Consider the following 137,713-nt stretch of genomic DNA (forward strand, 5'->3'; position numbering starts at 1 on the left):
CGAGAGGGCAGAGCAGATGGGTTTGTGGGGATGAGGAAAACGGTTTTAATGTTATTTTTAGCTTGGATTAGAGCTGTTGTGCGGCCATGTGTTCTCGTGAATGATTGTGAAATGGAAAGGAGATGTCTGGTTGGGCAGCGGCAGTTTGCAGTCTGACATTCGGGTTCCTGTTTTGATATAAGCAATGGCATTATATTTGGCTGCTGGGCGTTGGAAGCAGTACCTGCTTCTGGGTCTGGGCTGGCACATTCCAGGCACCCGGCATGTTGCACATTCAGTCAACAACAGCTTGGGAAGTGGCGTCTGGTACAGCTGAGAAGCATCTGTGCATCTTAAACCTAGGCCAACAATTCCCAGGACTCTGTGGGAAGTGAAAACACTCCATTAAACTGGATCACATGTTCATCAGTACCTAACTCAGAGACTTGGAGTAGTATGCTTGGAGTCTTGGGAGTGTGTGCCTCTTTAAAAAAATAATAGCAACATTCTAGCCCCTTTGGAGGTGGAGATATGCATGACTGCTTGTAGTTTGTGCCTGCAGAATGTGGGTGTGCTAAATTTTGTTAATAGAAGGGTAGGTCTCAGTTTCTTGTCGTCTCCTTGTTCTGGGCTTGCCAGACAGATGGTGCAGCTTTCGAAATTCATTGCAGACCCAAGCTCTTGGATGCGGCATAAATTATGCAGAGCGAGTAAATAGATCTGGATTGTTTAAATAATGCCTCCAGCCGGGGAACATGGAAGCTGTTTCGCCCCAGGCCTGGTGGTGGTCAGTCCTTTTAGCTCAGGAATGGGCAGCTTTGGTCTCGCCTAACCAAACCTTGTTGGTTTTAAGGAACTTGTGACATTTCTTACCAAGTTTGAAATGGCAAAATCTTGCACACAGCGCCTCAGTGCAATCGTATAAAATGACTGACACTTGGAATCCCTTTCCGGAGAGGAAAGCATTCTAGGCATTTGCATAAACTGTGGGGGGCAGCCCTCAGCTCACAGGCCCATATGCTCGCCGGGGCTGCTGCAGCCCCCTCCTCCTCCAGCTGCGGCTTTTGCCATAAACACGCAAACAAGCGCCGGGGCAGGCCTGCCCCGCACCCAGGACGAGCGGCCCGTCATTGGAGCCGTTTGGCCAGGCCTGGCTCGGAACGGCTCACTGGGCCTGGTGGGAGTTCTTTCACGTGCCATGTGGAAGGCGTCTCCTGCCGCCAGCCAGCAGTCCCATTTGCCAGCGCTCCCCCCGCTCCACACACTGGGGGACGGAGCTGAGGACCATTGGCACCAGGATCACGGGGAGCGTGTTTTCCTTGGCTCCCGCTGTCCCTAGCACCGTCTCCCATCCGTTGCCCAGGCTGGCTGGGGATGATAGAGCTCTGTTCTGAGATGCTTGAGGGCTGTGTGTGTGGGGGGGGGAGGACCCATGTGTCTGGGACTTTGGGGCCCTGTTCCTGGAAATGGTGGGGTAACGGCACGGGCACGTCGGAACAAAGGGAAGAAAAACTTAATGTGTTGGCATGAAAAAAGCACAGATGGAAATCTGGGTTGTCTGGCATGCTCGGAATCATATGAGGCATGTTCAGACAGAGAAGGGCCTGCCAGCCTGGCCACTGTGGGCCGTTTGGCTATCAGGAAGGGCATACGGTGGCACCCCTAATTTGTGGAAGAGCAGGTAGCATGGAGGACGTGAGGCGAGAACCTCACCTCCCCTCGCTACTCACAGCCTGCCAAAAAGGGGAGCCCGATGCACAGGAAGGGTTGTTTCCATGCGGTTCTTCCCTGCGCAATTGCTGCACATGGTGGGCATGTCACGAGCGGAGCCGGCTGGAGCCGGGGGTCAGACTAGATGGCCCAAGAGGTCCCTTCTGACTCGCTCCAGCCAACCTGCTCCAAGCCTGCTTTGAATTCATTTGGAAAGCACTACCGGGAAGTGCATGTCCCAAAGCTGCAAGGCCTGCACGTCAGGGCTGATTTTATTTATTTATTTAATCATTTATTTAAAGCGTTTTTGTTCCGTCCCATCACGGAGTCTGCCCCCCCCCCCGGCGCCCTGCAGCGGTGTCAGGTGGCCACCTCCAGCCAGGAGGGCATCCTTGGACTGCCTCCAGCGCACCGGGCCTGTGCATCTCTGATGCTCCTGCGCCAGGTGGACCTGCGCTTGCTCCTGCAATGGAGCCTGCTCCCTCAGGGCGACAGGTGGCGCTCCGTCTGGGTAAGCGGGGGAGCGAAGGCAAAGGGCTTCGGCGAGGCGAGTGAGGAGCGTCGCCCTCGGAAAGGAGGAGCCCAGGCAGCCGGGAGAAGGACGGGGCGGCGCACAAGGACGAGCACGTGGCGATCCCGCCGCAGGGCAGGCGGGTGGCGGGTTGGCCGCCTGCCACCACGGACTCTTAAAACCCTTTGCGGCCGCACTGGTGTTGCTGCCACCTGCAGACACCCTTGGGCTCCGCAGGAATCTTCTTTTCGAGCTCGCGCCTGTATCCCTTTCTCCCTCCAGGGAGCCGCAGGGCAACACAAAGCACAGGTGGCTTCCTGCTCAGCTTTATAGCAGCCCTGTGAGGTAGGCCGTGCGGGGTGTGGAAGGCTCTGGCCCGAGAGCAGCCAGCCAGTTTCGTGACTGAGTCATTTAAAACCAGGCAGCCTTGTGCACCGTGGAGGAGAAATCTCTTGCAGGTGCTATAGATGTTTTTATTGTTCATTGTTACTATTGATTTCATTTTGGCACTGCCCTGTAGCCAAAACTCTCTGGGCAGTTTACAAAACATAAGCAAGTATTCAAACACATGCTCAGCTGCTTTTGCTATATTAAGGAAGGGCAAAACATCTCACTTCTGCAGCAGTGTTTATCGTAACGTTGCAAATATATCAAAGGGAGCAATAAAACAAGAACGAAAATGACGAAAAATTCACACGAGGACCCTGGCACTGAAAAATTGACTTCCCTCTCCCAGCAGTCACAAAATACTGTTTGTCTTGTAGCTGCACCCTTCGGACTTCAATCGCCCTTCCCTTTTTTGGCTATGCAAACACTTAATGGAGTTGCGAAGTTCTTTGAGTGCGGCTTCCACCCGTGCACATGCCTGTCCTCAAATAAGGACCGGGATTTTGGACGGAGCTCCCCTCACGCTTCCATCCAGGCAGCCCCTCTTTGCTTGGCTACCATGTGTGTGAGCCTGTGGCTTCTGAGCACAGTCATAGGGTAGTTTCCTCTGCTCCTTCTTTGAAAAAGTTCTGGCAAGGAACAGAGAAAGACAGACATACGATGTGGCCACCCTGATTGGAGCATAGATTGAAATGTAGCAACAAATTGATTGAGAACACTCTGTGTATCCCAGCCCTGAGCTGGCATCCATTCTGCCCCCCTTTCTTTTCACAACGGTCCTGTGAGGTAGGCAAGGGAGCGGGAACAGGCTCCTTCTGCAGTCAGCTGAACTAGAAGCAAAACATGGATGTGGACATACCGAAGACTCATTTAGGCCACACCTGAAAGTAAGCCGCACCGAATCGGGGTTGTGCTCGTTCATTTGATATGTTTCAATCCTTCCTTTTCCTTCATGGAGTCTATGCAGCCCCACAACCACCCTGCAAGGTAGGCTAGGCTGAGTGGCTGTGACCAGCCCCAGGGCACGCAATGGGCTGGGGTCCCCAGGGCTGCCAGCCGCAGACCCTGTGAGGGCGCTGGGTCCCGCTGCTCCCTCCCAGCTGTGGATGCAACGGCTCAAGGCGCTCATTGCTCATCGCAAGCTGAGCTCCTGCAGGTGGGCTGGAACATCTGGAAGGGGGAAGGCACACAGCTGCTCTTGCTGGGAATGTGTCCCAGAGCAGCAGAGGAGGCACTGGCGAGTCCTGCTGTCGGCTGGCTCAGCTTGTCTCCGTGTGTGCGCGCGCGCGGTCTGGGAAGGGTGAGAGGTGGCAATGGGGGATTCTGTCCAACGATCTCTGGCTGCTTTTGCAGGCTCCGGGCGGCGGCACGCCCACGGGGGGCGGCAAGGCAGAATGCCTGGATTGTTCAGCGATGTGCTGCAGCTCGAGAAGGCCCTGCCTACGTGCAGAAGCGCAATGAGTTCTGCGAACACTGTCTGTCTCCTGCAGCTGATGCGCAGCTTCGATTCCGGAAGATCAAAGCTGTGGCCCTTGGTTGGCCCAGTCCCCCTGCGAGCCCCCAAGCGAAGCACTGCAGGTGCCGTGGAGCTGTGGGGTGCGGATTCTGCTCTGCTCGTCCCTCCCCCTTCTTCCCATGGGGCGAAGAGCAGCCTTGCAGCATGGCGGAAAGGGTCAGACACCCTCTTCTCAGGGCCCCCCCCCTTGATCCACTTAGCAAAACCAGAGGTGTCGCATCCAGCTTGGCACACAGTCGGAGATGGAGCTTAGTGGCTTCACTTTGCTGCCCCCCTGAACCAGTGGCTGCTCCGCTCATCCTCATTCCTGGGGATTCCCCGCTCCTTGAGCCAGTCTGTCCTTCCATTTCCCCCACGGGAGTCAAACCAATCTGCAGCTTTCTGTGTCTGCTCAGGAAGCCCAGCCATGTGTGTGAACAGAACATTGGAAGAGGCCCGGCTGCTCTGAAGTCTCGACAGAGACCGTGGGGTGTGCGTTCACAGCTTGGCCTTTGGACGGCATGCCTTGTCATCTTTTTAATTTGCTCCTTTAGATCTCCTGATAGCCAAGACTCTCTGGGCGGTGCATGGCGCTTTTGGCACCTGTGGAAATATCGCCAGCCACACGCCATAGCCGCTCCGACTGCTTGTGCGGAGAGGCTGGCCCTGGGAGGAGGAAACCACCTTGGCTTTGCCCAGGGACGCCCCCTGTGGCTGGCTCCCTGGCCAGCCCTAGTGCAGCCACACTGGTCTGCCCCGCTGCCCTGGGGGCTGTGGAAGGCCGGGCAGCCTCTTGTCCCAGCTCCTCCACCGCCTGAGCTGCGGGGCCGGCTTGTCCGGCTGCCCGTCCACTGCTTCTGCAGGGCAGCATCCCAACCATGGCCTCCTGCAGCCAAGACGCTCGCTCGGTGAGCCTCCATGTTCCAAAACTGAGTGACTTCAACCTTCCAAACAAAGCAGAAGGAAATGCCCAATCAAGCAGCCATGACCTGCGGGGGGGGGGGGGGGGGGGGGGGGGAGGGGGGTTACGAAACCAAGCAGAAAGAGGCAGGAAATTGCAGAGTTTAGACAGCCGTTCTGCAGGGAGGCTGCGATATTCTTAGTTCTTCTGTTCCGCGCCCCTGTCTTCTGGAGAACAATGTCTTGCGGATGCCATGGTGGTGCTCAGCACCGGCGCTTCCTGCTTCGAGCCTTCAAAAATATCGGGCTTCTGTTCAAGGACCCAAGCCAGAGCATTTGTCCGAGGGTTTATGTCCTGAGCAGCATGTAAACTGCAGTCCCCTGGGAGCAGGAGAGGCGTGTTAAAAGGTAGCCTCACTTGCAGAAAACTAATTAGCGCTTAAGAGGTTGCTGGGTTGCAAAGGAAGAGCTCACTTTACTAGTCCTCATGGCTACAAAAATATGCTTGAAAATTCCTGGGCAATGGGAGCTGGTGCTTTGGAAGCCAGAGCTGCAGCACCCTCCACGGCCCTTCTCCCCGCGCAGAAATGTGCAAAAGCAGAACAAAGTCTTGCAGCATCGCTTGGACAGGTGGAAGACGTGCAAAATGGGAGCCGTTGCAAAATGGGGATTGTTTGGACAGTGCATACAAGTTGCAGCTTTTCTTGGCACGGTATCTTTGTTCTTTGAAGTCAACGTCCAGGCCATCTGAATTTTGCACCAAGGAAAGCAAATTCTACCACCAATTGAAAATAGCAAAGTGAGCTTATTTGGACGAATGTATTGGCATAATTCTTGTTCTGTCCCTTATGAAAGAGCGGGATGCCAGTCCCCAGTGAGTTGAATTCAGAGACAGCTGTAGGTATTTTCATGCGATCTTTGCCGTCCCAGTCGCCGTCATCATCCGTTCCTTTTCAAAATAGAAGCTGCAGTTCTCCGAAAAATGAACTCTGCTCGGTGCTCCCTTCTGCAGCTTCCCTTTTCCTCTCTGGATTGCTGGAAACCTTTTAGTTACTGCATTTGTATCCCACCGTTTTTCTGTGACCAGCCCAAAGTCGCCCAGCTGGGTGCCGGGCTGAGCAGGGACGAGAGCCCGGCTCTCTGGAGTCCCAGGCCTGTGCTCTTGGCCACCACACGTCACTGGCCGTGGGCCGCCTTTCCATCAGGACGCTCTTTTCCTTCTCTGATGAAGGAAGGCAAAACGCATGCCCTGGTAACCTTTCCTCCCTTTCCACACAGGCCTCTGTTCCTAACGGCCGATCCGTCCCAAGGATGGCCTACATCAGTGACGACTCCCTGGTCCCTTGTGGGCAAGACAGATACATCTCAAGGTAAGTGAGAGACTTCTTCCGGCACAAGCGCGTGTGCGGGAAGCGAAGGGACCGTGCAGGCGGCGAGGCGAGGAGGTGCTTCCCCCGCCTGACTGCAGCCCTCCCCAGCCTGGTGCCCTCTGAGCGTGTGGGACTCTCACTCCCATCATCCCCAGCCAGCACCCAGCTGCCCAGCTAGGAGGGCACCGGGCTGGAGATGCTCGCTGGGGGACGGCAGCCAGGTTGCACGTGCACGTTTCGTGCAGGAGTGTGAAGTGCAGAGCGGCCTCTGCCCGGTGCTCGGAAGGAGGCGTGCAGGGGCTTCTGCCGGTCCCTGTGCAGGGCTGGATTCGGGGCCCACCCACGGCCTGCTCCCCATGCTCGGGCTGCGTGGGCTGGCCTGAGCACAGCTGGCACATGTGAACGCAGAGAAACGGCTGACCCCAGAATATGGCCCCACTGTTTTTAAACCCGCTCTGGAAAATGGGGATCCTGCTTCTGGGTGTGGGGGTCCCCCTTCTAACTCCTCTTCCATTTCAAATCTTCCAGAAATGAGCTGTTGCTACACCTGAAGACGTACAACCTGTACTACGAAGGTCAGAACTTGCAGCTGCGGCACAGGGAGGTAAGACGGGGGCGCTTCGGCCAGGGTGCTTTGAAAAGCAAGTTTCGAAGGAGAGAGTGGTGCCTGGGCAAACATCGTTCTGCACACCCCAAAAGCAGGCTCCTCCGACTCCTGCAAATTAGGGCGGAACTGGATGTGCACAGATTTCCTCTTTCTTCACATTTCAGCGAAGAACTGAACACTTGGTAACAGGGCCAGGCGCAAGGGGGCCTACCGAAAGAATGTGCAGCCTCGGCCGCTTCCTTCCGGTTCCCCAGTCCCCAGAAGATCCCGGGACCAAGGGCGGCACGTCCTTTCGGGCCCCTCCCTGTAGGGGCCCAGTGCCAGAACCAGCCCCAGAGATTTCTCTTCCCGCCCCCTTCTGTGCCCGTAGGAAGACGGAGAATTCATCGTGGAGGGGCTGCTCAACATCTCCTGGGGGCTGCGCAGGCCCATCCGCCTCCAGATGCAGGACGACCACCAGCGCATCCGCCCCCCGCCCTCCTCCTCCTCCTGGCACTCCGGCTGCAACCTGGGGGCACACGGGTCAGTGTGGGATCCAGTGCCGCTCATCCGTGCTGCAGCTGCATCGCCTCTGGGATACGGGCCGGGCTCGCCTTCAGCCCAGGAGCCGGGCTGTGTGTAGAAAGCCTGGCAGGGTGGGGGTGCCCCCCGGGGTGGGCCAGGCCCATGTGGCAGATGGGTGTGCGTGCGCGGCGCACCTAGCACGGCGCCTGCAGCATGTAATTCTTTTCATCTGAGCGGAGGCCCTGTTTGCGCCTGCCGTCTCTGGAGGGACAGGATGTTGCACTGTGAATTCTCCCCATCTGCAGCTGTGCCATCGTGCATCATTTTTCTTCATGCGTTTCAGCTGCTTGCGCTGGTTTGCTTTTAAGGTCACACAACCCTGTCGTGACTGCCCTGAAGGCATTTAGGGGCTTGTGTGATGCTGGCAGGAATGGTGAAAGGCACGTGTGGAAGCAAAGTGGGGAGGGATGAGGACTAAATCGGGCTGCGAGGAGAAACAGAACCACCGAGCTTAAGTAAGATAAAATAGACTTGCTTCTGGGAGCTGCATGTCGTGCCTCTGGATCCACCTGGCCTAATCCAGTGATGATTTTGAACAAGAGCGGAGCGAGCCAGAGCGTCAGCCTCCTCTCATTCCCTGCTCTGCCCCTTGTTCTCCTTGGACAGAAAACACAGCCAGGTACAAGAGCAGAGCTGTCTGTAGCCACGGGCTCCAAGATCACACCTGCAAACCTAGAATACCCAGCCTCGAGTGCCTGTTCTTTCTGCTTATGGAACATTATAATCTTGGTGATCACAGGTTGCAGGATAAATAGGAGTTTGGTCAGGAAAAATTGCAGCAAGGGTGGCGTCAGAGCTTCTGCCGGAGGAGGAAGGATGTTTTGGGAATGGCTCAGTAAACTCCTGCTTGCTGGAATCTGTTGCCGGCTGCTCCAAACGTGGCACGCATTGTGCAAAACCCCGTGGCAGAGTCCTGGACAGGGCCATGCCAGATTGCAGGCACATGGGTTGTGTGGCTGAACTCCCTGCATGTCAGGAGAGCCCATGTAGAAAACCAGCCCGTGTTTGAGAGCGGTTTGTGGGCGAGCAGTGTGTGGCTGCGGATCTCAGCCACCTCAACCCACAGAACCAGCGGGAGTGGGGGGGTTGTGGGCCAAGACACCCGAAGGGCTCCTAGATGCCAAGCCCGCTTGCTTGCTAGTGACGCCCTGTGTGCACGTACCTCCCTTGATAAATCCGCAGCTCCGACAAAGTCCACGCTGATAAGGAGGTGTTGGGGGTGGGGGGGGGGAGAAGATTGCCGAGGTGGCTTCCATAAGCACAGGGAACATACTTTGGCGCCTCCTTTTCCTACTCACAGCAGTAGCTGCAGCGTGTCCCTGTTTCGGACACTGGGCGTGAGCAGACCGCCTGTGCTGGCCTTGACCCAGTCAAGTCAGAGCTTTCTCTAGTAGCAAAACTGACAAAACGGGCCGCCCGACTTGCGACGCGTCAAGGCTTCCTGGAGAAGGCCGTGTGCTGACATGCTAAACGAGCAGTCGAGTCCACATTTAAAAGCCTCTTTGCGTCAAGTGATGGCCTGAAGCTTTTGACGCATGCAAAAGGGAGAGAAGGGAAAGGGCAGAGGGCTTCCTCTGCTGGTGGAAACGAGGGTCTTTCCTCCAATCTTTTGCAAGATCTCCCACTCCCATAGCTTGGTAATTTGCAGACGTATTCAACCTCAAGGCATCACTTGAAAGGTAAGTGACTAATCTTTAGTCGGTTGGGAAGCAGCCCTGATGAAGCTCTTCTCCACTTTTAGAAGACTTGGAACAATCCCTGGAAGTTTCTAACCCCAAGTTCTGCTTCTTTCCCTCTTAGGTCTGTCATAAAACCCACGAACTTACCAGACATTCAGGTCTCGGACGCATCATCCGGCGCTGATGGTGGTAAGTCGAAGAGGCGGGAGGCGGTGCGTGCTGGGCTTCAGAGGCTGGGAATCTGCAGTGGAGGTCTTTTCTTTCATTATATCTGGGGTAATTGAGGAAGATGATAATTACAACAGCAATAATTATGATAATTAAAATATTACTATCACAGTAAAAAAGGTAGAGCTTCAGCTATTGGGAAATACAGCCATTTTCAGGGTGATAAATGATAATGAGAATTCAGTATCTGAATGGCCACCTGAGTCTCTGGGAGTGAAACCTTATCCCAAATCTCTCATTAATCTATAGCAAAAACATTGCACCAAGAAACAGGACTAAGGGGTGGGGCATTAGGGGGTAATCCTGGTGCCCCCCCATGGGGTTCTGTCCAACGTAGTTCATGATTTGCTGCCACCAGACAGCTGGATGACCTGGACTGCGCAGTGGTATCCCATAGAAGTGAATGGTTCCCCAGGAACCCTGCACCAGGAGGTGCCTCGGTTCTGTTTCTTTGGGTTTAAAATACCCTGTAACTTTTGCACCACACGGCGGTCCCCACTGGGGTGGGCAGGACAATGCTGCTGCTCTCTCGCTCTGAGCACCAGTGCTGTGTACCGGCACCGAAGCTGGGGGCCCTTCTGCAGAGCGTGACGTCATGCCGGAGCCTCTTCCGGCCGGGCCCGGCAAAGGGGCGGTTTTCGCACGGCTTGAGGACTGCCGGGAGGCCCGTGGCTGGCAGCTGTGGGAAGCAAATGCCGAACCCCGACTTCAGTCTGAGCTAAAAGTGGAGCAGTGCGGAGACCTACACGGCGTGCCAGACCGTGCGAGGGTGCACGGAGGATTTGCTCCACTTTGTCGTGCCAGTGGAGCTCCCCCCCGCCCCCCCGCAGCTTGAAAAGTGCACAACAGAAACCATTGTGAAGCTGGATTGCCGCAGATAAACGCCACCTTCCACAGGGAGCTCTTCCCCCGTAAGCCGGGATCGGCCTTCCCCTTGAGCGGGCGGGCCGCGGCCCCTAATCCACCTCTTGGCCCCTTTGTGGCGCTCGAGGGCTTGCGGTGTGTCTGGAAGCGCAGAGCGGCACCCTTTAGGCTTCTAAAGACGCGGCCTGAAGCACGTGGAGACGGGACGAGCACCACCCGCATCCCAGCCTCGCCACTGGCGGCTTCCCCCGTGGGCTGCGATGCTGAGGGGGGTCCCCGCTCCCCGCTTCCCCAGCTGGGGCCCCGCATGGCTGCCATCGCCTGAGCTCCCTGCAGGGAACGCGCCTGGCCCTTCGGTTTCCCGCTTTGGTCTTGAAATGCTTCGCTCTGCGAGGCGCCGGCTGCCGGAAACGAGGGTGTGGGGTGTGCGTGTGATGGGAGCGTAGCCCGGTGACATGGGTTGGCCGGGACGCGCTGAGATGAGGGAGGGAGGTACTTCTCCTCCTCCCCACCAGGGCACTGAGACCCGAGTCCACATCTCTGCTTGGCTGGGAAGCTGTTTGGCTGGGTGGCTGCCATGGCATCCTTCACGGGGCTGCTGCGCACATGAATTCGGGCAGCTCCCTTCCCTGCCTCCCCGGCGTTGTCCTGAGTCCCAGAGGCCTGGCCCCGAATGCAAGCGGCCAGTCGTCTGGCGATGTCTTCGCTTGTTCTGCTGCATCCCATCCTTTTTCCCCTCAGGAGGCTCAGCTCGGCTCACAGGCCTGCCTCAAAGCGACCTCCCAAGCCTGAAGGACTCTGCCTTGCCCGAATGTGGGTGTTGCGGGGCCATTTATTTATTTATTTATTTATTTATTTATTTATTTATTTATTTATTTATTTAAACATTTTTATGCCACCCCATTCGCCGAAGCCTCGGGGCGGCTTACAACATAGATCCCGCCGAAGTGTGTGTAGCGTTGTTCCCAGAGTGGTCGACTATAGCGGTCGGTGGCAGGCGGGTGAGACTTGCTGGTGCGGACGCCGAAGGGGGCTGTGTCCACGCAGCGCCTCTGGGGCTTTGCTCTCAGCAGGATTGTCCCCGCACAGTAGTGGGGGCAGCCGAGGCTGTGGCGGGAGCCCCCGGCGGGGAGCAGGGCCGTGTGTGGCTTAGCTGCCCCTTGGCACCCTGGCGGATGCATGCCCGGCCTTCTCCCACTCTGGCTGGGGGGCCCTGGCCCCGAGGGTGGCCCCCAAGACAGTCCTTGCCGCAGGGATGGAAAGCGCAGCGTTGCTTTTCTGATGGAATCCTGCTGGAGCTCTTTGGGGTTTGAAGTGGGAGCGAGAAGCTCAACCCACACGGCGAGCCAGAGGCGGGGCGTGTCTTGAAGGAGCTCATTAGAAGCAGATCGCGAGGCCGTGCTTTCCGCCAGGGCCCTGTGGGAGCAGCTCCCGCCCCCGCCCGGCTTTTATGTAAAGGACTGTGGCGCTGGGGAGAGCCCGCAGCCGCCCTCCATGGGCGGCTCGCGGTCGGGTGGGACACCGCCATCCCTGCTTCATCCGCTCGCTGGTCCTCTCTGCTGTGTCCCAGCGCTGCAGTTGCTGGTGCAGGTGCAGCAAAACGGCCACCACGATGGAGTGGCCCAACTAGTCCTTTCCTCACAATTCCAGGGTCTGTTTGAAGAGACGAAGCGGCGCATTCTGCTTTCCATCGCCAGCATCGTCTTCTCTCTTCCATGCCAGCCCATAGCTGAAGCTCCCTGGGCAGTTTCCCGCAAGGGTTGGGTTCCATCCCAAGCATGATTCTGTGGTCTAGATAGATATATCAGGTACATTCTAGCTGAATTCCTGGCAATAAAGCCAGGTCCACCTGGAAAGCGCTCAGGCTCTGGCTCGGGTGAATGTCCGTGGGAAGAGAGCTCTGTATTCTGTGGCAAAGCGAGCAGGCGTCTTCGTGGGGCAGGCTTGCAAGCCCCTCGCAGGCAGGGTCCTTTCCGTGCCCTACTTTAGCTCCACTCCTGAGGACACACCTCTCCAGCGGAGCTCTGCCGTCTTCCATCACGGGCTTGGGGTATCTTCGGGGACTTTCAGATGACCTAGAAATGTGGGCCGTGTGGTGATCCATGCAAGGCAACCTGGTTGCCGGAAAAATCTGGAAATTGGCATCATTCGAATGACATGGGGGCTCGGGTGCCGGACTGGGGGTCTGGAAGATCTGTGGGTTTGTCCCCACACAGCTCTGAAACTCACTGGGCAACTGGTCACTCCTCAGCCTTGCCTGACTCACAGGCTGGTTGTTGTGAGGGTAAAATGCAGCAGGGGGGGCTCCTGGGCTTTCTCCCAAGAGGAAACGAGTGGGATATGAATGCAGTGGAATAATCATGGTGGCATAATAATCATTCCCTGCAGCCCAACACCACAAGCAAAGGAATGCTGCTTGCCGGCTTGGCTCAGGACTTGGCAGCACTGGGAGCTGTAGTGCAACAGACTTGCGGGCACCGTGCTGGGCCAGGTGCTGGGCTTTTTCCCAGTGGCCTCGGGGAGCCGTCTAGCGGCAACTTGGAATATTGCCCTTGTGCAGCGTGCCCAAAACATCCAGCAGTGTTTCCACCAAGGACCTTGATCTCCCCATTCCTCGTTTCTTTTTCCTTTTTGCAACCTGTGTGTAAATAGCAGCGTTTGGGGTGTGCAGACATGCATAGCTGTCCTCACGGAAAACAGACCTGGGACACACGCCTCGGGAAAGCATCCATGCAGAGTACTAGGTGGTGCACCTCTTTCCATGGGGAGACTTGCACACTGGTTCTGGCAGTGCTTCACTTCCTAAAGAAAAGAGGTCATTTGTCCTCCGTGTCTGGGTTTCCCAAAGCCATCTGGCTATCCATCCCTGGAAACAAGGCACTGGGTCCATAAACCAGCAGTACAATCCAGTGCAGCTTTGATTCTGTCCAAGGAAGGGACTTGGGAGCAGTGCAGGAGCAGGTTTGCGCCGCTGACCCTGTGAACTTCCTGTTCCTATGAGGACGGGATATGGCATCCCTCCAGAAAACTTTTGCCCACCAGAACCTGGAATGTTTTACAAATTTTGGTCCATTTCACGATCTCCATTTCAGATGACAGAGATCTCAAACCCCAGCAGGAAGATGTCCCTCAGCTGATGCGCACACGGAGTGATGTCGGCGTGCGCCGGAGAGGAAATCTCCGCACCCCGAGCGAGCAGCGGCGGATCAGACGCCACCGGTTCTCCATCAACGGGCATTTCTACAATCACAAGGTGAGCCTCGCAGCCTCCGAGATCTCTGCTCGCATCTTCGCATAACATTTCAGAATGCTGGAGTTAAGAACAGCGCTTCGGCTATTGACAGACTCGGGAGCAGCTGTGCCCGGAAACGGGGTTTTTAGGCCTACAGATCTGTTGCTAGTTCCTCTGATGATTGTCAATTTTAACCTCCCCCCACGTTCAGGTTTACAGAATTTCACAGAACCCCCTCTCTGGTCAGGCACTGGCCTGCTTTGCACGACCGGACAACCCACGACATGCTGCGGGCATCCGGTGTAATTTCCCACAAGCTGCCCTGTTTGCCCATGGCTAGTTGCCGGGTAGCTCAGAGCAATTCATTCGCAGAGCTGCCGGTTACGATGCGCGGTCCTTGTGCCGTTTCCCAGAGCTATTGAATCTCACGCGTTCACTGGCTCCCAGTCGCTGGGCCATTCTGCAACCCACTGCATTCCTGTGCCTTCCGCAGACCTCCGTGTTCACTCCGGCGTATGGCTCCATCACAAATGTCCGGATAAACAGCACCATGACGACGCCACAGGTCCTGAAGCTGCTGCTCAACAAGTTTAAGGCAGGTTTTGCGCCCCCATGGCGTGTTTCTGCTCTCTCTCTGCTGCCTGCCGTGGCAAACCCAGTGGAACCCCATCCATCACGCAGCTCCGGCAGGGGGCTTGAGCTGGCGCACCTGCCTCGGGGTCGCATCCCACGGCCGTATTTCTCCATCTGCGGCCTGGCACGCCTGCCACCCCGGGACTCGGGCCAGTGCCCTTTGCAGGAAACTAGAATGGAACAGAAAGGTTGTAGTCTTTGCCAGTTCAGCCTGACTGCAGAGCAAGGAACCCTTTCTCCAGCATGCGTCAGGCAAGAAGCTCTTTGTGAGATCGTAGAATCAATGGCAGAGCTGGAAGGGGCCATGAAGGTCCTTGGGTCCACCCCCTGCTGCTGCAGGACACCACGTCATACCGTCCCACTCAGGTGGCTGCCCAGTTTCCCCTTGAATGTCCCCAGTGTGGGGGAGCCCCCACCTCTCCAGGCAGCCGGTCCCACTGTCCTATTGCTCTGGCAGTGAGGAAGCTTTTCCTGATGTCCAGCCTGAATCGGGGTTGTTGCAGCTTGAATTGATTCTTCCATGTCCTGCACTTGGGCATCAGCGAGAAAAGGTCTTGACCCTCCTCTTTGTGGCGGCCTTTGAGCTACTTATAGAGGGTCGCATGCCCCCTCCCCCCGGTCTTCTCAAGGCTGCACGTGCCCAGTTCTCTCTCTCAGTCCTCTGGGTGACCTAGACAAATTCGTATTTGCCTGGATGTCACCTTTGCAATGCTCTTTTGCAGATCGAGAACTCAGCTGAGGAATTTGCCCTGTACATTGTTCACACCAGCGGAGGTGAGCGGTCCGTTCAGAGGGTTGGCGAAGGCTGTCCCGGCGTGGACGGGGGGCTGCCTGATCGCCTGCTTTCCGCAGCCAGTAATGCCTCCTCTTTGCTGTGCTTCCATTCCATTCAGAAAAGCAGAAGCTAAAGGCCACGGATTACCCGCTGGTTGCCCGGATCCTGCAGGGGCCGTGTGAACAGGTCTGCAAGGTTTTTCTGATGGAGAAGGACCAGGTGGAAGAGGTCACCTATGACGTGAGTCCTTCACTTACTTCCTGTGACAGTTGCGGGCCAGTCCCACTTGAACGGGTGCTTGTCAAGCCCTTGGAGGGGAAGAATGGGATCCGGCCAGGCCTGGGCTGTGCCAGGCTTTTAGCGACTGTGTATTTATCCACTTCCTGCTCCATTTTTCTCTCCATGCAGGTTGCTCAATACATTAAATTTGAAATGCCTGTCCTGAAAAGCTTCATCCAGAAACTGAAAGAGGAAGAAGACCGTGAAGTGAAAAAACTGAAGCGCAAGTAAGTTTTGCCTCTTCTGGCCAGTAGCAAGTGCTTCTAGTCCTCAAGGCCAAGCATTTCCAGTAGCATGCTGGCTCAGAATTCAGTGGGCCTTTTTCCCAAGTAAATGCACATAAGAGTTCAGCAGTGCCCTTCTTCTCTCCTCGGTTCCATTCACACGACATGTTCAGCCACCCCACGAATTAACTTTGCGTTGTGGGTCGCACTCCCCTCCCCCCTCGGTCTTTGAGTCAGTGCCCCCACATCCTATTTTGCCTGGTTACTGCTCCCTTTTTAGTGCTGCTTTTGGTTTGTTTGATTTGCCCAGTTTGGGGTTGTATTTGTAACTTGTCACCCCCAGACATTTGCACAGCTGTATTACATAGGCCCAGAGCGAGGCAGAAGGGGTCTCCCGGGCCATCTAGTCTGACCCCCAGCTCCAGCCGGCTCCGCTCACGACATGCCCACCATGTGCACGTCCAGCCCCTCTTTGAGCACCCTCTCCGATGGGGCCTCAGCCACCTCTCGTGGAAGCCCGTTCCACACCCTCAGGGTCCCAACTGTCAGGAAGTGCTTCCTGGCGTCCAAATGGAGCCTGGGTTCCCTGAGCTGTGCTCCGTCGGAGCGCGTCCCGCCTTCCTCCGCAGGGGAGAACAGGCCTCTGCCGCCCTCCGTGTTCATGATGAGTTGGTTGGCGGTCCTTTGCAGATGCCCTGTGTCCGCTGCCTGGTGGGGCAGCCTTGCCCAGTCAATTTCTGTGTTTGTTTTGGGCGTCAGTGGGAGCCCCGGGGTTGGTAACATCCACGGAAATGACGTGAGCAAGGCTTTGCGTAGGCTGGGTTGTGTAGACAAGAGCAGCTGGAAAGCATGCGGGGAGGGAGCAGAAACAGGTGCACCGAAAGGAGAGGGGGCACCCCCTTCCGCTTGGCCACGCCGTCCTATTGATTCAAGCATTGATGGGTGAGGGAGATTGCCGCTCTTACCAAGTGACTCGCCAGCTCACCCCACAGTTACTGGTTGTGAGTTGAGCTTGCCCTGGCACAAGCCCCGGTTGCCAAAGTGGCTTGCTGCCGGAAAACGACCTGCTCTGCCCCGGCAACATGGCAGCACCCTGCCAGTGACGCGTCTGGGGGACTGTTTTCCAGGTACTCGGTTCTGCGCCTGATGATCGAGCAGCGCTTGGGCGAAATTGCGGAAGGCCGAGTCACAATGTAGGCAGACGATTCTTTGAGGGCTCGGCCACCGCCGGCATCCGAAGCAGAAGCTGCCCGGAGGATTCTGGCTTACGTGGCGGATGTCCTTCCATGAGCACCGAGCGCTCTTTGCTGGGACGGGGCTTGGAGAGCGAGCCGGCTTTGCCCAAAGGCTTTCCTTTTTCCCGGGGACTGAGGGGAAACTCAGCCGGGGGCCAGTCAAATACCTCAGCGAGCAGAGCTGCCGTCGTGTTCTCAGCCTGCGCAGAAGCTGCTGGAGGCTCCCGGTTCGCAGCTGCCCCCGGAGACCGGAATCCCAGGCTAGCGGGAACCCCAGCCTGCTTCCAGCAGCCCGGTCCTTTGATTTGTTTAGCAGGGTTAACTTGTTGGCCAGAGCTTGTTCCTGTTTTTCCAGCCCGTCATCTTTGCCTGCAAGGAAGTGGCCTAGTTCTCCCACAAAGGGAGACCATGGTTTATTTCACTCGTGATCAATCCATGGTTTGTTGCTTTACCAGGGTCTGTCTGGCAGATGATCAGACAAATGGTGCTGAGCTTCCCCCACATTCCTGACACTGTTGTGACACTGGCAGCTGCTGTGGGGCACGGATCCTGCCCTCGCCCTGCTCAGCCTGTGGAAACAACTCTCAGCAATCTGCAGTTTTAACCTGTGCTTTAAACTATGCAGCATTCACAACCCGACAGCAAAGCATGGATTCTCTTTCTGGGTTGTTTGTGGCTAATGCACCATGGCTTGCTAATGTGCATTCAAGACCCCAAACTGTAGGCTATGGTCACTTGCAAAGCAGGCCACTGGGGCAGCTTGTCCATGGGGCATCCTGCCCTCTTGGCATTTGGGTGTTGGGGCGCAATAGTAAAGGCCTCGCTGCAGTTCCGAGCCCTGGTTGACTGGCCCCTCCTGCCCCCTGGCCTGGCCTGGCCTGGCCGCTCTTGTGCCCTGCTTCTGTGGGAGCCTTGGACCGACTGACCTCCCTCCCTCCCACCCACCCATCCCTGCATGCATGCTTCCTTCTGTCCTCCCGTCCTTGCCTGCTTGTTTCCATCCCTCCCTCCCTCCCTCCCTCCCTCCCTCCGCTCTGCTGTGCTCTGCTGTGCTCTGCTCTGCTCTTTGACCCACAGGACTTTTGAATTATGCCCCAGATGGGGCCTGGCTGGGCCTGGGGCAGGGGCAGGTGCAGGGCAGCCCTAGGGAAGGCAGGAGACCCCTCCCGCCACGCTCCCCCCCTGCGCAGTTTGTTAGCCCAGCTTTTTGCCCTGTTTTGTGGGGTGTCCCAGAGGGTGAGGGGCAGAGGGGGCTTGTGGAAGTCTCAGGATAGCTCATGTCCCCCTGGCCGCTCCTGCCCCTCTCCAGCCTCCCTTCTGCCCCCGCTTGCCCCACTCCCTGGAGGGCATGGGCCTTGGAGAGCAGCCGATGCAATGCGGTTCTTCCCCTGCTGGTTGCGAGGGGGTGAGGCCTGTGTCCCAGCTGCAGGGCCCCAGCGTGCCTCTGACTTCAGAACCTGAAATCTGGAGTTTCCTGTGATGCCTCCAGAGCCGTCCAAGGACCAAGGGGTCTCTCCCAACACCTGCAGCAGGCTGAATGTTTTTTTGTCTTTCAGCCACTTTGGCCTTTGTCTGTCCACCACTGGGACACCAACGGTGGCAGGCCCTTTGCTTGTTAAAAAAGGCACCCATACGAAAAGGTGGTCTGGCCCCTCACTGCTGGGACTGGGCCCCGGAATTGCATCTCTTCCCCCACCCTAGTGCCAAAATCTGAAATGCACCCACTTCCCTCTACCCAGAATGTTTCCTGGGAGCGCATTTGGGCACCATTCCCACCTGAGAGAGCTGGAGGCGAGACTCTGGGCTCTGGCCCCCACAGCAGGGGTCTCTCCTCCTCCCCCTGACGCTGCATGGCATTGAGAGCTGGGAAAGCACCCCACCCCCGATTCATGTACCAAAGCAGCAGCTGCTGCGTGCTGTGAACCACTCTGCAGGCAGAGGAGCCGTGGGCTCTTGGCCCGTCTAGTGCTTCCACTCTGGGGCTCTTCTTCTTCCTGGGGAGAGGGGTCCTGGAACGCTGACCCTGGCCCTTTTGAGAGGCAGGGGCACAGGATCTGCAGGGCAGAGAGAGGACTGGGTAGGGGTCCTGCATCCTGCCTCCCAGGCTTGTTCATCTCAACGGCCTCCCAACACCCCGAGGAACCAGCCAAGTCAGCCGTCCGGGTTTCGTTGAGGGTGTATTTGTCACATGCCGCTCTACCCCCAGCCGGGGGTCTCTTGCGACCTTTTGGGAGGAAAACATACAAGTGTGGCCCACTTTCTGTTTGAACTTCCTCCTGGGGAAATGCCCCCCATCCGGCCATCCGAAGCACATTCCAGTTCCCAGGAAAAGCTTGCAAGATTTTGATTCTGCGTGAACTCAGTGAGGATTGTGCCATAGCTTCGCATTTCTCTCTCTGTTCTTTTTAACCCCCTAACATATCCTCCCTTAGATATTGCACTAGATCGATATTTTTTTAAATCCCCACCGTTTTCTATTCTTTTTAATATTATCTATATGCCAAATATATGCACAGGAAAATGACAGCAATAATTTATGTGAATACTGTTGTTATTTTGAAAGATTTGCACCTGAACCAGTGCAAGAGCAGCCCCAGGTCTTTCAAGGGAATGTCTGGCCCTTGTTTGGGGGCAGACAGAACAAACCCGCCTTTTGGTCCCTGTTATGTGCGTTGGGTTCTGTCCTGGGCGTGGCTCCAGGCTTGGCCCCTCAGGACGTTTCCTGGTAGATGAAGAACTCGCGGGCTCCAAGCAAGCTTCGCATTCTCCGTGTCGGGTCGCATCTGCAGTGGCCCAGTCTTTCCTGATTTTGCAGTCGCCAAGATGTGGGCCGCTGGGCTTGGGGTCGAATTTCCCCACCAGCTGTCCCACGGTTTCGCACGTGGCATCGGTCCCTGGAACGTGACGAGCAGGAACGTGTGAACCGGGCCGAAGCACGAGACTGGCTCAGGGTGCCGCCCTGGGGAGAATTTCCTGCCGTGAGGCGCTTTGTAGAACAGACGGGTGCCGCTCGGCCAAGAGTCCTCGTGTGGGCTGGCCATGCGCACTTTGCGCCGCACACTGCCACGCTCACCTGAACGGGGGTTAGCAATAATGTGGAAAGGCACCTTGAAGGGAAAAGGGAACGAAGCACAAGCTTCCAGAGAGTGTGCCGTGGATCGAGAGGAACCCGAGCTCATGTGGTACCCCGCTGTGAATGTTTCGGTGGTCTGTGGCGCCACTCGTGGCCTCGGCCACTTCTGCACTATGGGGGTAATGACATTTGCATACCTTGTAGGGTTGCCAATTTATGTGGCATTGTTTGAGTGTCTTAGGATCCCTGTATAAATGCGACATGTTTTTACCTGTCGATGCTCCTTTATTCTGATTTGGCCTCTGAGGTAAGTTCTGAGCGCCGTGCAAATGCATTGGTCGCTTTTGGGGCAGGTTTCCTGCTGAGTCCAGCCCTGTCCAGACGCATCCAGCCACCGGAGGAACCCTGGGGCAGAGTGGCACTAAGGGGAACCCCTCCTGGCTCCCCAGATTTTGCAGGTGGGCTTCGGAGCCTTGCCTTGCCTTTCAATTGGCTGGACTGGCTGGCTGCCGACGCCCTGCCGATGGCAACATCCATTGTACAGCAGGGGGCGCTGTTTCCAGACATCTTCCCTAGCTTTTTGCAAGGGTACAAGTGATGGCAAAGAACATTTGCGCACATGAATCCACACGCGCGCGCACAGATGGCTGTGCCAAGCATTGCCCTGTGGAGCAGCTTGCCATAAAAGCCAAACCCAGGGGTAAAGCCTTTTCGGGAACGCACCCTTTCGCGCTGCTTGTGGAAGTTTGAGTCAAAAGCACCCCGTGTGTAAAAAAAACTCGGCAACTGGTTTCTGTTGGGAGATTCCATTGGGCAAAAAGGCAGGCAGCCTCGAGAGACAAAGCGGTATTGCTAGCCCTAAGCCTAATAAAAGCACCTGTGTTTGGAGGAGTTAAATTGGCAATATTTTGATTTCTCATTTCCATGAAATTAAGCAAGGACCACCGATCCCTCTTCAGTTTGCAGCTCAGTCGATTTCTTTCACTTTTCTTATCTGTGCATCTTTTGAAGGTTTGTATTGTGGGAGAGGGGGGAAACCTGGTAAGTGTTTTGATCTGGTAACACCTCTCTGTTGAAAGTTTTCTGTAACAGTTCGAAATAGTATGAAGCACAATACTAGATTATTTTGTTTTAATTAAAAGCACTTTGCTAGTAGAAATGCAACAGTGGCACTTGGGTTTCATTGCTTGCTGTGGGAGGGAATCGAAACTAGGACCTGATTCTGGGTGCAGTTCGGATCTGGACTGGGTCCCGTGGGGGAGTGACCTCATACACCAGAGGCTGATTTCATCTGCATTGCTGGATTATCTGTGCTAGTGTATTCTGTGCCTGCTCAGGATGGGTGTGAAAGCTGGCAGGGATTCTTTGAAACATGGTGCAGGAGGGGAGAGCTTTGCAGATCCCCTGGATGGACGGACAGACGAGCAAGGGGGTCCTGGGTCCAGTCGGGCCAGAACATTCCCTGGAAGCAAAAATGGTGACACTGCAGCTGTTGTGCTTCGGCAAACCATGGGGGGGGGGAAGGGGGGCTCCCGGGGAAGACCACCATGGTAGGGAAAGTCAAAGGCAGAAGAGGAGGAGGAAGGCCAGCGAGGAGATGGGTCATTCCATGCAGGGAGTCCCAGCCTTGAGCTTAGTCGGATTGTGGAGCAGAGACGACAAGGCAGTGCGTTCTTGAGGGGGCTCCTCCTCAGGGCTGCCATGCCTTGGAAACCGCTTGGTGGCAAGTAACAACTGGCTGTGCATGGAGGTGGCCTGGGTCGGATTTCCCTTGCTAAGAATGTGCTTGGCCCCCGAGGCTTTTTCTCGTGTGCTGCTGCCGACCAGACACCTAGACGCCTGGTAGGTGGTGGCAGTCAAGCTGAGGCGTGACTGTCTGGCTAAGAGACCGTGTGGTGCCGTGGTTGAGAGCGTGGGGCTGGGATTCAGTCCCCGCTCAGCCATGGGGCTGACTTTGGGCCAGTCCTAGACTCTCAGCCCAACCTAACTTGCGGGGTTGTTGTGGGAATAGGACTGAGAGCAGCAGGAGGAGAATGATGGAAGCCACTTGGAATTCTTTTTTAAAAAGTGGAATATAAATCTAATAATAAATAGCTGGCATTAAGCTCTGATACCAGATTGTCCTGAGGAGCGTCTTCCGCTGGGCGAGTTCTGGATGTAAACCTTGCCTGTAAACCTGGAAAACCAGTTGCACCTGCCACCCCATGTGGCAGCCCCCCCCCCCCCGCGCCTGGCTCGCCCCCCAGTATGCGTCGCTTGCTCCAGGAGGCAACACGGGGCCACAGCCATGCAGGTCCGGGAGCTCCCAAGAGGCCACTGTGCGAGGGGGGGGCTCCACTTTGGCCTGGAGGGTCAAGAGTGGTGCTGACCGGCTGCAAAAAGTGCACCGTCCGCCCAGAGAGCAGTCAGGTGATGCTGAGGCGCCAGGCTTTTGTTCCCGGCTGGCAGCCCTCGCTGCGGCCACAGCAGGTCGCAGAGGATCCAGCCTTCCCAGAGCCGTCCGTGGGCGAACTTGCCTTCCCCGCCTGAAGGTCCCACCCAGTGGCAACCAAGTAAGTGGAAACTGAGACCCCCAGCTTTCTTGCTGCCTCCTTTTGGGCTTCTAGTGCTTCTGCCACCATCTCAACGAACGATTTTTAGGGGGTTATGCTCTTCTCTGGAGACCAGGGCAGTCACAGCAGCCCCTATTCTCTCAGGAGCTGCCGAGTTTGTCTTTCTAACTGCTTCTGGTTGACACTAAAAATGCGCTGCCAAAAGCCTCACTGCCTCACGCACCTAAATATTGCTTCATATTTCCAGAGCTGAGTCTCTAGTAAGTCCGAAACTTCAATCCTCGGTAGGCCTCCTTCTCCATAACATAGAAACATAGAAACAGAGCGAGTCAGAAGGGGACTCCCGGGCAATCTAGTCTGACCCCCAGCTCCAGCCGGCTCCGCTCACAACAAGCCCACCATGTGCATGTCCAACATCCTTTGACCGTTTCCACCAGAAAATCCCTGGGGACAATAAGAGCACGGGGCACCCATGCCAGGAAATGGGCTGTGCGTCCTGTCAGTCGTGTCCATCGCGTTACTGGCTGAACTGAATATTCCCTCCATCGATCCAGGGCAACTGGCTGAGGCCCCTTGGCTTCCTCGGTGAGGTAACTTCCCGTGGTGCAGGGGAGCTCGTGGGATATGGGGGCAAGCGGAGAACTTTCTGGGGGAAATCCCACTTTCCAGGGAGGTTCTAGCCTGCCTTTTCCAGGAGCTCTGGGGAAGGGCACTGCGGGGAAACCAAGTCATGAATCGGGGAGATCGGGGTTCAAATAGCCCGCACAACCCAGTTGTGCGAAGTCTGCAGTCTCATCATTTTCAGATCATGACTAAAGGCTTTGCTGCTTCAACCCAAGCCAAGGTCTCTTCTTCCCGAACTCCCCTTTCCCCCATTCAAGTCCAGCCCGATCAAGAGTTCTGCAGAACTTAAAATTCTACTCCATATTTTGTGTTGTTTTGGTCAGGCTAGAAATTAGGCCCAACGGTGGATTTGTTTGTTTGCTTGCTTGCTTAAAATCCAGCTGTGCTTTTGTATGTGTGTGTTTGTTGTGGCTCAGAGCAGGGATTGCCATCAGTACCAGAACCTGCCCCACAGGCCTGCCCACACAAAAACCGACTCCTGGTCTTCAGCAGCCCAGTTTAGGCAGAAGGTTGGAATCAGTGCAGCGATGGGCTACTAGGAGGGTGGCCTGTTTGCAGGGAAGCCATAGGAGCAGAGATGGAGGGAGCTGGGTCTTCTCAGCCTGGAGAGGAGGAGACTCAGAGGGGATCTGTTGGCGACAGACAGGTATGTGAGGGGGTGTCACACGGAGGGGGGCAGAGACCTGTTCTCCCCTGCAGAGGAAGGCAGGACGCGCTCCAACGGAGCAAAGCTCAGGGAACCCAGGCTCCATTTGGATGCCAGGAAGCACTTCCTGACAGTCGGGACCCTGAGGGTGTGGAATGGGCCTCCATGGGAGGTGGCTGAGGCTCCATCGGTGCGGGTGTTCAAGGGTAGGCTGGACGTGCACATGGTAGGCATGTCGTGAGTGGGGCCGGCTGGAGCCGGGGGTCAGACTAGATGGCCCAGGAGACCCCTCCTGACTTGCTCTGCTTCTGTGTTTCCAAATTGTTGTGATGTGTAAGATCCGGCCAGTTCCATTCTCAGGCAATTTGGGGGCGGGCATGGGGCAAGGGGGAACTGAGGTTTTATCTTGTTGGACAAGGGCGATTCCAGACCTCGGCACTTCTCGGACCCCCTCCCCCCCGCCTGGGTCGCTCCTCCCTTCCACCTAGCAGGAGGCTGCTGGCCCCGGGCACACGTGGCCTCGTGCTGCGGAGTTGCTGAGCTGGACACCCTGCGCTGCTTTTGGCTGCAGCAGAACAAGGGGCTGTTTTCTCTGCTGGGGCTCCGGCTTTTGTGCAAACCGCTCGCATGAGCAGCGTGGGGTGTGTGTGGGACGCCGGCCGGCCGGCCGATTGCTCAGCAGTTCCACCCGCTTTGTTCTGCAGCCCTTCCCAGAACGTTCTGCCATCTCATCACGAAAGTGGCCTGGGTCCAGCAGGGCCTTCCTGACCGGGAGGGCAGGCTGGAGAGCTGCCAGCCAGAGATCCGCACCCTGTGGGAAGCCACTTGCCGAGTCCCCCTGGAGAGCCAAGTCTGTCCGGGTTTCTGTGGGGCCTTTCCGAGAGGCTGAGGGTCCAGGCTGGCTGCAACCCCGAGCGGCCTGGACTGGGAGCCTGGTCTCCCACCCACGAGCAACCTGCCCGCCTGGGTTCACACAGCGCTTCTGGCCGTGGCACCGCCAGGTGGAGCTCGCAAGTGCAAAGTGCAGCCGGCTAGCACCGGCCCCCCCAGCAGCCCAGTCACCCCCGTGACCCCTTGCAAGGGGCTTGGGCCCAGGAACAAGCGCCCTGCCGCCCTTTCACCATGCCCAGAAGCTGCTGCCCGAGGCGCCCCTCGCGAGGCGGGGGCTCTGGCCCTCAAACCAGGCGTGACTGGATTTCCAATGCTGCTTTCTTGCTGGCCAGCAGCCCTTCCCATGCGGGCTGGGGATGATGGGAGCTGCGATTTGGCACAAGCCGAGGGCTGCCAGCTGGGAAAGGCTTGGTTCAAATGCAGACATCTAGTGCGAATGGGGGTGGGCACACCGTTAGGATCGGGTGTGACGTGGGGCAGATGGGCTGGACCTTGGCCTCCAGGTGGGGGTCCCACACCCAGGGAGGGGCACAGGGTGGGGGCGGTGTGATGGCATGATCAGGAAGCCCCCTGTGACGATGCTGGTCACGACCGCATTTTCCTGTTTTTCCACGCACAATGCCAGGCCTGAACAGCCCGTGCATCCCCTGCTTTGTCTCTTCCAGGCTCGGCGCCATGAGGACGGCCCGGGCCGCCTGGTGCTGGACGGCGCTGCTCCTGCTCGCCCTTCTCAGCGAGGCCACCCTCGGCCGCCGGGGCGGAGGAGGACGCGGCGGCGGCAAAGGCCGAGGGTCCTCCCGCGGGAGCTTCCACTCCCTGCCCAGAGGCAGCGGCGGGCAGAGTTCGCCAGGCAGCGGCAGCCGGGGGGCCAAGCTGGCGGGGGCGGCTGCGGCGGGGGCGGCGGTGGGGTATGGCCTGAGCTCGCTGGGGAGGTCCCGCTACTCGCGGGGCGGGCAGGGCTCGGCCGGAAAGCCGGCGGCACTGCCCGGCTTCCAGAACCCCAACTGGTCGGACCCGGCGCCGGGAGGCGAGCTGTACAGCCACGCGGCCGCGGGCCCCCGCCCGGCAGCCCTCTGCGCCCTCTCCTTGCTGGCCGCCGGTGTCCCCATGCGGGGCTGAGGAGGGGCTGGCCAGGAAGGCGCCTGGCAGAGTGCCCCGGCCCCGGACTTGCGGTGTGGCTGATGCTCCGCGGGTGCAGCCGGCCTGTGAGCCCCCCTCCCAGCCTCCCCCCACCAGACCAGCTGGACCACACGCCCCCTGCAAGGAGGAAGGCTGCTTCTCAGTGCAGACTGCTTGCAGGAGCTGTGGCAGGAGGAGAGGCATTCTGCACATGCTCAGAGGCACGCCATCCATTTCCCATTCTGGGCATGGGTTTGGGCTGAAGGGCCAGATTCGGCTAGAAAGCACAAGGGCCTGGCTGCGGGACATGGGACGTTGTAGCCCCCTGCATCTCAAGGGCATCAGGTGGGGAAAGACTGCCCGACGGAGTCTGGTGTTTGCGTAGAGTAGGCTCAATGGCGCATTGATGCAGGCTTTTTGCTGTGCAGCTAGAAACCGGGGTTGCTGCCACGGGGCCATGAGGAGCGGGGCTGGCCAGTTCCATTTTCCATTTGGGGGTCTGATAGCTGGCAGGCGGTGGGCTGTGACCCACTGATCTCTACATCTTTGAAGAGGGGCTGAGAGATGCATTTTTGCTGTGATCGTCTGTTGCAGCCACAGCCTTTTCTTTCCAAAAGAATTTCAACTGCCACACTTCAGCACAGTGAGAAATTAAATGTCCAAACCAAACATCTGGAACATGTTAGCATTATCCTTATTTAATGCATTTTAAAACCACCTTTTGGATTGATTCACTCACTTCTTCAGCCCTGGGCATTCTTCTTGGGTGGGACTTGGAATGCTTGGCAATGTATTTTTAAAATTGCTTCCTGCAGTTGGATAATCTATTTGTTTTGCTGTTTTAAAGGCAGTATTTGGTTAAGTTATGAAAATAAATAATGAAAAACTTCCTCTATTCTGGCATCTGCAATAAATATGTCAAAATGCAGCTGTTCTTAATGCCACTTCATGTTCTCTTCCCTTGCTGGATCTAAAGAGGGCAAGCAGTAATCAAAGTTTAATTTTTATTTACAGCACTGTAATCCTGTGCCAGTCTCTGCAGTCTTTGCAATGTAATAAAGCGACTTTGCTTGGCACATTTAATTTAAATGCTTTTATTTAAAAGGACTTTACAATTTGAACAATGCGGCAAACTCGTCAGCTCCTGCAAGCAGCTAGGCGATTAAGGTGATGCAGCTTCTGGCTGAGCACTTAGTTTTCCAAGCAAATTGCAGGCGCAAGGGTGCCCCCTGCAGGCAACACCAGAGGACTCCCAGAAAGTCGCACCAAGACAAGGCGGTTCTCGCCTTCTCATGGCCAATGCCCATGCTCCCCAGTCGGAAAGACAAGCAAAGGTCAAGAACATCCTGAGGATCAAAATGCTTCCTTAGCAAGAAGATTGCTAGTTAGCAAGCAGCTCCCGTTCAGTACAGGCCGCCTGGCTGCTTCTGCGTTACCTGGGAACATTATCCCAGTGCAGGTATGTGTCTGTTTAAGAAGGTCAACACATTGCTAGAATTACAGCAGGGAAGCTCCTCCCCTCACCCATGAATGGGTTGGAATGGCTGGGAGTCTGGGGTGAAACTGGTGGGTTTTGATAAGCCCCCTTCCCCTTTCCTGCTGTAATTTATGCATCAGCCAGTGCAGAGGTCGAGGCCATTTTCTCTGGGAAAGCCTCTGGCACTTGCATTGTGGGTGAGTTTATGTGGACACGTGAAGATCTGCGAAAAACTACCTTGGAGAATTGGCACCCAACTTGTCTCCCCCCCCCCCCCCCCGTGCGCATTCCACTGTGATCTTTAAGGTCAGCTGTCCTGAAACCAGCTGCCACAGGCCACGGCTAAAGCGGGCCGGCTGCTTACACACATGGCTCTCTTCTTCCAGAAAACTGCCACACTGGGAGCCTGGGATCATGCTCATGCCAGCTCGTTCTAATAGCTGGAGTGAAGTGTTACTGGGTAATTCCAACCCATTTTCTGTGTAGACAGTCTTTTATGCTTTCCATATTATTGGAAGGTGTTGATTTCCTGCATTGATTTTTTATCAGAGGGGCACGTTAGAGATTGCAATAAGATCCAGAGATGCTACTGGGCTGCCGTATGATCAGGTGAATCGTATGCAACTTGGTGAGGACCGCCAGCCCCCCGAGCCCAGCCCAGCCTGGCCGTCTGCGTTCCTTGGGCTGCGCTGGCATCGGAGTATTGGCCTAGCGCCAGACTGTACCACCTCAGACCCCAGAGTGGATCTCACATTCCTCTGTACGAAAACTGCCCATTACATAAACACCAACATGCCAGGCCTGGAATCCTTTAAAAAATATGGAAGGCGTTCTGAAGAGGAGTGAGTATGGAAGAAATGTTTCTCAGGAAAGCTACTGCATGGCCAAAGTGGGGCAACCAAGACCGGCTTTGGTCACCTCAGGGATGTCTCCCAGCCTACCAGCTCATCTCTTCCTGCAGAAAACTAGCTGCATCACGAGAAGGAGCAGTTCCCCTCTACCCCTCGCTAGTCAGACCTCACCTGGAATACCGTGTCCAGTTCTGGGCACCAAGATTTAAGAACGATGCAGGTAAATGAGAAAGGGTCCAGCAGAGGGAAACAAAAATGATCCGGGGTTTGGAAACACTGTCCTGTGAGGAGGGACTGAGAGAAGTGGGCATGTTCAGCCTTGAGACGAGAAGACGGAGGGGGGACATGGTGTCCCTCTAGAAGGACCTCAAAAGCTGTCACAAAGAGGAAGGTCAAGGTCTCTTATTGCTGATGCCAGAGTGCAGGACACGGAATAATCAGTTCAAGTTGCAACAACCCAGATTCAGGCTGGACATCAGGAAAAGCTTCCTCACTGTTGGAGGGATACGACAGTGGGACCAGCTGCCCAGAGAATGTCCCACACTGGGGACATTCAAGGAGAAACTGGGCAGCCACTTGAGCGGGACAGTGTAATGTGGTGTCCTGCAAGAGCAGGGGGTGGACTGGATGGCCTTCATGGCCCCTTCCAACTCTGCTATTCTATGATTCTATTATCTCTTGGCTTTTCTCAAATTTGCTGCTTGCCAGCAGGTGGGAACCCCTTGGAAAGAAAGACGCCATCTTCCCATCTGTTTTTTACCATCCTCTGGGATTGCCCTGCTGCCTCTTTCCGTTTGTGTAAGTGGGCTTCCATCATTTATTTAAGCGCTTTCACATCTCACTGCAGTGCAACCTGGCATGATAATGACCTGGGAAATGAGGAAGAGCACTCTCCCTGCCTCCTCCTCCTCCTCCTCCTCCTCCTCCTCCCTCTCCCCCTTCTGAGCGAAACATCGCGGGATTTTTAGCAAGCAAAGGCACCCTTCACCAGGGGCATGGGGCAAGGGGCCTTTGGGGTACTGTTATGTGTGCCGGTGTGGGAAAGGGCAACTCTTGTCCCCAGGGTGTCCTTCTGCCAGGGTGCATCCACCCTAGAGCAGAGTGGGGACAGAGAAGGGGAGCTGCACTGGCCTGTAGCAGAGCCAGACATGCAGGCAGGCAGCTTTCCATCTGGGCTCGGAGCAGGAATGCTCGCCAAGCCAAGGGGCCTCTTCTGCCCCTTCCTGCCCAAGCTGCCCAGGATTAGCCGCCAGAGGCTGTGGGGAGATTCGTGTCCCCCAGCCAATGTGAGGCTCAGCGGGAACAGGGAACGCTGGCTGCTGGCATCAGGGATCCCTTTCGTTGGCACCGTGTCCCTGCGAGCCTGGCCCCATCTCCCCAGTCCAGGGAGAGCCCCCGAGCCTTCCAGGGCCCTTCCGCAAATGCATCGCCCACCAGCAAACCGCTGCTGCCTTCGAGCCGGGCCTTCGTGGGCCCAGCTCGCGGGGAAAATTATACCCTGAACAGAAGGAGCGTGCTTCGTGAGCTTCCTGCCTCGGAGCCCACCTCTGACATCCGAAGCTGCGCTTGGCCAAGCCTCTATTTGCATTAGCTGGGTGATCCGCCTGGAAACAAGCCCCACCGAAGCCCCACCCCACCGAGGACTGCACAGAAGCGCCCCGGAGAAGCAGCATTCCTGGTGCACTTGGGAGCGGTCCAGGGGCGCGGAACTCATTCTTCTGTCGTGATCCTGCAAGGCAGCAACAGGCAGGCACGTTAGGCGAGACATTCACAGGACGGGCTTCACGGGACCAAGCGCTGGCAGCCCACAGAGGGGCCGCAGGGAGGGAGGGGCCGCTGCAGGCAGTTGGGGTCTTCCTGTGGTGTGTGGGAAGGGGCCCGGTCGCCCAAGGCTCAGACTCGGGAGGGAACAAGGGGAGCTGCCTGGCACTTCGGGCGGAGCAGCTGGGAGGCGGTGGATGGGGCCCCGTGGTGCCACCCGGGGGGGGGGGGGGCCTCCCTGTGACGGGCAGGGCCGCGGGGTGGAGCTATGGCAGGAGGTCCAGCCCTGCCAAGCATCTCCAACGATCGTTCTGACCCCTCCCCTGAGATGTTCCCCCTTCCCCCGGAGACCTTGGGAAGGAGGCTGAGCCCGTGAATTCAGACCCGAGCAAACGCGATGGCAGGGGCGCTTCGGGGCGGGCCAGGAGAGAGGCCGTTGGCCTGCAAGCAAGGCAGCGATCGCTCTTGTTTGCTCTTTAGCCTGAGACTGCTTTCCCCGCAAGCCATCCCTTCTGCGGTGCCCAAGCCAATCACAGTTGCCACTGGTGTTATTCACATGCAGCTTTTCCAGCTCTCAACGTAATAATTAAGGAAAGTGCAGTGGAGGAAGCATCCCGCACAACAGGAAAACGGTAGGTGTCTGCAGGCTCCCCACCCAGCAGGGCCTCCCTCCCAGGGCAAAGTGCCGCACTGGAGCGCCCTCCCTGCCAGTCACCTGCCCCTCCTCCTTGGTTTGCATCCAGAGGCTGGATGATGACAGAGTGTCCACTCTTTCCATGGGACTCTGTGGTAGCTGCATGACGGGATGATGGAAACCACGATTCTGGGCTCAGACCACAGAGCGAGCCAAGGGCGCATGGAGCAAACCATGGTTTCTCACTGTGGTTTCTTAAGATCAAACTTACTATGCTGAAATGCTGCAGCCGAGTTCAGACGACGTGGCAGACCAACAATAGTAACAAACCACCATGGCTTGTCAGTGACGGAGACAAGACAATCAGCTGCTCGGGGACTTTGGGCAAGTCTTGACCAACCTTCTATGCACGGAGTGGCACACACGTATGTGCCTGAGGGTGTTTGCACGCCCAGTGTGGAAGATGCTCTGGCGTGAAGTGATACTTGCTCAGCGCCTAGATGAGCCGGGTCCACGGCACCACACTCACCTTCCTAAGCCCACAGGATGGGGACACGACGGCAGAGGATGTTAAGCGTGGCACCCAAGGTGGCGCGATCCACCAGGGAGGAGGGCAGAGCCTCCTGCTGCCCCCGCCTCTTCTCCCGCCTCTGCGTGGGGGACGGGACGGGTGGCTGGGTCTGCAGCGGAAGACAACCAAGGCGGGACCATGTTGCCATTCTGCCTAGGAAGGTCCGCACCTGTACACGACCCCGCGGCTCCCCACACGTGAGCCAGCTGCAGCGCTGGCCAGCCACCGCGGTTCCCCCACCGACACCGTGTCTCCCAGGACCACTCCACAGCTGCCTCTGAGTCCTGCAAGACTCCTGACCTGGAATTCCTTCACAGCAGCATCCAGGCCTTGGATGTTCTCCTTGTCCATCCTGGTGATGTAGCAGGTATCGCCTTGTGAAGGTTTGTAGCCGATCAGCAGCTAGGAGCACACAGAACACAGCTCTTCATTTCTGTCCTTTCCAGCATGTTTGATATCCCACAGGACCTCCCTTGCCTTCATGTTAAAAGGAACATGGTTCTTTCATTCTTTTTAAAAAATTGCGTTTTGCCTGTGTCTTGGAATGTGCGACCCGTTCTCCATTATGTAAGTGTTAGCATGGCTCTCAATAAAGCCCGATGGGAAGGGTGATCCAGCGCACCTTGAAGGCCCTGGGCTATCGAGGGCGCGTTCCCAGGGAGCTTGGAAAAGTGGGAAAGACCTCCTGGAGAGAATCTGCCCCCGGAAGTAGTCACGACTGGGCTAGCTGGACCAGGGGTCCAACTCCTGGAATGAAAGATGTTCCTCCAGCTCATCCCCATGCACACAGCAGCCGGCCAGGAATTTGGCAGGATGGACCCAACCTTTGAGGGTTGAATTTGGACCCGGACCTTCTCCGCCTTCGGCTGCTGAGCACCAGTGGCAGGATGCCGCATCCCCGAGCGAAAGAAACCTGCCTGGCCGCCCGGACGCTGCGCCTCACCTTGTTGAGATCATAAACGACCGTGGCTGGGCCACGGGCTCCCTCCTCCACGTAGAAAGTGATCGCTTCTTCCATCTCCAGGGGGAAGCTCAGCTGAGCCCAGCCCCCTTCTGGGCCATCAAATGCCATCTGCAGAAGCTGCAGGGGGAGCGAGAAGGCGCACGGTCAGGCGTGGGCCTCGAATGGGCTTGCAGCAACGATCGATCGCGGCATCTTGCACAGGCAGGCCGGGGGGGGGGGGCGCTGAGGGGCCCAGCTGGAACCTTTGTGTGTGTGTGTTGCGGGGGCAACTTTCAAGGGGAAGGCCAGCCAGGGCGGAACGGCTGAGCCTGCATAATCCACCCCCTCCCAAAAAAAGGTCATCTACTTGATGGTAATGAAGCTAAGAGAAAACTTTCTCCATTGGTTTGATATGGGCCAGGGGACTAATTACTGGATTTGAGAGTAATTTGATGAATTTGCTGAAGCGTGAGAATCTCACTGAGAAACCTTGCCTCATAGCCCAGCCTGCGCTCTGCTACATACGTAGCAGAGGGGAGGCAATCTGTCCATGCTCAGAGGCGCATAGTCCATCTGCAAACTACTTGCAAATTCATTCTCCAACTATGGATCAGAGGACTGACTATCCCAAAGGTCACCACCCTGTCCAAAGGGAGGAGACTCCACAGGCTGGGTGGGGAGGAGGCAACAGTTCAAAAAAGCCCAAGGGGTTGGGGGAAAGAGCCCCACAGAGCCCAGAGAGTGCAGAGCCAGCTCAGTGCCCACGAAATCCAGCATGTCATTTCGGGTGCCAAAGATGAAAAGAGAGCATGGAATGGAGTCTGTGAGAAAAGGGCATCTCTGGCTGGCTGCAGGGTATCACCTTTTTAGAAAGGACAGGAAGGGAAAGAGAGGTGGGGGCGTGGCTTTATACGTCAGGGAAGGGATAGGATGCAGTGAGACAGGATGCAGCACAGATGGGGATTCGGTAGAGGCAGTCTGGGTGAAACTTAGGGGTCTTGACAGGGAAAGGGACCTGACAGTGGGGGTATGTTATAGCCCTCCAGGTCAGCTTGAGACCCTGGATGATGTCCTGACAGGCCAGATTCTAAGGATATCTCGGGGGAGAGACACAGTAATTATGGGAGATTTCAATATCCCGGATATTACTCGGGAGACTCACTCGGCGGTGACGGCCAGGTCACGTCGCTTCCTAGAAGCTATAGAGGGAGGGTTTTCACACAGAGGGTCCGAGAGGCAATGAGGGGGGGAAACTTTCTTGACTTGGTCTTGACCTATAGGGAGGAGCTGGTAGATGACGTACAGATTAGGGGAGCCCTGGATGCGAGTGATCCCTCCATCCTTTGCTTTGAGATCAGGGGACTGCGGACGGGCAGCAGGTCGAGCATAGAAGCTGGGACTTCAAGAGGGCCAACTTTGGCCAACTGAAGGCCAGACTGGAGAAAGTCTCCTGGGATAGGTTTCGGGAAGGCAAGCGAGTTCAGGAGGGGTGGATGGCACTCAAAAGGGAGGTTTTGGAGGCACAAGCCTTGATGGTACCTCTAGTCAGTAAGGTGGGGAGGCGGAGGAGAGTGCCGTCATGGATGTGAAAGGAGGTGGTTAGAGGGATTAGACGCAAGAGGAACCTCCGTAGGAAATGGATACTGGGGGAAATAGACAAAAGGATATACCGGGAGGAGGAGGCCCATTGCAGAGGGATTCTTCGCAAGGCTAAGGCTGATTACGAGCTGAGACTTGCCAAGAATATCAAGAGCAGCAAAAAGGGCTTCTTTCAGCATGTAAATAGGAAGAGGAAGGGGAGAGAAGTGGTGGGACCACTAAATAAGGAGGAAGGAGATCCAGTGACTGATATGAGGGAACAGGCACAGATGCTAAATGACTATTTTGCCTCTGTGTTCTCCCCAAAGCATGACGGGGGAGATCTTTATGGGAGATTAGATGAGGCCGGGGACTTAGGGGCACAGATTAGAGTCACCCCCCTTGAAGTCGAGCGGCTCCTCAGGGCATTGGACATTACAAAGGCGCCAGGCCCTGATGGGTTACACCCGAGAGTACTTAGAGAGTTGGCAGGGGTCCTCTCACGCCCGCCTGCCTCCATTTTTGAGACCTCGTGGAGAACGGGTGAAGTCCCAGAGGACTGGAGGGTGGCGTCAGTGGTCCCAGTCTTCAAAAAGGGTAGTAGAAGCGACATGGGGAATTACAGACCGGTTAGCCTTACGTCTATTGTAGGAAAAACAATGGAAAGGCTCATAATAGAGAGAGATCTAGTGATGCTAGACAGGGAAGGGGAGCTGGCGGCCACACAACATGGCTTCCACAAAAACAGGTCCTGTCAGACAAACCTTGTGGAATTCTATGACAAGGTTTCGAGGTGGCTAGATGGAGGGGATGCAGTGGATGTGGTTTACCTGGATTGCAGCAAGGCTTTTGACAAAGTGCCCCATGATATCCTGGTGGAGAAACCGAGGAGTTTTGGGATAAACCAAAGCACTGTCCGGTGGATTAAGGCATGGTTGACTGACCGAAAGCACAGGGTAACCCTCAGTGGGAAATCATCAGGATGGCGGCCAGTGACAAGCGGGGTCCCCCAGGGCTCTGTCCTGGGGCCGATCCTGTTTCATCTTTTCATCAATGACATGGAAGAAGGGGTGAACAGTCTGCTGATCAAATTTGCACATGATACTAAAACCGGGGCAGTGGCCACAACTGAGGAGCAGGTACTCCAGATCCAAAAGGTTCTGGACATGCTATGGAAGTGGGCAGGAGACAACAGGGTGGCGTTCAGTGTGGATAAGTGCAAAGTCTTGCACTTGGGGCATAGGAATGGGTGTCACAAGTACAGGTTAGGGGACAGGTGGCTGGAGAGCAGCACTTGTGAAAGGGACCTTGGGGTGCTGGTTGACTGCAGGCTAAACATGAGCCAGCAGTGTGATGCGGTGGTCAAGAGGGCGAACGCCACCCTTGGCTGCATAGCCAGAAGTGTGGCTTCTAGATGGAGAGAGGTGTTACTACCACTGTATATGACTCTAGTGCGCCCACAACTGGAGTATTGTGCTCAGTTTTGGGCCCCTCATTACAGGAAGGATATAGCCAGGTTGGAGTCAGTGCAGCGTAGGGCCACAAGGTTGGTGGCCGGATTGCAGGGGATGCCGTATGAGGCGAGACTGAGGGAACTGGGTCTCTTCAGCCTGGAGAAGAGGAGACTCAGAGGGGATCTGTTGGCGACATACAGGGATGTGAGGGGGTGTCACACGGAGGGGGGCAGAGACCTGTTCTCCCCTGCGGAGGAAGGCAGGATGCGCTCCCACGGAGCAAAGCTCAGGGAACCCAGGTTCCGTTTGGATGCCAGGAAGCACTTCCTGACGGTTAGGACCCTGAGGGTGTGGAATGGGCCTCCAAGGGAGGTCATTGAGGCCCCATCGGTGCGGGTGTTCAAGGACAGGCTGGATGTGCACATGGTGGGCATGTCGTGAGTGGAGCCGGCTGGTGCCGGGGGTTAGACTAGATGGCCCGGGAGATCCCCTTCTGACTCTCTCTGTTTTATGCTTCTATGAGCAGGAGCCCTCCATGCCACCACATGCTTTGGCAGCTCTCGCGGCTCCACGCCTTCCCCCTGCCGCCCGCGCACAGCGGGGGGCCCTTCCTGCTCCCGCCCCCACCACACTCACGGCCTCTGTGCGCGCCTGGACGATGAATATCCCCATCAGGAGGGCCCCCACAATCACCACCACCACGAGGACAATGACCAGCACCACCATCAGCAGCCTCCGCAGGTGCACGGGGCAGCAGGCCAGCTTGGGCAGCCGGCAGAGGAGCCTTGGCACCGAGCAGCACATCCGGCAGCAGCAGCCGCAGCTGGGCGGGCAGCAGCCGGGGCAGCCGGGGCAGCCGGGGCAGGAGCCGCAGCCGGGGCAGCCGGGGCAGCCGGGGCAGGAGCCGCAGCCGGGGCAGCCGGGGCAGCCGGGGCAGCAGCCGCAGCAGCCGGGGCAGCAGGGGCAGCAGCCGGGGCAGCAGGGGCAGCAGCCGCAGCAGCCGGGGAGGCAGGGGAGGCAGGGGCAGCAGCCGATCAGCTCCGGCTCCAGTGCCTGGTAGTCCTGTGGAGGGAGAGGAAGGGGTGGGGGGGAGAGAAGGCCCTTTGTGACACACGGAAGAAACCCGCCGGCCCCGTGAAGTCAGCCCTGAGAGCGGCAGGGGTGGCGTCTCCTAGCAGGCTGCCCTCATCATCTGTTGCAGCCAAAGCGACGGAGGATTTCGTGGCACCGTAAGGCCCAGGCGCCTCTTTTGGCTCACGCCCCTGGGGTCCCCGCTGTCCCCTTCCGCAGAGGCGCAAAGTGGCAAGCTCAGGTCGGCGGGCTGGCACACAGCTGCCTGGCTGGGGAAAAGCAGCACACTGGGGCTGCCAGGGGAAACAAAGGTGCGATCAGGACAGACAGGCACAATGGCCTAGTGGGCAACTGTAGTGGTAGCCACCCTAGCCACGAGGAGGAAGGGAAAGGAGGTAGCAGTCAGAACATCTGGAAGGCCACATCTCTGCCTTCGTGGTTACCCCCAACGTGGCTGCCACCATCTGTAGTTGCTGCATCTCAGTTTCCCCAAGTGTTTATCCTCCTTGCTCCTGGCAGAAGCACCTGCGGGGTCGTGTGGTTGACTGTCGGTTGAGCACCGGTGGCTTGCTCAGCCCAACACAAAGGCACGCAGGACGGGCGGTGGGGGCCCCTGCCTGGGGAGCAAAGCTGGCAAAGGACATCAGCAAGCGTCTTTTCCAAGCGCAGCTGTTGGCATGACGCTCATTTTGGGCTTTGCAGCTTGCCCAGACCCAGTGAAAGGGCTCGGCCTTATTTCTAACACGCACACGCCAGAATTTACACACTTTGCTGCCCAGCTTCATGGAAAGGGTTTTAGTTCAGGGATTCAGGACGTGGCCATCCATCCACAAATGCATGCGGAGGCCACGAAAGAGGCAAGGAGAATTGTGCCTTCCGTCCAAAAAGCCCAAAGAGCGTGGCCCCGCTTTTCTGCACCCTGCTCAGATTCCCCTGCCGCTGATCAAAAATGGCACCCCAACATCTAAGGTCAGAAAGCGACGCTGTCCCAGCACAGGGAGACTCACCGCCTGCGGTGCCGGGAGCCGGGCTTGCTTTGCCACGAGTTCCATCTTCTTGTTGAGCTCCATGGCCTGCCTGTCTGAATAACCTCCTTCCGCCCACCAGTTTATATTTATAATGTATATGGAGTGGAACGGAACGGGCGGGGGCTGCACTGGCGAAGAGGAGGCTGGCACGTCGCCGGGCCGTCCCCTTGCTCCTCACGCTTGAGAACCTGCCTCTCCACTCCACCTGCGCCCTCCGGGCCGAGTTCCAAGGACTGGGAGGCCCTTCGGCACCGTAAGGGCACTTGCTTGCTGCCCCTCGGGACCCTTGTCCCCCTCACCTGGGAGAACGGCAAACACTGCTCTCCGCTCTCCAGAGAGCCAAAGTAAACAGGCAACGAGCGCGTCCCCTCCTGCCGCAAAGCGGCCTTTTCCCACTTCCTCAAAGGGATCAAAATGTTCCGAATAAAAGGAGCGCCTCCTCCAGTGGACCTTCAAGGGGGGGACTTGAGCTTGAGAGAGGGAAGGGGCTCCCATCGCAACCCTCCTTTATTTTCCACTCCCAGATACGCGATTCCCAATGTTGTGAAGTGGGCCAGAACAAACGCACTCGTCTCTCAAGTGTCACGAGGCTCTGCTTTCATCGATTCGGTTTGCTGCCGGTCTTACGTGGCCACAGCCTCTCCGCTTCATTTGATCATTGGCGACATACAAGCCCTGCTCGAATTTTTGACACTGTAATTACGTACCGCTCCGCCATGGTTTATTCTTCAAGCACGAAACGGTGGTGTTGGGTCAAGCTTATAGGAACATGCATTGAATTAGAAGGCCTTTTCTGAGGTGCTGACTGAATTGCTAAAGGGCAGGGCTGGGGTTTCCCTCCTGGTCCAGGTTTTTTGTGCTACAATCTATTATATGATTCACTGCAATTTTGGATGGGGGGGGGGTCCTCCTGACAGAGAGGAAAGAAGAAAAGAAAGCAAATGTTATATGTAGATATAATAAATAATGACCATGTAACTGAAGTTCCCAGTGTGGGGGTATATAAGCTAATCAGTATTATATATTCTAACTATTAATTGCCCTGATCAATTTATTTAATTCATTTGTACTGTAAATCTTTTCTTTCTCCCTCTCCCTCCCCTCCTCTCTTTCTCTGCTTTGCTGTTGTTGTTATGTTATTGTACTGTATTTTAAGTAGTCATTGTTTTTAAAAAGAACAATGTTTATTGTCTGTTGCGTGTTGTTCTGCCCTTGTCCGTTCAGCCCATCTTGGGCAGTGCCTGACAAGAGAGCACAGGACTTGGTGCTTCCCGCAGGCCAAGTTCTGCCGGATCGCCAGACGAAAAGGCTGCAAACCCTCCTTTGGGAAGGGTGGGCAGAGAACCGGCACCTCTCCTCTGGCCTAGGCTGCACCAGACGGCTGGGAACGGGGGGAGGTTCTGCGGCCGACCCAGGAAGCTCCTGAGCACCGTCGGCTGTCCACGCACCCCACGGAGGTGGCAGCTCCCACTTTCCTGCGCTTGCCCTTGTGGACAGGTGCTGAATTCCCCCCGTCACTGCACCCGCCTAGCCGTGCAGTGCGCTCGGGTACCTAGGGCCAGCCAAGACATTCTCCTGCCTCAGGACCTCATGAAGCATCCCTTCCCCATTCCCTTGCAGCCAACTGGGATCGCGCCGGGCAGGAAGGTGTCCCAGGAGTCTCCTTTCTCTTAAGCTGCTTCCCCCGTGCATTCTGGTAGCTTTTCTTCTTCCAACCACCATCACTCAGCTCCAGGGACGTCTCCTGGGCCTGGACTGCCCAGTTGCTTCTCTTCTCTAGGGATGGGTGAGGAACTTACTTTGGGGATGGGATCTGTCGGATTCCCCCAGACTGCAGTCGGCTTTCTTGCAGCCGTGGGTGCAAGTGTGCCGAGCGTTTGCACAGGTGTGCATTGCACAGGTGGTCCTCCTCTCCCGTGAGCAGGACCTGAGGCCTTTGGTTGCACTGCTCCAGCTGCAGAAGGAGGCTGCTGGAAGCGTGGCCCCATTCCCACAAGCACCCACAGACACCCCCCCCCGGCTCACTTGTGTGGCCAGCACCAAAGGCAGGTGTGGGGAGCACCTGGAAGAGTCCACACCCCTGACAGAAGGCCCTGGGAATTGCTCCCCTGCTTCCCACTGCAGATGCACCTGGCCGACGGGTTACTAGCTCTCTGTCCATTGAGCAAACAGGTGGTGCCCAGGGGGAGGAGCAGCAGCAGCGGCTGGGATGATGATGGTGAGAAGAGGGACCCACGGGCAGAGGGGCTTGGGGAGGGTGCTTTGCTCGAAGGCTCTCAAAAACCTGGCACCTGGTTCCAGGTGCTCGAAGGGCCATTTTCTCTCCAAGTTTCCGCCTCAAGGGCTCTCAGGAAGGTGCAGGGTTTGCGCTCTGGAGCCTGCCAACTTACCTGGCAGCATTGCCTGGGGCACTGAGGCACACGCCCTTTGGAGAAGAGGCCAGGCCTCGATGGCCCAACTTGTTGGCCCGGGTTTGCTCTTGCTTTTAAGGCTTCGTGGGAACAGCCCCAAGGAGGTCCCTTGCGGAAGGTGCGGCGCTCTTGCAGAGCCACATCCGTGGGCAAAGTGCGTCATTGCTCCCTCTTCTTGGCTGGGAACGGGGCGAGCGGGGAGCTGGCCACTCTGCCAAGCGGGGATACAAGCACCTCCTAAGCTGCCCTCCCAGAACAGGCGCCTCGCAGGGCTTCCCACTGCACCGTGGCCGAGGGCCGTGCTCCCTGCGGCCTTGTGTTGCTCACCCAGCCCAAGCACCTCTGAACCGCTCTGAAAGCCCTGCCTTGCCAGCTGTGTGTCCTTGATGGGAAGGCTGGGAAATGCCACACCGACTCACTGGATTCCGATCCACATCCCCTGGAATGCAACGCCCGCATTTGCGGATCAGAACCAGCGCTGCCAGCCCTAGATCCACAGGCAGGTTTTCCTTTTGGGCAGGAGGGCCAGATGTTTCGGGGTTCACTCCCGGCAGCCCTGTCCAGTGTGGCTAACAGCAGGAATGCTGGGGGTTTAGTCCCAAACATCTGGAATTGGTGAAAGCAGGGACAAGATCTGGGCCGAAGAGTCCTGAGTTCAGATTATTTATATAGTTATTAGATTTATATCCACCTTTTCCTTTTTTTAAGAACTCAAAAGCAGTTTATATCCTTCTTCTCCCACTGCTCTCAGTCTGAACCCCGCAACAACAACCCTGTGAGGTAGGCTGAGCTGAGTTTGTGACTGGCGCAAAGCCACCAGTTGGCTCCGTGGCTGAGTGGGTACTCGAACCCAGATCGCCTGAGTCCCAGCCCTGCGCCCTTAACCCTGACCCCACACTGGCTCCCTCACTGGGTGAATTTGGCCCGGTCAATCTCTCTCAGCATAACCTACCTCACAGGGTTGTTGCGCAAGGATAAAATGGAGTGGAGAAGGACTGTGAGCCACCTTGGCTTCTTTGCAGAAGAGGAAGGGAAGTGTATGATTGCAGTGTCAGAGTACTGGCTAGAGACCAGCTGTCTGCACTTCATCCCAAGCTCCCGACATTCGGGACTCTCTGCGTACTGGATTCAAGCAAAGATCCCCGTTCCGCACCATCCATTATGCATTTTCCCTTCGTCAGCAACGCAACCTGAGCATCTCCTGTGCCCGGACATGGCTCCGTCGTTCTGCAGCAGCAGCAGGAAGCTGACAAAGCTCCGCATGGGGTGTTCTGTGCTGCGGCTGCCCCAGGCTCCAGCTCGTCCCCGGAGCTGCCCCTCTGACCCCTCGCAGGGGTAAAAACAGTGGTGGCGGATCATTCCTGCTGGCCCCAGTTCCGATCTGTGGGAGGCAGCAGAGAAACGAGGGCACGGTTTGGCTGCAGCTTCCCCCCAAGGACGCCTTTCTTCTCGTCTGCTGAGAAGCCCTTGCGTGGGAAGGGCTCCATGCTTGAGCCACCGCGTGTCTTTTGCCGTGGTGCGCAGTCCAGTCACCTAAGACTGCTGGCCCCCTCCAAAGCGACCCCTCCGGCAGCCTGGCTCTGCCCTCCCAAGTTCGAGGCTGTGGCTTCCTTGGTGGAGATCCATCCACCTCAGTCTGGTCTTCCTTTGCTTCTCCCGCCCTCAACTTTTCCTGGCCTGATGGTCTTCTCCAGCCAGCTCGTGTGTCTGCCTCTCCGTCATCTGTACTGACTTTCCAGGCAGAGAAGCGGCTTCGCCTCTGAGCCGGGGGACACCCCACCTTTCTTCCATTTTGGAATTCAGCATGGCTACATGCAGGTGATCTCCCCTGAGCTTCATGCACCGCCAGGCCCTGCCCTGGGGTCCTGCCCAGAGCATCCCTGGGCACCCGTCTGCCCTCTTTCGCCCGGCAGCCACCCTCCGAGATCTCCCTTCATCCAAACACGTCCAGAGGAACGGAACTTGCAGCCTTCTGCCATCTGTGCATTTGTTGGGCCACTGAGCTACGGCCTGTCCCAGGACCGAGGGGCAATGAACCTGGGAAATGGCTGGACTCCACTTCCCAAGCTCCCCGGCCAGCCTGGGCAGTGGGGAGGCTGGTGCAAGCAGTCCTAGCTCCCCTGGCTGGACCTGGTACGGAGCTCTGGTGTGTTGCTGAGGGCACCGGGGCGTGTGCTCTGAAGCCCATGCTCCACACGAGGTCCCCATGTGGCCTCAGCCAGCCAGGGCATCACACTTGCACCTGAGGAATTCAAGCACATGCATGGTATTTTTCCATAGCTGTGCACGGCAGGAGAGGGCCACGAGCCATAGGTGGGCCTGTTCCAGGAATACTTCTCTGCAGTTCCGGGATGCCTCATTATCTGGGAAGCTGCCCAGGTGCTTCCCAGCTTTTAAATACATACGCACTCAGCATAAGCCAAGCGCCTGGTACCGTGGACCCAGGCAGAAGATTCCCCAGCCTGGCACTCCCACATGTGGGGCTTGCGCTGGTCACAGAGGGGCCAGGAGGGGCCAGGACCCAGGAGCACCAGCTGGATGCATCCACAGAACTCTGCACGTGTAAGAGGGAGACCAGGCCCTGCACTGCTGGCCCTGGCCCAGCGTTGTGCTGCAGCAGGTCTTTCGTGGCATGACAGAGATGTGTCTTCCCTGCTAACTCGTGTTTTGCTTTCCACACATTATTTATTGGAGATAAGCACACACATCAGCAGCATGGGAGAGCAGGTGAGGGCAAAGTACATGATTGAAAGGTACGGCTGCTAGATAGCATCTGCTAATGGATTTAAAGGGGAACCCATTAAGAAATTGATTCAGTAGAATTGGTGGATCCAGAGTGTCTCCTGGGACTGCCACGCAGAGCCCTCATCAAATGTTGCTTCTGTCCACGCACAGAGAGCAGTCAAGAATCAGCTCCCCACTTGCGGGCCGAACATCCAAAGTTGCCTCACACCAGATTGGATCATGACACTTTCGTTTCATTCATTACATTACATTACATTTCATTTCGTTCATTACATTTTACAAAGATTAAAACCTCAAAAATACAGTATAAAATCCCAATACATGCAAACATATAAAGCTACAGCACACAAAGATGCAGATATATTGAAAAACAATTTTAAACAATCAACAAAAGAATCCCCAAGACTGATTAAATCCTCATCATTGACTGCCAGATGCCCAAGAGAAGTCGGTTTTAACCTGGTACTGAAAATTTGGCCATGTGGGTACGAGGCCATTCCACACTTGGCGGGGGCTGCCACCTTCCAAGTCTTCCTTGGTGCAGGCGCCCGGGGCGGAGCGGGGCCCTAGATAAGGGGCAGCTTCTGAGGAGGCTCGTTTGAGACCTTTGGAGGCAAAGCAGGGCTCTGTGCCCAGGCGAGAGCACCGTGCAGCCAGGGACACACTGCACAGCTCGCCCACCATGCGAGGGGGCACACTTACGGCCATGAGCCGGGGCACTGACAAAGGACAGCGTGGTGCTTTCAGAACTCTGTGCGTGCGTGCGTGCATGCGTGCGTGCGCGTGCGTGCGTGCAAAGGGCTAGGCTGCCCTGGGGCCCTCCGGAGGCTCTCCCCGGCTGGGTCAACGTTGTAGGACGGCCTGTTCTCGCCCAGCTGCATGTGGGGCTCGGGCCTGAGCCCGCCTTCTCTCCTCTATGCCCAGAAGACGGGGAGGCTGCTGCACAAGATGCCTGTCGCGGTGCCCAGGAGGGACCGGTCCGCCAGCGGCGCAGGGAGCCCGTCCGCTTCCTCCTTGCTCCACTTGCGGGGTGGCGGGAGAGCCTGCGCGGGGAGAGCAAGAGGCTTGTTGGCAGCCGCTGAGGCCCCGGGCCCTGCCAGCCGGCCCAGGGGCACCTCCTTCCTCCTGAGCTTGTTCTGGGGGAGGGGGCTGACCCTCTCTCAGGCCGCTTTCCTGTGGGCCGGCATGGAGCGCCCACACCTGCCCTGGAATCTACCCTTGCACAAGGCGGCCTTTTCCATCCCAGCAAGGCAATTACTTGCTGAGTTGCTCTCGCTCCAGCCCCAATCAGACATGTGTTTACTGCTGTATTTTCTTAGCTCTGGCTGCTTTCGCTCTTCTGCAGCATTGCATTATTGTTTATTATCATGTTGGTTTCTTCTGGTAAACTAAGTGAGCCAAACATTTCTCCAAAAAAAGAAAAAAGAAAAAAAGAGTGGCTTGTCCCAGGCCATTGTCAGGATCCGAGGCGGCTTCAGGGCTCCATCTCTGCCCAAAGGCCAAAGAAACAGCCTTGCTAGTTGCAGGATTGGACCCACAGCCTCCTGCAGCCAGCAGGGCCCTTATGAGCACTGCCTGGGAGCCCCCAGTGGAAGCTATAGAAGAACCAGGCCTTGCCCGCAGAAGCTCTTTCAGCGGCGAAGGTATCCTGACTGGTCCTGGTGATCCGTATCACTACTTGGCTGTGAGCCTGCGCTCGGGACCTATTCTTACTCCCGGGCCCGGCTGCAAATCCGCGGCTGCTGCCCCAGCCTCCGGCCCTTGCGTCCACTCCTGCTTTGCTCCAAAGGCACCTTCTCCGTGCATGGTCTTTCTGGCTCTTGACTCCTGGTTCATGCTTACCTGTTCTTGGCTTGGAATTCAGATGGGACATCGGGTAATACTTCGGCTTAAGGTGTCTGCCACACCTTGGACTCTGGAAACGGAGTCCCTCTTCCCAGTCCTAGACTAAGCTCAGCGCAGGCAAGCTGGTCTCCCTGGGATGTTTTCCGCTTCAGCTGCCAGCCCCAGCCAGCACTGCTGCTGAACTGGAGTGACGGGGGTCACACATTCTCACGTCCTGAGGGCCCCCAGGCCTGCCTCATGTAGTGCAGACCCACTGAAGCTAAAGGGACTTTAACTGAAAATGCACATGAGCTAGAAGGTCCATTTACTCACCGTGCAGATTCTCTGTGCACAGGCCAAGCTAGAGCTCCATTAAAGCACCTGGCTGCCATTCTCCTGCTGTGTGTGGGGCTTCAGGTCCCCGCCACCTGTTTTCACTATGGTTTTATTTTATTTTAATTGCATCCCTCAAACCCTTGGATTTCTTTTTGCAGAAAAGTAAGGCGCTAGGGTTGGTTGAAATGGGGGAAAAGCCTCTCCTTTGGAATCAATGCAGGCCCTTTCTGTCTTTTTAATCTGGGCTGGAATTTGGCGAGAGAAAAGAACAGGTGGGGGAAAATTTTTATCTTTCTCTCCCTGACTGCCGCGGTCCCCATCCAGCTTGCTTTCATGAATGTTTCATTTGCCCCAACTTGCTCATTCCCTGCAGAGAGGACTTTTTGTTGGGGGGGGGGGGGTTTCTCTTGGGATTCCCCACCCACCCACCTTGTAATGAGGTACATTCCAGAAATGGCTCTACCATGTGCCCTGTGGCCTGGCTCCAGACGTGGAGAGAGGTGGCTCGCCCCGTCACCCAGTCCCCTGCCCAGGGCCTCTCCTGGCTCACCAGAGTGCGCTGGAATAGTGCCGCCACCTGGTCCAGGCTCGGGATGCTCTCCTGGTCCATCCTGGCGATGTAGCAGGACCGCCCTGGCCAAGGTCTGTAGCCAAGCAGGAGCTGTGCGGAGAGGAAGCGCCCAGTCTCGGTGCGAGGGCGATGGCGCCACGTCCTCACAAACACCCACCTGCCCGCAATCAGCCACACCTCTCCCTCCACCTCCTTCCAGTTGCACCCGAGCAGGGAAAGCAGGAGCACTTTCCCCCTTAACCCACAGGAAGGGGAAAAGTTGGGTGTCATTTGACGGGAGCTTCTATCTGGGAACACCCCAGGTGAGCAAAGACGACTGGGGTGGGGGAGATTTTGACGGGGTTTTCTGCTGGGTTTTTCCTCATGCCCATTTCTTGTTGCTCTCCAGACAAATAAGCCGCAAAGGTCTGGAGTCAACCTGGCTCTGCAGAAAGCTTTCCCCCAGAGCTGCGGCCATCTTTTGGGGTTGCCTCGGCAAGCGGTCAGTCCCTCGTTCTTAAGCAAAGTAGGCCTAGCATAAGCGAAGAACCCGTTCCAGGGGTCCCCGCTCCGTGCAGTGGGCGGGCTGCCTCTCCGCCCCCTGGCCGCAGGGCTGGCCCAGCGGATTCCCCTGCCTGCGGCCCCCGCACTGCCCACAGGCGGCCGACTTACTTTACGTGACACATAAGGGGGACGATCCACCAAGCGCCCCTGGCCGCATGCGCCCCTGGCCGCAGGGTCTGCTGCCTGGCTCAGCTGAAGAGGCAAGCCGGGCGTACTCCAGCCGTGGGAGGGGTGCACCATGCGGGGCAGCCCGGGTTCCGTTTTGCGTGCACCCGCGCACTCAGCTTGCCGTGTTGTGAAAGGACTTGCGCGTGTCATGTCATTCTGAAGTGGGTCACCCCACAGCAGCCTGTTGTGATGCGCAAACTGGACAGTTACGAGCCATTTGCTGCCCTCCCTTTGGCTTATGGTGAGGCCGGTCCTGCGTGGCTCATTTAGTCTGAATCCTTAAAAAAAAGGGCTTCTCTGTTTTTATGCCTGCACATTAAGGTTGGCCTCCCCCAGCTGGGTACCCTCCTGATGTGGTGGACTGTAGTTCCCACAGGCCCAGCCAACTGAGGTTGAGGATGATGGGCTCTGTGAGGGCACTGGGTTGGTGCTGGCTGCTCTCGACTTTGCAAAGCCTGGCACTGAAGTGGCATTAACATTGGTCCAAGGAGAGACGGGACCGCCTGATGCTGCAAAGGCAGCTCCTCCTTGTTCCTGGGCTTGATTCCCTGGAGAAATGTGTGCCCCTGCAGACCTGGAAGTTCCGTGTAAACCAATGAGGAACCATTCAGTATTTCTGCAGTAATGAGGACTAGAAACTTAATCTAGAAGAGAGCTGAGAATGCTACGGGGGCTCAGCAAGAGGAGAAGGCTTTGTTTCCAAGCGTCTCTTACGTGACTGTAGTCATACACCACCGTGGCAGAAGAATTGGCCTCCGTGCTTATGTGGAACACCACCTGGATCTCCTTCCGGCTCATGGAAAGGTGCTGGGGGGAGCCTTCCCCCGCCAGACCTTGAATGCTCATGTGCAGGACCTGGACACAGAAGAGAGCTTGGCTGCAGCTCTGGGAGCACCGTCACGCTGCGCCAGTGCGAAAAGGAGCGCCTTTCGTTTAGTGGATCGCTCAGAATGTTCCCTGGGAGCACCGAGGGCTGAAGGTGCTTTGCTTCGGATCACAGTTCCCAGTTATGCTGGTGGGGGGTCCTGGGGGGTGTAGCTCGGCACCTAGGGAGGGTGCAGGTTGGGGGATGCTGGCGCAGGAATCTGCTGTCCTTACCGCCTCCTTGTGTATGATCCGCTGCCCTATCAGCCCGTAGACCAGCGCAATCACGACGACAACGACCACCACCACCACCACCACCAAGAGGTTCTTGCAAGGGAGGCCAGGCAGCTGGGGAGATGCTGTGTAATCCTGTGGAACCAGAAGATGCAGATCGGGAAGGGGGGCATTGCAGTCCAGGGACAATGGATGGGAAGAAGCCTGAAGAGGCAAGTCCAGACTGCAGGAACTTGTAGTCCAGACTCTACATGTAGGAAAGCTGGCATGTCAGGGAGAGGTCCTCTCCCTGACAGGCTAGTTTTCCATGTGCGGGGCTTTGTTTGTGGCAATGGAGTCCAGTGACTGCAATGTCAGAGGGGCAGCACCCACTCTGGTCTTTAAGGAGCTCTCCATGCAGAGAAACTCTGCCCCCAGCTCTGCACATGAATGGCTCCTGTACAGCTCAGACTGACACCCAGATTGACTACACAGCCCCACTGACATTGGAGTGGTTCTGAGACGCCCTGCCTGCAGCCTGAAACCCCCCGAGAAGCAGGGCACGGAGGAGAGCTGCACTGCCTCTCTCTCCTTCAGAGGGTTCCCCAGTGCCCCCCTCCCGCCCTGCCCAGGTTCCCCCCACACCTCGTCCCAGAAGGTGTGAGACGCACCAGTTGTGCTTCGAGCATCGGGCCGTCCTTGCTGCTCCTCTTCTCCATCCTTGCCAGCTCCTCCCCTCCTCCTGGGCTGCCTCCTGGCAGGAGGGCGCCTGTACTTATAGCGACGGCTCGTGACGTGTGCTCCACTCTCCGGCCTCTTGCAGGCACCTGCCAGCTGCCTGCCAAGCCTTTACTTGGGAACCTTTCAGAGCAGACCCTTCCAGATAAGGGTCCCTTGGGCTCAGGTCCATCAAACACCTCTGAGGAACCTTGTCCAGAAGCAGAAGGGCCTCTTTGACGCAAGCAGTCCTTCCTGCTTCTGGAAGTCACCTGGCAACTTTTGGAGCAGGTACCTCAGGACCTTCTTGAGATGTTGAAAGCAGGAGGATGGAATGAGAAACCTGCAGAGGGCAGCCAATGCACTGAGTCAGGGCCACTTTGTCGGGGGGGGGGGGGGTCTCAGGCGGCCTGAGGTGGCCTGGTGGCCCCTTTCCTCAACAGTTGTACATGTAAGAAATTTAAGTGCCCTGGGAAGATCATCCAAATGGTGGCACACCATTTCCCAAGGATGGGAGCTCTGGACGAACCCCTGCTTGCAGCTCCAGAGCCCCAAGTGGGGCTGAATTGGTGCCCCGTCTTTGCAGTGTGAGCACACCCATGCTGGCGAGCTTGGGCAAAAGGCCGCGCCCCAGAGTTAGGGCACCACACCAGGAGAGCACGTGGCTCATGTGAGAAGCTGGGGGAAAGGGCTGCAGGCCGTGGAGATGGATGATGGTGGGGCCTCCTCTGTGGATGATGGGCTGTCTCCAGGCAGGCCCGCCGGGGGGCTAGTGAGCCCTGAGACTCCCTGCTGAGGAGGAGGCCCCGGGAGTTTCCCCAGCATGGATCGATCTTGTGCGTGTCGCGGCCCAGCTCTGTGCTCCTATGCACCGCTCGGCTCTGCTCTGCTCAGCTCGCAAGCATCAGGCCATCTCCTCGCGCGCTTTGTCCTTTGTTGTCTGGGATGCAGCTGTGCCAGGAACGGGGATGTTTGTATCCTCGCCACTCGCGTGCCACGAATTGTTGGGTGGCAGCTGGAGGCCACCAGGGCCATGGGGTGTGGGGAGGGGGAGAAATGAGGCAATGCGGGGGGGGGCGGGCTGTGCAGGTGGCGGTGGGGGGCCCCTCTCCCCATGGATTTCTGCCTTTGGGGTGCATAGCAACGGGGGTGCGATGCTTGGACTATGGCATATGGGCCCCCGCCGGCGCCTTCAGCCTCGCCCCTCTTTGTGCTGTTGCGTAGCATCCCGCGGCGCGCATTCCCGCGGCCGGCAAAGTGCGGGGGTTCCCAAGTCCCGGCCTCGGGTGACTCGCCACCTGCCCCTTGGTAGGTCCCCCGGGAGGAAGAAGCGGAGGGTCGCGCCGGCCGGCAGCTGCTCCGCGCTCCATGCGCCGCCGGCCCCTCGCTTCCCCTCTCCCAGGGCAAAGCTGCGCTCCCGGCGGGGCTCTCGCCCGCCGCGCATCGGGCGCGCGCCCGGCCGCCCGCCCGGGGCGCGCGTGCTTGCTTGCTCGCCTGCGCGCGCGGTTGCTCGCCCCTCGCGCCGGGCGGAGGCGGCAGCTTCTGCAGGAGGGCTCTCCGCCGGCGCGCAGCCCGGCGAGGCGAGGCGAGGCGAGGCGAGGCGGCGCCCCTGGGCAACAGCTGCCTGGGCTGGGAGGGCCGACTCTTCTCCCCAGACGCGCCAGGCCGGGAAAGGGCCATGCCTGAGCCGCCGCGGCCGGGCAGAGCCCTCCGAGCGGGCCCGCTCCCGCTGCTGCTGCTGCTGTTGCTGCTGGGCCTGGCCGCCCCGCGGAGGGCGCCCCGACCCCCGCCGTGCCCCCCCAGCTGCTCCTGCACCAGGGACACGGCCTTCTGCGTGGACTCCAAGGCCATCCCCCGGAACCTGCCCCGCGATGTCATCTCGCTGTAAGTGCCAGACTTGGGGTCCCCCGGAGGTTTGGGGGCGTGCTCAGGAAGCATGTGGCTATTGCCAGGGGGCAGCCGGCGGGCCGGGAGGGGCCTGGGCCAGGGGCTGGGAAGGGGCCAGATCGCGGCGGGGGGGGGGGGGGGCGCCAGCAACAGCGCTCTGCAGAACGCATGGAGCCCTTAGTTGGAGGATCGGAGACCGAGTGTGGGGTCCCCATTTCTGGTGGCTCCATCCTGACTGTGCCAGGGCGAGGCTGGGGCCAGGGGGCATCCCAAGCAAAAGGGGCCACGGTGCAGGACTGGCTCCACCGAGCAGCTGGATTCCACCCCGGGGGGATGCTTCCCTTTGGGCCAGGAAGGGTGGCGGAAGCTCATTGCCCAGCGGGACAGGTCCTTCTGCGAGTGTGTGAGCCAGCTTGCCTTGTTAATGGACAGGGCATGTAAAGGGATGGGGGTCACCCCGTTATCTCCTGATGGTGCAGTTGGGGTCGTGGGACACTCCTTTGATGAAGGCATGTCAGGTGGTAAGCCAGGGCCCCCCAAAATGCACCCCCATCCCCCACCGTTCCCTCTCTTGTGGCTGATTCGGCAGCTCCGGGCAGGGCGAGCAAATGTCCCGGAAAGCGCAGCCTTGGCCCAGAAGCCTCCGTCAAGGGATTCCCCGTGCCAGCGTTTACACCACATGGCTGGGTTCGCACGATCGCTTGGCACTTACAGTGCAAACGACCTGCAAAACCAGGTTGACCAGCGGGGCAGAAAAAGGACCGGGTGCACCTGAGGTGGCTTTGGCTCCCCCATCCCAGGGTGAGCCCGTTTAAGGTGGTTTCTCTCTCCAGCCTCCAGGTGTGAGTCCTGCGTTCAAGACTCACACCACAACCAAGTCGCAACCCTCCTGAGGTCCCCAGTTCCCAGGCTCAGTTCTCTCCCCACAGAGAGGGAAGACGGGGGAAAAGAACACCTGCCCGGGCTGTTGTAAGGAATACTGAGCGCAAGCATTCGGAGGAGATGCACTGAGCACAGAAACCCCTCGGCCGGCTGCATCCTGGCGTGGCTTCTAGGTGCCTGGTGATTGCTTGACGTGTACGCGGCCCGCCTCGGGTGCGCAGAGGGTTGCCACATGCCGATCCGCTGGAAATGGCAGGGAAGTGGATTTCAGCGGGGCTGTACGAGGAACTTTGTAACGATGCGAGTGACGCAGCAGAGGACCATCACTTTGGAGAAGCTGGCTTCTCGTTGCCGGGGCGGGGAGGCCGGCCATCTCTCTAGGTGCTGGGGCGGGATCGTGTGCTCCCAATCCTGCACGGAGGTGGGTGTTGTTGTTGTTATTGTTTCATTTCTGTTCCACCCATAGCCAAAGCTCCCTGGGCAGTTTACAGCAAAGTATAAATACAATAAATATAATAAAGGCATTAACAGGAATTAGAATTAATTTGACACAGCATAAAAACATTAAACAATAAAAAGACCTGGCCAAGAATAAAAGGAAGGCATTTGGCTAATTGTGTCAGGCTGCTGAGTGGCTGGGGAGGTCTTCAGAGGCCTCTGCAAAGAGAGCTGTCTTATCCTGGCGCTGAAAAGATGCCAGATCTGGCTCCAGACAGGCTGCAGCAGGGAGGTTGTTCCAAAGATGGGGGCCACCCCCAAAAGGGCTTCCCCCTAATTGCCACCCTCTAAGCCCCCCGAGGAGTTGGCACCTGGAGGAAGGCCCCAGAGGATAAGTGTGGTATCTGGACAGATTGGGGTTGGAAAAGGCACTGCAACAGGTATTGTGGTTCCAAGCCATGTGGGGTTGGACTAGATGACCTCCAAAGTCCCTTGGAGCTTTAAGATCCTGTGAAAGTATCACCACAGTGAGAGTTTGCATTCTGCTGAGGTGTCATCAAAAGTGAAGACATTTCTATTCAAGCAAGTCTTTGGCATGTAAGTGGGGCTGCCAGTTTGGATGCTTTTTATTCTGTTATCATTGTGTTTTACTCATGTTTTGATGCCTTTCTTTTACTTTTGTTTCAATCAAGCTTTACTTATGACTGGAGTCAGTTCAAAGTGCCCTTTTCTTGGTAGAAAGGCGAGGTATAAATCAAATCTGTTCCTACAGCAAAAATGGGCTCGAAACCTCCTTGAGTCAAGAAGAATACAGTGTCTGGGGTTTTGCACAACGGAAGTGGGCTGTTTTTGCACAGAACATACAAGTTGTGTGCTGTCCGAGCCATGCAGGTGACGGGTTGCGCTGAAGGCCATCCTGCCGGGGTTCAGGAAGCTCCAGCAGTGCCGCCTCCTTGGAACTGGAAAGCCAGGGCCCCTGGCAGTGGCGGCGTGCTGGACAAGCAGCAATACAAACCAAGGTGCTTTGTTGTGCAAAGCAGTTTTTGCCAGCAAAGCACATCTTGGCTGCATACTGTGAGGAAGAACCATGTGGGGAGATGGTTTTCCTGGAGGCCACAAGGGCATGGGCCCCGCTCAGCCCTCCAAACACTCTGAGCTGCCGCCTTCAGCAAGGCTGTTCGGGGGTTTGCACCTCACTCTAAGCTGGGGCGTGCAGTAGTCCCCTGACCTCTCCCCACTCTGGCGTCATTCCTCTGGGGCTCTCCAGGACACACGCTGGCCTTCCTCAGTGCTTTATCCCTGACTGCTCTGGCTGCATCTGTGTGCGGCTGGCGCTGATGCGCGCATTGATTTGTGTAAGTGGCTTTTGAGCCTGGTTCCAGCTCACCTTCATTAATCACAGCCAATGGAAAGATCTTTAAATACATCCTCTCTGCAGAGAGACATCCCAGGGTGGCTGAGACAGGATGTGGGGAGAGCAGTGAATCAATGTCTTTTCTTAGTATTCTGTGTGGTTAATAGCTTGGGATACTTCTTGAATGTCCACGGATGGACAAAAGATAGTTGTTCTGCAAGCAGCCTTGGCTTTGGATGGCTGGGAACTATTAGCTAGTGAAATGCAGCTTGGAATGCTGCCAGTGGAGGATGTCGGACTCTGACCCTCTCCAAGCATGGCCGGGCCTGCCAGTTCCCTCGAGCTTTTATAGGCACAGCTTCTGTCCCCCAAAGAACACGGCTTGGGAAAGTACCGACGCAGCTCGGGAGTAACCCTGCCGCCTCCCCCATCCCTGAACTGCAATTAATTCCCAGGATTCCCTGGAGCGAGAGAACGGCAGTTAAAAGCCCTTCTGCACCAGACGGATAATCACCGTATCTACTTCTGCTTTCAGCACAGAATTGAGATTTGCACGGAAAGCTCTTCTCTTCCACTCCGTAAAGTCCACTGCTGTGACACTGTAGTGCAAGACACCAGTAGCAGCAGCCACTTTCAGGGAAAAAACCCTGCCATTTTCTGTCCTAAAAATACCAGGGAAAGTGCCCCGGAAAAGCAGGAGCAAAGCTGTTGCATCATGAGGGTGCCTAGAGAGCCCATAAATAACCATGTGGAAGGAATAATGAATGCACAATTAATGCTGTGTATAGAAAACAACCTGATGTATGTGTAGGCAGAAGAAAGTCCTACAACTCCCAGCATTCCCAAGCAGACATGTTGGCTAGGGAATGCTGGGAACTGTAGGATCCCCCCACCCCTCCATCTACTGGCGTAGGGTTGTAGCCTCCTCTTCTCCGTAAAGGTATCCTCCAGATTGGGGAAGATCACGCATTGCATGTGGATAGACGACCCAGGCCCTTAACAACGGCTTGTGTGTCAACTGGGGCCTGTTCCCCTCTCCATTGAGCCATGCTGCCTGGATTCAGATGGCACAGCAAACTGTGCCTGGGTATGTGATGGACAAACCACGATGGCTTGCTTAACCCTCAGTGGTTCTTTAAACTAGGTCAGTGTGCAGGAAGGAGGTAAAAGACCGAGCCTGCGAGTTTCGGAGTAAGGCGCTAGCGGAGCTCAGGTGCGCCTTGAGAGACCTTGGGGTGCTGTTGCTTCCTTTAGAAGGCTGGTGAGGAGCGCCATCCAAGTGGGTTGACTCTGCAGGCCGCCCTTTCTGCTCAGCCTGCATATTTGTAAACAAGCACAAATATTGCAAACTGCTGGACCCGCTGGGGAGCTGGTGCAGCTCTCAACCCTCCGAGCAATGGGGTGCTAATCTGTAACAATATTTTCTAATGCCACTGCACCCTGGCCTGAAAGGAGATCTCCAGGTGTGTTGGGCTTCAACTCCCAGCATTCCTGACCTTTGGCCATGCTGGCAGGGACTTCTGGGAGCTGATGTCCAAAAGAGCCAGAGGTCTCCTTTCTGCCCGCCCCACCTCCACGCAACACCCGCAAGCCGTGCTGCCCTACACTACCTCTTGAGGTGCTGGTATCCCCAGATGGAGCCCCAGACTTCCTGTAGGCTTCGGGGCATTTCTGAATCACGTGGACTCTTCTGAGAGCTTCAGATGCCCCTCCTGCCAGGATATCTCTCACCTTCTGTCTTGTCTTCTGTCTTCTCCTGCAGGACCCTGATAAACGCAGCCTTCAGTGAAATCAAAGAAGCTGCCTTCGCTCACCTCCCATTCCTGCAGTTCCTGTACGTCTGTCTGCCTCGCTGCGCTATCGTCCTGAAAAGCCGCTCACGCCCCCAAGTTGCCAGCCCCTTGTCCCAGATAGTTATCAACAAGGTGCCCACCCAGGGCAGAATCTTTACTGCAGAAGTGGCACGAAAGGAGGCGCCCTTTCTCCGACTGCCTGGGCATCTTCAGCTTCCAGCTCCAAAGGAGCAGGGCTTGGAGGGGAGGTGGAGTGTCTGTGCCGTGTGGCGAGCTCCAGTGCAAGATGAAGAAAGCGGACGGAGGGGGTGGCGGCCATGAAATGAGGCGCACAGAGGTGGAGGAGGGCTCATGGGTCATCTGACTTGGGCAGGGAAGGTGACGCGGGAGGGGAGGGTTTGTCACCATCAGGACATCCGGAGTCATCAACGGAGTTATTCCAAGTAGTTGGAAAGGAGGGTCCTTTGGTAGTCCTCTGTGACCAGTTTTCAGATAAAAGGTGCAATCCTGAAAGCATTCTGGGACAAGGGTTCCCCAGGCTTCAACTTAGATGCTGCCATTAGAGGAAACCCACTAGATCCGCCTTTGGTGTCTGTCTGTCTGTCTCCTTAAATTGGGCGGGGTTTAATTTGAGCAGTTTGAGGATGTGGAGAAGGTTCTTGTGGGGGGGGGGGTGGAATCCGCCTATGTTGGAGGTTTGTGACTGAAGACCTCCCCCTTTGTCTACCATATTGGAGAGTTCTTGCCCTCAGAAGAGGCGTGTGATAGCCTTGTAGCTTTGGGGTTTCCTGGGTGAAACTTATTATATTCCCGATGTGTCATGAGGCAGCCTCTGCCATTTCCGCATCCAAAGGCCCAGCCCACTGGAAGAGAAAGGAGCTGCTGGCCAACTGGAAAGGCATCAGCTGGAAACGGACGGTCTGGAATCGTCGTCGCCCTGGCCTGGGGGACCCGCGTGGCCTTGGGCGTGTGGCCTAATGTGGAAGCTGGAGCGGGTGGGCATGTGCTGCTCAGTATCCAAAGCCTTAGAGGCCCAGCAGAGCCATTGGCAGGTTGCCCCCTTGGGCCAGCTCACTCAGGGTGGGACTGGAGTCCCACGTGGCTCCCCGGTGGCGCCTGGAAGCCACTTTCAGAGAACGCTTTTTTGGCACTCTGGCCACCGGCTGTGGTGAGCCTGGGGGCTTCCTCTCATACCCTGTCTCGTTCCCCATGAAACCCCTGGGGGAGGCATTCGGGGTTCAGCATCAGCAATGTGCTGGCGATGCTGGCTCTCCCATTGCTTGAGGAAGCTCTGGACTGATTTCCAGAGGTAACGGAGGCCAACCGATGGACGCTGAATCCGTGGAAGGCAAGATGGAGAAGTGCCCAGGGGTGCCAGGTGGGGTGAGGCTCCCCATGAAAATTCTGCCTCGTTATCCAGGCCTTCGTCTAGGCTGGACCTTGACGTTGGGCGCCCAAGCCTCTGTGCCCGGGGTGCCTTTGCCCAGCTGGCACGGAGGTGCCACCGAGGTTCGTACCTGGGGAATGCAAATGGAACCGTGCCCTGGAGACACAGGGCTTGGCTGCGTCCAGATCCGTGCGACGCGTTCGTTCTGCACAGGGCTTCCTTTGAAGGATGCTTCTGTTTTGACCCTTAGGGTTTTGGTGTTCGATCATAAATAATGCTTTAAATTCTTACCCGGAAGTACGTATTTTAAATGTGGCTTTAATTGTGATTTTAATATTTATATAGAAACCACTTAGGGCTTTTAAAACTATTTGACAGTGAAGTAGTATAAATTAATATGTCCAAATGGCTGGAGCAAAAGCGATCTCTTGTCGCTGCTCAGGAAATAGGGAACACCTTACTCCTGGAGTGCACCGTGCCTCATAGGAACTTGTCTGTCTAGTTTAACAGCTTGTCTTTTTCCTTTCAGCTTGTTGAACTCCAACAAATTCTCCTTGATCGGGGACAATGCCTTCGTGGGTCTCTCACACCTGCAGTACCTGTACGTTCAGTTCCTGGTCAAAGGCATACCTATCATGGGAGCAGAGCCCGTAGAAAGAGGCAACGGTGGAGTCCAGACGACACGCTAAGCCTCACTCAAGGCTTGTGTGTGGGTGGTCATTGCACTGTGGCTTGCTGGTGAAACCTGGGTTCCCATGTGGTCTGAACCTTGCTGTGCCTGCAAGCCACGGTGTGCCAGTCATGGCTTGATAACTTGTTAAGGCCGATAGATGGTAAGGGCAAGGACAGAGCCCAGCAGAGAGAGCGGGGTGAGCCAGGGATGGAGAGCAGACAGGGATGGGCCAGGTTTGCTGGGAATGATGTAGAGAAATGCCGAGAAGCACAACAGGTCTTAGAGAGAAGTGGCCGGTGGAGAGGGGGGTTCATGGCCTCTTCTGGAAGTGCTGGAATATGGGCAAAGCATGTGCTTCCGTGGGGCGGGGGGGTGGCCCAGGGGCTTCTTGATTTACCTCCGGCTGCAAAGACTCCTCTAGCAACACCGGATGCTGTGAGAGCCGTGAAGAGCATGTCTCCTTCTGTGCCCTCAGGTTCATCGAGAACAATGACATCCAGTCTCTGTCAAAGAACGCCTTCCGTGGGCTCAAGTCTCTGACGCACCTGTGAGTTTTTTCTGGCACCTGTGTTGTCTTGTGAACCGCTTAGATGGCCGTGTCCCTTTGGGGCATGTGACGCGCCTGCAAGGGGAGGAAGAACAGAGCCCAAAGCTTGCGGTCGCGATGGCGGGTGGCTTGTACCCCCCAAAGAGCTCTGGGGAGAGGTCTGGGGGCGCCTTGCCTGCCGCACCATGCAGCCACTCCCAACTTTCGGGGAGCTCTCCGTGGTGCTGCATCCAGCTTGACAACGGTTTGGCAGCAAGGAGAGCTGTCTTGGGCTAAAATCTGCAGTGGATACGCAGTGTGATGCCCCAGCTCAGTGGCGCGGGGGGGGGGGGGGCAGACCATTCGCTTAGCGAAAGCTGCCCCCCCCGGGCTCCTCACCCTAGCTGTGCATCAGAGTTACGCAGGCAGCGGGGCAGATGTGCCGTGCCCCCTAGACACCCCTGCTGGCGAGCCATGCTGTGTCCATGCTCTTGAAGCCACAACTTGGAGGCCTGGACTGGGGGCCCTGCCCGGGTGCCCTGAGCGGAATTCCCACCGGCAGGACAAAGGCTGCCAGCGATTGGGCCTGCTTGCGTTTGTGTGCAGAACTTGCCTGCGTTTATTACGCTGAGCTCATGTGGTCACGTCGCCCACCGTCACCCGTCACCCGAGGCCCTCCGCAGGGAAGGGGAGTCCACGAGGGATATTTGGGGTAGGGCTGGGGTGGCAGAAGCCCTTGGTCTGCAACGGACATGCTTCCTTGGGGTTCCCTGTCAGACAGTGGGTGGGCCTGCAGCCAAAGGCGGGCAGGACACCCCCTCCCTCCCCCTCCGCCCTCCCCATGCCGCTTGCACAAGAGCAGGGTGGGGGCCCCAGGCTGCCTGCTCCCTTGTAGAGGAAAGGGGGGTGCTCGCCCTGCCCGTCCAGGGCTGCCCCATGACCTGCAGCGGTGCCCTCCGTGCAGGCACTCCTTCCAGCCCCGCCATCGAAATGGGGCCATTGGCTGCCACTGATCGCACTCTTCTTCCTCTGCTTCAGCTCCTTGGCCAACAACAACCTGCAGACCCTGCCCAGAGACCTCTTGAAGCCCTTGGACATCCTGAGCGACCTGTGAGGTTTTTCCCTACTTGAATGCCAGTTACCCTTCTCTGCTTGTTGTGTTGAACTTTGCTTGAGCTCCATGCAGCCCTGGCATTCCACAGGCGTGTTTCTGAGCAGCCTGGGAAAAAACCCATGCGGGGAGACGGAAGGAAATGGGCACGTTTAGGCTGAGGGGAGACAGGAGAGCACTTGCCAGAGTCTTGAAAGGCTGTCACACAAAGGCAGGCTGGGTTTTCAGTCATCTGAGAGGGAAGAACAGGGGATAATGGGATCAAGTTGCAGGAAGCTGGGTTCCGGCTGGACATTTTATTATTTATTTATTTATTAAAACATTTTTATGCCGCCCCATTCGCCGAAGCCTCAGGGCGGCTTACAACAAAAAATTAAAATAACATTTTAAAATATATACAATAAAATACAAATATATTATTATTATTATTATTATTATTATTATTATTATTATAGCATTTCTATGCCGCCCCTTGCCGAAACCTCGGGGCAGCTTACAACATGATAAAATACATTGAAATACAATAGTACATAATAAATTACCATTAAATATAAAAATACAAAAAATACATTGATTTACAAAAATAAAATTAAAATTATCAGTATAAAATAAAAATATAGGAGGAGAAAGAGAAGGAAGAAGAAATTGCCCTGGCCAGATCATATGTTTTAACAATTGAAATGATGTTTAAATAAAAAGGTCTTTACCTGGCGCCGAAAAACCAGTAACGACGGTGCCAGGCGGACCTCTTTGGGGAGTGAATTCCATAGGTTGGGCGCCACCGCAGAGAAAGCCCTCCTCCGGGTACTTACTCTCCTAATTTCTTTCATGGAGGGTTCCCGGAGAAGGGACTCTCCCGCAGATCTCAAAGGGCGGTCGGGCATATACGGACGTAAGTGCTCGTTCAGGTAGCCAGGACCCAAGCCGTTTAGGGCTTTGTAGGTCATAATCAACACCTTGAATTGGGCCCGGGCTTCAATGGGAAGCCAATGAAGCTGACGGAGGACTGGAGTCATGTGAGCATAACGCCCCATCCCCGTCAGCAACCTGGCAGCTCTATTTTGCACCAATTGAAGTGTTCAGACTGTCTTCAGGGGAAGCCCCACGTAAAGCGCGTTACAGAAGTCTAGGCGGGAAGTCACCAGCGCTTGTGTCACCGTCGCCAGGCAGTCGAACTCCAGGTAGGGGCGCAGCTGATTAATCAGCCGAAGCTGAAGGAAGGCGCTCCTCGCTACCGCTGTCACCTGCGCTTCCAAAGAAAGCTCCGGATCGAGGAGTACTCCTAAGCTGCGGACCTTATCCCTAAGAGGGAGTGTTGCACCATTCAGGACCAGGTCAAATCCACCCTCTCCGAAACCCGATCTGCCAACCAAAAGGACCTCCGTCTTGTCTGGGTTGAGTTTCAGTTTATTGGCCCTCATCCATTCCCTTACCTCGGCCAAGCACCGGTTCAGCACAGCCACTGCCTCACCTGGAGTAGTGGAAAACGAGAGGTAAAGCTGGGTATCATCAGCGTATTGAAGATTCCGCAGCCCACACCTCCTGATGACCTCTCCCAGCGGTTTCATATAGATGTTAAATAGCAGAGGGGATAGAATGGAGCCCTGTGGTACTCCATGGCATAGCTGCCATGACGTAGAGATATGGTCCCCCAGCACTACCTTCTGGAATCGACCGTTGAGATAGGAGCGGAACCACTGCAAAGCAGTGCCTCCAACCCCCAATCCCGCAAGTCTATCCAGAAGGATACCATGGTCGATGGTATCGAAAGCCGCCGAGAGGTCCAGAAGAACCAACAGGGATGTACTCCCCCTGTCCTTCTCCCTGCACAGGTCGTCGTACAGGGCAACCAAGGCAGATTCAGTACTGTACCCGGGTCTGAAGCCGGACTGAAAAGGATCCAGATAATCAGTTTCATCCAAGAGTGCTTGGAGTTGTCCCGCCACCACTCGCTCCAACACCTTGCCCAGAAACGGGATGTTGGCCACAGGTCTATAGTTAGTGGCCATCTCTGGATCCAGTGACGCTTTCTTCAGGACCGGTCGTATTACCGCCTCCTTTAAAGGGGCAGGCACTCGACCCTCCCTCAGAGAAGCGTTAACCACTTCCAAGATCCAGGTCCCAATCCCGTGCTTGGAGTTATTTATTAGCCAAGACGGGCAAGGATCCAATAGGCAAGTGGTGGGACGTACTCTTCCAAGCACCTTGTCCACATCATTGGGCCGCAATAATTGAAATTCCTCCAATAATTTTGGACCAGACGGTGGCATTGGCGACTCCTCAGAGACCTCTGATTCATTAGTGGAGTCCAGCTCGTGACGAATCTGAGCGATTTTCTCCCTGAAATGCCTGGCAAAGTCGTCACAGCAGGCCTTCGAGGGTGGCATCAGATCTTCCTTAGGACCCAGGCGAACCAGGCCTTGCACCACTCGAAAAAGCTCCGCTGGACGGCATTGTGAAGAGGCAATGGAAGCGGAAAAAAACTTCTTTTTCGCCGCCTTCACCGCTACAGCATAGGCCCGATAGTGGGCTCTCAAGTGTGTTCGGTCAGATTCATCCTGTGATTTCCTCCACCTACGCTCTAGCCGTCTCCCAACTCGCTTCATCGCCCGTAATTCAGGTGTATACCAAGGGGAAGAGCGGACTCTGCCTGGTGGGAGAGGACGCTTAGGAGCGATTGTGTCCACAGCCTTGGTCATCTCTCCGTTCCACAGTTCGACCAGAGCCTCGACAGGAGCACCAGTCTTGTCAGCCGGAAACTCCCCCAGGGCCTTCAGGAATCCATCCGGATCCATCCGGCTCCGGGGGCGGGCCCATACAATCGGGTCTGCACTCTTATAGAGGGAGAGGCCGCTCTCGAGCACAAACCTCACCAGGAGGTGATCTGACCATGACAGGGGAGTCAAACATAAGTTCTTCACCCTCAGGTCATCCTCTACCTGCCCCGTCGTGAATACCAGGTCCAGAGTGTGTCCACGTTCATGGGTCGGGCCAATGACATGTTGAGACAGGCCCATGGCCGTCATAGAGGCCATGAAGTCCTGAGCCGCCCCGGTCAGTCCAGACTCGGCATGGAGATTGAAGTCCCCCAGGACCAACATCCTGGGGGTCCTCAACACCAGGTCCGAGACGGTCTCTGTCAGCTCAGATAGGGAGACTGCTGGGCAGAAAGGTGCACGGTACACCAATAGAATCCCCAATCTGTCTCGTTCGCCCAACACCAAGTAGAGGCACTCCAGCCCTGGTCTCAAAGCCAACAATGCGATGCAGCCGCCAGAAGGGCAAAGGCTATTCTGGGATGCATTAACAGAAGTATCACTTCCAAATCACGAGAAGTAGTAGTTCCCCTCTACTCCTCACTAGTCAGACCTCACCTGGAATCCTGTGTCCAGTTCTGGGCACCAAGATTTAAGAACGACACAGGTAAAGTAGGAAGGCTCCAGCGGAGGGCGTCAAAAGTGACCCGGGGTGTGGAAATGCTCCCCAAGAGGAGAGGCTGAGAGAACTGGGCACGTGCAGCCCAGCAGGGGGACATATGCAGAGGGGGCTGGTGGCCCAGCAGGCACCCGGGGAGCTGTCCAGGGTGCTGACACTGGGGCCAAGAGAAGAGCGGCACGGGCCGCCTGCCAGCTGCTCAGACTGCAGCCGGAGTGCACCTGTGATCCCACTGACGCTGGCCCCACCAGCCTCCCCGGCCCCATGGACTGGCCCCTCCCAGGTGCACAGGCTCCGCCCCTCATTGGTGGGCCACCCTGTGCTGAGGGCAGGGGCTGCTCTCATGTTTGCCTGGGTGCAGGGAGCCCCACCCGCACAATGCCAGCTGTTCGCCGATTTGTTTATATATTTATTTATTAAAAGCTTTTCTGTCCTGTCCCCTGCAGAACATCTCAGGAAGGCTTACAATGAAAAGTAGAATAAAACAAGCGCCACACCATCAGACAGTTAATATACTAAAACCACAGTTAACATCAATTAAACATTAAAAGGACGGGAAAATAAAAAGGGTTTCGCCTGGCGCTGAAAGGAATATAATTTCGGCACCAGGCGAACCCCTCTGGGGAGCGTGTCCCACAGTCGGGGCGCCACCGCAGAGCAGGCCCTCCTCCGAGCAGCCACCCTCCCGATCTCCGTCAGGGAGGGCTCCCGAAGAGGGACCTGCGCCTCAGAGCTCAAGGGGCAGAAGGGCACCTAGGGGAGGAGGCGCTCCTTCGGGTGTCCCGGACCCAAGCCGTTGAGGGCTTCATGGGTCACCACCAGCACCGTAAATTGGGCCCGACTCCAAGTGGCGGCCAGTGCAAACGGTAGAGGGCCGGCGCTACATGTGCACACCTGCGGGTCCCCATTAGTATCCTGGCAGCGCTGTTCTGAACCAGCTGCAGTATCTGGACCGCCCTCAAGGGCAGCCCCACGTAGAGCGCATCACGGTGATCCAGCTGGGAAGCTGCAGGTTGCACCATCCAGAGCCCCGATAGAGCCCTGCTCCCAGTGTGAGCAGAAGTCCCTGCAGTTGGAAGTGGGGATGGGGGCCAGGTGGGTGAGGGCGGTGTTCCCCCGCCACACCTGGGCAGGGCCCTATGGCTTTCAGGCCAGCCACGCACCGCACAGTTTAGCGGTTCGCCTCTTCGTCTCCATATCAGCTGCACAGGATCACATTGCGGCTCACTGACTGATTGCAGTTAAAGAGGCCTTAACCTGCTGGAGCAATCCAAGCCCAGTCCAGGCAGAGCTTGGAGAAAAATTCCCAGGGTCAGCGGGCGCCGGTTCTCCTGGCCTGCAGAGACCAGCAAGGCCTGGTCCAGGCATCCGCCGAGTTGCTTTGTGGCTCACAGGAGATCCGCCGGGCCACATCGGCGCACGGGCGCTCTGGATTGCCATGTCCTCAGGGCGCTAAGCGAAGGCCTTTGGCTCCCGAGGGGGCTCCCATGTTCCAGCCCTGCCCCATGGACGCCGGAGCCTCTGCACCCACGCTTGGTGCAAGCCTGCCATGCGGGGGCTCAGGACCTCTCTCTCCACTCAGCTTCGAGGGGAAGGCTCCCCTTGCTTGGACATGGCTGCTGACTTGGCTCTCCCAAACAGGGACCTTCGGGGCAATTCCTTGGCCTGCGACTGCAACAGCAAGTGGCTGGTCGAGTGGATGGCAAGCACCAACACCAGCGTGCCGGCCATTTTCTGCGCGGGGCCCCCCCAGCACCAAGGCCAAAGGATCAGCCAACTGCCGCTCAAGGACTTCGACTGTGTTACCACCGGTAATGGCAGGGTTTTTTAAAGAATGTCCAAATGGTTATTATGGACTTATTCTAAATAATTCAAAGTTTTACAGCCTTGTGAAATCTCAGCAGGGTTAGCAATGGATGAATGCTAAATCAGTTATTTTAGGAATGTGAAGGGGTTTTGATGTCTATCCTGTTAAAAGCACTGGAAAAGTTAATTGTATCTGGAGTTTAAAGGAGTTAACCACATTCAGTTTTGAAATGGCTTTGCACTGAGAAGAATTCCAGGCCTCAACTTCAGAATGAAGGTGAAATTCTGACTTCAAAAATCTTTTGGAGAGGTAACTCTGTGTGTGTGAGTATGGGGGGATTAAATTGGAAAGGGGGCTCTCCTGGCCACAGCTGTGTCCTGCATTAGCTAGATCTAGGGGTACCCCCAGAATATCAGCAGATCTTCCAAAGAGCCTGTCTGGAACCCCACCCAGAGCAGGCAGTGGGCCCATCCTCTCGACTCGGGGGCCACCTCGCCCCAGGGCTCCCAGCGTGCCAGGACCCAGTCTGTGGCCCGGGAGGCCCCGCTGAGCAGCGTGTCTGCGGCTGCTGGCTCGGTCCCCCAGTGGCCTCTCTCAGCAGCCACCGCTCAACGCTAAATTGCACGAGGGCTAAGAGGGTCCCCTAAGGAAACCCCGTCAACCTGCCCAGTGCTTGATTAACACCTCCTGTCCACCTATCAGACTTGGACCGCGAAGGGACGTTTTCACGGAAGCCCATTCTTCCGAGTTGATGCAACTCCCAGGGTCAGACAGACTCCGGAAACCAGACAGAAAGGGAGAAAGCAAGTTCCTGTTTCTCCTTGGAGAGCCCAAGCGAGAGAATCTCGCACCAGATCGTTGCGACAAGCCCACCAGCTGCGCCCAGGCGGGCCTACGCACGAGGCAGTGTTTTTATTTATTTGTTTATTTATTATATTGCAATTTCTATCCTGCCTTTTTCCTGCAAAGGGCTCAAGGCAGCTTACATCATTCTCCTCCTCCATCTTCTCCCCACAACAACCACCCTGTGAGGCAGGTTGGGCTGAGAGTCTGTGACTGGCCCAGAGTCACCCAGTGGGCTCCATGGCTGAGCAGGGACTCGAACCCAGATTGAGTCCCAGTCCCGTGCTCTTCACCACTACACCACACTGGCTCTCCTTCAGTGTTCCTTCAGGGTTGCAGCTGCCAAACCTTTTAGGGTGCTGTGGGTGATCAGGGGACACACAAGTATCTGTGCTTCGCCCTTGCATCAGATTTCGTGGTGCACCAGGTCCTGCCTTTCCAGTCGGTGTCTGCAGAGCCCTTCCTGCACTCCAGTGACCTCTACGTGGCTCTGGCCCAGCCCAGCTCCAGCAGCTGCACCATCCTCAAGTGGGACTACGTGGAGCGCAAGCTGCGCGACTTTGACCGCATCCCCGGTAAGGAGCAGCCATGGGGAAGGAGCGGCCGGGCGGCGTGTTCGCTCCACGAAGGGAGAAGAATTAGAAATGCAGCGCAGACCATGCCCAAGTCTCCCAGCTTGTCCTAAGAAGAGCCGCATTTGCCCCTGGGGAGACGTGGTCTGGCCTGTTCCCCATGTGTTTCCATGCACGATAAACACCGCGTGCACGCAGAGGCCACAGGCAAAAAGCAAGCATCTGTGGGGGGGGTGGTCTGCCTCCCTTCTGGGAAAGAGAGTCCTCACTTTCTGACCTGGGAAGCCCAAGGATGAGAACAGCAGTGGCTATTCTGTTGCAAGGAGGAAGCACTCTGCGCCCACTCAGACGACCTCAGGGCTGGGGCCACACAAGTGTCTGGTTGTTTCGTGGCTTGTGAGCTCTCCCTCCCCAAAAGTAAAGCTTTCACCCTGTTTAGCACCTATAAAGAGACCTGAGGGAGTGCTTCCACTTACAACAACCTTGTAAGGTCGTCCATTCTTGTTTTCCCACCTGGTAGATGCGAGGGCTGAGGCTGAGGTGTGTGTGCCAAAGGCTACACGGCAGAGCCCATGGCAGAGCTGGGCAACGGGCAGGGCCTGCCTGATTCACGGCCGAGCTTCTTAGTCGCTCTGCCCGGCAGCCCTTCAGCCCTCACAGGGCAGCAGAACTGTGCTGGCATTGCTCGGTCGCCCGAGAAGGGAGCTGCCCTGGGGCATTCGGACCAGTGCGCGCAAAACCAATGGAACGAGTCATGCGCACAAAGACAGGCGCAGGGTTGTATGACCCACGCTGGCCTTTTTCGTGTATTAAGACCACTCAAGCCGGTGAGGCTTTGGCTGTTCTGCACTGGCTTGTGGTGGCTTCCGCGTGGGCCCCGAGGCTCCCTCCCACTGGGATCGGCACAGTGGCTCTGTCCTAGGTTCAGGGTTTGCATGGAAGAGCAGCCAAGGTTGCCAGTGTGCCTTAGAGCCCATAGGATGCCCCCATGGGATGCTTCCCAGTGCTCACCCACCTGCCGTTCCTTCCCAGCTCACTCTGCCATCTACTGCAAGCCGATTGTCGCCGAGTCGCAGCTGTACGTCGTGGTGGCCCAGCTGTTTGGAGGCTCTTACATCTACCGCTGGGACACCAACATCGACAAGTTCGTCAAGATCCAAGACATCGACAGCCAGAAGATCCGCAAGCCCAACGACATCGAGGCCTTCCAGATCGAGGGCGACTGGTTCTTCGTCATCGCGGACAGCTCCAAGGCGGGCTCCACCGGCCTCTACCGCTGGCACCAGAACGGCTTCTACTCCCACCAGGACCTGCACTCATGGCACCGCGACACGGACGTGGAGTTCGTGTAGATCGAGGGGGCGCCCCGGCTGATCATCTCCAGCAGCTCCCAGGCCCCCGTCATCTACCAGTGGAACCGTGCGCAGAAGCAGTTTGTCCACCTGGGCGACGTGGCGGACGTGATGGACGTGCAGATGGTCAGGCACTTCCGGATCAAGCGGGACAGCTACCTGTGCCTCAGCCGCTACATCGGGGACTCCAAGGTGGTCAAGTGGGAGGGGCTGCGCTTCACGGAGCTGCAGACCTTGCCCTCCCGGGGCTCCATGGTCATGGAGCCCTTCTGGGTCTCCGAGCGCCAGTACATGGCCCTGGGCAGTGACTTCTCCTTCACCCACATCTACCTTTGGGACGGGCAGAAGCAGAAGTTCATGAAGTTCCAGGAGCTCTCTGTCCAGGCCCCCAGAGCGTTCCGCCTGCTGCCGCTGGAGGACATGAATCTCCTGCTGGCGCCCAGCTTCAAGGGAAACACGCTGGTTTACAAGCATATTGTGGTAGACCTCAGCTTGTAGGGTGCCTGGGGCCGCCCCCTGCACCCCCCCCTTGCCACACGCCTCGGGCATGGTCACCACTTGGAGCAGGGCTGCTCCCTCCGTCCCTCGGATTCTCCTCACGCGTGCGCCGTTCTCTCCATGCCCTTGCCCTTCATGGCTTCTGCAGAGTAGGGAAGGGAGCCGGTAGCTGCCGCTTGGGCGCGGGTGCAAGGCCTTCCTGGATCTCACCTGTGCCCACGTCATACCGACCAAGCGGCTTGACCGGAACTAAAATCTTGCTGCCAGATTTTGAGCACTGATACAACTGCATGCACACACACACGTAACATACACGCACGCTCACACTCTAACAACTTGCACCGTCCCTTGCAGATGACCTTTGTGGTGTGTATGGATGTGGCAACTGTTTTAGCCACATAATGTTTCAAGGGTGCCTCCACACCGGGTGTTCGAGACACCCGTTTTTGTTCGCTCACTTATACGAGGTATTTGCACTGCACTGTCATCAAATAGCTGTCCTCTTGTTTTCCTGTCACCTGTTTCTTCCGGTTTCTTTGGAGTCCTCATAAAATCTGACTTTCTGGAGGGGAGGAATGTGCAGCCGTAGAGCTCCCCGCAGCGGCTCTTCATCAAGGAGCGTGGCTTGGAAACGTGCAGTGACTTTGGGGCACGAGCCCCGTCACCACCCCTCTCTGCTTCAGCACTCCTCCGCAGTGTCCCTTTCGATTACTGCCCTTTTCATAGTGTGGCTTTGAAAACCTTTCCTTTAAAACATTGTCGCCTGTATTAAAATATTCACTCAATGGCACTTCAGCAATAGAGTGTTCCAGTAATTTTTTTAAACTAACAGCCCAGTCCTGTACACGTCCATCCTGAAATAAGCCCTCTTGCTAAGACAGCACTGCAAGTGTTCATATGCACAGAATTGCACTGTCAAAAAACAGCATGCTGCAAATTTTATTTATTTATTTAATTTAAAACTTTTCCAGTCTTGGGACAGTTTAACAATACAAAATGTAAAAAAATTTAAACACAGCATCCTAAAAATTCAACTAACAATAAAACCCCAAATTAAAACAGTCAGGTCTTAAAACATTGGGAAAATAAAAGGTTTTGGCCTGGTGCCAAAAAGAATGAAGTGACGGCACCAGGCGAACCTCTCTGGGGAGCGTATTCCACAATTGGGGCACCACCGCAGAGAAGGCCCTCCTCCACGTAGCCACCCTCCTAATCGCCTTCAGGGAGGGCTCCCGGAGAAGGGCCTCTGCCCCAGATCGCAAGGGGCGGGCAGGCAGGCGGGCGCATAGGGAAGGCGGCGCTCCTTCAGGAAACCAGGCCCTCAGCCATTTAGGGCTTCGCAGGTCACAGCCAGCACCTTAACGATTCGTGTGCACTGTTCCTCCGACATCCACGTGGATGCGTTCTGCATGCTAGTGTGGATGGACCAGCGTCCATTCAGTGTATACAAACAGGACTTTTGCTGTCTGACTCTCGGACAGTCAATTGCAATTCTGGGCTTTGCTTGCTGCCTGAATTTTGCCAAAACGGTACAGTCCAGAAGCCCTCTTAGCTTGGATCCCATGCCTAGGCTGCTGTGTTCCAGCCAGGCGTTGCTCGTGCATTTGTGCCCATGTTCTGCCATGTGCAGGTGATCATGGAATAGCTCAAAGAACAATCCCACAAGTGTAAACACTCTCCAGCATCCTGTACGTAACCTAATCAGAACATGTTCAAACTGAGGTGCTCCGAATCCATGAGTAGCGTCAAAGCCACACTGGCAACAGCAGGCAACTGCCTGCTCTCCTGAGCGAGGGGGACGCCTGGCACGAAAGAGGCCACGGTGCATTTCTTCGTCTTGTGTGGGGAAGTGCACCCCGCGCCCAGCTGATTGTGCTCATGAAGGCTGCGGGGACGGCCTCCGAGTCTGAGCGCCCTCTCGCCAGCACCAAGCAGGCCTTGCAGGCGGAAGGTGAATCCCAGGGAAAAATCTAATCCAGGAGCCATGCCCCGGTGGCTCGCTTTCGCTGCGCAGGCAGGCGCCTGTGCTTGCTTTAATTGCCGGGCATACGGCAGCCCTAATTCTCCCCACCTGCAGTTCCGGTCCTCTTCTGTTCCCCACAGGAAATTCCACCCTGGGTGGGAACAGGCGAGAGCAATGAGGGGAGGGGAGGGGAGGGGAGGGGACGGGCTGGGCTGCCTGGGATTATTCCTCTACTCTGAATCTCACGCAGACACACCCAGGTGCTCTTTCCCTGCTGGATTCAGCTTCGTGTGACATGCCGCTTGGCTGTGGTGCCCGCATTAATTTGAGCAAGGTGTTCCTTTGGCCCAGCCTCTCCGACAGGCTGAAACCAGCGGCTGCCTGTGGGATTCACTTCCTCCGTTTTGTGTGTCCCGTGGGAAGGGACTACGGATCCCCCCCCCCCCCCGACTGGCACTCCTGGCCATGCTCTTGTGGAGCTGGCCCAGTTGCGTGAGCCTCTGAGCCTGGGATGCCACTGCGTTGTCTGCGTTGTGTGTGAGCAGCGCAGGGGCCCCGGGCAGCCTTGGAGAGGCCCGTCTTCCTCCTCCAGTCTGTCGCCGCTGGCCTTTTGCGAAATGGGCCTCCTTGCTCTCGGGGTCACTGAGATGGCAGAGAAGAGGTTGACGATAAAAGCAGAGGACTGGAAACTGGGTGGAAAGGCGGAGGGCGGAGTTCTGGGTCTCCCCGCAAAAGACTGGGCAAAGGCAGTCCTTGCACCCCAATAATGCCATGCATGCATCAGCGGCAATGATTGCTCTAACTATGTGCAGCTAAGTTACGGCGCGAGCGCAGCGTGCAATTCTCTGGTCGCCCCTGCAGTTTCTTTTTGGCTTCTGTATCAATCCTGCTCGGTGCTCCTGGCTGCACGAAGTGTTCTGGCGGCGTGGTTGGAGGGAGTAGGTGTCTCGCAGCTGGAGGAGGCCAAGAAGTTCTGCATGCAGGCTTTGGTGCTGGGCCCAGAGAGCACCTTTCGCCCAGACTAATGGCTCTGCACAGAGGCTCGGTTTGAGTCTCACCCATTTCCAAGAGCACGTGGTCCCTGGCAGAACCTGCCCTGCCTTGCCCTGCTTTTAACAAGCAGCCCTAGCTTGAAACCAGCACAGATTTAACACACACGCGGAGTAGAAGGCAGACAGAACCTCGGAGTGACCCGGGCTTCTGGCCTAGAATGTACGACATATAATACTGATACATGCATGCTAGCATCTCCAGCTGCACATCATTCTCACAACCACATGGTGCACTACAAACTCTTCGGGCTTGTGGTGGCTGGGACTTGGCAGGCTCAGGCAGAAAAAGGTGCCTGGCAGAGAACGGGCCAGGTGACCTCACACGTGCCCTCCACACCTGTGCTTCTAGAGAGAGCGGCATGGGCGGAGGGGACCTCTGAGGCCCAAGGCGGAGGCGGAGCGAGATGAGAGTCGGGAGGAGATGCAAGAGCCCGCTGGGAGCAAGAGGGAGGCGCTGCTCCAGTGCAGGAAGAGGGGTGTGTGGGGCGGGGCGGGGGGGGGTCTTTCTAGAGTGCGGCTGGACCTGCACAGATGCCCGGCTGCAGGAGGGGCACATGCCATGTTGCTTAAGCGCACCGGCCCCGAAGGCGTGCTGGGCAGGGTCCTGGTCCTGGGCCCCGGTCCTGTCACTCGCAGCTCCGGCGTGCCCCCGGCAGCTTCGGCTCCCCCTCCCTCACCTGCTTTGCCTGCTGCCTGGGGACCACGGGGCACGACGCCTGCCTGCAGGACTCTCACCGGGCAGTTTCCTACAGGAAAGGGGGGAGCACGGGAGGCAGGGCAAGCGCTGAAGAGAAGTCCAGCACCCCCAGCGCGGACCGGCCACCCAGTGCGGCATTCCCATTCCGGGCAAACGACGGACACGCTCCCTGTGCCGGGGCAGGACATTCCTGCGCCCTTTTCCCAGCACCACCTGAATGTTTTATTTATTTATTTATTTATTTATTTATTTATTTATTTATTTAAGGCCTTTCTGGACCGTCCCATTCCCGAAGTCTCAGGATGGTTTAACAATACAAAATGTGTAAAAAAAAAAACAAACAAAAAACACAGCATCCCAACAATTCAACTAAGAATAAATCCCCAAATTAAAACAGTCAGGTCTTAAAACATTGGGAAAATAAAAAGTTTTTGGCCTGGTGCTGAAAAGAATAAAGTGACGGCGTCAGGCAAACGTCTCTGGGGAGCAAATTCCACAGCTGGGGTGCCACCGCAGAGAAGGCCCTGAACAAAAGAGTGTCTGCTTAGTGCATCCCAGGAAGGGGGGGTCCCCCAGTGGCTGTGGAGGGTTATTCCAGGACACAGTGAACTTGAGTGTTGGGGTCTATTGGTCCCCCAAAGGCCTGGCCACTGCGCCCTGTCCATGCAGCCCCCCCTCCCCAAATTCCCCATAAACTTCTGAAAAATGTGGGGCTACTGTTGCTCATATCAGTGGGGGAAGCGCTCCCCACTGGTGCTTCCTTCTATGTGCCATCAGGTTGTCTCTGACTTACAGGAACCCTACGCACGAGCGCCCTCCAAAATGTCCCATCCCTCACAGCCCAGGCGAGCCCGTGTAAAGCCGGGCCAGGGACTCCCTGGTGGAATCGGTCCATCGGTCCTTCCCACAAGTCTTCCTCTTCTCCATTTCTGCCCTCCGCTTTGTGTTTGTCGTTCTCGCCAGCCAATGCATTTGCCGGCTCTCCTCCAGCACCTGCCGTGGCAGAAAACATGAAAACGGCTGTTTGACAGGGATATCGGCCACCTGCAGTGACCATTTCTGTCCTTCAAGGGGCGCCAGCTCCCCATTTATGGAATCATACTTGCATAGGGCCGGCTTCTATTTCCTCAAGCTCTCCTCCTGTCCTGATCTCAGCCACTTCAGCATAAATTAGTAACATCCGCCATCGTATTGGAAGTGGCTGCACAAATTATCCTCTGACCTACTTGCCCGGAGGAGGGTAGCCCAACCAGCAAAGCTTAGTCCACAGACCTTGCATGTTCTTCAGCGCCCTATTCCAGAAAAGTCCAATTTACCAACACAGAACTTCTAGGAGCTGAACATATGACGCATCCGACATGGATCAGCTTTGCCTTGGATAGCAAACGCATCTGGAGTTGCACTAGCTTTCCAGCCCTCTTTGCTTCCACCTTCCCAGTAGCCCTTTATCCCCATCTAAGCTGCCTCCTAATAGGGGGTGGTGAACTTTGGGGAGTCTGTCAGGGTGCCCAGTCCTTCATCTGTGCTGGTAAAGAAAAAAGGCACTGCCAGTAAGTCCCCAGTGGCCTCATTCCTGGGACAATCCGACAGCCGACCCTGCTAGCCATATTTCCAGCATATAATCCTTTAAAAGCACTGTGTCTTCACTTCTATTTAGTTTATTGTGTAATCCATCATGGGAGAGCATCTTCCTTTTTTTTTTCCCTTGGAAAAAAACTCTGTTTGTTTATGCTGAACTCTGCTGAACTCTGTTTGGCAAATGGAACAAGCCATCTGTGAACTTGGTGTGCCCTTTTAATTTCGGCATGGCTATTAGGGCTTGCTGGCTCCAGCATCACAATGCAGCAGCTTAGACCAGCCAGGGGACCTGTTCAAATGGCTCGGCATTTTGCCAGTGTTTTGATGAATAAAGACATTCGCTAGAAGTGAGACCAAGGCATAACTCTTGCTTCACCCATGACAGTGTGGTCCCCTCTTTAGTTCCGTTTCACTCATGGAGAAGTACAGAATTTGTAAGCAGGACAGAACTGTAAACAAATGTTTACAGTTGCAAATCTCTCCAGCAGGGCTCTCCAGATCTCTTCTTGATCTCTGAAATCCTCTTTTAGGGTGTTCAGGATCTTGGCTGCTCTCTTGGCAGAATGCTGTGTGCAGTTTTCCAGCTGAAGTGAAACAAACAGCTCCAAAAGACACTTCAAGATCCAAAGACAGGGACAAAAGCAAAGACGCTAAACTCAGATACACAACTAAATGGTCATCCAGAGTGAGGGCAGAAGGAAACGGGAAGGCAAGCTGCTCGGTATCCAGAATCTAAATTTTTGAGGATGATTCTGGATCGCTCCAGAGTTTGGAACCGGTGGTTCAAGAAGACGCAAAGGAACTGCTGCTTTACAGAGGCTTAGGAGAAAAATCACCGAGTGTGAAGCACGAAGGGTGTTCTTTGCCACGTGTCAGAGAAAAGCAACTGCCTCTAAGAATTACAATGGATAAGCTCGAAGGAGATGGAAAATGCAACAAACCAGGCTTCTGCGAAGGTTTTGGAGCAGGAGCAGGAGACAGAAACGGTCTTTCTTTGAAAAAGTGCCCTCACCTTCTGTTATTGGGGCTGAGCAGCATTTGGAAAAGATGCGCTCCATCCTGGCCATGGAAAAGGCACAGGGAAGCTTTTGGGATGCCAGCGCAGGTGGTGCGTGTCCCACTTCTGCAGTGGGCCTTTCTGCAACCTCCTCACGCTCTCGGTTTGGGTTCCGCATCCCACGTGGGCGGCAGCCTTGGGCGCCTTCGCTCTGGACCTGAGCAGGGGCCTCCCGAGGAGAGGGCACAGGGTGTCACGCACACATTTCCAGCCATTGTTTTGTTTCACATTTCACATTTGTTTCACATTTTTTTCTTTGGAGAACACCTTTAAGCCCTGCTGAGAATTTTGCCACCTCTAAAAATGTCTGTCTCACACTGAAATACTCTCCCCTTCAGTTGCCTGTCTCTCTTCTCTGCTTCACCCCTGCCCCCTCCACACACACAGAAGATAAATTCACCTGACTGCATTTGTATTTTTTTGGCCCACAACCAAGGACTTGGGGTTGTCAGAACCCGTGAATCGTGGGTCCAGAGGGGATGTGGAGAGAGATCACCCGGTGCCCCATCCGATCCTGCAGGCTGCTCTGTTCTCGCCATTTAGTGCTCAACAAAATCAAACTTTCCAGCTCATGAATGTTTTAAAGGCAATCTGTGAGACCGAGAAGCCCTTTATTTATGCGTTTCAGCGTATTCATTAAAATTTAACCGCAATGTTCTCTCTCACATTTGTCAGCGGAAGGATCTGGAGCGGAGTCCTGACTGAGGTGCCTTGTGGTGGAAGCAGATGCCCTGCTCTACTCCGTGATCACAGCGAAACTCTGTCAGTTCAGAAAACCCCGTTGCTTACACAAAGAATAGAAATGTTCCGTTCTTTTGCAACTTCTTTCTCCCATTTTCCTAAATGCAAGAGCTAAATGCACTTGCGCAATTGACAGCAAGCTAAGCTGCGCCCGCCAAGCAACGCCGCAAAGATCTTGACTGGAACAGAATGTCTAAAAATGCACATTCTGACCTGACATTTCTCCCCTTCAGTTGGACGAGCATTTTTGCGGCATGTCCTTGTTGATTTATGATCTACTTATTCGATTTACACCCTGATTTTTCTCATGACAAATTCAAAGTGGCTTGCCTCATTCTCCTCCTGCTGCTCTCCGTCTTATCCCCTCAGCAGCACCCCTGCGAGGTAGGCTGGGCTGAGAGTCTGGGAGTCGCCCTTCTGGTTCCTTGCCCGAGTGGGTACTGGCACCCGGATCAACTGAGTGCGACACCCATGTGCTTAGCCACTGCACCACCCTGGCTCTCTTGTGGCATTCATGCCCCACCCTTCTTCTGGCAGGGACCCCACGGCGGTCTGCAAGGGACGCAGTGGGGCTGCTCTGCATTTGATCATCGGACCCACGGCTCCATGGGGCAGACTAGGCTGAGCACCCTGATCGGCCCAGCGCTGGCCAGCGAGCTTCATGGCTGAGGGGCTCGAGAACCCGGCTGCCTTGCCAAGCACTCCTCCGACCCTCGAGCTGCCACGCCAGGCCGACTCATGAAAAACCCGCATGAACAAGTTACACAACTCCCTTGTGCATTGTAGCCAACCTCCTCCTCTCTCTCTCTCTCTCTCTCTCTCTCCCCCTGGGCCTCGGCTGTGTCTTCTTCCAGCCATTAGAGGAAGCCAGTGAGCTGCAACAAGGCTGATGGGGAACCCTTTGAAGGCCTGTTCCTGCAACAGACTGGCCCGGAGCGGCTCCCTTTCCGTGTGAAGCCACGTCCACGTGGCTCCCAGCAGCCATTCCAAGCGCAATGAGCAACAGCGAAGCAGCAACGGACAGCCGTGCGCAACCCATTGTGATGAATAATCATAATATGCAGTTGGAATGACTCGCGAGGAGAACGTAGCCCACGAAGCGGCATACGAGCGCACGGACTGAGCTCCCATGACATGACAAGCCAGAGCCTTCCTATCATTGCCTGCCGCATTGTCCGAACCCAGCTGCCCTAGTTTGGCGTGGGGAGTTATGATGCGAAACCAAGATCATGAAGCTCGGCTTGTTCGACCCCTTCTGCTCACAGTCCAAACCCAGCAAAAGCAGCCCGCCATGGCAGGAGGCCCGCTGGACTGACCCGATGCCCACCTGCTTCTGTGAGAAAGTGCCCCGGAAGGAGCCGGGAGCAATCCGCTCGGCTGCACTCCCAGGTGGGGGCACTGCTGCCCCTCTGGCCCCCCTGCTCCTGTCTGACAGACCCTCCCTCCAGCAGGAGCAGGGAAGGGGGCCCAAGGGAGGCAGGCACTGGGAGAAGCACCCCCCTTGCCAGGTCCCTCCTGATGGAGCAGTCGCTCTTCAGACGAGGGGCTTGGTCAGCGGTGCCGTTCCTTTCCTCCATTGCCCCCCTCTGGGGCAGGAGGCGAGCTCATTGTCTTTGCTGTGCTTTAGGTCCCCCTGTCTGCCCAGGAGAGACCGCTTGACACCTGCGCTGAGCACAACTGGTCTGTCAAGGACAAGGCCTCCTTCCTCCTGTGGTATCTCCTGGGAAACCTCCTGGAGGAATGGAGCGGCCAGGAGGCCGGGGACGGCGGGGAGAAACCAGCGAGGCACGTGACACTTCCGTGCGGCCACTGTGGAACTGCCCCGGGCTGGCTGGGTGGATGTGCGCACCGGCCCACTGCACATCAGGCCACTCCACGCCGTGTCATCCAGGCCACCCATGATCCGCATTCGCCGCTTTCCCCCTTTTGCGCGTGGGTGGCCAGGAGGGCCAAGGATGCCGAGTGATGCACCGGTGGGGCAAGGCTTTGCCGCTTACTCTTGAGCATCAGTCCTGAGCAGCAAGGGCAGGAGCTGGGGAGCCGTCCTCTGCGCTCTGCCTTCCACGCACGGAAGGAGAGCCCTCGATGCACATACGGCAGAGGGAGGACTGGTCCCTGACCTGGAGCTGCGAGGCGCGAGAGAGGACACACATCAGCTTATTGGAGTGCTCCGCCTGCTAACAGTCAGGCCAGTCTTGCCGAAGACATTGGCTGCACCCTGCCCGTGTGAGAGCCAGTGTGGTGTAGTGGTTAGAGCGTGGGACTGGGACTCAGAGGATCCGGGTTCGAGTCCCCGCTCAGCCATGGAGCCCACTGGGTGACTTTGGGCCAGTCACAGACTCTCAGCCCAGCCTGCCTCACAGGGTGGTTGTTGTGGGGAGAAGATGGAGGAGGAGAATGAGGTAAGCTGCCTGAGCCCTTTGTAGGAAAAAGGCAGGATGTAAATTGAAAAAAATAAAAATAAAGGAGGGCTCACTCCCAGGATTGTGCCATCCGGGCAGGTGCTCTCCGGGCATCCAGGTTCACAGTGGCCCTGGCGAGTTTGGGCCAGCCTCAGGAATGCCCGTCCCACCTGTATTTTCTCCTTCCACTCCTGCACCCGTCAAGTCTCCATTTCTAGGATGCAGCTGGGCTGGGCAATCCCACACAGGTGAGTCACCATTTTATTCTCCTCACTTGCCTAGGCTGTTCAGAGACACCAAGGTCCTGCACAAGCGGCCCTGTATTCTAATATAAATCTAATCTCTGCATTTGGAAAGTGCACACTTTAAACATTTGGCTTAAGATTGTCTGTTGCAACAGACAATCATGTTTCCTGCTCTCTAATATCCACAGTGACATCTGCCATCAGGTGACTGGCATATTTCAGAATATGTTGGTCCTTCTGGATAATTGTTGCGTGTCTGAAGCCAATGAATAATACATTTGTGCTAGTGCTTTTTTCTTAATTGAGAGGTCACCAACCCAAGATCTGATTGCACCGTTTCTCAGGCAGCTTCCCCTCTAGCCCATCTTTTATCTTAGGTAAATTTCATGGAGAGACACAGAGCTTAGCCTTGAATCTGCCATGTGTTCATGTCAGGCCTAGTTAGAAACCCTAAAGCTGGAACCTCAGGGCCCTGCATTTGTTGCTGACTTTCCCCCTGTCCCATATGTGCAAGAGAGACTTCTCAGCATGTGCAAAGTGTCCCTTTGGAACCAATAAAGGCTTTTTCTATACTTCCTGTGAAGAAAAACCTTCTTCTCCTCTGGGTAGGAAGGCCGAGCTTGGTTGTTGCTGTTGGTACTAAACCGACTAAGCCATAGGTCCCAGATGGTGACCACGCGATGCAGGAAGATTCAGGCCACAAGTCTGAAATGTTTAGAGATGGAGGCAAGTTCTCTGGGTGAACTGGCTGGTGAAATTTGATCTTACCATGAAGCAACGGGGCATGGTGAGTATCAAGGGTTTATTTTTCTAAGAGACGCCACTCTCTACTTATCTTGCTCTTTGTGTCCTTCTCAAAAGTCCGCGAACCACCTCAGAGGTGCCTTTCTGCTGTTCCTGACGGCTGCAGGCGTGCCTGAGGGCTGGTGCGGCTACGCCTTTGGACTCTCCTCCCCGCTGGGTCCCAGCCCTGCCAGATGCTCTGGGCACCTGCTCCGGCCAAGCTTGCCAGGAAAGGTGAAGGCGGGACTTTTCTGCCACCTTTGCCAGACTCACCAGTCTTCTCCTGTGGCAACTGCACCCGTGGCCGCTGAGCCAGGCTGGTGGAAGAGCAGAGAGCAGATCTGGGGAAGACGCCTGGACCGGTCTTCCCTCCCCTCCACCCCATGTGGCTGCTCCACCCAGCGCATCCCATGTTGTCAGGAGGCAGCAAACTCGTCTGGCAGGTTTTTGCCTTCTGTTTTCTCCTTCCCTCTGGAGGCACCACAGCTGCAGACCGAGCTCTGGAGGAGGCAGGCGGCCAGGAGGAGAGGCGATGCCTCCTTTTCTTCCGGTCCTCCGCTTTACAAGCCAGGTGTGGGCACACTGAGACAGAGCCAGGTTCAGGAGAAGGAGCTTTCTCTTTGCCGGCCCAAGGAAGGAGGAACGTGTCCCCAGGAGGCCTGGCACGATGCTGCAGTTGTAGCTCTCGGACAGCCCGTCTGATCGCCAGGACCTCTGCGGCAGAGGCCGTCGCTGCGTGCACTTGGGCCTGGAGCCTGGCCAAGCCTGAGATGGGTCGCCGCCTGTCCTTCGTACTGGCGCTGGCTGCAGTTCTCCAGGATCCCGTCCTCTCGCAGCAGTGCCCCCTGGGGAGCCCTTCGCAGACCCTGCAGTTTGCTGACGGGGGTGCCGAGCAACGGGTTCTGGCCCTTCGCCGGCTCCCTGGATACCTGGATCCCCTCTACGGCCTCGTCCAGAGTTTCCTCGATGTGGTGCAGCCAAACCCCTTTCCTACAGGTGAGCCTCCTCCCGCACCTTTGTAAGCCGGGCTCGTTTGCCAATGGGCCAAAAACCCAAACCAGCCAGTCCAGCGACTGAGCCTGAACCGGGGCCTTCAGCAGGGGCTGCAAGGCAGGCAACCGCCACTGGAGGTGCTGCGCGGAGCACCTGCTCCTGAGGAGGCCTGCTGATCGCGCTAGCTGGAAAGCCAAAGGAAGAAGAGTCGGTAAAATGAAAGGGAGAGGAAGAGATTGGAAGGCCTTCCGAAGACCCTGGGAGCTGCAGTGTGTGCAACACCATACGGAGCCACACTTAGGACCTTGCCGACTCCTCTTCCTCTGCTGCTAGGAGGTGAAAAGGTGCCACCTTGCCCCCGAGTCAGGGCAGAGCCCTAGATATGGGCTGAGGATCCCCGGGGCCTGGTCCAGGTCTTCTCAGGGCCCGCTGCTCCTCATCCCCATCGCCATCCAGTCCAGCCGGCAGGCTCAGTCCACTCCGTACCCGAGTGGCAGCACGCCAGCATTCCTGCCCAGTTCCCAGCTCCGTGGGCTGCGCAAGAGACCTTCCCAGGATGTGCATTTGGGCCCCCTAAGATCCCACCCACTCCCCTGCCCCAGATGCCGGCTGGGAAGCTCTTCTCCCGCCCCCAGACAAGCTAAATCCAGAGTTCAGCCTGTGCAGTTGCTTTTCAGTCCTGCCCCCACCCACTCCCAAAGTACCAAGCGCTGATCTTCGCTCACTTTACCCCGTGCGTTTCTTGAGTTTGCCAAGCACATTGCTTGGCCAGCCTTGTTGTGGATTCAAGAGCAACAGTCACATTCAATTAGATAAATACTGTTGCTGTTTAACAGTTGTGCTTTTAAATTCATGCATAAGCCATCTGAAATAGTAGGACAGGTGCGTTGTAATAAATATTTGAGGGTTATGCCTTTTAAGCTACTAATATTTACATTTTGAAAGTAAAATACTATGCTCCGAGAGATTTTGTTGTATAACTCCAGATTGGGGAGATACACAGAAGGCTTCAGCAACTTCTGTGATATATAAATCCAGAGCAGAGCTAGTCATAAAAACCCTACAACTCTCTTCAGGCTGTTTTTCAGCCTTAACTTCCACCTTGACAAAATTTTGTTGAAAGCTGCGCCCACCTGGTAAATCATTCAGTTTTATTTTTCGCTGGGTGACCTTGGGCCAGTCACTTACTTTCAGCCCAGCCTGCCTCACAGGGTTGTTGTTGCAAGGACAAAACGGAACCGTGGGAATTGCCACGGGGTCCTCACAAGAGAAAACAGGCAGGATAGCAGTGCGATGTTAGAATAATAAAATAATAAATGCACTCAGTGTAAGACTTCTAGCCTGCTAGAAAAATATATACAATAAATATTGAAAAGTAAAATACAGGACCAGAGCAAAGCAACCGCAAACAACAGGCAGCATAAATTGGTCAAATGAAAGCAGCCCAGCATGGTGCTCCCTCAACGACTTCCTGGCTGAGTTTGCCCCAAGTCCTCCAAAGCAAGTCCTAAAAGCACCCATTTTGCTTCCCGCAGTTTTGGGATGCAAAACTTCGGAATGTATTCCTGGAAAAGGGGTCCCAGCTGCAGCAACCCTTGTTGGGGGCCAAGCTGTGGGACATCCTCACAAGTAAACATGCCTGAAATTGCGTGTCAGATTATTCTCCTCTCTGTTACTGGCTGTCAGGATTTGAAACACGCCAAGCACACCTGAGGATGCCGGCCAAGCGGGGTATCTCAGCTGACATTTGGCAAGTACTGCGTCCCTTAAAAACTGTTTTGAGCTCCAAATCAAGGGGCAGTGAACACAGGCACGTCCGCCAATCTGCCTGTCAGTCTGTAGGGGCAGCCCACTTTTCCCCATGTAACGAGCCTCGTGGGAACAGCCTGCCCTCACCAGGGGTGCTTGCCTGCCTCCCCCATTTTGAGCATGGATATGGTGCGTGTAACAGCAGCCAGGTGTGGAAAGCTTGCACACGTGTGCACACACACAACCCCACCAGCCCTCTGGCTGCCTCTTCCACCAAGGAGTGGCCCTGTGCCGGTTGGACCCACCAGGGTGTTTGCTCTTTTCTCTTTTTTAATGTGGGGCTTGGGACCAGTTTAGAAGCACAGAATCTGCCCGTCCTTACCTTCTGCACATCGTTAGGAAGCCCTGTTAGTCTTGTGACTTGCTTCTTTGGCAACTGGTCCTAAGCAAGACTCACACACAGGCACTGGCAAGGCAGGTGTCTTCCCCCGGCCAGCTGGAAAGGAGGAAAGCTGGAGAGTGCCAGCCGCGAGAGTGTGTTTGCACTGAGATGGGCGGCGCTCGAGCTGCCCGCTGGTCTGTTTGCGATGAATTGGAGCGGCTCCTATTTTGGGAGGGCTGCGAACAGGACAAGTGCCCGTTCCCTATATTTTAGGAGTCGGTCTCACTGAGCTCGAAGGGACACCGTTCGTCACGGCACGGATTTGTATGCCCCTTTCCGAAAAGAGGGCAGAGCTGCTCAAATGATACTAACGCACGAAAACGGTCCTGTGGTCCCTTCGGAAGCCTCTCTTCTGAGGGTCTGCAGTGCACGAGTGGGAGGCGAGGAGGAGGCGAGGACCGCCCAGGGCTCCACACGCCAGTGCCTGGGCTTCCCCTGGGGACGTGCCCCAGCTGCGCTCGCAGAGAAGGACTTTGGCCGGGAGGCTGGCGTCCCGCTCAGCCAAAGGGGCAGGACGACTGCGCCCAAGCGCTGACAGCGAGCGTGTCCTGGAGCCTCCCGGGACCACAGCAGGGATACCCCTGACGGGCAGCGCTGGAGGAGCCACGCAAGGCCGGTCTCCCGCCCCGGACTGTGAGGCCGGAGTGTCGCTGCAGAAGTGGCCTTTGCCATGACACCCATTTGTCATGATTTCTACATTTTCCATGGATGTGGCCTCAAGCATTCAGCGACCAGAGGAGTGATCCAAAAATGTACTCATGCTTAATTTTTTAGTTTAGGCATTGTGTTAAAAGACTCTGTTTTGAGGACATCCGCAAAATTGGTGCTGGACCGGGGTGTTACCCTTAGGAAGAAAAGATTGCCCTGGGGACAAAGGGGTGTGTGGATGGGTATATTTGCTGCCCTTCGGAAGTGCGTTTGCATTTGCAGGTTCTGTAAGAAATTTGCCTTCTTCCACAGAGCTTTTGCGGGATGCCTTGAATGAGCCGCCAGCTGCCAGTCCCTCACAGGTGAGAAGAGCTGCAGGGAAAGGCCTTCCAGGGAGGGCTCATCCCGTTTGCGAACCCAAAATCTGTGTGGGAGATCACAGGATATTCTGATGTATTTTCCCACTCAAGGGCATCGTTTGCATTAGAAAGCTGTTTGGGGCATGATTGAAACATAGAAACAGAGTGAGTTAGAAGGGACCTCCTGGGCCATCTAGTCTGACCCCTGGCTCCAGCCGGCTCCGCTCACAACATGCCCGCTATGTGCATGTCCAGCCTGTCCTTGAACACCCTCACCGATGGGGCCTCAACCACCTCCCGTGGAAGCCCATTCCACACCCTTGGGGTTCCAACCATCAGGAAATGCTTCCTGGCATCTAAATTGAACCTTGGTTCCCTGAGCTTTGCTCCTTTGGAGCGCGTCCTGCCTTCTTCCGCAGGGGAGAACAGGTCCCTACCCACCTCCGTGTGACACCCCCTCACATCCCTGTATGTCACCATCAGATCCCCTCTGAGTCTCCTCTTCTGCAGGCTGAAGAGACCCAGTCCCCTCAGTCTCGCCTCATGCGGCTTCCCCTGCAAACCGGCCACCGACCTTGTGGCCCTGCGCTGCACTGACTCCAACCTGGCTATATCCTTCCTGTAATGAGGGGCCCAAAACTGAACACAATACTCCAGTTGCGGGCGCACAAGAGTCGCATAGAGTGGTAGTAATACCTCTCTCGATCTAGAAGCCACACTTCTGGCTATGCAACCAAGAGTGGCGTTGGCCCTCTTGACCACCGCATCACACGGCTGACTCATGTTCAGCCTGCAGTCGACCAGCACCCCGAGGTCCCTTTCACAAGTGCTGCTCTCCAGCCACTTGTCCCCTGACCTGTACTTGTGACACCCATTCCTATGCCTCAAGGGCAAGACCTTGCACTTATCCACACTGAACGCCATCCTGTTGTCTCCTGCCCACTTCCATAGTCTGTCCAGGTCCTTTTGGATCTGGAGTACCTGCTCCTCGGTTGTGGCCACTGCTCCAGTTTTAGTATCGTCTGCGAATTTGATCAGCAGACTGTTCACCCCTTCTTCCATGTCACTGATGAAAAGATTAAATGGGATCGGCCCCAGGACAGAGCCCTGGGGGACCCCGCTTGTCACTGGCCACCATCCCGATGATTCCCCGCTAATGGTTACCTTCTGCTTTCGGTCAGTCAACCATGCCCTAATGCACCGGACAGTGCTTTGGTGTATCCCAAAACTCCTCGGTTTCTCCACCAGGATATCATGGGGCACTTTGTCAAAAGCCTTGCTGCAATCCAGGTAAACCACATCCACTGCATCCCCTCCATCCAGCCATCTCGAAACCTTGTCATAGAATTCCACAAGGTTTGTCTGGCAGGGCCTGTTTTTGCTGAAACTGTGTTGTGTGGCCGCCAGCTCCCCTTCCCTGTCTAGCATCACTAGATCTCTCCCTATTATGAGCTTTTCCATTGCTTTTCCTACAATGGACGTAAGGCTAACCAGTCTGTAATTCCCCATGTTCCTTCTACTACCCTTTTTGAAAATTGGGACCACTGATGCCACCCTCCAGTCCTCTGGAACCTCACCCGTTCTCCACGAGGTCTCAAAAATGGAGGCCAGCGGGCGTGAGAGGACCCCTGCCAACTCTCTAAGTACTCTCGGGTGTAACCCGTCAGGGCCTGGCGCCTTTGTAATGTCCAGTGCCCTGAGGAGCCCCTCGACTTCAAGGGGGGGTGACTCTAATCTGTGCCCCTAAGTCCCCGGCCTCATCTAATCTCCCTTGCAGATCTCCCCCATCCTGCTTTGGGGAGAACACAGAGGCCAAATAGGCATTTAGTGGTGGGCAGTGGAAGTGGGCACCGGTAAGCAGAATGCGGAAATGATCTAGAGGGCTCGGCTGCCTTTGGTAATGATTTGGCATTAGTGGAGGATATGGAGCGAGTGAAAACTCAGCCTGGAATCGGATCCCCCCTTTGCATCACAACTCAGTTGAGCTCTTTCTAGGTCAGCTCGAGAAAGTTTATGCCTTGCACGCTTGGCTCCCTGTTTGCGAAGGGTCCTTGCAAAGGATCCGGATAGTTCCGTTCCCCTGCAGCCGTTTTCCTGCGGGCCATTTACTCGTGAGCGAGGCTCTTTGCTGGGGGTGGTGCAGAAACGTGCTCAAGGCTTCCGGGTGCGAGCGAAGGGAGGGAAGAGTCAGCCCACCTGCCGTTTCCTCTTCTGTGCTCTCCAGGTCCTCCAGTACCAGGCGGGGTACATCGCCTGTGCCGCCATTGCCGTCGTGTACTTCGTGGCGGTGCCCCTGGCTGGCTTGAGCATCTGCTGCTGCCGGAGACGCCGGCGCTGTGGCGGACGGCTCAAGGCCTACCGCCGTTCCCTGCTCTGCCGGTGCCACGTCCTCATGGCCTGCCTGTTCCTGACCACACTTGTCATCCTGTGAGTGAGGGGTGGCAGCGGGACAGTTGGATGGAGGGAGGGATAAAAGAGGAAAAGCATCATCCGTGCGGGAGATGGAAAAGCCATCTACTTCTTCCGTCTACCTCTTGCCCCATCCTTTGCTGTCAGTATTCTCTTCTCCAAATCTGGGTGGCCTGGTTTGCAAATATTTTTGAGCTTCTAATCATTTGAGAAAGCAGTGCTTCTCCGCAGAAGCCGAGGGAAAACATGGGCTTCCGTGTGCAGTCGCATTCTGAGTTCAGTTGGAGACGACCGATACCAGTCTCGTAACCCCCACTCCTTCCTCGCGTCTGTTATTTCACTAATGATTCTCCTGCCTCCTAAATCTTTGTCAGTCCTGATTTGGCGTGGCCACGTTCTCCCAGCCCTGCGAATTATTCAGCCTCCCTACAGGGAAAGATTGCAGGCCAATCCCTGTGGCTGCCGGGCCACATTTCTTGGGGTGCTGTTTGCTTTTGGGGGATTATGCTCTCACCTAATGTGGGTTGGACAAGAGCCAAAGTGGAACCATCTTTCTGCTGGTTATAGTTAGCTTTTAAAGGAGAAGCGTGTGGGTGAAATATGTGGGGCGCAGAAGAGTCAAGAGGGGAGAACAGGAAGAGCCAAAGAGGCGAGGATTGCAAGGCCAAAAGTGGTTGGGGTTGCGGGGGATTCCCAGGGCTGGAAACACTGCAGGCAGACCTCTGAGGAGACACACGGTCCTGGGAGCACAGGAGTGATGATGAATCCTGGCGTGGAGGGCAGGTCGGGGTCCTCAGGCTTTTCAGGAGGGGGCCAGTCGGAGGGTGCTGGCGGTGGGCACGGTCGGTGGGGGGTGCGGGCCGGTGCAGGGGCGGGGGGGCACACGTGTGAATGCATTACCACAGATCTTGGTGTGGGGCTCCTACAGGGAGTCCCTTCCCACTTCCAGGTGCCTGGCAGGCAAATGCAGAGAAAGTACGTGGAGGCTTGTGCAACCATGCCTAAATCGGGATGAAGCGGTCATTTTTGCCCTCTTTTCCTGCAGGGGGGGTGCCATCTTTGCTTTCGCCGCCAATCAGAAGGTAAAAGAAGCGGTGGAGCCGGGCACGCGAGACGCGCTGAACACCCTGCAGGCTTTGAGGCACCACCTGAGTGGGGTCCGCCGGGTGAGTTGACGGCACTTCTCTTTTTCTCTTGCCAGCCTTCCCTGCTGTGAAAACAGCAAAGTCAACACTGCAGGGGCATCGTTTATTTTGCAGCCAAATCATTCCAAAGCCGATGGCTATTGGCATGGAACTACGGCCATGGAAATGGGCCGGTGCAGCATTGTACAGCCCAAATACTCACACATTGCTTCAAAAGATTCCTGTTCTCATTTATAAGATTTATACCCCGCTTTTTCTTAAATGAACTCAAAGTGGCTTACATCACTCGCCTCCTCCTGCTCTCAATCTGATCCTCACAACAGCAGCCCTGTGAGGTCGGTTGGGCTGAGAGTCCATGACTGAGGGAAGAGGGGATGGGCAGAGCAGAGAAGGCAGGAAGGCCGAGTCCGAAGTTCAAATTAGCTCTGGGGATGCTGGGAGTTGAAGTCCAACACATCTGGAGGCACGATGGCGGGGAAGATTATTCCAGTACCATTCCCATCATGGGAACGGAACCACGGCACCCTGTGTGGGCGGCCCGGACTTGCCCCCATCGCCCCGTCCGCCGCAGCAGCACCTCCAGCGATCTGCGCGTGGGCCAAAAGGTCACAACTGCTGGGACCAGAAGGGCGAGCGGCAGGCGCGGCACTTTTGCAGGTGTGCTTGCTGGCTTTCTGCAATCGGCCAGGTCCTGGCCAATCAGAGAGCGAGGGATGGAGCTGGTGCACTGCATGCCGAAGGGCTCTGTCTTGGTCTGGTCACCCCAGGGGAGTGCTGCCCCGCTGCCCCTGCGAGCGGCATCAGCCCTGGCCGCCAGCGCGCAGCCGAGGGCACCTGCAGGGAGCCCGGCTACGGAGATGGGCCAAGGCAGTGGCCTCTGCTGCCGCCGGGCTCTCCCTTGTGCCCCAGGCAGCCCTTCATACGTCTCAGCCCCGGCAGCCTTCTCCGATCCGTGGACCTTCAGATGGGCTGCACTGCAACACCCATCAGCCCCAGCCAACACAACTGGGGCCTTGCTGTGGGCCTGCTTCCTCGGGAAGGATTTCCCTCTTTCAAGTCTCAGTTGAGATCTTGGAGGGAGGCTGCTCTGCACGCCCGGCTGTTCTCTGCGGGAGCCCCATGTACTGCTCCAGGGGCTTTCCAGCACCATGGAGCTTTGGGAACCAGGGAGCATGTCTGCTGCAGGCACAGATGTGGAAGAATCTCCCCCCTGCCCCCCCCCCCCCTCTCTGCTCCTGGCAGCGGTGCTGCAGGGAGAGGGCGGAAGGTCCAGCGGCCTCTGCAGAGCCGGCATGTCCTTGCTGGCCACCCGCCTGCCCCGCAGCTGCTGCAGCAGGGCCCATCAGAGCCTCGCGGGCTAATGCGAGCCGGCAGGCCGCAGTCCTCGGAGGCATGAATCCAGGACACCCTGTGAGAACCACGGGCTGCAGTTGTCTGCAGCGCGTGTGCCCCTGCAAGGTCAGTGCAGGGGAACGGCTGAGAGACAGATCAGTGGGGCAGGGGCAGGCCCCCGAGAGAGCAACAGGCCGCTGTTCTGTTCGGTGGAACAAGCTGAGCTTCACAAGAAGCGGGGGGGGGGGGGGGGGAGGGTCGAGAGGAGGGGCTTAAGTCATTTAAATTTCTTTCTGTGCAGGGTATTAAAGCTTAATGCGTGTTTGTTTCCTGGCTTTATTGAGGGTTTTAAAGGGTTACTCCCTTCCCTGTGTGATTGGGAGAAGGCAAACAAGAAATCTGATAAACAAATACCCTGAGGACCCCCTCCCCTCACCATGCAAATTTATGTGCTTGTGCACTAAGGATCTGCCCTTTCGCGGGGCCTCGCGTGAGTCTGGCTCCCGGCCAGAGCCGGGAAGAGACTTGGTGAAGCTGCAGGATCTGGATATGAAGCCCAAAGGAGTTCATGCGGGGTTGTGGGGGGGGGGGGGCATTTGCAGGAGGTTATTTTTGGCCAGCAGCTGACGGAATCAGGTTGTCTGTGCAGCATTTTGTTGCCATGGTTGTTCAGTGCAAAGCTCAGGATGCCTCATGAATGCGCCCTGACGGCAAGGAAGGACCGCGGATGGCTGCTGGCCCCTGGCCGCTCAGCACACTCCTCGCCCTGGCTGGATGCCAGCACGGCCGAGCCGGGCCGAGCCTCGCGGCTGGCTGAGGGTCGCTTGCAGGGAAGCGCTTCCCCGGTTCCACCCTCACGCCTCCGTCTAGAGCGAAACCCCGCGTAGCACGGCACTGCCGGGGTCCCTGTCCCTCGCGCAATTCCTTCGTGCGGCCACCTTCTGCATCCGGTTCTGGTCACCTTAACAGAATCAGGACAACACTGAACTGGGAAACGTGCAGAAAAGGGCAACGAAAATGGTCAGGGGGCTCAACGGCTCCCTTGGCAGAGCAGCTGCAACAAGGACTGTTGGGCTTAGGGAAAAGGCAAGGAAGGGGGGACAGGCAGAGGTGTGTGCGGTGGAGAGTGGAGGGAGACCTGCTTGCGTGTGGAAGTGAAAGCTTTTCACTCACAGCAGAGCAGTGCCCATCATTCTGTTGGTGTGCGACGTTAGCATGGCCCCAGGAGTGAGTGCCGTTGCCAGACTGTCGATCTCATGGCAGTAATGGCTGCCTAATTTATTTATTTATTAAAACATGTTTATGCCGCCCCATTCGCTGAAGCCTTGGGGCGGCTAAATTAGATCCACATAAATAAAAATTAAAATATATACATTAGAATATTAAAAAATGCAGGGATTATGGGGAATGTCATTCCTGCTCACAACCCCAAACCCAAAAAGCAAGCAGGAGTGTAAGCACTGGAGAATTTTTGCCATCTCCAGCACTTGTATTTGGTTTCAAAAATGCACACTTGCATACGTCTGAAAATACACCCCCCAAATGTACATACTTTCGCCTTTAAGTGCGCTTGCAAAAGCATGCATTGTTCGTGCTCCAACATGCACGAAGAAAAAGTAGTGCTCACGCTGGAAAGCGAGAACAAGGCAGAACAAGCCTTGAGGTGGAAAACAGGGAACCTGGGCGAGCGCAGACATCGCTGGCTCCCGATCCCGGTGGTGCCTGACTGGCTGCACAGGGGAAGCCTCTTCGCTCCTACTGGTCGGTTTGCTTCGCAGGGAGGCAAAAGAGGCTGTTGATTCAGAGATGAGGTCTGAGATGTCGGAACTTGTCCTACAGGATGTCGAGTTGAGGAACAGGCTGTTCTTCCAGTCCTTTAAAAGTGACCCTGCTCTCTCTCTCTCCCCCCCTCTCCCCCCTCTCCCCCCAATAGGGTGTTCAGCAAACCGTGCAACAGTTTGCCGTTCCCAAGGAGCAAGTCCTCAGTGACCTGAACAGTGAGTCCCCCGTCTCTACTGTTTCACACCTTGCATTTTCCAGTGTATGTCACAGGATAAGTCAGGAATGGGCAACCTTTTTGACCCTGTGGGCCACAAGTGGTGTTGCCAGGCAGTGGACTGGGGGCGCGCCCTCCCCCAGGGGATGGAAACCCCATGGGAGGAGGGGGCAAAAGGCTCTTTCTGTAGCCCCAGCAACCCCTGCCTTCCCCATTGCCATTAATGGGGAAGCATCAGTCTTAGCTCCTTTGGGGTTTCTGGGGGAAGGGGCCTTGGGAAGCGAAAGTGTCTTCCTTCCCCATTCTCCCCCTGCCCCCATGGTATCCTTGGGAGCGCTGCTTTTCCCTACAGCCCAGTAGAAAAGTGGATTTTCTCCTGTGCCCCTCTTTTAAGAGTGCGTGAAAAATGCAATGTGCGAATGCAACCAATTGGTGTTAGCAAAGGTGGATGCAGGTGCTCTTGTCCGGAAATCAGGACTGGGTGCAATGCTCTCTCGAGGGAAGGATTTGTGCGGACTCTAATTGGTGCTAACAGCTCACATAACAACTTTGGAAGGCAACATTTTCATCTGGACCACATCAGAAAGGGTTTAGTTTCTGAATGCATGTGTTATTCAAAGCATTTTTATCCAGCTCTTCTTCCAGAAGGGCTACTGCGGTTGCTTATTTATATATAAGCAAGGTACAGAAAAATGGAGAGCCCCTGTGCGGTCAGCCCATGCAGCTGAATGGGGGTAGATTGAGGACAGATCAAAGGAAGGGCTTCTTCACGCAGCGGGTAGTTGAAGTGTGGGATTGGCTGCCAGGGGAAGTGGTGCTGGCTGCCATCTGGACAGCTTGCAAAGGGGGTCCATGAGGGAGGAGGCTGCCCCCTGCTGATTTCTGGGGCACATTCCCCTGCACATTTTGCCACGCCTGTGTCCTGGCACACGTGTCTGTACATGCACGGTTCCTGTGCAAGCACGCAAATCATTTTGTAATGTATCGTTGCAGTTTGTAATCTTTGGGAACTGCCCGGAGGGCTTTGGCTATTGGGCGGCACAGAGACGTAACAAATGCCCGCGTGCATGAAATGGATAATGCAAACTATTTAGGTTTGGGAGCAGGGCAGTTCGTTTAGAGAGCCTGACTGCGGGAGTGCCAGCAGGGCTCGCAAAGATCCAGCCCACGACTTCAACCTTGAGGACTAGAACCATGCCTTTAAACAGGTACTCTGAGGTTCCTGCAGTGCTGAGGAGCTGAAGTCTGAATCAGAGCTGCTTCTAGCAAGAGGCTTCTTTCTGGCTCGGGCGAGAGAGGCCAGTTGCTGCCAGGATCCCAGAGGCAGGCTATTTTCGGTGATTTCCTGTGTTGCAGATGTCGGCCGGAGCATTGGGACCATCATCCACTTTGTACTGAAGGGGTCCGTGTACTCCGCCTTGGCTGCTCTTAAGGGAAGAGTGCAAGGTTTGCCCGCCCTCTGCTGTTATGCTCTTACGCGATAGTGGTTAGATTTGTTGAAGCCGTAGCGCTTGCATGCAGTCAGGGTCTTAAAACAGAATGCAGACTTAATTAGATTAGGCTTCATTAAGTGTTCTTTAATTCCTTTTTGCTGAGCATTTCAAAATTAAACCCAAAATCTAAACTAAACAGGGGGAAATAAAATACAAATATTATTGTAAACCATCTGTGAAAATAATAGATGATACAGAAAAGATAAATAATTAAAATAATAATTATATTATATTATATTATATTAAACCTTTTAATGAAGCACTGCAGCATTCTAACATTGATCTTCCTTCAGCCTTAAGCAAAATGCACTGGTTCCACAGGAGGCAGAAAAACAAAAATTAAGAGAAATATATAACCTTTTTCTATTAGCCGTGCAGGAGAATTCTAAGAACCCCGGGAAAGTGTCATTGAGGGAAGGGCAAAAACTTGCCACATGAAACCCCTATTCCACTTGTGGAATGACGTGGAGTAGAAGGGTAGGTGCCACAGGGAAACGCTACAGAGATGAAACTCCTACTCCTCTCCATGGTTAACCCCCGCAATTTGGGGTGCCGATCGGACACTTGCCGGCTCCCATTATTTCCGTAGAGAAATCACAGCTCCCCTGCTTTGAACACCGTGTCCCCGAGGACCGCATCCACGCAGCCAGAACGGGTGGAGGGAGACTCTCCCGGGGTGGGGCGGCCCGGCGGCGTCGCAGGGAGAGCGAGCGCTGTTGCCTCTTTAAGACCTGCAGGACACGAAGCACCATTTGCAGACGATCGGCAGGACTGTGCAGACGCTGATGCAGCGCCAGGCGGAGCTGGAGGCAGCCCTTCGAGCCCGGAAGCCGAGCATCACGGCCCTTCTGGGGGACCCCCGGTGCACCTACTGCGCCAGCGCCGCGAGCAGAGCACAGGGCCTGGAGCCGGAAGCCAACTTCCGGAAAGTGAGCTCCTCTAGGACATGGGTCCTCAAACTGCGGCCCGTGGGCCGGATCCAGCCCACCATGCCCATTTGGAACCGCCGCGCCCGCACCCACGCGCACGCCCACCGCCACCCACCTCGCCTCGCACATGGGGAGGCAGCGGTTTGCTCTCTCAGAGAAAGCGATCTCCAAGCGAGCGAGCCGCTGCCTTGTGCGCCCGCCTCACACGTGTGGCCGCCCCCGCCTCCCCTCGCCGCTCCCCCTCCACGCGCACTGCGGGCACCGCCTTTCCGGCACCGGCACCTTCAGCTGGCCCCCGGTGGAAAAGCGTGAGGATCCACTCTAGAAGGTTGCTGCAGCTCAGCACTTCCTTCGGAGGGCCGCCGCTGCCCATTCCGAACCAGCAGCCAAGCAGGCAGGGCAGGGCCGGGTCTGGAAGTGTGCAGGAGTCCTGTTGGCATCCCCGGGCTGGGCCCCCGGTCGGAGGCAACTCCGAATTCAGCAGGCAGCGTGGAGGCCTGCGTGCTCCGTCACAGAATCCTCTTGCGCGTCGCTTCTCTGTGCAGACGCCTTGAGACCTCAGTGCAGGCTGCATTTCTTTCCAGCCTCGATCCACACGGTGCCGGGCACTCGTGCGCCATGTCCGCGTTCTAGAATTGCCCGCTGGGTGTTGGTCTTACGGCAGGCGATTCCACCGCAGGAGGAACCCTGGCAGGGCTCGCCGGGAGACCTGCTGGAGATGGCCAAGGGGCCGGAGCAGGCGCTGCTGGCCGGGGCGGGAGGGGAGGGGAGCGCATCGCGAGGAGGCCGCTGCTTTGGAAAGGCTTTGGACTGCAGGGCAGCCCCGCTACCCTGCAGGTCCAGGCATCTGTCTCTGCTTTCCTTCCCCAGGTTCCTTCCGTTGAAGGGGTCTGGAAGACCCTGCAGGGGCTCCCCAGGGCGGACTTCGCAGACATGATTTACCAGGCAAGTAATGAAGGGGGCCCGGAGGGCGGAGAGACCACCCAGCCCGGCCTGGGGATGTCAACAGGACTCCTTTGCACTTCCAGGCCAATCGCAGTTTCAATTCTGTCCCGGAACTGACCGTGGTGAAGATGGCGGAGGTCGTCCGAGGTGAGTCAGGCCCTTCCAGGCTCGCGGTCTCGTGCCGGGTGGCAGAGGGCGGCTGCAACGGGGCTCAGCCGGAATGAAGGCCGGTCCCCAGGCCTGGTCTTCACGCCCGTGTCCAGACCAGGAGCTGCAGTCCGTGTTGGGGTTATGTACTGCGTGACCTCACAGCGGGGCCCCGCCGGTACCTCCCGTGCAACGATTGCCTTCCAGCCCTCAAGGAGGAAGTCGAGAATGCTGCACAGAAGGTCCAGTCCATCGCAGACAGCTTCCCGGTCACAGATCACACCCGGCCCCTGGCGGAGGCTCTGGCGAAAGCAGAGAACGGCAGCCGGCCTTACCTGAAAGAGGTGGCACATTATGAGCGATGCAGGTAAGCAGAGCCCCTGGCTGGAATGCGAAGCCCCCCGTTGCACCCCTGACATTTCTAGTTCAAAAAGCACCAGGGGGCAGGTGGTTTGGAAAGACAGGAATTAGCATGCACAGGGCATGAAGTTCCTTGGAGCATTCAGAGTGCTTCACATTTCTTTGCTTTTAACAGGGCTGTGCTGCCTTCGCCCAATTCATGGCATTCAGCGCTTACATAGACTGCAGAGACCGTCAGTGCAAACACACAAAAATGTGATCAATCACATGCACAAACACACAATATTTTTCAAACAGCCCAGAAGACACGTTAGTCAGATTACGCATAGGAGAATCGCTTGGCCAACTCCATCCAGGGAGTTCTTGAAAGGCGGGATTCCCGCCGATGCCTGACACCTCCCTTTCACTAGTGGCGTGCGCGACACTCAGGCCGCGAGCGCCTTTGGCGGCCTGCACGGTCCGCTGTGTGTCAAAGCGTGGCACATGCTTGCCCGGGAGGGTGCTGGCAGCCTCTTGCTCACCAGGTGTGCTGTTTCTTGCCGAGCTGGTAGTGACTCAGGGTGCTGCACACTAGACTTCCGCTGCCCTCATTCCCTGAATCCTGAACTTCAGCCAGCCTTCTCAAGGACCCAGGCCTGGCTGAACTTTTCTCTCCTGCCTCGGGCCTTCCCCAGGTGGATCGCGGCTGTCATCGCGTGCACCGTCCTTCTCTTGATCGTCTGCTGCAACCTGCTGGGGCTTGTCTGTGGCGCCTACGGGCTGGCGGTGCGTGACGATCCCAGCGACTACGACGGCCGGGGAGAAGCCGGGGCCAAACTGCTCATAACGTAAGCCCTCCTAGCACCCGCCCGGCCGGCAGGACACCGGCAGGCACGGTGCTGTTGCTGATGCTTGGGGTGTGGCCCCCGTAAAGCTCCGTGGGCACCGCTGCAACCCGGGCCCCCTCCCACCCTGCTCCGTGCCAGCGCCCGGGGCCAGCGAGCCCTCCCCTCAACGGGCCGCCTGTCCGTCCCCCTGCAGCGGCGTCTGCTTCAGCTTCCTTTTCTCGTGGCTGCTGATGCTCTTGGTCTTCGGCACGTTCATCACTGGAGGGAACGTGCGGACGGTGCTGTGCAAGCCCTGGGCCAGCCAGGAGGTCTACCAGGTGAGTCGGTGCACTGGCCAAGCCGCCGGGCCGAACGGGTGAGCGGGCGGGTCAAGCAGGGCCCACGCGCCTGAGCCGGGAGGAGGAAGCGGGAGTCCCGCGCTGGGAATTGCGTGCTCTCGGGGTCCGTGTGTGCTTCACCCCAGCTGTGGGGCAAGACGAGAAGCTGGTTTAGACCCTGCCAGCGCTGCCCCCCCCCCGCCCAGGATGTTGCATCCCAGGCTCATGGGCCAGATTTGGCCCCCGCCGGGGTCCCTGGCAGCTCCACCCCCTGCCCTGGGCACTTCTCCATCCCCACAGCTACCTACATTTTGTGGCTTCCTGACTTTCGCAGAGTTTTTTCTCCTACGAGTAAAAGGTGAGGATTGGGGTCCTGGTTCCCTCCCCCAAGTTTTTGGCTGCATGCCTGTCTAATGACCGGAAGAGTGGAGGATCCTTGCTTCTGAAAATGCTGCAGAGAGAAGGGGGGGCAGGGGCGGGGGGGAGGGGATGATGGGAAATCTCAGCCCCCTTTTTTCATGAACGGAGGAGAGTGCTGTTTTCTTTCTTTGGCGAAACAATGGCTGCTTCAATGGGGTGGACCTGGGTGAGGGGCTGCAGCTAAGCTGCCCTGGGCTGCTGCTTCTGCGGGGGTTTAGTGGGCGGGAGCAGCGGGTGTGTAAACCTTCCGTGCAGCCGGAGAGCCCGTGGGTGCCTCCTCCTAGGCCGGGATCCTCATGTCTGCCGAGCAAAGGCCCCGCGCGGCCAAGGTGCGCCTGGCACTCTTCCGCACGCCGCCCGGGCATGGTGCCTGCCACTCGGTGCGGAGCAATCCAATTAGGTGACCTCCTGGCCCTTCCCTTCACTCGCCCTGGGCGCTGCCGGCACACAGAGACTGGTGCTGATGAATTAATCGTCTCTCGTCAAATCGCAATTAACATTCGCTCTCCGTTTCGAAGGAAGAGCCTTGCCGCTGCTGGCTCCTTCCAGCCGGCAGCGAGCGGGTCATGCATGGAAGCCTGGTGGGGGTGCAGGCGCACGCAGGAAGGGGAAAGATGGCGATCGAATAATCCGTGGAGTGCAAGTGTCACACTCAGCCACTGTCACTTTGCCCAAGACTGAGTTCAGAGACGCTTGTACTGAAGGAGGCGCTACAGAAACCGTTCGGTGCTTATGGATTCCCCCTCTCCCCCAGCCCGTTCTCTCTCTCATCCCTGGATTGCACTCCCATCCTTTTTATTATTTATTTAGGAAGCTTCTATGCCGCCCCATTCGCCGAAGCCTCAGTGCGGCTCACAACGATAAATAAATACATATTAACCATATAAAAACAATATAATTGTTCCACTGAGCTCCACTGAGATTTTGAGGCGTGCCCTCTTCCACCCCTCCCCTGAGAACACCCTTACCTCTGGGGTACCTCCATGGTCAGCGTTAATCAGAGTTCATGGATATCTTACTCCTCTTTCCAACCTCAGTTCATTGACACACCGGGTAATCTGCCTCCGTCCATGAACATCAGCTGGCGCCTTGGCCTGAAGGAGGACCTCAACGTGACCACCGCTTATCAGTGAGTGCCTTGCCCTGTGGAGGAGGGGCCCCCGCGCCTTGATTTTGGACTGGGTGCCTCCTTCCGACAGAGCTGACTCCTCAAGGGCAGAGACAAAACCTTTGCGAGGAAGGAGCTAAAATTAGGATTGCTTAGAGCAACCCTGATCTGCTTCGTATTTGGCTTTCTGGACAGCTTTTGTGTGCGTACGATCGGCCTCTTTGCACTGCAGCAAACTGGCTTTGCAAACCGAACTGCGGTGACATGTGACTTGCAGAACAGTCTCCCTCCGTGTTTTTATGTTTTTAGAAGGCGATGGGGGAACAGGCAGCAACTGGGCTGGCGGGGAGGGGGCGGTGGTGGTGAGCAAGCCCGTGGCATTGTGAAGCAAAGCCAGAGGGCAGAAGGCAGCCGATTCCCCCCCCCCCCCGCCCGTCCTCTTTTGTGGCAGGCAATGCAAGAATGGTGCAGGTCTCTGGGAAGTTCTGCAGCTGGAAGGCAGCTATAGCCTGAATGAGCATCTCAAGGTGGAAAAGGTAAGTGGCCGGGAGCAGCCCTGCTGGACGGCAAGGCGAAGCTGCTGCCTGGGCGCCCGCAGCGTCTTTTCTGCTGGAGTCCGTGGTGGCTAAAACGCTGCGCTTCCTGCCCCTCTGCTCGGTGCCGGGGTGAAGTCTGTGCTTCTCCGGGGGTTCAGGAGAGGCAGGGGGCGGGCGCTCCGGCAGGCAGACCCGAGGGGGTCCTGCACGTGGCCCGTCTGAATTCAGCCTGCTCCCAACCACGTCTGTCTGCTTCCCGGCTCCAGTACACTGCAGCGTTTCAGAAACGGGTCCGTGATTTCAACATGCACTTCGAAGACATTGTGCTGTTAAATGCAGACGCAAAGAAGGACCTGGAGACCTTCCGGGACAGCCAGGTTGACCTGATCGACTATGCGGCCTTCACAGCTCAGGTGGGAAGGAACGGAGACTCGATCGGATTCTGCTCAGGCGCCTCTGATCGCCGCATGGCCTGCTGTCCACTCCACCCCTCCTCTGGCAGAAAAGTGGCGTTTGCCGGATGAAGGCCAGGTGGCCCGGGCAGAGCGCTCCCTTCTCCTTCCGGTCCCCAACCACAGTCTCTCTCATCTTTCCGCTGGGACGTGCCCCATGCCATGGATGCTCTGGAAGGTCCCGTGGCAAAACCCAACGGGGGGTGCTGCAGCGTGGCCTTCGCGGGATGCCTGAGGGCCCCCGGTGTTTTTCTGGTCTGGACAGATGTCTGCAGAGGTGCTTGTTGGCCCAAGCCGGAAGCGGCGTAAGAGGGCGGGTGAGCGTCGCCATGTGGTTTCAGGTCACGGCGATCCCAGCTTTATTTCAAGTTCTGCAGTGGGAGCCGTTCTTTTCCTGGCTTCTTCTCAGCTCAGCTCATGCGAGGCGGCTGGAAAAGCTCCTCTGGGACGACACGGCGGGCTTTTCGGAGAACCGGCGGCGCGCGATGGCCTCGTGCCTGGGCTGGCGGGCTCCACTTGGGACCTCTGCCGCAAACCGCCTAGAGCGGGCGCGGGGAGCCTGCTTCATCCCGAGGGGCAGATTCGACTTCGGTGAAGCTGTGGGGTGCCCCATTGCAGCGGTGGGAAGGGGCCAAGGAAAGGGGGCGGGGACCAAAATGCAACAAATGCTGGCATAGCATCGCTTAAAACTTGCATTGCCTTAAGAGGAAAACTTCAGAGGGGAGGGAGAAAAAATCCCCAAACCTTCCGTGGCTGGCGGGAAGGGCCTTCTGGGGAAGGGGTGTGGCCGGGCAGTGGCAGGCAGGGCCTCTGGGGAAGGGGTGTGGCCGGGCAGTGGCAGGCAGGGCCTCTGGGGAAGGGGTGTGGCCGGGCAGTGGCAGGCAGGGCCTCTGGGGAAGGGGTGTGGCCGGGCAGTGGCAGGCAGGGCCTCTGGGGAAGGGGTGTGGCCGGGCAGTGGCAGGCAGGGCCTCTGGGGAAGGGGTGTGGCCGGGCAGTGGCAGGGCCTCTGGGGAAGGGGTGTGGCCGGGCAGTGGCAGGGCCTCTGGGGAAGGGGTGTGGCCAGGCAGTGGCAGGCAGGGCCTCTGGGGAACCCCATGAGTGAAGTTCTCGCCCATGCACTCGAGGGCGTCCTCTCCCTGCCCCATCTGTGCTATGGGAATAATGATACTGGGGCCTCTTCTGGAGGTGCTGGGGTTTGGCCCGGTATGGTGATTTCTGCTGCATTTCTCCCCAGCTGCACAAATCGGTGGTGAGGACAAACATGGACGGCTTGGCATTGGATCTTGAGAGACTGAGCAACCTCCAAGTAGGTGGACGGATCGGCAGCTCCCTTCTTCCCTGGGCCCCGCGGGAGGAGAGTGCAGCTGCGGCATCTTCGCTACATTCCCATCCTTGCTTCCCGGCCAACCTGGCGTATGGGTGTTCCTTGCAGAGTGACAGGTCTGTGAAAGAACAACTCGCGGATGAAGCCCAGAAGCTCAGGAGAATTCAGAATATGACAGTCCTCAAGATGAAGGAGCTGGTGGTAAGTGTGCAACGCGTGACAGCGAAGGAAAGCAATGCTCGCGACGTCTGCGCATCGCCCGCCTTGCCGTGTCTTATGAAAATTCTTTCAGCCTCAGCTGGAGTTCCTCAACGTTTGCCTGGATTGCTGCAGACTTAGCTTTGGGCAAATAATCGTGGCCTTCTTGTCGTTGTCAACCAAGTGCTGTTGCGGGCTGCTTGCGGGGACGGGGGGCAATTAAGCATCACCCAGAAAGAGGGCAAGTGAGGGTGCCGTTTTGCATGGACGAATGTATGGAGAGAGGCACATTTGGAAGTGATCACTGCAACGCACATAGAAATGCATCTTGGTGTGAGCTGGTGGACCACTTCATGGCCCCGATCTGCTTTCCCTTCTTGGGCTGTTTCTGTCTGAGCTGGACTTGGACAGGCTGGGCTTCAGATAGAGCAAGGCCATGGGCTTCTTCAAATTTGAGACACTCCTCTGTAAGATAGGACACATGGCCACCCTAGCGGCCAAAGGGCAGGTTTCCTCGTTGCTGCAATGTGCCATCAAGTCATCTCTGCCTTATCTTGACCCTACAGATGTGAGCCCTCCAAAATGTCTTGTCCTTGACGGCCCTGCTCGGCTTTAGCAAATGCAAGGCTGCGGTTGCCTTTTAGGTCAACGGGACACCAGCGATGGTCTATGAAATACAGCTCACCTCTCTCTCTCTCTCTCTCTCTCTCTCTCACTCTCACTCTCACTCTCACTCTCACTCTCACTCTCTCTCCCTTCCTTCTTTCCTTCCTAGGTGAAGCTGAGAGAAAGTGTCCATTTCTTATCAACAAAGGCCCCCAGCTTCCAGGTATTACTAAAGGGTCTGCAATTGGGGAGTGCAATTTTAATTAAGGCAAGTCCATTCTGCATTTGGGGGAAAAACCATTTAGGACTCTGAAATACAGAATTATCTTCTGCTATGTTACAACCAAATGAAGTCTGCTAAAATGGAAAGCGATCAGATCTGATTGGCATTTTAATTGATCGATTATTATTATTATTATTATTATTATTATTATTATTATTATTATTATTATAACATTTCTATGCCACCCCTTGCCGAAGCCTCGGGGCGGCTTACAACACAATAAAATACATTGAAATACAATAGAACATAATAAATTACCATAAAATACAAAAATACCAAAAAATACATTGAGTCACAAACATCATAATATAAAATTAAAATTATCAGTATAAAATAAGTAAATAAATAATATAGGAGGGGAAAAGAGAAGGAAGAAGAAGTTGCCCTGGCCAGATCATATATTTTAACAATTAAAATGATGTTTAAATAAAAAGGTCTTTACCTGGCACCGAAAAACCAGTAACGACGGTGCCAGGCGGACCTCTTTGGGGAGTGAGTTCCATAGGTTGGGTGCCACCGCAGAGAAAGCCCTCCTCCGAGTACTTACTCTCCTAATTTCTTTCATGGAGGGTTCCCGGAGAAGGGACTCTCCCGCAGATCTCAAAGGGCGGTCGGGCATATACGGACGTAAGCGCTCGTTCAGGTAGCCAGGACCCAAGCCGTTTAGGGCTTTATAGGTCATAATCAACACCTTGAATTGGGCCCGGGCTTCAATGGGCAGCCAGTGAAGCTGACGGAGGACTGGAGTCATGTGAGCATAACGCCCCTCCCCGTTAGCAACCTGGCAGCTCTATTTTGCACCAATTGAAGTGTTCGGACCGTCTTCAGGGGAAGCTCCACGTAAAGCGCGTTACAGAAGTCTAGGCGGGAAGTCACCAGCGCTTGTGTCACCGTCGCCAGGCAGTCGAACTCCAGGTAGGGGCGCAGCTGATTAATCAGCCGAAGCTGAAGGAAGGCGCTCCTCGCCACCGCTGTCACCTGAGCTTCCAAAGAAAGCTCTGGGTCGAGGAGTACTCCTAAGCTGCGGACCTTGTCCCTAAGAGGGAGTGTTGCACCATTCAGGACCAAGTCAAATCCACCCTCTCCGAAACCCAGTCCGCCAACCAACAGGACCTCCGTCTTGTCTGGGTTGAGTTTCAGTTTATTGGCCCTCATCCATTCCATTACCTCGGCCAAGCACCGGTTCAGCACAGCCACTGCCTCACCTGGATTAGTGGAAAACGAGAGGTAGAGCTGGGTATCATCAGCGTATTGATGATTCCGCAGCCCACACCTCCTGATGACCTCTCCCAGCGGTTTCATATAGATGTTAAATAGCAGAGGGGATATAATGGAGCCCTGTGGTACTCCATGGCATAGCTGCCATGACGCAGAGACATGGTCCCCCAGCACTACCTTCTGGAATCGACCGTTGAGATAGGAGCGGAACCATTGTAAAGCAGTGCCTCCAACCCCCAATCCCGCTAGCCTATCCAGAAGGATACCATGGTCGATGGTATCGAAAGCCGCCGAGAGGTCCAGAAGAACCAACAGGGATGCACTCCCCCTGTCCTTCTCCCTGCACAGGTCATCGTACAGGGCGACCAAGGTAGATTCAGTACTGTAGGCTGCAAATATACATTGCTTGTCAGCTTCAGTTGTTTGGGTTCTTATTGACTAGAAAAAAAGTCACATAGGATTTTCTGGGAAATGCATGTTTTCTCCTAGTTTTGGCTGTAAACTGGAAATAAACCAGTCCCTGCAGTTTCTTATTCATCCAAATGGGTGCAGGTGGGAAAGAGACAAAATGTCTCCTTGAAGTTGCGGCATCTCCATTTCAGTCTCTCCCTGATGTCTTGTGGAAGTGAGGGAAATTTAATCTTGGTGCTGAGTCACTTACTGAGTTCATCAATTAATGCCAGCACCCCAAAGCCTGTTTACTCATGAACAGACCACAGAATGCTTGGGATCGCATCCATAGTCAGTGTACTAATGACCAATGTCATTCATTATCTGTTGCACGGATTGTGGCACCTGCTCTCATGAACACAACTTGCTTGCTCCCATGTTTGTGTCAGTTGAGATTCCTTGTTTTCCCAATTTTGCAGCTTGTCTCCACGATTTTAGCATCCCCTCCTTCCTGCCCCCTCTCCCGCTCCAGTATCCAGTAAACTGGATGATGCACAAGAATAATTGATACCGTTTGGTTCACACAATAACACAATGAGGACTGTTTTCCCTTCCAGCAAGCCGTACCACCAGGGCCTGGGCTACATGTCAAGCCAGGCTGGATTGGGTGATGAGACCCTGGTGTGCTTATGGGCTGAAGCTGCCACGGCTCGTTTAACCCTTGGTGTTTGTCCAGAGCAGCCCCCGTGTGGAATTCCTACTGAGATGAAATGTGCTTTGCTCTTCAGATTCATGGAAACAGAGCGGGGCAGAAGGGGTCTCCCGGGCCATCTAGTCTGACCCCTGGCTCCATTCGGCCCCACTCACAACATGCCCACCATGTGCACGTCCAGCCCATCTTTGAGCACCCTCTCCGATGGGGCCTCAGCTGCCTCCCGTGAAGGCCCATTCCATACCGTTGGGGTCCCAACTGTCAGGAAGGGCTTCCTGGCATCCAAATGGAGCCTGGGTTCCTGCCTTCCTCCGCAGGGGAGAGCAGGTCCCTGCCCCCCTCCGTGTGACACCCCCTCACATCCCTGTTTGCCGCCAACAGCTCCGCTCGGAGCCTGCTCCCCTCCAGGCCGGTTCCCGCAGTTCACCAGCTGCTCCTAAAATGCGTGCAGTGCCCGTTCCGCTGTCGTCCTGAACCTTGGCCCCCACGTAGCTGGCCACTCAGGGACTGCAGCAAGCTTCCTGGGCAGCTCCGTCCTTGCGCGGCCCTCGGCACAGCAGCCCAATGAAGCATGGTGCAGATCCCAGGGCGAGCACCTTGTTCAGTTAGACTCTACCGGGAGAGGCTGCTTGAGAGAAAGACAGCAGGGACCGAGGGATGGAAGCCTCCATCGGGCGTCGTCGAACCCACGTGTGTAGACTGCCCAGGATGCAACTGTACGCATCTGCAATTGTTGTAGGTGCGCACCTTATTGTGCACAGAGTGATGGCCGAGGTCCACATCACACAGAAGCACAAGACTGTCGGGTGCCGGCCCGCCCGCCCTGGCGCCTCAGGTGCTCTGGAAAGCGGCTCTGCCAATTGTGGTCGTCTCAGCTCCCCTCCGGGCCTTTCTGCCCCGACGGCTAAGTGTCTTCCTGCTTCCCCACCAGGCCGCGCTGAACCGGTCTGAGTCCCAGATTGGCCTCGTCAAGGCGAGTTTTTCCGTGCAGACTCAGAGAATCCTGAGGCAGGTGAGCCGGAGAATTTCTCAGCGTGCTGGACAAGGCCAGGCCCCACTACGGCCAAATTGTGTGTGAGAGTTTGGGGACCAGGAGCAGAAATGCCAAATCATCCTCGTCATATCTGTCCTCACCCTCAGGGAAGGAGGGTCGGAGGGGGCATCTTTTGCACTTCCCCTCTTTGGAAGCAGCTGCAACCTTTCAGCATCTCCCATCTTCTTCCAGGAGCTGGACTGCTTCATGAAAAAAGAGGTGGGGTACATCTCCCAGTACCTAAACTGGGTGAGAAGCACGGTAAGTATGGTCTCCCTCTGTGTGGCCTCTTTGGAAACACGTTGGCGTGCATTGGAAAAGCATCGCTGAAGCAGAGGGACACCTTCCGTGGTGTCCAAAAGCTGTGGAGCAGTCAGGAGGGACCGTGATGGATGAAATGAGCAGGATCCCAGGGAGGTTTTACTCACCTGGAGTCCTTCGTGGGGTTTTGGAATTCTTGAGCGTGAAGGTGGATTCTTCTAGTGTATTTTTTGTCCCCATGCCTTGTTGTTGTCGTCCAGTCGCAAAGTGGCACCCGACTCTTTGAGACCCCCTGGACAACATCCCTCCAGATTCTCCTGCCCTGCACCATCCCCTGGAGTGCACCCAAGCCCACGCCCTCCGCTCCAGTGACCCCATCCGGCCACCCCAGCCTCTGCTGCCCCCTTCTCCTTCAGCCTGCACTCCTTCCCAGCACCAGGGTCTTCTCCCAGGAGACCCTCCTTCTCATTAGGTGGCCAAAGCTTTCAGCTTCAGCTTTAGCTCTTGCCCTTCTAAAGAGCCATTGGGGTTGATCTCCTCGAGGACTGACTGACTGGGCCTCCATTTTTCGTCGTTTGGCTATGGCACTGGCCAAGCTGCAAGATGCGGCTTCAGGTGTTACCTGGTGCGGAAACTCCGCTCCCTGCCGGCTCTGTCCCTTCCCACCCGTGGCTTGGCTGGCTTTCCCAGGGGCAGCAGGGCTTTCCAGAAAGGCCCCCGCCTGCCTTACTGAGGTCCTGCCCCACTCAGCCAAGATAACTCGGCTAAGAGGCAGCTTTTCACCTTTGCTCCAGCTAGCAGAGGACGTCGCGTCCTGCCAGCCCGTCTCCACAGCCCTGGACAGTGCCCGGGTGATCCTGTGCGATCGCATCGTGGATCCTTGGGTAAGCGAGTGCCTGGCCGTTCCTCGGCTATCCGGTGCGCAGCCGCCACCACCCACGAGCCGCTTGCCGGGATGCTTCCTCAACATTCCAGCAGTGCCCAGTGCTCCGAGAAGGCTGGGGGTCCCACTGCGGGGGGGGGGGCACTCTGCGCCCCTGTGCCTCTGGCATAGGAGCCCTCCCCGGCCGGGCCTCCTCCGCCTGCGCCACCCGCTGTGCAGGGCCTCTCAGGGTCTCCGTCTGCCCTTTTCCCCAGAACGCCTTCTGGTTCAGCCTGGGCAGCTGCACCTTCTTCCTCATTCCCAGCATCTTCTTCTCCATCAAGACCGTCCAGCATTTCCGCCCCGTCCGGCACCGACTTATGTGAGTGGAGGGCAGAAGTGGGGGGGGTCCGGGGGGGGCAGGACCCCTCCTCTAATTTTATCTGCTTGCCTCCTGAGAGGGTGGCCATGGGGGCAGATAGTGGTCCTGCCAGGGGTCCCCTGGGATGCCATCGGAGGAATGAGGGGAAGGGGAGGGGCAGCCCACCGTGCAGTCATGTCCTTCAGGCATCATGGGTGATGGTGCTGCGTGAAACCTGGCGAATACGTGTCCCTCAGCTCCCGGGGGAGGGGAGCAGTCGGGGGGGGCAGCCGGTTGCATTCCCATCCCTGCTGATGGTGAAGTTCAGGCTTCGCCCTGTGCGCCTCAGCAGTCCAAACCGGCATCTGAGTTAGTGCTGTTCTGTCAGGGAGCTAGCGGCCAGCTGAAAACCTGCAGGAAAACTCGGCCAAAGGCAGGCCACGAGCAGTCCTGCTCGACGTGTGAGAAACGCTGAGACTGGGAGAGAAGCATTTAGCACAAAGCCAGCCACGGGGGCGGCTGTTTCGCTTCATGTTCCCGTGGTGCAGAGATCCCTCCCAAATTAGCACAAGCCCCTGAGACCTGGAGTTCCGGTGCTCCTGCTCTCCTTGGGCCCAGCGTGGAATAGGTCAGCGAGGCATCCTTTCATTAAGTCCATCTGCCATGATGTTGGGTGGGATGTGTAGTGTTCTATGTCTGAGAAAGAGAGATATTAAACCGATTTTAAGAGAACAGGTTTTGGAACACTGATCAACCAAGTGAGATTAATGAAAGTCCACATGGACATGGCAGCACGGAAGCCACTGGCTCGCCCTGCCAGGCACCCTCGTTTAGCGACCGGTCCCCAAAGCCCTGCGGGTGCGTCTCCCGTGGCAAAACCTACTGCTGTGCAAGGTAGTGCAGCGCCTCCCCAGTTTTCTCATTGCTGGTCTCCCATGGTGCCCCCAGCTCGACCGGCTCAGAGGAAACCTGTCCCTTCCACATCCCGCGTGTGACGTCGCTGAGGCTGTAGGAGGGAGCTGCGCCAGGCGCCCAGGTGAGGAAATGGGCCCCTCCGCCCAGGACGCCTTCCACCTTCCTCTCTGGAAAGGTTTCAGGAGTGGCGCGTGGCCGCTGGGATCGCGAAAGGCCCGCTCCCAGCTGTGGCCGGGGCCTGAGTGCCAGGGGCCGCACTGCACGGTGCCTACGCACATGTTCCCCGAGAGCAGGAAGCAGGAGCAGAGCTAGGCTGAGCCCTTGGTTGTGCTCGGGACGCATCCTGACGCACCCTGGGGGGCTGCCCGGGGGTCCTTCGGACTGAGCAGATGCCTTGCACAACTGCTGCAGCTGATGCGGAGGGTGCTCTGGGGGCTGCCTGCGCATGGGTGCTCACCCCGGCCGCTGGTTGTGTCTTCTCAGTTGCAGGAATCGTTGCAGCAGGTGTCAGATCCTTCTACGGTCCGGCCCTCCACCTCCACTGCAGATGCTCCGAGGGGCGGCCCCGGTGCACTCTGGACCCCCACACTCTGCCTGTGACCACTCATCTCCTCCCCCCTCGTGGATTTTGCTTTTTTCCAAGCACCCTTGCTGATGCTCCTCCCTCGGTGGGAAGCGAGTCCTTGTGTAGAGGGCAGCAAGGCCGTCCTCACATGCCCAGAGGCGCTCCCACTTTTTCATGCTGCCCGTGCATGAAGCCCAGCACCTCTGTGGCAACCCAGCCTCGCCTGCAGCGGGTGCCTTCAAAGCCCTGGCACCCTTCCAGCACCTCACGGGTTACTTGAGTCTTTCGTAAAGTCACTCGTGGTCAGAACTGTGGGTGGCTTGCCTGGGGCAACCACGGCGGCTGACGCTGCCCAAAGTTGGAGGAATAATGGGCATCTGTACCCCCTGTGGCTCCCCCACACCCCATTCCACCATAAGCAGCTTAAGGCACTGAAGGTACGGACACCCGGAACCTCAGGAATCATGGCATGCAAGCATGGCACTGGTGGGCCAGCATTTGGCGCCACGGATCCAGACGCTCCCCAGCGAGGCAGCTGGTGGCCCTGCTCTCCCCCCGCACCCGCGCAGGGGGCTGAGAAGGCCGGTCCCTCCAGGCTCCAGGAGGTGCCCTTGAGGCAGGAACCACGAGGGGAAGCGCTTCCACAGCCGGTCGTGCAGGTTGCCCTTCGGCGCACTGGAAAGCACGTGCAGAGCAGGTTCCGTGCAACGACTCCACGCTCACGGCTATAGGCACGTGAGGTGTGCCGGCACAGGTGGCCCGTGACGGATGGAGGCTTCCCAGCGCAACACAGCGGCTCCTGTGCGTGACTTCCCGGGGGGGAGCTGTGCGTGGCCCCCACCTGCCTCTTCCCGCGTGGCAGAGCTTCCGGTGCAGGGAGTCACATGCACGTGGAGCCACCTGCGGGCCGTTCCAGGCACTGGGAGGCCGGCCCAGGAGCGGGTGGTCAAGAGCGAGCGGCAGGCTCCCGCTTCGCCATGCGTCTCCGCTGCATTTGCACTTTCTATGGCAAGGTGGAAACGGCAGCCACCGGAGGTGGGTTCCTCAGCAACGCCTCGCGTGCAGCGTCTTGGCCTGCTTCTCTTTTCCTTATCTGTGGCACCCTTTCCTCTGCAAAGAGGCACAGACACAAAACGGTAGAAACAGTGTCCTTTTTTAGCAATGCTCCTTCACATCCCATGCTCGCAAGAATAATCCCTGAGGCAGCTTTTTGCAGGTGGCACCCACAGAAGCGCAGCACCGAGCGAGGCTTTGGATGCGTGTACCTTTGGACTCTGCACTAAAACGACACGCCTGTTCGGGCACATGGAACTCTCCCATGGACTGTGGGCCCTTTGACAGCTGTCCGGCCCGTCTTTTATCTGGAAAGCTGCTGCCATTTGCCCCGAACTCTTTGGGAACATTGGCCAATCGCTAACTAAATAAAGGCAGTCTTAAAAGGTGTAGCTGTCAAAAGCTCTCTCTTCCTAGGCTTAACTGGGCACATCTCCTTGGCGAGCAGCTTGAACGGATGAAGGAACGCTGGTGTTCAAGGGTGTCCCATGGTTTCCATCATGATGCAAGGGTTTCTAGCCAGGTGGAAGGGCAGTTTTATTGGGCTGTCCCCCTGAGGAAGCTTGTGATGTGCTCTCAGGAGAGAATTTTAGTAGATGCAGGTTTTCTCACTATTGTGTCCTGGCAGACACTAAACCTGGCAAGGTGTTCCTCTTCGGAAAGACTTTTAAAATTAATTAGAAATAGGGTTTGAGTTTTAATACCAGGATCAAGACATAGGCACTGAGAGCCTATTTGCAGACTTCTCAGTACATCAGAAATACCATGTGTGAACTCTTAATTGGAAGAACAGAGGAGCCCTGCTTTATGCGATTGCTGTCTGACTCCCATGTCTCAGAAGTGCAGAAAGAATGAATTTGGGCAGTCCTGCTTCACAGACTGTCAGGGACCAGCCTTCCGCCTTGCACTGCCTTTGGCAAATGCTCCTTATCCTCCAATGGGCATCTGGTAAGCACAGTCTCTGAGCATGCATGGAGCACGTCATGGAACCCACACGGGAGAGTCTCTGAGAGCTCCCCTTTTGAGCAACTCGGCCCCACTTCTCCGGGAGACAGACCGGCCTGTTGGATTTATGCCGCTGCGCTGCTTGGCCAGCCCTCCTCTCCCGATGCTGCATCAGGGAGTCCAGGATCATGCCTGACTCACCTTTTCGCTGGGACTCCCTCCTGGCACTTGCAGGCTGTGGCTACCCTCGGGGTCCGCCTGAACCCCTGGGGAGGGCAGGCTTGAGAGAAGCCCCCCTGGCTCTTTTTATCTCACAGGACCCCTCTCCTTCCACTCCAAGAGTCCGAGTCTCCCTGGTCGAGAGACCCGTGCCAAGAGCAGCGCCCTCTCCCCTTTCCAGCGCAGACGGAGCGGGTGCCCGCAGCAGGCAGAGTCAAACTCTGCAGGGGTTTAGAGACTGCTCACGGCTCTGCGCTTGTCCTCGCCACGACCTGCCCTGCTGCCAAAGTTCACGGGCGCTGCCATCCCCAGCGGCCCACGCAGGAGGATGTGGGGTGATCCACACATGCTGGCCCATTCAGTATATGAGCTTTGGAGGGACAGCGCGTGTCCTGGGAACTCCTTTCTCTAATCTCGGAGGTTCTGGGACAGGTGAAATAGGAATATTTATGCAATGCTGAAGGAACACATTTTGGGCTTTCTCGTTAGCAGTGTTGCCTTAATTCCCTGCATGCATGCAAAGCAAAATGGCAACAGGCGCAAAAATCATTCCCATGGACACAACTTTTGTCACCCACCTGTCTCCAGCCCTCCTGATTTTTTAAAAATGAAAAATAATTTATCTGGGAGGCTCGCATGCTGTGAAGTGACATGCTCATTCCCAGCACCCTCTTTGTTTCAAGGCCACTGCTGATCCCTGCACAGGTGTGTACATTTTATGGGAGCAAGACTGCGATGGCTTGGCCTGGTTCTCAGTTTCTGAGCCCAACCCTCAGCCTGCTTCCTGTGAGAGACGTCCGAGCAGAAAAGTGGATTCCAAGAAGAGCACCCTTGCCCTGGCTCCACCGTGGCTTGTGCATTCGCTTTCCACCTTTATCAGCGACCCTGATGTCCACCGGAAAGCAGGATTCCCTCCTCCTCCCTCGCGCTCCCGCTCTCCGTCCATGTCTCAATCTGTAGGCCTGCCTTATGCTTAAGACAGCAAAGAAAATTTTTAAGAGCTAAAATGACACTCAAAGAAATTGGCCATTAAAAATAACTGATGGAAAACGGCATCTCAGCTGAAAACTACCTTCTTTCCCCAGAAGGACCACTCAAATTCTGCTCATTTTTTCACCTTTGATAAATGGGCTATTACTCTCACTAATTTGGGAAGTCCCTTCTGTGTGGAATGGATGTCACAGTCAGTATTCACCCTCCAGCTGCCCTGCCTCACTAGATCACTTTTCTCTGCCCCTAATCCCAATTATGTCTTTGTCCAGGACCATAACTGTGCCAAAACCCAGGCCAGCGGAGCACATGCACACTTCCCCTTCGAGAGGGAATCGGCCCGCTCTCCCTCGGTGCTCCGTTTTGTCCTCTCCGGTCCCCATGTGATTCTTTTCTTTTGCATTCCTCAAATTGTTCCTCAAGATCCTTGCCTTCTTGATAGCTGAAGGACACCCTGTAAGCTCCCTGGGGCAGAGACTTTTGGCTGGTGTCACCACCTGATATATTTTCCGCACTGGGCATCTCACACATCCGGTGGACGTCGGAACAGCGCTTTGGAAGCCCACAGACAATTCCAGGGCCTGGAGGAGAGGCGGTCCTTTGGGGGTTTCCCACAACCCCAAAAGCTGAGCCCGGGAGTGGGGGTTTTTCCAGTGGGTTGTGGGGCTCATCTCTTTCCCATTATTACCAGAATCTCCACCCCTCACATCTTCTGGTCTCATGGGAAAACACAAGCGGCTTGTTGGGCTTCCTTGCCAGGTCAGATACACGGAGAACCTGCCTGGGAGATGCCTCCTCCAGGAGCAGGACAGGTCTGGGGAGCCGCAGGCTGGGGGCCACGTCCTTCCTCTGGGTTCCCCACTGGCCACCCCCTTTGTCCTGGCCCTGCCCTGGGTCCCTCCACCCGGGGGTCACTGGCTGGTTTCCTGGCTTTTGCAGCCTTCCCAAACCCACTGCGCCCAAATGTCTGCACAGGCCGTCCCAAGTGTCCCTGCTAAGGCTTGGGCACTGCCAGTGAGAGCTTTAAGCCACGGCGTGCTGATGCTTCACCCCCTACCCCTTTTGCTCTGGAGACTGAAAAGATTTTAAAAGATCCATGCAGGGCTGGAAAGAGACTTTTGCAGACATGCTGTTATTTTGGAGTTGTCTAATATTAGGATGACCTTTCACTCTGTTTTCTGTACGCTTGTGATTTTGTAAAGAGTATGATGTGAAGGCAGTTATGAATTCATACTTTACTTCAAGTCTTAAGGCATGTGCTCTTAATTTTAGATCTATTTAGCAGATACATAATGCTCCAGAATGTTAAGTTATATGATATACATTCTCCCTTCTGCAATAAAAGGATTTTAAAAACTAAACAAACCTTCAATCAGGTGAAAACACACCAAATTAAAATAGCCCAGGCCTACTTCAGGGAGCCATTAAAGAAGAAAAATGTGAATTGGCCCGAGTGGAATGCTCCACCTTTGAGAACCCCCCGTGCTGCTGAGTGGCACCAGGTTCCCTCGAAGCCCAGCATCCACATGGGGTGTCGCTGTGTGAGCCACGTGAGCTGCAGACGGCTTGCTGACCTGACAGGCCCGCTGCAAACCCTTGCACACATAAGCTCCGATCCTGCTTGACGGTGGTTGCACTGGGGGCCCAGGGAGTCCCTCCCGGACGGGGCGGGGGCGCAGACGTCTCGAGGGCCCTTGCTACCCGCAGAGCGTCTGCAAGACTGGGGCAAGTGGACCAAAAGTTCCCAGCGGGGACGGGATGTGGCAGCTTGGAGGTGCAGAGATTAAGGGCAGCGTTCCTCTTTTAATCAGATTGGGAGAGATCAGGGTGGATTTAGCCTCTCTGCGGGGCTGCAGGCATGTTTGCGCCATCTGGGGAGGGGAGCTGGACAAGGGCAGGCCAGGCAGGGCAGCCAGACTCTGGGTCGGAACAAGCGCCCAGGTCTCCCAGGCTTCCTAGGTGAGATCATTCCTCGATAAAGGATGCTCCGGGTCAGAAGATCGCAAGGAGCCCCAGTGGATGCCAAGTGTTTGCAGATCCTGGCTGATCATACGCAGAAGCTATTGCGGCTTGCTCCCTCGGACAATTTCCCCCTCTTGGGTGCCCTCCAGAAGTGTTGAATTACAGCCCCCAAAATTTACAGGCTGCCCATTTGCAGGGTACCAGACGGGGAAGGATCTCTCTCAACCACAGCCTGGCTGCCCCTTTTCTGTTGCTGCTTTCGCGTCCCTGATCGGAAGACCATCAGCTCACGCCCCAGAAATGGGATGTGCTTTGGGCTGGAAAGAACAGCGCCCAGGGGGCCTCTGAAAGGGCACGCCGGCTTGTCAGCACACGAGGGGGATTTCTGGAGCTGCACAAGATGCTGCCAGAAGAACCTTGTTTGAGAATGGGCCGCCGTTCCACTTGGCTCTGCCTCTGCTCTTGTACGTGTGTGCATAAAAATTAAGAGGATGCGTTTATTGGGCTAATTACAGCATGCCAACCTGTCAGCTCTGCTAAGGCAAGGAGTACAGTGCTGGGTAAGGAAGCAAACAGGCCAATTTGACTTTGCAAAAGCTCTTAATTTTTTTAGGTACATCCAGCGAGCACAGTCTCCACAAAGAAGTCCCTGAGCACGCACAGAGCAGTGTGTTGGACCCAGGCTAGCCACTGCTGAGGTCAAGCTCTCTTCTCGCTGGTGCCAGAGTGCAGGGCAGGGAGTAAGCCATTCAAGCTGTGACAGCCCAGATTCAGGCCGGGCATCAGGGAAAGCTGCCTCACTGTCGGAGGGAAACTGCAGCAGGACCGGCTGCCCGGAGGGGAGGGGGGGCTCTCCCACACTGGGACTTTCAGAAAGAACCTGGGCAGCCCTCTGAGTGGGAGGTTGCAACGTGGTGTCCTGCAAGGGCAGGGGTGGACCAGATGGCCTTTCAGCCTACCCTTCTGTGACGCCATGCTTCTGAGGACTCTCCTTCCGAGTCCTCCTGGCCCTGGCCCTCTGGAGGGTCCACCTCACCCCCGAGATTGCCCACCAGCCCAGGTGTTGTGTCCGGCTTGACTGGCTGCAGACGTTCTTCTCTCATGCCCCCTCCCTGCCTAAAGGAAAGAGGCAGCTCGGGTCAGAGTAAATCAGAGTCATCCAAGTAAGCCAGGCTGAAGTCAGTCAGGTCAAAGTGGCTAAAGGGACACTATCCCAGGGCGGGCTGAGGCTCCTTATGGGCTGCACCTCAACGAGGCTGAGGTAAATGAAGATTTGACACGCCAGGTCCCAGCGTAGCTCCGGGTGGACGGCGATCAGCCCCCTGGGGAGTCCCTGCCGGCTCCCCGCTCAGCTGCAGAAGGTTGCTCCCGCAGCACGGCACTGCAGTCCTCCAGGGAGGCAAGCCGCGTGGCCATCGGGGCTGGGAGGGCTGCCTCAGCCCTTGGACGGGAGGCGGTGGAGGGCTCTTCCTGGAGCGGTTGGAGGACGAGGGAGGCGGCCAGCAACTGGGCCAAGCGAGTGCTGAGGGGCCCCCTGGGCACGGCTTCCTGGGAGCCACCTGCATCCGGACCCTCTGCAAAGCAGTGAGATGGCGGGGGGCGCTGGGCATGGCGGGGCGTCCTCCTGAGAAGGGGGCTCCTGCTATGGGCTTCCAGACAGTGGCCAGGTTTGTGAGAAGGAGGAAATGTTTCATGAACCAAGAGGGATAAAAAAGGCAGGATGAATACAGAGCAAACATGAGGATGTCGCTAAGGCAACTTTTTAGAAAGGTTAGATTTTGAGCATGTTGTGATTTGAAGAGTATTTAGAATATTTTAAATATTCAAGAATGCTTAGGTCCTAAGGCTGGGAGAACTGGGCCTGTTCAGCCTAGGCCAGGGGCCGGCAACCTTCAACACTCAAAGAGCCCTTGGGACCCACACAAAAGAAAGCACCGGGAGCCGCAAACCCCTCTTGACACCTTCAGTGAAGACAGCACTGCATATATCGCTTTTTACCTTAATGCTGTGTGTCTCTGCATTATGAGTTCGCTGCAGCTCTTGTTCAGTCACTAAAAAGGGTTATTTTTAATCTTACATTATAAACTAGTAGGACTCCTTTCATATGTTTTGAATAGGAGAACAGCTTCCTGCAGAGTCAAAGTCACTGCTAAAGGGCTGCATGCATTAAACAGCAAACCCCGTAAGTTTTTTAGCAGTAAAAGCAAATAAATCTACCCACATATCATTAAATTTTGGTTTTCTTCAGAAACTTTTCTTCGATTTATCCATGGTTGGCCTACCGGGGGTGGGAGGGGGGAGTTCAATAAATCAGGGGGCGGATCTGCAGATTGGAGGCTGTGTGGAGATATAGGTGTGTTAGTGACTGATTAGAGGATAAAAAGACAAGTGCTGTGAATTGTGACAGGTCCCAAGCGCAGCTTTTAACATTCAGATGAAGGAGATGACATTGGGACAAAGAGAATCCTTTCAGCAGCCTTTCCGTGTAACTTGAGAGCCTGCAGGAAGCTTGTTTAGCAGAGGAATGGAGCGATTTACTTAACTAGCTGATTCACTTAACTAGCTAGTGCTGAGTGGAGCTTGGAGCAATTTGTGGCTGTGCCTGGTTTTGAGCGTCGGAGCCGCAGCAGGGGTTCAAGAGCCACGTGTGGCTCCGGAGCCGCGGGTTGCCGGCCCCTGGCCTTGAGGAATGAAGACGGAGGGGGGACGTGGTATCCCTCTAGAAGGACCTCCAAGGCTGCCACAAAGAGGAGGGTCAAGGTCTCTTCCTGGTGATGCCCGAGTGCAGGACACGGAAGCACCAGTTCAAGCTGCGACAGCCCAGATTCAGGCCGGGCATCAGGAAAAGCTTCCTCACTGCCAGAGCAACACGGCAGTGGGACCGGCTGCCCGGAGAGGTGGGGGCTCCCCCACACTGGGGACATTCAGAAAGAAACTGGGCAGCCCTCTGAGTGGGACGGTGTGACCGGGTGTCCTGCAAGAGCAGGGGGTGGACCGGATGGCCTTCTTGGCCCCTTCCAATCATGCTATTCTAGGATTCTATGCTACTTGGAAGACAGCTTGAAAATGATGCGCTGCAGTTCCCTTATCAGGCTAACTGAAAAATCAGAATGCATGTGCACGTATTACACTAATACAGATTCCGGATGTTTCCCCCATGGCTGACCCGGCCGCCTCGCTGTCAGGCCCTATCTGCTGAAGCCCTTCTGCAGCAGATTTGCTCTTGCAGGGAACTTGGAGTACAGAGATGTGAGGCAGGAGATGTTTGGAGCTCCCTGGGAGTAAATCCGAGCCCGGCATGTTTTGCGCCAGGGGTTCTCTGGGAGTGCAGGTGCAGCCAAGCTGGATCTCTGGACTACCCCGGGATGACTCCCTTCGAGGCCTCCTGGCTCGTATTCCCAGATTTTTCTCTTGATGTTCAAGTGGAGTGGAAAAGAGGGGCCCGTTGTTGGGCTCTGCTGTGCGCCGCAGGGCCACTGCACAGGGCTTTCCTCGCAGGGCCCCGTTCCCCCAGATCAGGGCAAGGTGCCCCCAGAGCCCCTCCGGCAGAAGGGAAGGGGCTTGCCTGGTGCTCCTCTGGCAGGCTGCCTCGCAGAAGGAAGGGTGAGACAAAAGCAGGCGAGGCTGAGGGGGAAAGGGGATGCTGTGGGCTTGGTTGCCATGGAGACCAGCAGCCGTGGGCTGGCACATTGCCTGACACGGAGAAGGAATAATAGTTCAAAGGTAAACTTGGCACAGGGATGTTTTCTTTTGCCGAGGATGCTTCCACAAGGACACAGCCTCTGGGCAGCACCCCTTTCGCGCACCTCGGCTCCTCTTTGCTGAGCAGCCCTGGCCGGACTGGCTCGGGCTCTGGGGGCGCCTCCGAAAGAGGTGGTGGCAGCAGGGACATCCGCGCCCCCGGCCCCGCTTGAATTTCGCAAGCCGACCCGACCGGAGGGAAAAGCACCCTTCCCTGGTGGGCGGCTGAATCCAAGGAGGGACCAGAACCCATTCGCCAGTTTCCCCTAAGGGGATGCTTGAGGAGATGGTGAGTGATTGTCCTGCCTGAGCGCCTGCAGGGTGGGCAGGTGTCCTACTTCGCAGAGGACAGTCCCATGTGGGAAAGCGTGGGGGGGGGGGCTCCATGGTCTGCAGGGATGACCTGGCCACATCCAGCTCAAAGATCTCTCAAGGGAGGTCAGGTGGTAGGCCTGGGCAGGGCCCTCTGCTCACCTGGCCTGGTCCTCCCTGCTTTCTGCATGCATAGATGCCAATTAGCACATGCAAATGTTATGCAAAGGAGCAGCCTCTTTCACCCGAAATGCACAAGTGGCCAAGGCCAGGAATTGCACATACTTCAGCCACGAAGCAAAGGGCAACCTATGGACCCGTTTCTGCTTCAGCTGACCTTGCATTTGTGTGCGTCTGCATGTAGTTATGCTGTTAGCTCTGGTTTGATAGTCTTAAAGCTGTGCCAAAAATTTGTTTCTTGCCCGTGTGTATTTCAGCGGTGAGAATGCGATGGAAAGGCACAGAAAAGTCCAATCTTGCAAGAATGCGCAATGCTCAGTCATGTGATCGTAGGTTATTTATATCCCACCTTCCATCCAAAATGTTCAAGGCAGAGTATATATGTCTCCTCTTATTTATTTATTTATTTATTTATTTATTTATTTATGTATTCATTCATTCATTCATTCATTCATTCATTCAATTTACATCCTGCCTTTTTCCTGCAAAGGGCTCAAGGCAGCTTGCATCTCCTCCTCCATCTTCTCCCCACAACAACCATCCTGCGAGGCAGGCTGGGCTGAGCGTCTGTGACTGGCCCAAAGTCACGCAGTGGGCTCCATGGCTGAGCGGGGACTCGAACCCAGGTCGTCTGAGCCCCAGCCCCACGCTCTTCACCACCACACCACTCTGGCTCTCATATGGCTCCCCTCTTCCCATCCATGATCGTCCTCACAACAGCCCTGAGAGGGAGGTTTAGGGAAAGCTTTGGGGCTGGCCAGGGATTCAAACCTTGGGTTCCCAAGCCATAATCCAACAGTCTGAGCACTGCAAAACTACTCGTGAGCTGCAGGGGATTTGAGCCAAAACTTAAGAAAGAGCCAGTGCAAATTTCAGAGCTTTGCTGAAGGCATAAAAAGAAAAGGCCCCACAAATCCTGGATGGAAGCTTGTTCCAGAGCAGTGGGGCCACGACTGAAAAGGCCATCTCTCCTTGCATTTGCCAACCATACTGTGCTTGGCGATGAGCAAGCGAGAAGGGGTCTTCTTGATGGCCTCGCAGAAGAGGGCAGGGTGGTCCAGGGCAAGGGCCAACCTCAAGTTCAGAGTTTGTTAGTGAGAGTGTGCAAAGTTGTCGCACTCTTTAGGGTTTAACCGCATCCTATAGGAAAGTTTTTGAGTGGAGGGCTGGATTCTAGTGCTCCTGCAGACTGAAGGGCCGCAGCGAGGGTCCCACGTGGAGTCATCTCAGACCCCGAAGGGCACCTGCACAGAGTCAGGCAGTTATGTGGCACGAGGATGTCTCTGCCCCAAGGACAACCCAGCCGCGCTGACTGTTCCGTAGGCGGAGGGAGGCATGCCGAGATACTTCTGGAGCAAAGGGTGTCCGTGCAGACACTTCGATGTGCGAATACGAGTGTCACATAAAGGCTCCCGTTGTCCTCCTCCGAAGGGGTCACCCTGGTGGAGCAGTTCTCTTCTGGTTATGGGATGCCTTCGTCTTGCTGGGCAGGCAGGGGCCACTGGGCCGGGGGCAGAAGGCATGGGCACGACCGGTGCCCAGGGGGACTTCCTGTGTGTTGGAGCATCACAGGCACAGGAAGGGCTGCTCTGGATCATGAGGGTGATTAGAGAGCGGCTTAGACGATGACAGGCAGAAATGCTTAACAGAGACTGGGACGAAGCCAAATTCGGCATCAGAGCCAGGCAGGGAAAGAGCAACAGAAATTGTCTTCCTGAAGAAGTTGCACCTTTCAGATTGTCACAGTTTCATATTTGAAAGAACAAGAGAAGGACAAATGCTTTGAAATTCAGAAATGGTTCCTCCTGCCATCCAAATCAGAAACTCGGCTGTACTTTACCTCTCCAGCTGCTTAGTCATCTGGAGTTGCACTGGCAGTTAGTTCCCACAAAGCCATGTGGGGGTCACACCGCTGGGAGGGCAGCCCCTCTGGCCAGCATTGTTTCATCTGAGTTTTGGTGCTTGGGGACACGGAGCAGTCCTTTAAATAATAACTTTATTATTTAAAGTTTCTTCATCACATTCCTCAGCCAAAGCTTCCCCACAATGGCATACCTGCCACTGATTCAGCCAAACAGTCCCTGCTTACAGACTTACAATCTAAAAAGGCATGACATGTGAGGAGAAAGGTATGGGAGGGAAGAGGAAAAGAGCGCCTTCTTTCATTGGGCTAATGGAATGGCCAGCTTCCCTCCTCCTCTCTCTCTGCTGCAGCCTGATGGAAAGGCAGTCGGTCCCCTTTTTAAGCAATTTTTTTTAAATGGACTGTTCATGTTTTAGGAACTCTGTTCATAACATGTCAAAACCATACTAAGGAACCAGGACTATGCTTAGTTCTTTCTGAACATGCAATGAGGAGACAGTGAATATGAAAATTTGGAGTGGCAAGCTGCTCAGCCATATCTGAGTCCCACTTAGTTTCAGGGGACTTATTTCTAAGGATACATTTGTGCTTAATTCCTGGCACTGCAATCCTGAAGATGTTAAGTAGGGGGAAAAGCCATGGAAATCTGTAAGACTTACTTTCAGATCAGCATGAGTTTTTATTTAATTTTTTTGCCAGTAGTTAAATTAAATTAAATTCCCCATGGCAGTTCACACACGAAATGGAAACATAAGCAAATTAGAAATCAACCAATTTAAGTGTACCAAAGTACAATATGCATAGAGTTGTCCTGTGAATTCAGCTTTTTTGGGATTTGTGGTCAATTAATTTCTGGTGCAAAAGGGGGCTTCTGCTGGAAGCGAAGGGCAGCAGGAAGCCCCATAGCTAACTTAGAGATAAGTTCTTTTGTAAAAACAGATGTCCTGGGAATGGGTTTGCCTTCCCAGAATTGCTTTGTTGGGTGATAGAGGCTTTGACAGCAATTCACCCTCAGCCTGCTGGTATGCTAGGCAGCTCATCAGATTAAACCAGGACAAACCCCGAGATGAGCCAAACCAGCCCAAGCACAGGGCATTGTAAGGATATCGGAATGCACCGGCTTCCACTCCTTCCAGCAGAGACTTTGTAGCAAAGTACACTTCCACGGCCATGCCTGGATCATAAGCGGGAAAGGGCCACCGTTTGAATCGTGGGCCTTGCATTTCAGGCAAGACCCGTTTCTGCCTCCGTAAACTGACGCACTGAGAGCCGTTGCCCCATTTCAGGGGTGGAGAAGGGTTTTGAGGAGGGCTTTTGACACAGTCCCTCACCAAAGGCTCCCAAGCGAGCTTGCGATGAGGGGGGGCATGAGAGGAGTGCGGAATTATGTCTGGGGCAGAGAAAGTGGAGCGGGGGACGTGGTCTCCCTTTCCCATGAAGGTGGAAGCCAAAGGAGTCGCCCTGCGAAGCTGCTCGGTGGGAGATGCAGGACAGATGGAAGGAGAGGCTCGTGCTTGTGTGGTGCGAGGACAGAATCGGCTTCCACAGGCTGGAGCGACGGCCACAGCGGGAGGGTTCCCAGAGGGCCTGGGCCACTTCATGGAAGAGAGGGGCCTCAAGCGGTGCTGGCCGGGTTGCCTCCGGGAACAGTGGCAGTGTGCCTGTGCACCGCAGTTGCTGGGGAGCATGGGTGGGAGGGTGCTCGGGGGCTCCCGCCCCTCTTGCGGTTGGCCACTGCGTGCCCAGAATGCCAGCCTAGCTGGGCTCTGGGTTGGCTCTGGCAGGGCTCTTCTGAGCTTTTGAGAACATTTTGGCTCTGGCAACCACACGGAGAATGTCAAGGGCTGCACACCTGTGTTCACACATGCACATGTGCACGTGCTCGGCTGCGGTCTCGGGCAGGTGGGGAGGTTTTAATGCCCCTCCCGCCAGGGACCCCTGCAATCCTCAGGGACCTCAGCAGCACTGGTTCTGCTTGAGGGCCGCATAAAGCCTTTCCTCATCGACCCCCGCACCCGATCCCCTCCAAGACTGCTGTTCCTCAAGCACCCTTGGGGGGAGGGAAACAGGTAGGCCAGCTGCACCACTCTGCAAGGAGGAGGGGGCCGCCGCCCCCCGCCCAGCAGTAGCACCGCTGAACAGACGCCGCTCCCCAGGTCCCAGATGACTGGCTCGTGGGCCACAGAGAGCGGCTGAGGCCACAGGAGGGCTGCGGGTTGCCCACCTCTGCTCTGCGGAAACATGGGGATTTCGCTGCTGTGGAGATGCCCTTCTGGGAACTGAGAAAGCAAGTGAGTACGTGGCTGAGAGGCTGGGAGCTCCTTAATCATCTCTGTACTCCACATTCCTTTGCTGTGCTGACACAGATGAAAGAACACCGTTTTCCTCCCAGAGATTTCCATCCGCGCCTGCTCCGTTAGCAAAACCAGGCAGCTGCTTCTGGCTGATGGGGGACAAGGGGGAGACCACGGGAGCCGTGCCGCAATTATAACGCGACCCCAGATTTCAAATCCATGTGTCCCGGCTTCCAGACAGGAATTGTCCGTTCATCTGTGCTCTTTTTATAACTGTTGCGTGAAGGCAGGGGCCACCCGGGCCGTGCCTGGTCTGGGTAGAAAAGGAGGTCCTTCGCACAGACAGCACTCCAGATGGCCTGATCGAGGGGTGCCAGCTTGGGGGGCTCCTTGGAAGAATCCAGGGGGAGCAAGCTACCGGAGCTGCTGGGCCTGGTGGCTCCGGACTACCTCCAGTTTGCTCAGGGGCAGGAAGACTGAATCCATGCGCAGGGAGCTGGGGCACATGGGTGGCAGGGTGGGTGCGCTGTGGCACTCCAGTCCTGCTCGTGGTGCCCAGTGGGCAGATGGGGGGTTTGGCTAGCTGGCCCGCGGGCTGGTCCGGCGCCATCTTCCTCGCTGCCAAGGCGAGTGTCCGTGCGCAGCAGCGATGTCGGGGCATCCAGCAGTGCTTGGTGCCCGGACGGCTTGGGGCTGGCGGAGGTCCTGGGCGAGCCCTAACCTTTGTCCCGCGAGCGGGCGGGCGGGCCGGGGCGGCGAGGGGCCCGGCAGGAGGGCTGCTGCGGGGGCCCAGGTGGGCCAGCCGGGTGCCAGGCGCCGGCGGGCAGGCGGCACAGGCGCGGAGAGCGGAGAGCGCGCCGCCCGCCGTGGCGCGGCCGCGGGGCCGAGGGAGTTAACGCCGGGCGGGCTGCGGGCTCAGCGGGAGGCAGCGGCGAGGCGCACTCCGCGCCCGGCGCGGTTGCATCACGGCCGTCTCCGGCAGAGCCGCCGCCGCCCCGCGCCCGCGCCCGCGCCCCGTGGGGCTCCGCCGGCCAGCAGCCATGCAGGTAAGCCCGCCGCCGGCTGCCTCCCCACGCGGCGGGGCCCTGCTCCGCCCGCCCGAGCGCCAGGCAGCGTCCGGAGAGCTCTTCTCCTGCGCGCAGCCTGCTCGCCTCGCGGGGAGGACGGAGCGCCCCGCTCCTGGCCGAGCCCGCCGCCGCCGCCGCCGCCCTGCGCGGGCCGGGCGCCGCTTTCCTTGGGGCCGGATGGCGGAGGGAAGGGCGGGCCCCGGAGCGGTCGGCCAGGGCCCGGGCGTGCGCCGCTTGCGCTGATGCGCCCGTCAAGTTCCTTCCCTCCGGCGCGCCTTCGCATCTCTGCGCCCGCTCGGCTTCCGCGTCCCCGCCATCCTCCCTCCATGGCCTGGGCTTCGTTTCCTCGGGAGAAAACAGAGTTTGGGACAGTTCCGGGATCGCTTTTCTGCAGACCAGGGCCTCCTCGCGCACCTGCCGCTCAGGTCTCGGGCTGACCCGGGCTCGGTCTTTCCCACAACCCTGGAACCCTAGCGCTGGAGGGGCCAGGGGGCGGCGGGTCCACCTGCTGGGTGACAGACTCCAGTTGAAGCCTTCTGCTCCGCAGACCCGCAAATAGACCAGCCAAGAATCCTGCACTTGGAAGGGGCCTGGAAGCAGCTGGCAGAGGTCTCATGCCAGGCACAGAGCCTCCCGGAGCAGCAGAAGTCTTTCTGTGCCCAGCCAGCGCTTTCTCTGCGTGTATTCCTCCCTCAGGATGCTAGAGTGCTTCACCTGGGAACACCTTTCCAAATCACCTGTGAACCTGCAGCCCGGCCAGGCCAGGCCAGGCCAGGGTTCGGTTGCCAGTGTTAACGCAGAGGTCCTAAAGAACGCGGGATTGGCAACCTAGAGAAGCCGTGTGAGATGCGGGTTCAAATGCCTGGGTGGGGCCCCGGGCGGTCCAGGATCTAGTCCCTGCTCAGCCACTGGGTGACTTGGGCACACACGTGCTCTCCATCTAGCCTGCCTCTCAGGGTGGTTGTGAGAATGAGAGGAGAGCCTTTTCAGCCACCTTGGGTTCCTGGTAAGAGGATGTAGGGCAGGATAAGGATGCAAAGCCATAATCGGAATTCCACCCTTGCTGGTCCTCCTGAAGACGCTGAACTTCAGTGCCCATTTTCCCTGAGCGCGGGCCATGCTGGCTGGGACTGGCCGAAGCTGGTGTTCTGCTGCCTTGCTTGGGGTCATATCGACCCCCAGAGGGTATGGTGCAAGCTCTTGTCATTGTTTTCTGTTCTCCAAAACCGGACCATTTCTGTAAATCCCTCCCCCCCCCCGCCAGTTCTGTGGGTTTGCAGGGTCTTTCCACAGGGCTGCCCACCGCAGACCCTCCCCTGTCCTTTCCAGCCTTTTTTGCAAAGAGTTTTTTCTTTTTTAGGTGGAAGAAAGGCTGGGATTTAATTTTAAATTGTGACACTCTGGAGCAAAAGTCTGCCAGAAATCCAGACTTTTCTGGTTGCTTAATAGAATTTTCAGAAAAGCAGAGAGGCGCAAACCCCTGGGGGAAAGGGCTGCATTTTCCTGCCCAAAACAAAGATGAAAGAGGAAGCCTCAGTGGAGCGCTGCGCTAAAGCCCTCGTGCAGCAAAGCCAGTGGTCAATCGCAGGCCTGCCTTGTAAGGCGCTCCAAATCCCACCGCCAGGCGCTTCTGCTCGCTCTTTCCAGCCCTGGACTGCCACTGCACTGGCTTCGGCTCCTCTTGAGGCAGGGCTGGGAAAATCTCTTGCACCAGCAACTGTTATGGCTAGTTTTCTCTTCCATCTTCTCCAGCTCGCCCATTTCCCCACCTTCTTGCCTGCTCGCCCATCTCTCTCCAGAGCTGCCCGTCACCCCGGCCCCTTTGCTCTGTCCCGTCCCCACGGTCCGCCTGCCCCCTTTCCACCACCCTTCTATGCCAGGCGCCCCTCTTGTGCCAGACCAGGGCGCCGCGGCCGATGCTTTCTTCGCCATCAGAGCAGCTGCCGGGCCGCTTGCCACCTCTTTGCTGCTGGGAGGGCAGCCCTCCGTGCGTTCGGGGACACGCTTGCAGGGGGGCGGGGTGGGGGGGGCCCTTCGCACATGGCCTGCTCTCGGCCTGCACCCCAAGTGTGAACGCGCGCACTGTGCTGGCCGGCGTTGCAGGCAGCGGCCAGAGTTCCCTGGCGGATGTCCCCTGCTGCCAGCCCCGAGACGGCGAGCCCGGTCGTGGGGCCTTTATTTATCCAAAGTATTTTTATCCTAGTCTTCCCTCAGGGGGCCCCAGGGGAGTGTGCAAGAGCCACTAAGGTGCTTCCTGAAAAGACACACGTGCACGGGGCGGGTTCGAGTCTCCGCTCAGCCGTGGAGCCAGCTGGGCGACTTTGGGCCAGTCCCAGTCTCTCAGCCCAGCCTGCCTCACAGGGTTGTTGTGGTGGGGATAAGACTGAGAGCCGAAGAAGGAGGCAAGCTGTTTTGAGCTCACTGCAAGATAAAAGGCAGGGTATAAATATAATGAATAAATAAGATACAAGGGAAGAGGAGGAGGAGAAAGGCTTGATGGGGATGCTTGAGCAAGTTGTGCCACTGGATGGGAACGCACTCCTCGCACGGCCGTGAGCAAGCTTGCACTGGGTCTGTTTGTGGAAGCAGCCTTGGCGAGGCGAGGCGAGGCGAGGCGAGGCGAGGCGAGGCGAGGCGAGGGCGTCCGCTGCAGGGGCCCAGCCTGGGCACCAGGGAGGGCAGGTGGCTGGGAGAGTGATGCAACCCAGTTTCCTAGGAAGGCCTCCTGTGCAGGCTCTCCCCCAAGGCGAAGGGTGCAGAGCACTCTGGACTCTTGTAAACCCTCCCGCATTCACATAACCCCTGAAACATCCCATAATGAGTCTTCTGGCACCTGAATGGCCAAGATATCCCTCCTGGCAGACGCTTTTGCTGCAATGAATTTGACTGCAGTTATGACATTAAAGCGGAACTAAATGAAAAATGCACAATTAGCAACTATCTACAAAGCAGCATCCTAGATTTGGCCAGCGAAAGGATCCTGGAACCCCAGTTCCCTCCGGAGCTGGTGAGCGGGGTCTCGCCCGTGCTGCTCGCTCCATCACCCACATGTTCGTCTTCAGACACTGCAAGCGGCTGGGGTGCGGATCCAGGTCAGTTTTCAGACTGCAACCGCAAGTGCGGTTCCTCCATTTTAATGTGCTTGTTTGAACTTTTACGGCATCCATCATTTTTCTCTTGGAACGAATTGAGGGCAGGTCTTCAAGAGTCTGCGGATGGGTTGCTCCTGCCACAAAGTTCATGCGTAATGAATTCGGTGCGCGGGCACGAGCCACAGGTCTCTTTGCTGGGTCTGGGTGTGACAGGAGGGTTTCCTGGAAGACTCGGCCTTGTCACTCCCCCTGTGGAGTCGGCACGGGAAGCAGGCGCCCTTTGGATCTTCTGTCCCAAGCAGAGAGGAAGCGGGAGGACACGGCAAGAGAGGGCTGTGACTCCCTCAGCTGGCGTGCCTCAGCCTCGCTGATCGCCCACGCCCTGGCAAAGCTGCGCCTGGCTGCCCGGCTCGCTCTGGCCCGTGGGCTGGTGTGCGAAGACACGGAGCAGCCCCTTGGCCAGCTCACCCGTGGGCTTGTGGCCAGCCCAGCAGGCAGGCGGTGGGAAGGGATGGAGCTGGTGGCGATGGTGGTGCGCAGGCAGAGGCTGAACGGGGTGCTTGCCAAGAATCCTTCCGCAGGCTCTGAGGGTCTGCAGAGGCTGCTAATTCTGGACCTTGGCTTCTTTGGCTCCACTGTTCTGTGGATGGGACTGGATTTTTCAAGGTATGAGAGTTTTGTTCCTCTTTGCAAATGCACATTTCTGCTTGCACAATCCCTCCAAAAGTAGGAAACAAAGCAAAACAGTCTGCAAGCCCATGGAATCCCCTTTGACTCAGAACAAACCAAGAAACCTGAAGATCCGAATCTGCAGCAGATTTCTACAAAGGGCCCTCCCAAACCTTCTCCTGGTGGGGAAATGGGCCAGATGTTCTGGCTGCCTTCTCAGGCTGTAGTCGAGGCCCTCGCTGTTGAGGGCAGCTTTCAAGTTCCAGCTGTGCTTTCTTTTCTGATGCTCCATGCAAAGAAAAGACACCTTCAGATAGAGGACTGAGCTCTGCAAAGTGGGACACATGACCCTCCTGCTTTGGTTTGTGAGGAACACCCAACTGCAGCAATCTCCACCAAGCTCATGGGCTGTGCGTGACGATGCTACTGGCTGCAGATGCCAAACCAAAGGTCCACCTCACCAGGCACAGCCTGAGAAGCCCACACTGAAGTCCTGCAGAAGGACCGCTGCCCCCCCTTTCCAATCCCCCCTCCCCAAATGGCTTCCCCTGTCCTTCTGTACTGTGGCTAATTGCAGCTCACAGGTGACTCATCAGTTCACACTGAAAAGACTTTCCAAATCCCTTGAAAGAGGAGAGCCAAGTTTCCCCTGTAAATTTAACGCTTTGCCTGCGTTTCCCGTCACGGCTCCACAAAGCATGTTGCTCTTTACAGAGAGTGGTTGTTGGTGAACTGACTCAGCTTCTGGGAAGGATCTTCTTATGGGCATCTGGCAGATTGGTGCCTGACCTGTCCTTGCGGCCCGAAGACTCCCAACACCGCCTGTGCATTGCCTGTGTTTATTTTATTGCCCTCCGCCCATTCCCTCTTGCTTCCTCATCCGTTCCACGGCATCCCCAGGATGTCGCTGGCTGGGCCACAGTCCCCAGCACCAGCCCTGCGCTGGTGCATAATGGACCGCGGGGGAGGGACGCTAAAGGGGGGTGATGCCAATGACCGATGTGCAGCACAGAGGGGCGCCTGGGAAGGGGGTGGCCGGAGCCATGCTGGAAGGGGGGGGCTGGGCTGAGCCGGCTGCTGGCCTCTTGCGCAGACCGGCATGAAGGCAGATGGGGAGCTGCGCGAGGGGGCTGCGCTGCTGAGAGGGGGCAGAGCTGCGCCCGCGTGTCCTGCACAGCGTCTACGCATTCCCGGCACCTCGGGGCACCTCAGAAGCTGCCTGTGGCAGACGGTGATGCCCAGTTCAGCTCCAGGGGCAAAGGGTGTGGCGGAGGAGCAACGTCCTGCGCGCGGCAGCTCGGCCCTCTTCCCTGCGTGTCCCCCGGATGGGTGCTCCGGTTTAGGAGGGTTCCTAGTGCAGTGCTGCCGGGCTGAGTCCAGGGAAGGGTGGGGCTGGTGAACAGGGCTGCTGGATTTGGGGGTGGAGAGGGGGAAGGCGCACTCTGTGTTCCGCCGCTGAAGTCCTGCATGTTGCCACTTGCATTCCCACCAGAAATACCTGCCCTGTTTGCTGCCCCTGTGCCCGCTCTGAATTTGGCCCTTTCCTGAGTTACCTCCCTGCCAGTGTTTCATCTTCTGGAGTTGGAAAGAAGGGGGGGGGGAGACAGATGCCTACGTGCCCCTTGGCATCTTACTCTGGTGTATGTTAAATGTGGCCATCGGTGTTAGCAAGTTGGGGGAAGCATCTTTCCGAGCTCCCGGACCCAAGCAGGGATGGACGAAAGCAACGGGAGGGCGGTGAGGTCCCTCCTCGCCTGGGAGCAGCAGGAGGATGGTGGCCCTTTCCCACGTGGCGTGGCGGCACGTGCGCGGCAGGGATCCACCACAGGGCAAGAGCCGTCTGCACTGGAGCTGATGAGTTGTCTGTGCACTGTTAAGAACAGATACCAAACTGAAATGTAAATAAGCACTCAGCTTTCTGCACCCTTCGGGAACTTACTCCACCCCCATGAGCCTCTGAAGACGAAACGCGGGGCGAGGTGCTTCTTCCTCTTCACCAGTTCTGCCAAAGCCCTCGTGCACTACGTTTGGTTGGCTCAGAAGCAGGGAGGCGAGCCCCCGGGCCATCGCGAGAGCAGCATGTGCCGAGGTGCACCTCTGCCCATGCAGGAGCCCCCGCGAACGTTCCCCTGCACACGCTGCTCTGCCCCCCCAGGCAGAACTGGCTGGCCGGGAGCAGCTGGGCATCTTGTGTCGAAAGGGCCTCACCCAACCCCAACCCCAAGCCTGAGCCGCTTGAGGTGCTGGCGTGGCAAACGCAAGGACGCCCCACCTCGCGCAGGAGGGGGGCGCAAAAAAGGAAGCTTGCGCTGCAGGTGGCAAAGGGCCACCGCTGTGTTTTGGGGGCTCTGCTGCATCTTTCCCTGCGATCCTGAGAGAAAAACAAACTTGTTGAGGTGCTAGAGAGGCATCTGAATTTAAAGCAGATAAATACTTCCTCCCAAGATAAAAAGGCATGGACTTTTAAAAAGTGCTTTGCAGAAAATGATGCATTTCTACCGTCCCTTTCCCCCATTCTGCCCGGCCCAGAAAGCTAAGCCCACACGCCAGTTATGAAATGCTGCTTTAGCTGAGCACCAACCACTTTGGGGGGTTGAATCATCCACTGCGTCTCTGCAGCCAGCTGTGCTGGAATCCAGGGCAAAAGCTCGGCGGCCTATTTCGAAGCTGGGGAGCATGAGAGACACGAAGCCTTTAACTTACTTGGAGAGAGAGAGAGAGAGAGAGAGAGAGAGGGAGGGAGGGAGGGAGGGAGGGAGAGGCGGCGGGTTTGGGGAGAGGGGTTTCCAAGCCAAGCAAAGGGGGTTGCAAAACGTGGATCCAGGGTGGGGCATCCAAGCTCAGTCTGTGCAGGGCGTCTGCTCCCCCTTTCTATGGCTGCCAGTCGGTGGGGGTCTCCCAGCTTTGGCAGGTCTCCCCTTCTCCCCTTCTCCATGGTGGAAACCTCTCCAAAGGTGTGGCTGCTGTCAGGGAGAGAGCTTGGGGTCATTCCCCCCCCCCCCACTGGCCCCAAAGGCTTCTCTGAAGTGGCATTTGGCCCTTGATCCAAGGTGTGTCCTGTCTGTTTGCCTTTAGGATGAGAACAAGGAAACGGATGGCAGCCTCCTGGGAGACCCCAGCCTGACTCCCCCCAGGAAGAAGGAGACGGTGAAGTGGCAGAAGCCCCGGCTCACACGCCAGGCCCTGAGGAAATGCTGCCTGGTGAAATGGTTCCTTTCCAGCACTGCTCCGCAGGGATCCGGTGAGGAGCGAGACAGCAGGGCAGGGCAGGGCAGGGCAGGGCAGGGTGTTCTCCAGGTCGAGGACGAGGGGGCTGGTCCTTGGCCAGCCAGAAAAGGGGGAACCTGAAATCTTCTCTAATAAGATAGGATGTTTATGGCCTCGTCCTGGTTCCAAAATGCTGGAATTTTGACTTCTGAAATTTGACCTGCCTCTGAGAATCCTTGCATGTGGATTCGCACACACACATTGACTTTCCCACATGTTGCAGCCTGGATTTAATTATTCCCATGTGATGAACACAGGAAATTCACACTAGGGAGGTGCAAAATCTGCCTGTCTCTTGTGCACTTTTATGCCACAAAGCTAACATGTTGTTCCCGATGCCAATCTCACTTCCAGCTGTAGCAAAACAGCATGTGGGAAAGTCAGTGTGTGTGTGCACAGCGAGTGTTTTGCAGGGCTGCGCCCCGGCAGACTCCGGAGTTCATGAAACCTTTAAATGAATGCTGTTGTGTCAGGCATTTGAGGCAGGTGCAATGTGAAACTGGCGGGGCGGGGGGGTGGCGGGGGAGAAGGCGGAAGGATGGAACTGACATCTGGGAGCATTAGATGCAGGTGCGTCTGTGTGTACCTGCTGTCCTTGCTCTTGCTATTAAGAGCAGGAAACACAATTTAGCAAGTCACATTCTGGGGAGTGGAGAAGCAGCAACTTGGAGTGCCTCTCCACCTGGGACTTAATGCTCCCCGCCACCCCCGTGAGCGGCTCCCAAGGCGATTCCTATACTAGAAATGCATGTTGCTTGAACGGCCACCCCGGCTGAAGATGTGACAGGAAGGGAAACTCGTGAGTTAAATGTGGGCTCATTTTTCTCCCCTTAGAGGAAGGCTGGAAATTATTGCTGGAGAGCTGGCGCCCTCTAGTGGCCAATGTTTGAGTTGACTTTATGGTCTGGAAGGACCCTTCCTTTCTTAGCCAAGTGTTTAAATTGGTTGTTTCAGTTCGCGTCTCCGGGTGTGATTTGGTGCTTTGGAGGGTGGCAGAAAAGGGCACGCGGCAAATGCCAAAGTGGGTGTGAAGAAGAGGGGAAGAGAGTTGAAGGACTGACAGGCTCACCTCTCAATCCCAGGGAATGGCTTTCCAGGAGCTTTAATTGATTCGTTCGCTCATTTCCATGCTGCACAACAGCTGAAGTCCTCTGGTCAGCTCCCAGAGCACATGCAGGATGACAGCAGAAGGTGCATGCGTTGTTTCTGACCAGCGGCCTGCAGCCTTGTGGCCGCAGGAAAGTCCCCAGGGGCCTCGAACGTTTAGCAGGAAGAGGGGCCCCTGGGTGCACGCGCATCACCCGCCTGCCTCCTCGCTGCCCGGAATGTCAGGGCAGAATCCGCGCAACCCTCGGCTTGGTGGGCTGGTGCCGACTGCCGCCCGGAAGCTTGCCTGCGACGCTCTTCCCGGCATGGACCTGTGCTGCCCCTCGTGCACCAGAGGGGGCCTCCCGCTGCCCCCCAGGCCAACCTCGTTTCTCCCGGAGGAGGCTGGCCTCGGCTTTTCCTTGCAGCGCGTGTCCAATTACCCAGGTGAGGCAGGAAGGGCGTGCCGCCTATCTGTCGCCTCCCTGTGGGACTGCTCTGCGGACGCAGCGTTTCCTGGCAAGAGCTGCACAGGGCGGGGTCTCCACGTGGGCAAGGGAGGGCAGAGCTGTCCCCGGGCTGTGCACAGAGCTCCCAAAGGCTCGCTTTCCACCCCGGGGCTTGGCCGCAGCCGGCAGATTGCCAGAGGGAAGGTGCATGAAGCAGCCAGGGAAGCTGCTTGCCTAAACTGCACCTCTGAGTTGTGTTGGAACACAGCTCCCATCATCTGCCAGGCAGGATCATGGGGTTTGTAGTCCTATGCATGCAGACGGCACCAGGCTGGAGAAATCTGAGCTCTTTATTACATTTCCATTCTGCCTTTTCCCCCGTGAGACCAAGCTGGCCCATGGGGGTCTCTTCCACCCATGCTTTATTCTCACAACAGCCCTGCAAGGTGGGCCTTGCCCAGTGACCCTCGTGGCTAAGTGGGACTTTTCAGCTCTCTGCCAGGAGGGGATGCTTCCACCGGGCAACTCGGCAGGGCCAGCAAGGAGAAGCAGCAGCTCCGGGGCCGAAGTCCGCCCACCTGCTCGGGCAAGTGCCAGCAAGGCCGCCGGCGGCGCAGTGGCTCTGGGCTCAGCCCCCCCACCCCACGACCAACCCGTGCCATTCTCCGGATCTGGCCACCTTGCGGAGACTTCCCTGGATGTGCCCGAAAAGCACAGGAGGCCTCCGAGAATCAATTTGGCATGTTTGACAGGTTGCTCCCCAGCCGCTGCATCGTGGGAATCTGGGAGCAGCTGTGCCCCGAGCTGCCCCTTGGTCCTCAAGGCCAGTAGTACTGACATGGACTGGCAGCTGCAGCCGAGGCAGATCCAGAACAGGGGCCGCTTCACGCAAAGCAGGGCCTCCCCGATTCCCTTTGTTCCTTACGGCAGCTGTAGGGAACCTGGTGCAAGCCAGATGAGCCGGACTAGCAACCCGTCACCTCCGTTCAGCATGGCCTGGGGTTCTGACCTTGGTGGTCTGAAGGGGGGGGACCAGTGGGCACAGAGCACTGCACTTCCCACGTGACGCGCAGTCCCCTCCTGGTCACGGTGGCGAAATAGAGATGGCGGTGGAGCTGGGCAAGGCGGCACCCAGAGATCCGGGAGAAGCCCAGCGGGAGCCACTCCAGGGGAGATGCCCGGGAGGCCCCAGCCAGCTCGGCCCACTCCTGGGCGTCGCAGGCGCTGTCCATGGGGCTAACTCCTGCCCAAAGGGGCCACGGAGTCCCCGGGACAGATCCAGTGAAGCTGAGGAGCTGCCATGAAGGGCCACGTGGCAAGCCTGGCTTGGCCACGTCGATGGCTCGTCTGAGGCACAGTTGCCCACCTCAGGCGCATGCTTGCCTGGGCCCTCCCGGCCAGCTGGCCCGTGGCCACAGCAGGTGAGACGGCAGGGGCCCTCGTGGCTTCAGTGGCCCAGCTGGAGGAGGGGGCGGGCGCCGGGCCCCGCAAAGTCCACGGCAGGCGGGAAGGCGAGGTGAGGGCCTGGCGGGTGGCGAGAGCGAGTGCAGGGAAGCAGCCGTGCTGGCGTGCAGGCCTCTGAGGGTTAAAATGCAAAGAGAATCTTTTTCTCCCCCCACCCCCGCCCCCCACTCCCTGGAGAGCACAAGGGTCGAGTCTGAGTTGCGTGGTAAGCGGATCCCAGATGCAGCGGGCTCCACCAGCAGAGACACGGGCAGGGGTGGCCGCCCGTGGCGCGGGTGGGAGACCCGGGGAGCCTCGGGCCACACGGAACAGATGCCCGGGGCCTCGGCGGGTCTCTGGGGAGCTTCCACGGAAGGGGCCGGGAGCCTGGGACAGGCTGCAGGCAGGCAGGGAGTGCGTCAGAGCAGCGGGGGCAGAGGCATGGAGCGCGGGCAGCGAGCGGAGCCCCGCGTTGGGCAGGGAGGGGGAGCCACCCAGAGGGGCAGCCGAGCGGCGGCGGCAGAGGGCGGGCGCCTGCAGGCGGAGAGGGAGGGCAGGCCGGCGCTGCGCCTGGCAGGGGAGCGTCTCCCTCCCCGGGAAGCCCACGCGACATTGCTGGTGAGGGGCGCCCAAGCCGGGGGCAGGGTGAGTTGTGCAGCGGGGGCCTGGGGGCAGCTGCGGGGCAACAGAATGGCCCCCAACGGCCAGCCAAAGCCATCGGCGAAGCCGGAGCGCTACCTGGAGGCGCACCTCAAGCTCCGTGACTGCCGGCATGCTTGCAAGAAGCAGCTGTACAACTTCGTCAGCTGCTTTGTCCGCCTCCTCTCCGGCAACCTCTCGAGCGAAGGTAAGCCGCGGGGACGGGCGGGTGGGGCTCCTCCGGAGCATGCGCATGGGGCCCCCGGACCCCGCTGTTCCCCGCACTTCGTCTTCGGTGGGCAGGTTACGGCCTGTGGCGACGTACCCGGTTTGAATCAGCGTTTGCGTAGGCAATGCCGACATGCCTGAGCGCTCGCGGCTCAGCAGAGGGCGAAGCGGGACACTGCCTTGCCTCCGGGCGGCGCTTGCTAATTCCTGCACAGACAGAGGCGTGTCGGAATAATGGCTCTCGCATCACCGCAGGGCGGCGGTTGACGGGCCGGCTGCGTGCGTGCGGTTCTCCCCGCTGCCCCAGCGTGAGCCGCGGGTGGGCATCTCCCAGGCCTCCACACTGCTTTTCCTTTGCGGGGGGTCTTTACATTTGGAGGGACCACCTTTCAAATAAAGGACTGCTGGACACATGGCCACCCTTCCCGAAGATGAGAGGACCTGGTTGTCCAAGGAACTCTGTACCGTAACTGAAAAACGGAAGGGCAACCGTGTGCGTCTTTGCACGGAACGTGGCCCGGGGGCTCTCTGGGAAAATGCACGGGGGGCAGCTTTAATTGCCCTCTCTCCCTCCACCGCTGCTCGGCTGCCCCTCTGGGTCGCTCTCCCGCCCACTCTCAGGGATGGGTCCCGGCTGCTTGATAAGCACGTGCAAAGCCGCCGCCGCCGCTGCTGCAACCCAGAGCGGCCCCTGAGGAAGGCCAGTGGCTGGAGATCCTTTCGGGGCTTCAGGCTAGTGGGCTTACTCCCTCTTGGGGGTTTGCTTGCACAAACAAAAGAAACGTGACAGCCAGAAAGAACCTGGGCAGCCCTCTGAGTGGGATGGTGTGACTTGAAGCAGCAGGGGGCTGGACTTGATGGCCTTCAGGACCCCTTGCAGCTCTGCTCTTCTAGGATTCTATGGGGAAAGACAACGCTCCTCGCGGAGGGCAGCCAAATCCCATGAGGACATTGCTCTGTTCCCAGTTTGGGCCATCTTCTGGGAGGAGGGAAGGCAGCCCGAAGTGGCTTCGAGGAAACGCAAGTGGGTGTAACATCTCTGACCACAGTGACGGCCCTCTGGGTGAGGTCCAAAGGGCGCTCCTTGGGGAAGCGGCTCTGAGGCCCATGGAACAGAGCAGTTTACCCTGTGGGAGCAGGAGCAGAGGTGTCGCGTGTGAATGGGGCTCAGCACCCCCGGCCCCCTCTCCCTGGCAAGCCAGGTGCTCGGGCCGGTCAGCGTCATGTGCTCTTCTGTCCCACTCCTCCGGTTGGCTTTCCCAGCCAAGCCCAGCCTCAGTGGCCTGGCAGGCAGGGCTCAGCCTGTGCCTGGAGATGAAATGCTTGCTCCGCCGGGGGACGGTGGGACTGAGTCCTCTGAGTCCGCCGTTGCCATACTGCCCAACAATGGATGTGCTCTGGATGCTGTCCAGCAATTCCTAAAACAGAATAATTATAAAATATAAGCAACACTAAACCTTCATAACATCCCATGAAAGGTTTAAAAATGACCCTTTAAATAATGAGCTAGCCCTTTTGAAAACTGTTGGCACAACCCATGGACTCATTAGAGTTGTTAAATCCACTGGCACAGAGAGCAGTCTTCACCAGGTGGCAAAAGGGTAGGAAAGTTGGTGACAGGCAGGCCTTGGTGGGGAGCTGTTTGCAGACTTAGGGGCTGCCACTGAGAAGGCCCCGTTGAGTGTTGCCGCCAGACAAGCCCCTCCTGGAGGAGGTATTTGAAGAAGGCCTCAGAAACTAAGCAGACTGGTAGACTAGTTGCAAAGGTGTTCCATTAAATATCATGGTCCCAACCACGTCTAGGGATTTATAGTTTAAAAGGTGCACCGTGGACTCAGCTCAGTGTAAGTGGGCCAGAAAAGCTGTGAAGTGTTCAGACTTGCTTCTCCGAGTGACTAGTTTGGCAGCTGCTTTCTGTACAACCCACAACTTTCAACCTGTCTTCAAGGGCAGCCCCACACAGACCGCATTGCAGCAGCCTAGTTTTGTTATAACCAGATCACAGTTTACTGAGCTGAGGTACCACTGTCAAAGGAAGAGAAGCATGGCAAATAGAAAAGAGTGGAAGCTACAGATCTACTGTGGTGACAAGACCAAGCAGATAGGCTATTTTTTAAAAACTCTGCTTTGTTCTTCTGTATAGTGATACAGAATCACATGTGACAGAAACCATTCCAATTCCAGATGTGTATTCTCACTGCAAAGGTCTCTGAAAATGCAATGCATTTCTGCACAGAAAAATGACACGTTTGGGCTACAGAGAGCAGTGGATTCAATTTGCTCCCATTAAACACTTTAGAAAATTACCATGTTAGGAAAGAGCTCATGAGAAAATGTAAAACAGTATGTCCAGGAAACTGTCACAGATGCTCAAGTACAATGTGATTTAAGTGCATCAAATGTGCTTGAAAGTGGAAGAGAAAGGGAGTTGTGCAAAGAAAGTGCATCAAGTGGGCATTTTGGAAAGCTGTCCTGAGACCTGCATGTGTGAGCCACATATTAGGGCTGAGGTTCAGGCCCAGGGTGGGGTTTGGGTTGCAAGACACAAGGCCTCCTCAGTGGTAGCGAGGGCTGGAATGTGTTCACCACTGGCAGAAATGATGAGCTGTGAAAAAAGATGCACATCAAGTGGGCATTCTGGAAATAAGTCCTGAGACCGGCATATCTCACCTCAACGTTAGGGTTAGGGTTCAGACCCAGGGTAGGGTTAGGGTTAGAAAAAAACAGGCATCCTTGATGGTATCGAAGGTTCGAATATGTTTAGGAGTGGTAGAAAGGATTGGCTAGACATGCACATGGTTGGGCATGTCGTGAGTAGAGATGGCTGGAGCCGGGGGTCAGGCTAGATTTCCCAAGAGAGCCCTTCTGACTCACTCTGTTTCTATGTTTCTATGGATGCAAAAGGAGGTGGTTAGGGGGATTAGACACGGGAGGAACCTCCATAGGAAATGGGTAGTGGGGCAAATAGACAAAAGGGCATACCGGGAGGAGGGGGCCGTTGCAGAAGGATTCTTCACAAGACTAAGGCTGATTACGAGCTGAGACTTGACCTGAAAAACAGGCCCTGCCAGACAAACCTTGTGGAATTCTATGACAAGGTTTTGAGGTGCTTGGATGGAGGGGCTGCAGTGGATGTGGTTTACCTGGATTGCAGCAAGGCCTTTGACAAAGTGCCCCATGATACCCTGGTGGAGAAACTGAGGAGTTTTGGGATACACCAAAGCACTGTCTGGTGGATTAGGGCATGATTGACTGACCGAAAGCAGAGGATAACCATTGGTGGGGAATCGTCAAGATGGCGGCCAGTGACAAGTGGGGTCCCCCAGGGCTCTGTCCTGGGGCCGATCCTGTTTAATCTTTTCATCAATGACATGGAAGAAGGGGTGAACAGTCTGCTGATCAAATTCACACACGATACTAAAACCGGGGCCGTGGCCACAACTGAGGAGCAGGTACTCCAGATCCAAAAGGATCTGGACAGACTATGGAAGTGGGCAGGAGACAACAGGATGGCGTTCAGTGTGGATAAATGCAAGGTCTTGCCCTTGAGGCATAGGAATGGGTGTCACAAATACAGGTTAGGGGACAAGTGGCTGGAGAGCAGCACTTGTGAAAGGGACCTCGGGGTGCTGGTCGACTGCAGGCTGAACATGAGCCAGCCGTATGATGCGGTGGTCAAGAGGGCAAACGCCACCCTTGGCTGCATAGCCAGAAGTGTGGCTTCTAGATCGAGAGAGGTATTACTACCACTCTACACGACTCTAGTGCGCCCGCAACTGGAGTATTGTGCTCAGTTTTGGGCCCCTCATTACAGGAAGGATATAGCCAGGTTGGAGTCAGTGCAGCGTAGGGCCACAAGGTTGGTGGCTGGATTGCAGGGGAAGCCGCATGAGGTGCGACTGAGGGAACTGGGTCTCTTCAGGCTGGAGAAGAGGAGACTCAGAGGGGATATGTTGGTGACATACAGGGATGTGAGGGGGTGTCACACGGAGGTGGGTAGGGACCTGTTCTCCCCTGCGGAGGAAGGCAGGACGTGCTCCAAAGGAGCAAAGCTCAGGGAACCCAGGTTCCATTTGGATGCCAGGAAGCCCTTTCTGACAGTTGGGACCCCAATGGTATGGAATGGGGCTCCATGGGGGGTGGGGGTGAGATCCCATCAGTGAGGGTGTTCAAGGGTAGGCTAGACATGCACATGGTGGGCATGTCGTGAGCAGAGCCAGCTGGAGCCAGGGGTCAGACTAGATGTTCCGGGAGACCCCTTCTGACTTGCTCTGTTTAGATGTTTCTAAGGTTCAGGTTAGAAAAAACATGGCATCCTTGATGGTATTGAGGGTTAGAATGTGTAAAAAGGATGAGCTGTCCCAAAAAAACATACATCAAGTGGGCATTTTGGAAATCTGTCCTCAGTTCTGCATGCTGTTGTTGCCAGTTGCAAAGTCGCGTCCGACCCATCGCGACCCCATGGACAACGTTCCTCCAGGCCTTCCCGCCCTCCACCTTCCCCCGGAGTCCACTCAAGCTCACACCCACTGCCCCAGTGACCCCATCCAGCCACCTCATCCTCTGCCGTCCCCTCCTTCATTTGCCATCCATTGTTCCCGGCATTAGGCTCTTCTCCAGGGAGTCCTTCCTTCTCATTAGGTGGACAAAGTTTTTGAGTTTCATCTTCAGCATCTGGCCTTCTAAAGAGCAGTCAGGGTTGATCTCCTCTAGGACTGACTGGTCTGATCGCCTTACGGTCCGAGGGACTCGCAGGAGTCTCCTCCAGCACCACCATTCAAAGGCCTCAGTCCTTCGGTGCTCAGCCTTCCTTATAGTCCAGCTGGCACAACCATGCATTGCAACTGGGAAAACTGTAGCCTTGACTATACGCACTTTTGTTGGCAGGGTGTTGTCTCTGCTTTTTAGTATGCTGTCTAGATTTGCCATAGCCTTTCTCCCCAGGAGCAAGCATCCTTTAAGTTCTTGGCTGCAGTCCCCATCTGTGGTGATCTTGGAGCCCAGGAAAATAAAATCTGTCGCTACCTCCATTTCTTCCCCATCTATTTGCCAGGAAGTGATAGGACCAGATGCCATGATCTTAGTTTTCTTAATGTTGAGTTTCATGCCAACTTTTGCGCTCTCCTCCTTTACCCGCATCAAGAGGCTCTTTCATTCCTCTTCACTTTCTGCCATTAGAGTGGTATCATCTGCATATCTGAGGTTGTTGATATTTCTTCCAACAATCTGAATTCCAACTGGTGATTCATCTAGCCCCACCTTTCTCACGATGTGCTCTGCATATAAGTTAAATAGGCAGGGCGACAGTATACAGCCTTGCCGAACTCCTTTCTCAATTTTGAACTAATCAGGGGTTCCGTGTCCAGTTCTCACTGCTGCTTCTTGACCCGCATACAGGTTTCTCAAGAGACAAATAAGATGGTCTGGTGCTCCCATCTCTTTAAGAACTTGCCACAATTTGTTGTGATCCACACAATCAAAGGCTTTAGCATAGTCAATGAAGCAGAAGTAGATGTTTTTCCGGAACTCCCTAGCTTTCTCCATGATCCAGCGCATTTTGGCAATTTGATCTCTAGTTCCTCTCCCTCTTCGAAATCCTGCCTGTACTTCTGGTGGTTCTCGGTCCGCATACTGCTGGAGCCTAGCTTGTAGGATTTTGAGCATCACTTTGCTCGCATGTGAAATGAGTGCAATGGTGCGGTAGTTTGAACACTCTTTGGCATTGCCCTTCTTTGGGATCGGAATGTAAACTGACCTTTTCCAATCCTGTGGCCACTGTTGAATTTTTAAAATTTGCTGGCATATTGAGTGTAGCACTTTTACTGCATCGCCTTTTAGGATTTCGAATAGCTCAGCTGGAATACCGTCGCCTCCACTAGCTTTGTTGCTGCTCAGACTTCCTACGGCCCATTTGACTTCGCATTCCTGGATGTCTGGCTCGAGGTCAGTGACCACCTCATCGTGGTTATCAGGGATGTTAAGCTCTTTCTTGTATAGTTCCTCTGTGTAATCCTGCCACCTCTTCTTAATCTCTTCTGCCTCTGTTAGGTCCCTGTCTTTATTGTCCTTCATCAGGACCATCTTTGCATGAAATGTTCCCTTCATATCTCCAATTTTCTTGAAGAGATCTCTGATCCTCCCTATTCTATTGTTTTCTTCTATTTCTTTGCACTGTTCATTGAAGAAGGCCTTCTTATCTCTTCCAGCTATTCTCTGGAATTCTGCATTCAGTGTATCTTTCTCTTTCTCCCTTGCCTTTTGCTTCCCTTCTTTCCTCAGCTATTTGTAAAGCTTCCTCAGACAGCCACTTGGCTTTCTTGCATTTCTTTTTCTTTGGCATGGTTTTAGTTGCTGCCTCTTGTACAATGTTGCGAACCTCCGTCCATAGTCCTTCAGGCACTCTGTCTATCAGATCTAATTCCTTAAATCTATTTGTCACCTCTACTGTATATTCATCAGGGATATGATTTAGGTCATACCTGAGTGGCTTAGTGCTTTTCCTTACTTTCTTCAATTTAAGGCTAAATTTTGCAAGGAAAAGCTCATGATCTGAGCCCCGGTCAGCTCCTGGTCAAGTTGTTACTGACTGTATAGAGCTTCTCCATCTTTGGTTGCAGAGCACATTGTCAGTCTGATTTCTGTGTTGACCGTCTGGTGACGTCCAAGTGTAGAGTCATCTCTTGGGCTGCTGGAAAAGTGTGTTTGCTATGACCATCGTATTCTCTTGACAAAATTCTACCAGCCTGTGTCCTGCTTCATTTTGTACTCCAAGGCCCAACTTGCCTGTTATTCAGGTTATCTTTTGGCTTCCTACTTTCGCATTCCAATCCCCCATGATGATAAGGACATCCCTTTTTGGTGTTAATACTAGAAGGTGTTGTAGGCCTTCATAGAACCGGTCAGCTTCAGCCTCGTCAGCACCAGTGGTTGGGGCAAAGACTTGGACTACAGTGATGTTGAATGGTTTGCCTTGGATTCGAACTGAGATCATTCTGTCATTTTGGAGACTGAATCCCAGTACTGCTTTTCCTACTCTTTTATTGACCATGAAGGCTACTCCATTTCTTCTGAGGGATTCTTGCCTGCAATAGTACACCTGATGGTCATCTGAATTAAATTCACCCATTCCTGTCCATTGTAGTTCACTGATTCCTACGATGTCCATGTTCAGGCTTGTCATCTCTTGTTTGACCACATCCAGCTTGCCGTGATTCATGGATCTTACACTTCGGGTTCCTATGGAGTATAGATCTTTGCCGCATCGGACTCTCCTTTCACCACCAGATACATCCGCAACTGAGTGTCCCTTCGGCTTTGACCCAGTCGCTTCCTTCTTTCTGGTGCTACGAGTACTAGCCCTCTGTGTGTCCCCAGTAGCACATTGGACACCTTCCAACCTGAGGGGCTCATCTTCCGGCGTCATATCTGTTTGCCTATTGGTACCGTCCTGGGGGTTGTCATGGCAAAGATACTGGAGTGGGCTGCCATTTCCTTCTCCAGGGGATCACGTTTTGTCAGAGCTCTCTGCTCTTAGCCCAGGATTAGGCTTAGGGTTTGGGCCCAGGATAGTGTCAGGGTTAGATACACCAAGCTGTTCTAGAAGCTTGGAATGTTCAGAAGGACGGTGGAGGGCATCACCTATTCTGAAAAATGCAGGCCATCCTGAGCCTGGCCGAGATTTAGGCTCTGGCCCGTGGGCCGCCTGCCCATTGCTCTTGCCCTTAAAGGTTGCTGAGCCTGCACACAATGGTCACAGTCCAGCCCGACCGCCTTCTGTGCCACTGCTCAAATAAGGCTTGTGAGCAGGACTTTTAAAAAAAATTATTTGACCGTGAAGAGTTCTCACAACACAGGTCAATACATATTTAGTGATCCATGTGCACCAACTTGTCATCTTTTATGGCAGCGGTGAATCGTGTTTCGGGCTCTGCATCGAGACCCTTTAATGGCCTGCGAACCCAGTCCAATGGCGCTATTCCACAGCTGAGCCATGCGGTGCACCAGAGATGCCCCTTGCCTTGGGGGCTGTTGGTTCGAACGCTGCCTGCATCCGCAGCGCCCTTGGCTTCCGCTGGCAGACCCGGCCCGGAGAAGGGCATGGTGGGGCACTCCGGAGATGGAAGCCTGCAGGGGAACTGAAGCATAAACCGGGAGCACTGAGCTGTCGCAGGAGAAGGGGAAGTGACCCAGACGAGGGACACAAGCAGCTCCAGCGGGGTGGAAAAGTGCAAGGGAAGCAGAAATGTCCTGCCCTCCTGGCGTTCCTGGACACATTTTAAAGTGAGCGCTTGCATCACCCGGCAAGGGTGCAAAATGCAACTCAACTCATTCCATTTTTAGTAACCAAATGCTACAGTTCCGTTCCGCATTCAGTACTGAAAGCAGAGAAGAGCAATCAGTCCTTTATTATTCCAAAACATTTCCAAAGTAGTTTCTGTCCTAGAAACAGGACAGCATCACAAGCT

The 137,713-nt window shown here is 56.3% G+C and overlaps 5 protein-coding genes across 6 annotated transcripts; 3 read left to right on the forward strand and 2 right to left on the reverse strand.

Moving 5' to 3' along the window:
* The first annotated feature begins 4,079 nt into the window (after positions 1 to 4,079).
* Positions 4,080 to 17,621, forward strand: RASSF2 (Ras association domain family member 2). Of its 2 annotated transcripts, none has more exons than XM_044417495.1 (11): positions 4,080 to 4,165; positions 6,261 to 6,352; positions 6,881 to 6,956; positions 7,330 to 7,481; positions 9,324 to 9,391; positions 13,387 to 13,547; positions 14,020 to 14,121; positions 14,882 to 14,933; positions 15,053 to 15,174; positions 15,343 to 15,440; positions 16,565 to 17,621. In XM_044417495.1, exons 2-11 carry the CDS (start codon positions 6,294 to 6,296, stop codon positions 16,632 to 16,634), a joined length of 960 nt encoding a protein of 319 aa, XP_044273430.1. In that variant the 5' UTR covers positions 4,080 to 4,165; positions 6,261 to 6,293; the 3' UTR covers positions 16,635 to 17,621. The 2 variants fall into 2 exon arrangements, with proteins under 2 accessions (XP_044273430.1, XP_044273429.1); XM_044417494.1 differs by lacking the exon at positions 4,080 to 4,165 and adding an exon at positions 5,779 to 5,856.
* A 13,212-nt stretch (positions 17,622 to 30,833) lies between these two features.
* Positions 30,834 to 37,663, reverse strand: LOC123016759 (pulmonary surfactant-associated protein C-like). Its single transcript, XM_044417358.1, has 6 exons — positions 37,653 to 37,663; positions 36,075 to 36,210; positions 35,483 to 35,833; positions 31,815 to 31,952; positions 31,112 to 31,273; positions 30,834 to 30,980 (listed from the first exon to the last, which is right to left on the reverse strand). Exons 1-6 carry the CDS (start codon positions 37,661 to 37,663, stop codon positions 30,834 to 30,836), a joined length of 945 nt encoding a protein of 314 aa, XP_044273293.1.
* A 5,347-nt stretch (positions 37,664 to 43,010) lies between these two features.
* LOC123016760 (pulmonary surfactant-associated protein C-like) lies at positions 43,011 to 47,339 on the reverse strand. The gene is made up of 5 exons (XM_044417359.1): positions 47,292 to 47,339; positions 46,642 to 46,776; positions 46,258 to 46,398; positions 44,812 to 44,922; positions 43,011 to 43,144 (listed from the first exon to the last, which is right to left on the reverse strand). The coding sequence occupies exons 1-5, from the start codon at positions 47,337 to 47,339 to the stop codon at positions 43,016 to 43,018; spliced, it is 564 nt and encodes a 187-aa protein (XP_044273294.1). The 3' UTR covers positions 43,011 to 43,015.
* Positions 47,340 to 49,015: 1,676 nt separating this feature from the next.
* Positions 49,016 to 65,902, forward strand: LGI3 (leucine rich repeat LGI family member 3). The gene is given in 8 exon segments (XM_044417360.1): positions 49,016 to 49,221; positions 53,661 to 53,732; positions 55,608 to 55,679; positions 56,227 to 56,298; positions 57,316 to 57,387; positions 62,465 to 62,634; positions 63,884 to 64,048; positions 65,078 to 65,902. Coding segments are annotated over 8 exon segments (1,647 nt in total). The 3' UTR covers positions 65,896 to 65,902.
* Positions 65,903 to 77,183: 11,281 nt separating this feature from the next.
* PROM2 (prominin 2) lies at positions 77,184 to 103,280 on the forward strand. The gene is made up of 23 exons (XM_044417361.1): positions 77,184 to 77,409; positions 80,558 to 80,607; positions 82,829 to 83,031; positions 84,059 to 84,179; positions 87,424 to 87,487; positions 88,843 to 88,932; positions 89,709 to 89,908; positions 90,779 to 90,853; positions 90,937 to 91,000; positions 91,208 to 91,367; positions 92,035 to 92,187; positions 92,381 to 92,504; positions 93,962 to 94,053; positions 94,484 to 94,568; positions 94,835 to 94,981; positions 96,255 to 96,326; positions 96,453 to 96,545; positions 97,318 to 97,431; positions 100,683 to 100,763; positions 100,977 to 101,049; positions 101,844 to 101,929; positions 102,183 to 102,289; positions 103,217 to 103,280. Exons 1-23 carry the CDS (start codon positions 77,184 to 77,186, stop codon positions 103,278 to 103,280), a joined length of 2,544 nt encoding a protein of 847 aa, XP_044273296.1.
* The last annotated feature ends 34,433 nt before the right edge of the window (positions 103,281 to 137,713 follow it).

Source organism: Varanus komodoensis, unplaced genomic scaffold (assembly GCF_004798865.1).
Source record: "Varanus komodoensis strain SLA01 unplaced genomic scaffold, ASM479886v1 scaffold88, whole genome shotgun sequence".
Classification (NCBI taxonomy): domain Eukaryota; kingdom Metazoa; phylum Chordata; class Lepidosauria; order Squamata; family Varanidae; genus Varanus; species Varanus komodoensis.

What these genes read in the sequence shown, in the direction of transcription:
- RASSF2 (XM_044417494.1), top strand. Translation starts at nt 5,800, where the DNA reads ATGTATTGGCATAATTCTTGTTCTGTCCCTTATGAAAGAGCGGGATGC. An exon ending in CAAGACAGATACATCTCAAG is followed by an intron (nt 6,353 to 6,880) that starts GTAAGTGAGAGA and finishes CAAATCTTCCAG; the next exon opens with AAATGAGCTGTTGCTACACC. An exon ending in TGCAACCTGGGGGCACACGG is followed by an intron (nt 7,482 to 9,323) that starts GTCAGTGTGGGA and finishes TTTCCCTCTTAG; the next exon opens with GTCTGTCATAAAACCCACGA.
- LOC123016759 (XM_044417358.1), bottom strand. An exon ending in AGAGGCGCCTGGGCCTTACG is followed by an intron (nt 35,834 to 36,074) that starts GTGCCACGAAAT and finishes TGCTGCGGCTGC; the next exon opens with TGCCCCTGCTGCCCCGGCTG. An exon ending in TCCTGGGAGACACGGTGTCG is followed by an intron (nt 30,981 to 31,111) that starts GTGGGGGAACCG and finishes CTTCCGCTGCAG; the next exon opens with ACCCAGCCACCCGTCCCGTC.
- LOC123016760 (XM_044417359.1), bottom strand. Translation starts at nt 47,339, where the DNA reads ATGGAGAAGAGGAGCAGCAAGGACGGCCCGATGCTCGAAGCACAACTG. An exon ending in TGGTGTATGACTACAGTCAC is followed by an intron (nt 44,923 to 46,257) that starts GTAAGAGACGCT and finishes CTCTCCGCACAG; the next exon opens with CTCCTGCTTGGCTACAGACC. An exon ending in CACTATTCCAGCGCACTCTG is followed by an intron (nt 43,145 to 44,811) that starts GTGAGCCAGGAG and finishes CTCCCCGCGCAG; the next exon opens with GCTCTCCCGCCACCCCGCAA.
- PROM2 (XM_044417361.1), top strand. Translation starts at nt 77,184, where the DNA reads ATGGGTCGCCGCCTGTCCTTCGTACTGGCGCTGGCTGCAGTTCTCCAG. An exon ending in AGTCCTCAGTGACCTGAACA is followed by an intron (nt 87,488 to 88,842) that starts GTGAGTCCCCCG and finishes CCTGTGTTGCAG; the next exon opens with ATGTCGGCCGGAGCATTGGG. An exon ending in GCACATTATGAGCGATGCAG is followed by an intron (nt 91,368 to 92,034) that starts GTAAGCAGAGCC and finishes GGCCTTCCCCAG; the next exon opens with GTGGATCGCGGCTGTCATCG.